General features: G+C 50.9%; 1 protein-coding gene across 1 annotated transcript; it reads right to left on the reverse strand.

Annotated features, from left to right (window-relative positions):
- Nucleotides 1-46,955: 46,955 nt before the first annotated feature.
- Nucleotides 46,956-106,444, reverse strand: LOC309685373 (electroneutral sodium bicarbonate exchanger 1-like; the record flags this gene model as incomplete). Its single annotated transcript, XM_082501145.1, has 25 exons — nucleotides 46,956-47,043; nucleotides 47,552-47,649; nucleotides 48,065-48,199; nucleotides 48,301-48,474; nucleotides 49,739-49,807; nucleotides 50,597-50,848; nucleotides 51,437-51,598; nucleotides 51,952-52,065; nucleotides 52,778-52,939; nucleotides 53,831-53,936; nucleotides 54,039-54,284; nucleotides 55,176-55,309; nucleotides 55,444-55,618; nucleotides 56,107-56,198; nucleotides 56,363-56,509; nucleotides 56,944-57,031; nucleotides 57,404-57,561; nucleotides 57,693-57,802; nucleotides 57,949-58,137; nucleotides 59,087-59,247; nucleotides 59,439-59,574; nucleotides 59,978-60,112; nucleotides 60,823-60,904; nucleotides 105,936-106,064; nucleotides 106,421-106,444. 25 exons carry the CDS (start codon nucleotides 106,442-106,444, stop codon nucleotides 46,956-46,958), a joined length of 3,366 nt encoding a protein of 1,121 aa, XP_082357271.1.
- Nucleotides 106,445-127,150: the final 20,706 nt, after the last annotated feature.

A 127,150-nucleotide genomic window follows, 5' to 3' on the forward strand; every position in this document is an offset into this window, starting at 1 on the left:
GGACAGGCCTGATAAAAATGGGCGAAGCAAGAAGTCTTGAGATTGCCAAGGACAGCTCCTGATAACGAATAAGAGTGTGCCTTGAAAAGCGGCTGAAACCAACCCTGCGGTCTGGACAAAGACCAAAGAAGAACTGAGTCTGCGCAAGGACAAAGAGTTACTTGCGGTGATGAAGAGGAATCATCAGCCTTCATGGTCACGACCCTCAGCGACCACCACCGGGAGGCATTGCGCAAGCGCAGTTGGGAGGAGTTTATGGAAATGACTTCTTAGAGCTAATTTTAATACGAAGTGGGGACAGGTTATGCATATGTATAGGCGTATTGGGAAATCTTATGATTATGTAATTAAGAACTATATATATTTGAGAAGGCCGCTGCATTGGGCGCGCACGATTGTGGTGGGGCGACCCCCCGTGCTGCCCAGCGCTGAATAAATATACCTACTTTACAACCTTCTCGGTTGTGGAGTCTCTGGAGTTTCGTTTCCGCATGTCACCGGCAGATCCGGTCCTCCGTTCCCGTCCCCGTCTCCGGGAGGGCAGAGCGCGGCTCCAGCGGCCCCTCTCTCTCTCGCTCACGCTCCCGGCTGCTCCTCAGCCTTTCTCCTTCCCCCCCGGCTCTGCCGCCAGGCCGAGCGCACCGTCCCCCTGCTCCCCCCTCACGCTGCGCTGCGCTCCGCCGCGGAGCGGGCCGGCCCCGGAGCGGCTCCCTCGGCCACCGGCCGCTCCCTCCGCTGCGGCGCGTTTGAGCCTCCCGCCGTTGCCCGGGCAACGCCCAGGTCTCGCCAGCGGCTGTGGCGAGAGGTACCGGCTGCCGCTCGGCTCCGCTCGGCAACACTCGGCCCCGCTCGGATCGGCTCGTCATCTCGCCGCCCCTCTCGGCCGGTCAGGGCCGTCCCCGAGCGCGGCGGCGGGGCCGGGCTGGCGCAGGGCGGGCGGAGGGGCCGAGCCGCCCCGGGAGGCGGCCGCGGGGCGCTCCCCTCCTGCGCTGCCCCGAGGTCCCGGCCGGTCCGGGGCAGCCGCTCGGTGTCCCTCGGGTCCCCGCTGTCCGGGCGTCGGGGCAGCCCCGGGGCTGGGCTGGGGCCGGCTCCGTCCCGGCGGCCATCCCCTTTGGCGGGGCAGCCGGCGGGGGGCACGGCCGGACCCTCCTGCCTGCCCCGGGCCCCGCCGCACGGGCTCTGTGCCGCACACACCGTCCCGTCCGTACCCGCCCTCTCCCCCGCTGGGAGGGCGGTGGGGCCACCGCGGGGCGGGCAGAGCCCTGTGGGGCTGCGCCCGGGAGTCACCGAGCGCCGCAGGTTGCCCGATGCGGAGCGAAAGGAGCCCGAGGGGCCGCCCACAGCAGCCCCCGCAGCGCAGCGCAGCGGCACAGGCAGCGGCAGGAGGGGCAGCCCCCGGCCGGGGGAGCCCCCGTCGGGGCGGGTAAGTAGCACAGCCACGTCTGCGCAAGAGGAGCAACGCAGAAGCCTTTTCCCGCCCCGACTGCTCCCGCCAGCGAGCTCGGGGCCGGTGGCACTGACGGCGGCAGCCAGGAGCATCGGGCCCCGAGTCACCGGTGCCGACAGCACAGGCGCCGCTGGAGGCGTCCGCCTCTTCCCGCCCCGACGGGATGCCGAGGGCAAGACCGGGAAAGGCCCCCAGACGCAGCCCCGCTGCCTTGCTGCGGCTCCTCTGCTTCCAGTACCTTTCCCTTTCCTTCCACAAGGCCGCCGTATCTTCACCAATCTTGACCTTTTCATGCTGGGAAGCAGAGGCCCGGCTCATACTAGAAACCTCTGCTGCTTCTTGGAGGGAATGAGTGTTTTCTGCCGGGGTAAGACTGATTAAAGACTGATTAAAATAACACCAAGTTCCAAGTTGCTGCTTCTTTTATTAGAATCCCATAGAACAGTTTTTCAAAGTCACATTGCCACTTTGTGACACGCAAGGATCAAAATCTTAAAGCTTGTTGCTCTTTTCCCCAAAACTCTAGGTTGTGCAGAAAAACACATTCCAACCCAACACCTTCAGTACATCAATTTGGAAACATAAACAAGTAGCATTTCACTTAAAGCATTCACTAGCTGAGACAAGCCATGTGAAAAGCAGAGTTACACAAGAAACAATACCACCAAACAGTCACACTACAAGTTTACCTTTCCACAACAATCAGTGCTTCCAGGTCAGTTCTTTCCACCAAAAAGATGCTGGAGTGGCAAAAAGATGATGCTGGGGAAACAACAACAAGAGCACGTTACACTGCCAGTCCTTCTCTGAGAATTGTAATGACAAGGCCATTTCTGGCCACCAGAAAGACAAAACCCCAGCACAAAACAGACAGGGAAAGACTAAAAAATAGAGACAACATAAAGAATAACTGGTGCACGGTGATGTTAATTTCAGTTTGCAATGGTGTCTTCAGGAGTGTTATGGTTTGAGAGACCCATAACAATCTGTTGTCATTTAGACAATCATTCTATCACCCGATGACCCCTCCCCACCTGGGAAAGGGAAATCGGGAAAAACAAGAAAACCCGAGAGCTGAAGTACAAACAGATTTAATAAAATAAGATTAGATAATTAACATTAACAGCACTAAAGAACTGATATTGATCCCGACACCAATACAGAATATGCAAAGATTATACTCAGCCAATTCTATCAGTAGGAAGCTGTGCACTCCCAGCAGTGGACAGCTAATGTGGGACACTGCGAGCGCTACGGCTTCAGGAGGAAGGGAAGGCCTCAGGGCTCCGGCACCAGGGCACGAAGTTCTCAGGATGGCAGCCATCAAGGGAGAGAGAGAGAGCACTTCGCAGCAAACTTTCTAATTTATAATGAGTGTGACGTTGGTGGTATGAAATAATCCTGTTGGCCAGCTTGGGTCAAGTGCCCGCGTCTCGCTCCTCCTCATCCCTGCACCTGGCTAGCTCGAAAACACTGAGACCTTGAGACCCACACACCATAGCTGGCTGTAAAGTAAATATTTTCACAAATTCAGACACTGGAGTCTTCTGAAAGTGCAGTTTTCCCACGCATTAGAAGAGAAATTAGTCCTGTGTCTCTCAAACCAGGACATTCCACCCCTTATTTCATACCATATATATGACACACTCAAATTACTGTTGTATTAGTCCTCTCATATATATACACACAAATATATAATCCTCTAAAGCTATAAACTATTCCTCTAAAAGGTCTATTAAGTTTTTTAGTTGAAAACTAGGAGTTCCATCTATCATAATAGTCTTTTAGGGTAAGAACCAGTGATGTGGCATTGTCTCAGTTGTCAGATCGGGACCGGGCCTCCATACAGGACAACAGACGTGTAGAGTTGGGCGCAGCAATATAACGTGTTGTGCTCACGGCTAGCATGTTCCCTGTCGCTGGACGCCATTCGATGGAGTTTCATTACCGGTTTCATTACCACCATGTTATCCTGAAAAACACTTATTGAACACTGTTAGTGTTATGTGACAATTAACACCACACATTTTAAAATTAAGGATTCTCACCCCAAATCAAATCTCCTAACGGGTACATCGAACTTCTCCATTTTCCTGCATCACCCACCAGGTATGCCCTGGTCCTTCAGCAAAAGCAACCCCACGAGTGGGCCTGCCTTTACCTGAGGCCGGGGTAACCCAGACTGTTTTCCCCAACATATTCTTTACATGCACCACAGGGACCTTGTCCCCTTCTACAGTAGGTAAAAGCTCTGACTGAGCCGGACCAGCTCGGCTGACAGTTCCCCTGGTGTTGACTAACCAGGTGGCTTTCGGTAAATGCTCATCCCACTTTTTAAATGTTCCAGCAGTCATTGCTTTCAAGGTAGTCTCCAGTAATCCATCACATCGTTCGACCTTCCCAGCAGCTGGTGCATGGTAGGGGATATGATATATCCATTCAATACCATGTTCTTTAGCCCAGGCATCTATGAGATTATTTCGGAAGTGAGTCCCATTGTCCGACTCAATTCTCTCTGGAGTACCATGTCGCCACAACATTTGTCTTTCCAGGCCTAAAATAGTGCTACGGGCAGTGGCATGAGACACAGCATAAGTTTCCAGCCATCCGGTGGTTGCTTCCACCATTGTAAGCACATAGCACTTGCCCTGGCGGGTTCGTGGAAGGGAAATATAGTCACTTTGCCAGGCCTCTCCATACTTATATTTCAGCCACTGTTCCCCGTACCATAAAGGTTTTGACCGTTTAGCTTGCTTAATTTCAGCACGTTTCACATTCATAAATAACCTGTGATATATTATCCATAGTCAAATCCACCCCTCGGTCACGAGCCCATCTGTATGTCGCATCTCTTCCTTGATGACCTGAAGTGTCATGGGCCCACTGAGCTAAAAACAATTCACTATTACGTTGCCAATCCAAGTCTACTTGGGACACTTTAATTTTAGCAGCCTGATCCACCTGCTGGTTGATTTGTTGTTCCTCAGTGGCCCGACTCTTGGGTACATGGGCATCTACATGGCGTACCTTAACAGACAACTTTTCTAATCGGGCAGCAATATCTTGCCACAAATCAGCAGCCCAAATGGGTTTACCTCTGCACTGCCAGTTACTCTTTTTCCACTCCTTTAACCATCCCCACAAGGCATGTGCCACCATCCATGAGTCAGTATAAAGATAAAGCACCGGCCACTTTTCTCGCTCGGCAATATTTAAAGCCAACTGGATGGCTTTCACTTCTGCAAACTGACTCGACTCACCCACTCCCTCAGCCGCTTCTGCAACTCGCCGAGTGGGACTCCATACAGCAGCTTTCCACCTTCACTGGTTTCCTACAATACGACAAGATCCATCTGTGAAAAGCGCATATTGCCTTTCATTTGCTGATAATTGATTATATGGTGGGGCTTCCTCAGCACGCACCACCCTCTCCTCTGGGGACCCGCCAAAATCTGTGCCTTGTGGCCAATCCGTGATCACCTCCAAAATTCCTGGACAATTAGGGTTCCCTATTCGAGCTCGCTGAGTAATTAGTGCGATCCATTTACTCCACATCGCATCAGTGGCGTGATGTGTGGAAGGAGCCTTCCCTTTAAACATCCAGTTCAACACTGGCAACCGAGGCGCCGGGAGGAGCTGTGCTTCAGTACCAATTACCTCCGAAGCAGCTCCAACTCCTTCATATGCTGCCAATATCTCTTTCTCAGTAGTGGTATACCGAGCCTCGGATCCTCTATATGCTCGGCTCCAAAACCCACGGGGTCGGCCTCGAGTCTCTCCAGGTGCCCTTTGCCAGAGACTCCAGGTAGGGCCGTTCTCCCCCGCTGCAGTGTAGAGCACATTTTTTACATCTGGTCCAGTCCGAACTGGCCCAAGGGCTACTGCATGGACAATTTCCCGTTTAATTTGTTCAAAGGCTGATTGCTGCTCAGGGCCCCATTTAAAATCATTCTTCTTCCTCGTCACTTCATAGAGAGGGCTCACAATCTGACTGTAACCAGGAATATGCATTCTCCAGAAACCCACAACGCCTAAGAAGGTTTGTGTTTCCTTTTTGTTAGTAGGTGGTGACATAGCTGTTATTTTATTAATCACGTCCATTGGGATCTGACGACGCCCGTCTTGCCACTTAATTCCTAAAAACTGGATTTCTCGCGCAGGCCCCTTGACCTTACCTCGTTTGATGGCAAAACCAGCTTCCAGAAGGATTTGGATGACCTTCTCCCCTTTCTCAAAAACTTCTTCTGCTGTATTACCCCATACAATGATGTCGTCAATGTATTGCAGGTGTTCTGGAGCTCCACCCTTCTCCAGTGCAGTCTGGAAGTCCAGTGCAGTCCATGGCAAACAGTAGGGCTGTGTTTCCACCCCTGGGGCAGTCGATTCCAGGTGTACTGTACGCCCCTCCAGGTGAAAGCAAACTGTGGCCTGCACTCTGCCGCTAAAGGAATAGAGAAAAAGGCATTAGCAATGTCCATTGTAGCATACCACTCAGCTTCCTTTGACTCCAGCTCATAATGAAGTTCTAACATATCTGGGACGGCAGCACTCAATGGTGGTGTGACTTCATTCAGGCCACGATAGTCTACCGTCAGTCTCCATTCCCCATTAGGCTTTTGCACGGCCATATGGGACTGTTAAAGGGTGAACGAGTCCTACTGATCCCCCCTTGGCTTTCCAGCTGACAGATCAACTTCTGGATAGGGAGCAAAGAATCTCGATTAGTGCGATATTGTCGCCTATGCACCGTTGTAATAGCAACGGGCACCTTTTGTTCCTCAACCCTCAATAACCCCACAATAGAAGGGTCCTCTGACAGCCCAGGCAAAGTAGACAGTTGGATAACTTCCTCCATCTCCACCGCCGCTACACCAAACGCCCACCAGTACTCCCTCGGGTCCTTAAAATACCCTCTCCTGAAGTAATCAATGCCAAGAATGCATGGAGCACCTGGACCAGTCACAATGGGGAACTCTTCCCATTTATTCCCAGTTAGGCTCACTTCGGCCTCCAATACAGTCAGCTCTTGAGATCCCCCCATCACTCCAACAATCGTGATGGGTTCTGCCCCTCTATGATTTGACGGCATTATGGTGCACTGTGCACCAGTGTCCACCAAGGCCCTATACTTTTGTGGTTCTGATGTGCCAGGCCATCGAATCCACACAGTCCAATAAACTCGATTATCCCCCTTCTCCTCCTGGCCGGAGGCAGGACACCTCTACTTTCGACTAGAGGGTCCCTCAGTGCCATCCCTGACATCCACATGTCGTAAATCAGGTTCCGAAGCCCATCTGTGCTGTCTGGGGGACTGTCCACTGGAAACTGGAGCAGCATGTCTTCTGAAAGAACCCCTCCTTGGGGGTGTTTTACTCCGCAAGTCACCTACGCGTGTCTGTAATGATGAAGTAGGTTTTCCATCCCACTGCTTCATGTTTTCCCCCCAATCACGCAAAGTAGCCCACAGAACACGTCGCGGTGTGCATCGTTTCTCTTGAACAGTTCTTTTAGGAAAGCGTTTTTCCTTAACTGAGACACCAGCCTGGTCACACGACTTGTCCAACGCTGAAACACCGGCCCGGTCACGTAACCTGTCCAATGCTGAGACACCGTCCTGTGGGGTAGAAAAAAGATTATGTGCATAATGCTGCATGTCAGTATCCACATCTCCCACTGTCGGTGCCTCATCCTCTTTCCAACAAAAGAATGCCAATACATGAGCGTACGCTGCCGGTGCACTCAGTACCCACTTGCGCCAAATGGGTCCAGTAATTTTGAGTCCATCTGGATTTAATGATGCCTGCAGGTTGTCCAAATCAGTAAAAATCATCTCTCTCACAGCTATTTCCCTCAGATTCTGAACACCTCTCTCAATAGTTGTCCACTTGGATGGGCGGTATGGGATAGCGTCCCTATAGGGATACCTGCTCCTCACACTTAACAGGAGTCGCCTCCAGAGGGTGAGGGATTCTGGCGGTCCTCCAAGAGCGCTGTCAATACCCGAATCTCTAGCTAATGGTCCCAGCCGCTTGGCTTCTCTACCATCTAAGTCCAAACTATCAGCTCCAGTATCCCAGCATCGGAGTAGCCAAGGAATCACTTGCTCGCCTTCCTGACGGCCGTAATCCTTAAGTATGTCATGCACCTCACTAAGGGTTAATGATCGAGTAGTCTCCTCTGTCACTTCGTTGTATGATGTCCCTGGTTGACCATTGCTATCTAGCCCTATTGCACGTTTCCTCTTTTGTACAGGGTTGACTAATACTGGCACTGGTTGTGTCTGTAGCTCAGCTGCATCAGCCATCACCGCGGTCAGAGTAGGTCTGGTCCTTGTTGCAGCTGCGGGTCCTTTTGTGGGAGGCGGTGGGGTTTGGATAGAATCAGTGCCTTTCACAGGGCCAACAGGGTCTGCACAGGTATGAAGTATGTCGCAGGGACTGGCAGGGGTTATGCAGGCATGACGTCCATTGGGGGGGCTGGCGGGGGCTGTGCAGGCGCGATGTCCGTCGGGGGGGCTGGCGGGGGCTGTGCAGGCGCGATGCCCGTCGGGGGGGCTGGCGGGGGCTGTGCAGGCGCGATGCCCGTCGGGGGGGCTGGCGGGGGCTGTGCAGGCGCGATGCCCGTCGGGGGGGCTGGCGGGGGCTGTGCAGGCGCGATGCCCGTCGGGGGGGCTGGCGGGGGCTGTGCAGGCGCGATGCCCGTCGGGGGGGCTGGCGGGGGCTGTGCAGGCGCGATGCCCGTCGGGGGGGCTGGCGGGGGCTGTGCAGGCGCGATGCCCGTCGGGGGGGCTGGCGGGGGCTGTGCAGGCGCGATGCCCGTCGGGGGGGCTGGCGGGGGCTGTGCAGGCGCGATGCCCGTCGGGGGGGCTGGCGGGGGCTGTGCAGGCGCGATGCCCGTCGGGGGGGCTGGCGGGGGCTGTGCAGGCGCGATGCCCGTCGGGGGGGCTGGCGGGGGCTGTGCCGGTACAGTGTACAGCAGGGGGGGTCGGTGGGGACTGTCGTAGGAGCCGGCAGGGTCTCAGCCTGCAGAGTCTGGATTGGATCAACGCCTGCCATAGAGGCCGGCAGCAGCTGTGCGCGGTAGGAGCCGGCGGGGTTGCTGCCGGACGTTTCCATCTACTGCAGGTCCAGACAACAAAACAGATCAAACCCTCAAAACTTAACAACCCAAGCACAACAATCAAAATATTCCAAGGGTATTCCAAACTCTCAAAAACTGTTACTATTGATGACATCAGTACCTACAAATTCTCAAGAGACATCCCCTCCTTTGCTAAATGGCCCGTAACATAACCCAAGGTATAATTATGCACAATGGTCAGCAAAGGACTCCCACCGTCCCGAGGTGGGTCTGACCGCTGTGATTCTCGAGATGTCATTACATAGGTGACAAATAACGGAAAGATTACAAACGACCCGATAACGTAGCAAAATACCGCCACACAAAATAACAAGGCAATGTTTTTGAATCCAAACTGAGAAACGATAAGCTGCCTTAAAGGAGAGAGAAACAGCAACGACCTCCCCCACAGCTCTGATAGCTCCTGACCTAAGTTTATACAAAGATAGCGGAGAACTCCGACCAGATTCCTTTGAAACCATTCCAACAGGGTCATAGTGACTTTTTAATGAATCCAATCAAATCTGTTTAAAACTTCAACCCTTCAGAATTCTCCAATTAAAACTTATGGTTCTCACAGCACTATTTAAATTAAGCGCAAAATATCACACTGAGTGCCAAACTTGTTACAATACCACATTGGGCGCCAAATTTGTTATGGTTTGAGAGACCCATAACAATTTGTTGTCATTTAGACAATCATTCTATCACCCGATGACCCCTCCCCACCTGGGAAAGGGAAATCGGGAAAAACAAGAAAACCCGAGAGCTGAAGTATAAACAGATTTAATAAAATAAGATTAGATAATTAACATTAACAGCACTAAAGAACTGATATTGATCCCGACACCAATACAGAATATGCAAAGATTATACTCAGCCAATTCTATCAGTAGGAAGCTGTGCACCCCCAGGAGTGGACAGCAAATGTCGGACACTGCGAGTGCTACGGCTTCAGGAGGAAGGGAATGCCTCAGGGCTCCGGCACCAGGGCACGAAGTTCTCAGGATGGCAGCCATCAAGGGAGAGAGAGAGAGAGCACTTCGCAGCAAACTTTCTAATTTATAATGAATGTGACGTTGATGGTATGAAATAATCCTGTTGGCCAGCTTGGGTCAAGTGCCCGGGTCTCGCTCCTCCTCATCCCTGCACCTGGCGAGCTCGAAAACGCTGAGACCTTGAGACCCACACACCATAGCTGGCTGTAAAGTAAATATTTTCACAAATTCAGACACTGGAGTCTTCTGAAAGTGCAGTTTTCCCAAGCATTAGAAGAGAAATTAGTCCTGTGTCTCTCAAACCAGGACACCTTTCGATGAGGCAAATCCCTTAACGCTCTCTCAAATTGTCGGTTCTTTACCTCCACGGGGAACTTGTGGCCTTTTATTGTCATAGTGTGTGACCAGAACAAGCCCCGCCATTCCTCATTCCATCCTTAAAAGCCTTCAGCGTTTCACTCGGGTTACCTCCCCGTCCCGCTTCCGTCCCTCAACAATTCTTAGGAGGGAGACTCAGAAATTAGGTCTTGTGGTTCTCATTGAAACACCCATTAATTCATACAACCAAAACCCAGCCAAATGAAAAGGCTATGTTAAATCTCAGCCCCCAGGGAAAAGAAATGTGCCCGACGAGGGGCTAAAAGGCACTCTGGCAGACCTCCACCCCCCTCCAAACTGCAGTTTGCTCTTGAAAACTGATGAGTTTTCTTCCTCTGCGGCCTTAGCGAGGCTGTAGATTTTTCCACCCTGCAGGGAAAGAAACAATCCTCAAAAGCAGATGTTATTCTGCCTGCAAGGAAAGCTTTAAAATAGGCATTCTGCCTTTAAGAAAAGAAAAACAAAGGGAACATCTGAGTTGGTTTCTCCATGAAAATAACACTTTGCACTTGCACAGCAAAGCAACGCTCATTAACCAATCTCATAAAGCTTCGCAGGCATTAAGAAACACCTGCGTGCACCCTGTAAGCACACGTGTAAAGAGGAATCGCCATTTCCACACCGCAACTATATCAAACCACATTATTTCTCTCACAAGCCACGATGGAAACGGGCCACGCTCCCATTCCTCGACTCACGAGCTCGGGCAATGACGGGATCATGCTGACCCTCAGCCGCTGCGGGCATCAGTTCTTCCAACCACCCGCTGCAGGGTCAGTGACAGGAATCTGGGAGCAGGAAGGGGATTGTACCACCCAGGCTCCCCAAAATCCCCCGCAGTTACAAGGAATGCAAATCTTAGGCTTCCCTAAGCCACCAGATTTCACATCGTGACCGCCACAGTAACACCAGAGCAGTTTTTAAGCAGCACCGACAGGGTTTAACCTCCTCGCCTGAGAAAGTCCCTGTCCTGAGGGCTGCCGGTCCCCTCGGCCCAACACAGGAGGCAGCAGCAAACCCCTCCGGAGAGGGCAAGAGGCGCTTGGAAGAGTGACATCCAGCTAATAACCAAAAAGCACTTAAACCAACCCCAAACTTTGGAGATATTTAGGCCCCGAGCCAGACGCAGCATGTTGCTCAGTAAGGCACACTTCCACAACTACCCTTAATTATCTGTGACCTCCAGAGCCTCATCTCTGAAGGCGAGAAAGTCATTTGGTTGACTCTTGATGTCCCTTTCTGTCCCACAGGCAACGAGACACCAAGCATTTCCACTTGAGAGCGCAGTTCCCCTTCCACGGGCACCGAGCTCACTCTGCAGCTCTGGATTACCACCGACCTTCAATGTAACAAATTCTACCATTCTTCCACCCCTCTTTCTTGGGAAAAGACAGAGGGAACGAGACAACTCCAAACCGCTCTCTTTTATTTGATTTGCAGTGATCTGACAACCCCAGCCCTTCCCGCTGCCTTAGGCTTTGGGAAACAATTCAAGGGTCCTCAGCCACGAGTAAGGAACGAGCTGTTATTCACGGGCGAATCAGTAGACACACCAGCCCTGATCATTAGGAGAAAGTCTCATTTTTCAGTCATGGATTTTCACGGGTTTTTTTTTTCAGGCCACCCAAACAGGGCGCGCTTTTATAGCCATCAGCAATTAAATTCTCTGTCCCCTCCAGAAAAGCCTTTTCCTAAAGGCGCTCTCCTTCCAAGGGCAGACCCACAAAAAGAAGCCCACACTGCTTAATCCATTTCACAGAGAATTTCAAATGCAAACAACAATTAAACAGGATGTATTTTCCCCGCTGCAGGGAAAGCCAGTAATACAAACCTTTGCAACATATTTAGCAAATCTATCATTGTAATGCCTTTGCATTTCCCACTTCCAGCTGGAGAGCAGGTTGCAAGGACTCATAACAAAAACCAAACCAACAGAACATATTCCTGTCTAGGGTGTAATTTTATGATAGTGAAGTTCCTGCAAAACAGAGGTGTTATGATTGTTACCGACTTCTTCAGCCTTATCGATTTGAACATCTTTTTACAGGTACAAAGAAACAAGAAACATTTTTGAGGTACAAAATAACCCCACTTATTCACCTCTGTACCCCAAAGATCTTTTCATGACACGGATTCTGCCAACAATACACAGCTGCTAAATATCCCCGGCTGCTGCCGATCTGTAAAAAAACCTCCAAAATACAAGAGAACGTTGAGCCTGGTGCGCTAACGGTGCTGCCAGGGCTGTGAGTCGGAGCTGGAAGAAGTCGCAGCCCCTGAGGTTGAAATCAGCCCCACGTTTAGGCACAACCTGGGGTTTTAAGCCTCGCTACAAACCAGCCCCCCGCTTTTGAAAAAAACAGGGAGATTCACCTCGAAATGAACCACGTTCTCGACGCCGAAGGGGCGCTGGTCCATGGCCGCCGCCGCCCTTAGGGCCAGTTCCATGGGGCTTCGCTTGACCTGGAGCAGAACTCGCGGGCGTGAGGACAATGACTTCCCTAAACAAAACCTAAAAAAAGGAAAAGTTAAATAAGATTTACTTAAATAAATAAAATATAAATAAATAAATAAATAAGTGACTGTCTGCAAAGCCCGTGCGAATACTACAGACGTCAGTAATGCAGCTCGGTTACAAATGCGCTAAGCTATAAAGCCACTCTGTAGAGATCTCTAAGTGTCCCGGGGAAGTGTTCGAATCTTACCCAGGAGCGCCCTTCTGGGGGGAAGAGAGGCTCAGGCCGCCGACGGGTACCTGAGGCCCGGGCAGGCTGTGAGGGAGCCCTCCTCCACTGGTTCACCACGGGGTCTTCCCTCGCCGTGCCATTGGCCAGGGCTGAGCCAATCAGCGGAGCCGGTGTTGGGCTGTCAGTCACAGCCATCCGGGGGCGGGGCCGAGGGGCCTGAGGAGGGGAGGGCCTGAGGGGAGGGAGGGGTGTGTGGGATATGTGGCTGTGAGTGCTGCTGGACTTTGAGCTGGAATTGCTTGCTGTGTAGGCGAATGGTGCCTTAATGTAATTTTGTGCATATAGGCAGGACCATGAGAGTGCTCCTGTGCAGTCCCCAAGTTGGTGGGTGTCTGCTTTTCTGTGTGTTTGTGACTGACCTTTCTTGTTTCTTTGAGTCAGGAAAACCTTGATATGTACTCCGGAGGGAAGAAAGAAATACAAAGAACTGAGAAAGACAGTTCTGACAGTCAAAGGGGGAGTGCAGGTTAGTTCTGGTTTTAAATTGTCTCAACTGTCTTGTAGCTACAAGCCTTGTCTTAAAGGAGTGAAACAAGTTGAATCACGGGGTATTTTTCATGCCTGCGCAATTCTGTATTGGAATCACAGAGTTTTCAGAGTTGGAAGGGACCTCTAGAGATCATCTAGTCCAACTCCCCTGCTACAGCAGGATTGCCCAGAGCACATGACTCAGGACTGCATCCAGGCGGGTCTTGAAAAGCTCCAGAGAAGGGGTCTCCACAACCTCCCTGGGCAGCCTGTGCCAGTGCTCTGTCACCCTCACCGTAAAGAACTGTTTCCCTGTATTTGAACGGAACTTCCTATGTTCTAACTTGTGCCCATTGCCCCTCGTCCTGTCACTGTGAACCATTGAAAAGAGCCTGGCTCCATCCTCCTTCAACCCACCCTTTAGATACTTGTATGCCATAATAAGGTCTCCCCTCAGCCTTCTCTTCTCCAGGCTAAAGAGTCCCAGCTCTCTCAGCCTTTCCTCATAAGGGAGATGCTCCAAGCCCTTAATCATCTTAGTTGCCCTTCGCTGGACTCGCTCCAGCAGTTCCCTGTCCCTCTTGAACTGGGGAGCCCAAAACTGGACACAGTATTCCAGTTGTGGCCTCACCAGTGCAGAGTAGAGGGGGAGAATGACCTCCTTTGACCTACTGGCCACACTCTTCCCTATGCAGCCCAGGATTCCATTGGCCTTTTTGGCAACAAGGGCACATTGCTGGGTCATGGATAATTTACTGTCTACCAGGACCCCCAGATCCTTCTCCTCAGAGCTACTTCCCAGCAGGTCTGCCCCTAACCGATACTAGTGCTTTACATTCTTCCTCCCCAGGTGCAGGACCTTGCACTTGGTTTTGTTGAACCTCATTAGGTTCTTCTCTGCCCAGCTCTCCAGCCTGTCCAGGTCACACTGGATGGCAGCACGGCCCTCTGGGGTGTCAGCCACTCCACCCACTTTGGTATCATCAGCAAACTTGCCGAGGATACACTCTGTCCCCTCATCCAGGTCATTAATGAATATATTAAACAAAATTGGACCCAGTATTGACCCCTGGGGGACACCACTGGTTACAGGCCTCCAACTAGACTCTGTGCCGCTGATCACAACCCTCTGAGTTCTGTCCCGCAGCCAACTCTCAATCCACCTCGCTGTCACCTCATCTAGCCCATACTTCCTCAGCTTCCCAATGAGGATATTGTGGGAGACAGTGTGAAAAGCCTTGCTAAAGTCAAGGTAGATGACATCTACGACTCTCCCCTCATCCAGCCAGCCAGTTATAACATCATAGAAAGCTATCAGATTGGTCAAGCATGATTTGCCCTTGGTAAATCCATGTTGACCACTTCCAATAACTTGCTGTTCCTCAACGTGTTTGGAGATGACATCCAGAATGAGTCGTTCCATTACTTTCCCAGGGACAGAGGTGAGACTAACTGGTCTGTAGTTCCCTGGGTCCTCCTTCTTGCCTTTTTTGAAGATCGGAGTGATGTCAGCCTTCCTCCAGTCCTCAGGCACCTCTCCTGTTCTCCATGACCGTTCAAAGACGATGGAGAGTGGTCTAGCAATAACATCTGCCAGCTCTCTCAGCACTCGCGGGTGCATCTCGTCAGAGCCCATGGACTTATGAATGTCCAGCTTGGCCAAGTGGTCTCTGACCCAGTCCTCCTCAACTGAGGGAAAATCTTGCTCTCTCCAGACCTTCTCCTTTGCCTTCAGAGTATGGGATTCGTGAGGGACAGCTTTAGCAGTGAAGACCGAAGAAAAGGCGGCATTCAGGAACTCTGCCTTCTCTGTGTCTTCCACCACTAGGGCACCTGTCTCATTCGCCAGTGGGCCTACATTTTCCCTAGTCTTCCTTTTTCTATTGATATACTCAAAGAATCTCTTCTTATTGTCTTTAACTGCAGTGGCCAAGCTGAGTTCTGATTGAGCTTTGGCCCTTCTAATTTTCCCCCTACATAGCTTTGTTATATCTTGATAGTCCTCATAAGTTGCCAACCCCCTTTTCCAGAGAATGTAAACTTTCCTTTTTTTCCTGACGTCCAGCCAAAGCTCTCTATTTAGCCAGGCTGGTCTTCTTCCCCGTCTGCTTGTTTTTCGAGACACGGGGATGGCCTTCTCCTGTGCTTCTAAGAGCACCTGCTTGAAGTATGCCCAGCCTTCCTGGGCACCTTTGCTCTTCAAAACTGCCTCCCGAGGGACACTCTCGACCATTCTCCTAAAGAGGCTAAAGTCTGCCCTTCGGAAATCCAAGGTGGCAGTTCTGCTGGCTCCCCGCCTTACTTCATCAAGCCACAGCCACTTTACCAGCCACAGGCATGGCCTCTGGGCCTGTCCTGTAGGGAGGTCAGAGCAGGTCTTCAGAAGAAATAGGGCGCTTTTCCAAAACGCTGGTGAGAGAGAGGGCAACAGCTGTTGTAGGCAGGTGGGAATCCACAGGGCCGGGCAGTGTCCCTGGGGATGAAGAACAGGGATGTGGGTGCAGGCGCAGCGTGACCGCCGTCATGGCCTTGAGCAGCACGTCAGGAATTCTCGGGCCGCAAGGGGCGCGAGAGCAGCTCCTCCCGAGCGGGCTTGGAGATGGGCAGGGGAGAGGACAGGGCTGTTTGTTCTTGCTGTGAGCAGGGGACAGTGGGTGGAAGCTGCTCTGTGGACGTACAGTGTAGAGCTGCCATCTTGGTACTCAGTGGGAAGTCCCATGAGGAAGGAGGCTGCGTCAAGAAAGGCCGTATGAACTCCATGTGTGCAGTGACAGAAAACAGCTTCAGGGTGCTGAGGCCACCGCTAGTTGTGATTAATGCGGTGAGTGAGATGGTCCTTGTGGGCGCTTTCTGAGTGGCTCAATGTCGTGGTTTAGGCCTTAATCCACTACTGGTGACCTGGGGAACCCAAGATGGGACCGACAGATGCTCCCCTCTACCCCTCTTCAAAGAGAGAGTCCGAGGAGGAAAGAGACTTATGAGTTTAGAAGGAACTAAACTACTTTAATGAAATATTAATAATAAAATAAAAAGCAATAATGAAAAATATATACAAAACTGTATCAAGCTCCCGAGATGACAATCGCAACACCGGCTGGCACTGGGGCAGTCCCAGGCTGGACTCAGTGACGGAAGGGAACTGGATTCCGGAAATGGATTCCAGATGGGGATCACAGGCAGACGAACAGAGTCCTCCTCAGACGTCGGCCATTGAAGGAAGAGCCCGTGACCCTTTGATCCCTCAGCTTTTATACTGAGCATGAGGTAGATGGGATGGAATACCCTGTTGATCAGTTTTGGGTCACCTGTTCTGTCCGCTCCTCCCTACATGTGGGACCCGACTATGCTTTTCTGCTTCTGACCCTCCGACAGCGCAAATAACAAAGTTGGTTGGCCTTGGGGGTTATAGCAATAAGTATAAGCAAGAGCCTCTCTGCATCCCATGCCTGGGCATCAGCTATAAACAATTGGCCTTATCGTTCTGAGAGAGTGAACTGTCTGCACAATATGCAGTTAACTTCAGGAGTTAGAAGAGGCCCAGCTAAGAAGCGAAGTAACTAAACAGAATTGGTTCTGTTTTACCTCAAACCAGGACACTCAGAATGGGGCACGACTGCTCATAGGGACAGAAAATGCTGTGGCAGTGGTTGAGCTGCTCAGATCTCGACAGTCCTACTCTGGTAGTTTTCCGTTCTCCTTAAAAGAGCGGGTGTGTGCTTTTTCACTTGTGCTGGGCAGTGATTAAAAAAGAAAAAAAAACAAAAACTCTTGAAACTTCCTGTGAAATTAGGGGTGGCTGGGACACATCACATTTCTCACCTCTTTCACTAACTATGCTGCTTTCTCTGAAACTTGTTTGTATCCTTATTCTAAATGGTTTGGCTTCAGTAGAGCCAAGACACCCTAAGATCCAGTTTTGGGGCCGGTCGTCTCTTGTCAGGCAGAGATGTCCACGTTGACATCTGTGAGTGATGGTTTGGAGGGGTTTCGGACCGGTGGTAATGACAGTATAATCGTCTGATTATTACTGGTTTAGTCTGAGGGTAGGAGGGAAACAAAGATTTGTGGAGGAAAAGATACTTTGTATCAGCTGTCATCTTTCTTTGCAACACAGTGTTTGTGGGTCGCTGACAAGAGGCTCCTGGAGGTGTTGGCTGAGATTCTGTAATGGGAATTCTTTTGTTCTGGGACTGAAGCCCAAATCGCCCTCTCATGGTGTGCGACTACTTAAGCTCTTCTTAAAAGGGAAGATCCTTGCGGTAGCGGGAGAGCCTGTTTGGCAGGTGTAGTAGTTTGGGGACAGAGTCGCATTGTGGGCTGGGCCTTCGGGGGTGGGGGCTGTTTGTGCCCCGAGCCCTTGGCCCGGTGCTCACAGCTGGAACAGGCTCTGCAAAATCCTGCTGGAAGGAGCCAGATGCAGGACCTGTGGCTGAGCTGGAGGAGTGGAAGAACCCCTGGAGCGGCCTGGGGACCTGCGGCAAAGCTGCCTTCAAATCAGCTCTTCCCAGGAGGCACTGAGTGCTGTGGTTCTCCTTCAGGAAGCGTGGTACGCACGAAGCACGGCCAGAGCTGTTGCTGTGCCAAGAGAAGACTTCCCGCCATGCTGGGGCTGATGGTGACAGTTCCCACCAGCTGTGCATCTCAGGCAGGTGCTGGTAAGATGCCAGAGAGGGGGCAGCGCCTGGCTGTCACTTCTCTTGCAGGTTTAAGAGCAGAAGGGAGGCAGGATGAGAGGGTGCATGAGGTGCAAAAGCTCATCAGACAGCTGGCGCAGTAATGATGAGAGCAGAAGGAGATGCAGGTGATGTGGCTGGGACAATGCTTCTGAGGTACCATCTGCCACACAAACACAGCGACAGCTGGAGATGTTGGGATGTCATGGAGCGGGTGAGAAAGGTGCCTGGGAGAGGGGAGAGCCTGGGGAAGTGGGAGACAGAAATGGAGAGGGAGATGGAGGGGCAAAATCTTAGGGGTTGGCAGTAAGGGTGCTCCTGCTGTGCAGGTGCTTGTGAGGCCACTGGTGGCTGAGCAGGATTTAAGGCAGGAGAAGGCCCTGGCTTGTGCAGCTGCTTGTGCTGCCACAGCTGGGTGAGTAGGTGATAGTGTAGAAGGTCACACCTGGCTTTTTCATGTGCTTGTGCTGTCCCATGTGCCTGAAGAGGTGCCTGCCTGAGGGCAGGAGCAGGACCTGGCTTGCACAGCTGCTTGTAATGTCATCTGTGTTTGAGTAGGTGTTAGGGCAGGAGAAGCCTCTGGCTTGTTGTTTCAGGAATTACGCAGCTGCCAGTGAGACTGTGGTAGGAATTATGTGTGTGCCACCCCAACAGGGCTCAGCCCCAGGTTGCCCCTCGCAGAAGACGAGTCGCCAGTCTGCTGAGTAACTCGGTGGTTTATTTACCCGACACACAGAGCAGTTTGAGCTGTTGCCTCCAGGGAGGGACCCCTACTGCAGATTGCGCACCCCAATTATACCCTTACAGACAGATTCCCCAGAAAATACCGCCCATCACCCAATGCCCAAGTGCAATCGCTTCATTCTGGTTGGTGGTCTCTTGATTTCTTATTGGTTTTCTGGGTTGCTGGGTGGCCGCCTTCTGAAGTTACCTCATTCTCTCACAATTGTCTCCTTGCTCCTTTTTCAGAAGGAATCACTGATGTTCCCTTTCTCAGCCGGGGTCAAAGGCTTCTTTCCAGCAGTGTCATTTCTCCTTCCAGGAAAGCAGCTGGGCATGAGAATTGCCTTGCAGCATGTCCCATCGTTAGGCAGGACACTTGGACAGTGCCAGGGAGGGATCTCCTTTACCCCTGTGGAGGGAAGGGATTCAGCTGAGTCAACTGAGGCACCTTTTGTGGTGTTTTCAGTCCTGGGGACAGGAGGGAACTCGGTTCCCTCCCATGCACACTACATATACATCAAAGGAGGTGGGATTCCTCTTGCCTCAGCTCCGGTGTGCACAACACAGCCTCCCTGGTGGGAGCTCCTTGTCTGGGCTCTGCTGCTAATGACTGGAGGTGGAGGGCAATGGTGAGCTGCTCAGACACAAACACCTGGTGACATGGGAGGTACTGAGTTGGTCCAGGGTACGTGGAGGTAACCGCAAGCTCTAAGGGAGCAACTCTGAGAGATGGAGCAACATCTGGGGTCATCTCCTTGGAGGTTGTTGGGAAATTCCTTTGTCCAACTGAGATGACAGCAGATGCCAAAATTTAGAGCAACTGCACCTTTTGCTACTCATTATGTTCAGGGCTCCATCACGCATAACAGTCACTTGGAAGGACAAATGCCATAGCCTTCAACAGACCTTCCCCCAACACCTTGCTCTATCTTTCCCCAACTTTTATTGCTGAGCACGACGTTCTATGGCGTGGGATATCCTTTTGGTCAGTTGGGGTCAGCTGTCCCGTCTGTGTCCTCTCCCAGCTTCTTGCCCACCCCCAGGCTAGTTACTGGTGGGTCAGCATGAGAGGCAGAGAAGGCCTTGCTGCTGTGCAAGCCCTGTTCAGCGACAGCTAAAACTGCGTTGTGTTATCAGGACTGTTTTGGTCACGGATCCAAAACAGGGCACCATTTGGGCTGCTGTGGAGCAAACTAACTCCGTCCCAGGCAAAAGCAGTGCCGTAAAGCCCATCCTACTGCTGCCGCAGCAGCCACACGCAGCAGAGAGGAGTGTTGGAGCACGCTGGAGGGGCCGATGCACCCCAGAGGCCTTCGGTGCCCACTCACGTAACTTGGATGCACACAAGTCTATGGGACTGGATAGGCTACACCCCAGAGTGCTGAAAGAGTTGGCAGACGTGCTCGCCAAACCACTTTCCATGATTTACAGGAAGTCATGGCTAATTGGGGAGGTCCCAATGGACCGGAGGGTGGCAAATGTAACACCCATCTATAGGAAAGGCAAAAAGGAGGATCCAGGTAACTACAGACCTGTCAGTCTAACCTCGATACCAGGGAGGTTACCTCGAGTATTGTGTCCAGTTTTGGGCACCTCAATACAAGAGAGATATCGAGGTGCTGGAGGGAGTGCAGAGGAGGGCAACAAAGCTGGTGAAGGGCCTAGCAAACAAATCATACGAAGAGCGGTTGAAGGAGCTGGGACTGTTTAGTTTGAGGAGGAGGAGGCTGAGGGGAGACCTCATCACTCTCTACAACTATTTGAAAGGGCACTGTAGAGAGGTTGGTGCTGGTCTCTTCTCACAGGTAATTAATGACAGAACAAGAGGGAATGGCTTCAAGCTCCAACAGGGTAGAGTTAGACTGAACATTAGGAAAGAATTTTTCACAGCAAGAGTGGTCGGGCATTGGAATAGACTGCCCAGGGAGGTGGTTGAGTCACCATCCCTGGATGTGTTTAAGAGACGTTTAGATGTGGTGTTGGGGGATATGGTGTAGGGGAGAACTTTGTAGAGTAGGGTAGATGGTTGGACTCGATGATCCCAAGGGTCTCTTCCAACCTAGACAATTCTGTGATTCTATGATTCTAAGCAGAAAAGCATAGAGGTGTCGCACCTGTGGGGAGGAGCGGGCAGGACAGGTGACCCAAAACTGACCAACGAGGTATTCCATTCAAGGAAGCTGCTTTACACTGACTGGCAAAAATCATTTCAGAACTGTCTGAAAGTCTCTCGTAACAGTGGCTTTCCAGTTTCGCTAACTGGCAATACTAGGAAGCCTCTGCACTCCTACAAAAATGATACTCAAGTTCTGAATTAGTTCAGTTTTTAAGAGTTGTCTTCATATGTAGCATTCTTTTTGGCTATTTTATTCCTTTTTCTATGTGTGTTTATTTCATGCCTCTGTAAATTACTCTGTATTACACCCCACAAGTTTGAATGAACATTTCCAACTTTGTCAGCCCCAGCAGAAGCGGTCTCTTGAGCGAGGGGGTGGAATGTGGGAAAGTAACAGAAGATTGGTGAGGAGGACTGCTCAAGCGCCGCGCACCTGGGGTGCTGGACAACACATCTGTCACACTAATTGTTGTTCAGCCCCATGTGTGCTCTCAAGTGGAATATCCGCACTTAGATACCGTGAGCCTGGGATGGGCTCAGGGACACCTTATCTGGCATACAGGAGATCACTGCTTTGGTGTTGAAGAAGATCAAAGCGCACTGGAAAGCTATGCCTGCTTGAACCCTTGAAAAGCAGTCGAGAACAGCGAGTTGGAGCTCACGCTGCTGCTAACAAGGACTTTCTCCTGCCCTGTGGCGCCTGCATCCCCTGCTTGTGTCCCTCTGCCCGGGCGTTGCTGCGGAAACTCCCCGATTCGCGAGGTATTGAGATCACATTTGTTCTTTGTCTTTCATCCGTGGTCTTGTGGTCGTTCCTGCGTCCTGCCCAAGTCGGCTCACACAGAAGGCTTTTGATTGTATCCCTTTCCTTAACGTGTGACCAATGCTGTATTATTGACCATTTTTATTAATCTTTCCACGGGGGGGGGGCGTTGCAGTCCCTCCTGGCACCAGCTGTGGTGCAGCCGCGGGACCCTGGGGTGCCCCCCATGGGAAATGTTAAAGAAATAGAGACCAACGTTTTATCCCTGGTGCTGTGGTTCCTCCTCCCGTCCCGCGGCTGGGGCTGTGCCCCCCTCAGTGCCCGACCCAGTGGGACAGGCTGGCACTGCTGGCACCCACCAGCCTTGGGGGCAGGGTGGTGTCGGGGGAGCTGGGTGGGCTGGAGAAAGGGAGGAAGCACCTCTTGAAACCAGCTCGGCCCTCTCCAGCCACAAAACCCTCCCCAGAGGCACCAGAGGGGACCCCCAGATCCTTGAAGGGCTGCCCCAGACACCCTCTGGCCTGCAAGAGTCCCCCCCAGGACCCCATAAGGGCTGCCCAGGACCCCTTACGGACACCCCAGTGGCGTCCCAAATCTGGGTTCTTTACCTGCTGGGCAAGCCAGTAAAACACAGAGAGCAGAGGTATTTCTAAGTTTATGCCATTAATCGCAGAAATGGGTGCTTGTCCCAAAACGGGAGCGCTCACACCTTAGTTCCAAAAATCTCCACTTTTACACATTGATTATTACATATTCAAACAATTAATACATATTCACTGTCATTCCTTCTAATGATTGGTCGAGTTTTCTTTGCTTCCCATGTAAATGAATGCAGACTCTGTCTTCTTTTTCCACTCTTATGTTTTTAATAAGTGGTATCGTTTGGGGAGGTGGTCAATGAGTTGGTGGTCACCATCTCCCCCTGGCCGGAACCACCTTTTACCTCCTTTTCCTCTGATCTTGGCAGTTCCAAGCGGGTTTCTGGGTTTGCTGACCAGGCCTACAGTTCGTCGCTCTCTTGATAGGAATGCCCTGCTTATCAACAGTGCTACACTGTCTGCTGGGTAGTTCCTTAACTGAATCATAGAGAAATCATGTCTACTAATTATTTCACTATTTTGAGATTAGGTAAATAAATAGAGTTGGGGCAGTATCTAGGGCTTGAGCAGCAGCAGGTTTCCTTTGTTGCTTCAATTACATTTTACATTTAATTTTCCTGGTTTATGTCGATTTTACTACAACAATTCCCTCCCTTTGAGACTTAGCCAAGTCTTTCTGTACTTCAGTGAGCCTCATTTCCTATCCCATATCACTAATACATAAGGTTGAGATAATTGCTTGATAACGATGCTCTTAAGACATCTAAACAAAACACAAACAAAAATCACTACGATCACAAAAATGATTGGGTTTCACAATAGGCTTTGCAGCCATCAGCAAACTCAAAGCCATGCAAGATCTCGTTCAACCATCCGACTTCTATTGCCTCTCGTAGATTTCTGCCATCCAAGCAGGAGGCAAATTAATTTTTCCTATCTTCTCTTTTGACTGATTCCCTGTCCAATCCATACACCAAGGAGTAGATTGCACGTAATGCCATTCTCTGTGTTCCGCAGTCTTCCACACTGAAGGGAACTGCATTCCCCGAGGGAATCGATCACATGGTCCTGTTTGCTTAACCAATACAGGTTGCTGGGTCTCGTTAATATGCCAACACCAATTTTCAGAATCATTCCCCAGAACCTTCCATTTCCCTAATCCAAATCCCCTTTCCTTTTTCAAATTAAATCTTAATCTTCCAGTTCCATTCATGAAGCTGGTTTCAAAGGTCCAATTCAAAGCGAGGGTTCAAATTCCCTGCTCCAAAGGAGAGTTTGCTATCTTTGGTAAAGGCAGACATGCTGTAATTGAACCCATTTGGGGATTTTACTACAGCAGCAGGACACCGCAGCGGACACACAGTGTCCTCAAGGGCCCGTCCAGCACAAACCAGGAAACCATAAAGGGACCGACAGCACCATCAGGGGACCCCCAGACCTGAAGCAGCCTCTGTTTTAGGCAGCGCTTCCAGGAGATGCGGTTTCTCAGCCCCAGCCTGAGAAGCGAGCTGCACCAGCCAGTAGGAACCATGCTGTTGCGAGTTTGCAACCGCCAGTCCCCATCTGCCACCCAGTTGGGGTGCCAAACTCGGATTCCAAAGCCACGGGCGCAGCCAGCTGCCTGCTCGCAAGGACCCATGCGCCAGCTCCCCGTCTCAGAGCAGCTACGACATCCTTTTGGGGAAGGATGCCATGGAGAGAACCCCGAGGTCCACCAGCAACTGGAAAACTGCACCCTGGAGCCCCTCTGCAAGCGCAGCACCAGCTGCTGCACTGGTGGCAGAACAATGAGCATCGCTTCCCGGCCACGGGGCGTCTGAGCCAGTAGTACCTCGCCATCCCCATCCACCGTCCTGCTGCCAGACCAGGCCTTCGCTGCCCGCGAAAGTGCCCTGGAGCATCGGCATGCCATCCTGGTGCCGGAGAATCTGGTCCAGATTCTCTTTATGCGTCAGAACTTTGAGGGTTTGGAAGCTGTACGGAACAGCAGCAAGACTTGCAGCAGGAATCCACACGTGGAGCCCTTCTGTGGGGCAGCGGTGGTTTAAATCCACCTACGGGGCTTTTGGACCTGTATTTCAATACCGTGCCGGGTATTTTCCCCAAACTCCCGCGTCTTGGCATAGCTTTGGCAGTACCAGCAGCAAGGAGCGGGCTTAGGGAGGAGGTGTGAACACACCGCCGCTTCTTTGATTTTCAGGTTTTTTACGTACAAGTGATGAGGAGCAAAAGGAGAATGTGCTGTTAATGTTAATTACCTAATCTAACTCTACTAAACATGTTTATACTTCAGCTCCCGGGTTTCCTTGTTTTACCCAATTCCCTTTCCCAGGTGGGGAGGGCTCATCGGGTGATAGAATGATTGCCTAAATGAAAAAAAATTATGGGTCTCTCCAACTATAACAGCACCACCAACCCAGCGGAACGAGTTTTAATTGCTTAAATGATTTACAGCACAAACAGCAAGAGCAGTCCCAGAACTTTTACATTCACCAACCCAATTTAATAAGTTAAGGAGTAAACATATAAAATGTGTTGCTGTCGATTGCATGCTGTTGATTGCATGCTGTTGATTGCAGACGCAAGAGCAGTCGCACTCATGCCATGTATGGTGATGTTGCTCCTCCTCCTCCTCCTCCGATTGCGCTTCCTCCTCCTGGGAGGCGCCTTCCTCCTCCATGGTTGCTGGAAGCGGCTCTGTGGCATCCCATGCCAAGCTGAGCACCTATCCGCCTCGCTGCGCCGGCTGCTCCCTGGCAGGCAGATGCGCTTGGGCTCCACGCCGTTCTCTCGTGGGCCTGAATTCTAGTCTCTTGAATTCTCTGTTTAGAAAACTCTTTAGTTGTGCTTATCTTTCAATTTGTTTTCTGGCGAAAACATTTCTTCCACGGTTATGCCTTGTGGGAGTTAAAGCTCATCGGTGGCAGCTTGTACGTGGCATACAGTTGAGGAGTGTGTTTTGTTTTAAGGGTAAATCTTATCAGTTTCATTCTGTTCGTTCAGAACTCGGAAGAATCCCTCTTTGCCTTTGTGCCGCCCGGTCTCTAAGGAAAGCAGTGGGCGCTGGTGCAAAGGAGCTGTGACCTCCAGCTGCAGAGTGCGGTGGAGAAGGGTGATGGGAGGCAGAGGGAGGCGAGTCCCAGGTGGCTGAGGAGAGACATGGTGGGGTTGGGGAGGTGTGGAGCCAGGGTGTCCCTGCTGTGTCAGACCTCCGGGGACAGCTTCTCTGACCAGTCCCACCTCGGGGGGGCGGAGCCTCGTAAGCACAGACCCCGCCCCCTCTTCCCTTCCCCCCCAATCATGGTACTTCCACTGGGGGAGGAACCAAGCGTGGCCCCGCCCCCTTCTCCTCCTTCCCCCCTCCCCCATTCGGGTGGGGGTCATGGGGTGGGGTATGGGATTGGGGGGGGTGGGGGGTAATTTTTGGAGGTGTATTTGGGTGGGGGATGGGTTTTGGGGGTGGGGGATGTACTTGCGGGGGGGGTCACGGATTTCCCTCCACGGGATTTTTTTTGCCCTGTTCCAAGACCCCTCCCCCTGCCCCCATCCTGGACAGTCTGGAAGGCCAAATCCGTGTCACGGGGGAGGGGAGAGGGGGGGAAGGGCGGGGAGGTGGGAATGTGGGGCCGCTGAGGGGACGGGGGGGGGGGGGATATAGTAAAATAAAGTAAAATAAATAGAATAGGATAGAATAAAATAAAAGTATAATAAAGTAAAATAGAATTAAATTAAAGTAAAATAAAGAATAAAATGACATAGAATAAAATAACAAAGAAAAATAAAATACCATAAAATACGGTTAAAGAAAATACAATAAATAAAATAAAATAAAGAAAAATAATGAATATAATAAAATAAAGAAAAAGAAAAAAATAAGTAAAATAAAGTAAAATAATGTAAAATAAAATTATACAAGAAAATAAGGTAAAAGAAAATAAAGTACAGGAAAATAAAGGAGAATAAAGTAAAATAATATAAAGTAAAAGAAAATAAAGTAAAACGTAAAATCAAATATAAAGTAAAATAAAGTAATAAAATAAAATAAAATAAAAGAAAGAAAAATAAAATTAATAGAGCAAAATAAAATAACATAAAATAAAATACCATAAAGGAAAAAACAAAATAAACGAAAGAGATAAAATAATACAATAGGATGAGATACAATAACGCAGCAGCACCCGCCCCACTCATGGCACTACTTTTATTCTCGGCCACTGCAGTGATTGGGGGATTTGACAGGATGGACCTTCCAAGGTCCCCTCCCACCCAAACCAGTCTTTGGGTCCATGACTGGAAGTGTCTGAGGTCAGGTTGGATGGGGCTGCAACCAACCCCGTCTACTGGAACCCAAACCACCCAGAAATCCAATCCAAACTGTTCTTTGGGTCCGGTTGGAGGTGTTCAAGGTCAGGTTGGATGGAGCTGGGACCAACCTGGTCTACTGGAAGGTGTCCCTGCCAATGATGGGGAGGTTGGACTGGATGGACCTTCAAAGGTCCCCTTCAACACAAACCGTTCTGTGGGTCTATGACTGGAAGTGTCCTACGTAAGGCTGGATGAGACTGGGACCAACCTTCTCTACTGGTTCCCAAACCTTCCAGGCCAAAAATCCAACTCAACCAACCCAAACCTTCTATGAGTCTGATTGGAGGGGTTCAAGGTCAGACTGGACGGGGCTGGGACCAACCTGGTCTGTTGGAACCCAAACCACCCAAAAATCCAACTCAACCAATGCAAACCATTCTGTGGGTCTGAGTGGATGTATCCAAGGTCCGGTTGGATGGGGCGTTGAGTAACCTGCTCTACTGGAAGATGTCCCTGCCAATGACAGGGGAGGTTGGACGAGATGGACCTTCAAATGTCCCCTCCAAGCCAAACCAGTCTGTGGGTCCATGACTGGAAGGTCCGAGGTCAGGCTGGTTGGGGCTTGGAGCATCCTGAGCTGCTTGAAGCTCTCCCTGCTAATGGCCACCCCACCAGAGGGCAGCAGGTTGGCGGTTGCCGTGTCACCACGGTCAGTCAATCAGCGATGAACATGTCACCCTGATGTCACAAGGGGTGCATGACACACCCACTCAGAGCAGGGGGTATAAAAGGGCCCACCGGGTGGTGGGTCCCACACTTTGGAGGAACGTCCATAAGACGACCTCCAACATGGCTGTTGCCACCAAGAACCGACCCACCAGCGTGAGGCGGACCAAGATGGACTTCTGGGATGGGATGGAGCACACCTTCGCTATGTCCAGCGTCACCGCTGAAGGTACGGCCAACTGCAGCCACCTCTCCGGCAGCCAAGACTCAAGGGCTTGTCACCATTTTGGAGCCAGCCATGACACTTGGCGTCTGCCACTGCGTCGCGGCTCAAGGGGGAGATGTTTGGGGTGGACCTGAGAGCTGGTGGAGATGGGGCCTGACCTGGTTCTTCTTTGTTTTTTCAGAGCGAACGGCCGTCTGGGATGCAGTGGCTGGCTACATTCAAGACCAACTCCTGCTCCACAAGGTGGTGCAACACCCGCGTCTTCCTCATCCACCATGAGGGGTGGTGGGATCCCCCTGGGGCGTGGCCTGCTGTCACCCTTCAACTCCTCAGAAAACAGGAACCTCACCCCGTCGTCCCCCCTGACAGCCAAACGGGGCCTGTGCAATGTTGGTGTCACCTCTGGTAGGGCTGATCCTGGCCACTGGAGACCCCCTGGGATGTCCTTGTCCTGGTTCTGCCCAAACTCCAGTGCTGCTTTTTTCTCCTGAGGAGGGGAAGGACTCAACATCTCCTCCCCAAAGTTCTCCCCACCGCCCAGCTCATGCCTCCGAACAGTTGGAGAGAGCAGGATCCAGCCTGAAGCACCATCCCTGGATGGGGGAGGTCACTTCCAGATCTTCCCTCTGGCCAATCCTCACCCTCCCACCCTTCTCGTCCACTTGCAGGGCGTCCGAATTCCCACCCTCGGCTCCTTCAGCACTGTCCCCGAACGCGTCCAGGTCGGAGATGAAACCCTGACTATCCAGAAACCGGTGTTCCACCTGGCCAGGAACCTTGCCGTTGTCCACAACCTGATGGACAACAAGGACTACCTGCCCGGTAAGATGGCTGACTGCACGGTCATCTTCTCTGAAGCAACTCCAAAGTCCAAAAATTGAGTGGTTTTGAGTTTTTTTGGGGCAATGCAATGATTGTGACGCACAAGCTGTAGGACACAGGCCACCGGGTGAGCATCTCCATCCTTCTGTGGTTTTTCCAGGCAACAAGGAGCTGGAGTCACTCAAGTACTCCAAGGTGGCCGTGGCAGCCACTGTGTCCCGGCAGAAAGTGGTGGACTGCATCCAAGGCACCACGACCCTCCTCTCACACTGCCTGGGGAAGGGGGAGAATGTGGCCCTCATCCTGAGGGAGGTGGGGGTGCTCCTCATTGAAGGCACGAAGGTGCGCATGAAGTTCTACCACGACTTTCTGGAGAGGCTGTCTGGGAAGGAGAACTTGAAGAAGGTTGCCTTCAAGGTGAGCGTTTCGGTTTCTCTGTGGCGCGTGCGGTCCCATGGCAGTGTTCCGGCACTGCTTGTGTGGGGTCCCTCAGGACACGTTCAGCCACTCGGTCCAGGTGAGAGTTATGGTCCTGCCAACACTTGCTGCCTCGAGCTCCTCCAACACTGAGTGCCTCAGCCATATGGAGGATGTCCCGCCATCTTTGGCCTCCTCCAACGTGGGGTGCTTCAACCACGTTGAAGATGTCCTGCCATCTTTGGCCTTCTCCAGTGTGGAGTGTTTCAACCACGTTGAGGGATGTCCTGCCATCTTTGGGCTCCTCCAACACTGAGACCCTCAACCATATTGAGGATGTCCTGCTGTCTTTGGCATCCTCCACTGTGGAGTGCTTCAACCACGTTGAGGATGTCCTGAATCTTTGTGTTCCTCCATTGCAGGTCCCCCATCTGCTGGACATGATTGTGTCCCCAGTGGTACCCGTGGCCTCACTGAGTTTCTCCGGCCATGTCATCCTCTTTCCCAAGTGAGTACGTTGGCGGCTGTAGCCGCTCTTTGATGCCAATGCCCAAGATAGCATCTCCTCCTTGTGCTACCATGGGTGTCCTCCTCTGGGGACACCAGGCGGCGACTCTTGATGATGTCCCCATAAGGCGGCTCTGAGGGGAAAGACAGAGGAATTTGGGTGACATTTCTTCTCGTGGTGGCCTGGACTTCTTTGCTGGGCGACTCCATTTCCCAGGCCTGTCCTTGGGGATGGGATGTGGTAGACTTGGGAAGACAATGGCCTTCATGGCAATGCCATACCCTGCCTGCGGGCAGGTGGCCGCAGCAAGTGGCAAGTGCTGGTGGTGCCATGGGTCATGTGGGTGTCTTCTCCTTCTTTCCAGATTTGTGATGGAGTGTGTGCCCAAACACCCACCCAGGGCTCTCCTCAAGACCTCAAGACAAGTCCCTGGTGAGGACAAGCAGATGAGAAAAGACAGTTTGCCACCTCTTCAGCAAGGTGGGAAAGGTAAAGCAGCTCCCAGCTCCTCTCCATGGGACGGGCAACTAACTTATGCCATCTTGTGGGGAAATGGCTGACGCTGAGCGCCAAAAGGCTCCAACTTGTCCCAAAGCTTCAGGCCAACTCCTGAGGGCTTTTTGTCCTAACGATTCGTTGGCATCACCAAAACAGAGCCCCAGGGTGGGATGTGCCCAAGGGTACGGTGGGAGGATGGTGGGCCAAGGCCTTCTCCCCCTCTTCCCCTCAGAAATGACACCTACCCCCAAAAAATTAGTCCCTGTCCCCTCCCCGGCATCACCCGGCTCCTCCTTCCTGACCATGATGATGATGATGAAATCAGAAATTGGAAATGGTGCTGGTGTTGGGGAGGACACGATGGGGCTGCGAGAGGGGCAGAATGTCCACCCCTCGGACATTTTGGGAAGAGGCCTGAGCACCCCCTGCGTCACAGCGATGCTCTTCTGAGGAGGTGTCTCCTTTCTGGTTCCAGTGGGGTTTCCTGGTTTTCCCTTTCCTGCTGGTTCCGAGCCTGACTCAAACCGAAACGTCACAGTTCAGGGAAATCTCAGGGCCACAGAAGAGGAAGAGGACAAGGTCTCTGGCCAGGTGAGGCTGAAGGCTCAGGGCGGGCGGCCGCACGGGGCCATTTTACCCGGAGAGGTGGGAGATGCCCCATCCCCGGAGACGTTCCAGGCCAGGTTGGATGGGGCTTTGAGCAACCTGATCTGGCTGAAGACCTCCCTGCTCATGGCATGGGTGTTGGACTACGTGGACCTTCAAAGGTCCCTTCCCACCCAAACCGTTCCATCAGCCTGACTGGAGGTGTTCAAGGTCAGGTTGGATGGGGCTGGAACCAACCTGGTCTACTGGAAGGTGGCCCTGCCGATGACGGCGGGGTATGTTGGACTACATGGACCTCTAAATGTCCCTTCCAACCCAAACCATTCCATGATTTTCTGACCCAGCAAGAGCCCATTCCCCAGCCCTGAACACTCCTTGGCCATCACCACCCAACAGTGGTGAAGGCAGCACCTGGAGGGGTGGGATGGGGCTGCTGGGAACACCACCGTTTCACAGGGCTGGTTGTTCTCCAGCTCTTCAGGAGAGCCCCAGCGTGGTCTGGGGACATGGGGACAGCTGTGTGTCAGATGAGGGTCCCGGCACAGGGGGTTTCCTCAGCCGACCTGCTGGTGGCTATGTGAGGAGGCACATGGCTCATGGGGAGGGGCAGAAAGCGGCCCCAAACCCATTGCATCCTCAGGTAGACCTCTCCCTTTGTGTCCTTCCAGGTGGCGGTTGGTGGTCCCAAGGGTCTCCTCCGCCATAAACCAGCCTGTGACCAGCCAACCCAAGGGCAAAGCCATGCCCAAAGGACAAGCACAGAAGCAGAGCCAAGAGCAGGCAGCAAAAACTCAGCACTACGGAGGAGGAAGAACAAGAGAAAGAGGAGGAGAAGGAGGAAGAGAAGGAGAAGGAGGAAGAGAAGGAGGAGAAAGAGGAGGACAAGGAAGAGGAGGAGGAGAAGGAGGAAGAGAAGGAGGAAGAGAAAGAGGAGAAAGAGGAGGAGAAGGAGAAGGACAAGGAGAAGAAGGAAGAGAAGGAGAAGGAGGAAGAGAAGGAGAAGGAACAGTGGAGAAAAACCTCACCGAACGCGCAGCGCTGAAGGCGGTGAAGGCCAAGTCCTCCCATCCTCAGGAAGCCTCGGCCTTCATAACGCCTGTAATAGCTGTATTATCAGCAACGAGCTCCGAGTCAGCCTGCTCGAGGAGCCCACCTACGGGGCCCTCCAATGGCCACCACAGAGCCTGAGGCAGCAAAACCAGCAAAGCTGTCCCTCCATGGACACCCCTGGTTTGGTCCAGCTGGTGGGTGAGGGGACCACCTCCAGGCCATTGTCTGGCGCTGAAGACCACTTTGGTGCTCCCTTGGCCGTAGAGGCCACGGTTGGTCATCATGAAGGAGATGAATAAAGAGATGTTGTGAAAGAACATTGACCAGCTCCCTCAACAAGCCTCCCCAACTCTTGGAGCACAGGGCAGAGGGCGGCTGCAACAAGGAGCTAGTGGTGGCGGTGATGCTGGCGGTTGGCAAAAACACCTTCCCTGATGACCCCGACAGCTTTGCCTGCTCCACCTCCTTTAACAAAGTCCAGGACTTCTTGGAGCCTAGGGTGGAGGGTGACTGCTCCAAGGACTGCCTGGTGCAAGCAATGCTTGGAGATAATGACCCTTTCTGGGGAGTGCCAGACACCCCCTTGCAGGACCCCAAGGGGAAGCAGGGTGGGTTGGCGGCAGACCTTCCCACCTGGCTGACACCGAGTCCTTTGGAGACTTCCAAGAGGAGCTCTGCGGAGAGTTCAGAGAAGACTTTAAAGGACAGTCCTGTGAAGAGTCCCTGGAAGGATCCCCTGAAGGGTCCTCCAGAGAGTCCCCTGCTGAGAACCCTCCGTCACCTGCTGCCAAGAACCCTGGCCAGACCCCCGGCTGTCCCCCAGCATTGGCCACCCCGCATGGCCCAACTGTTGAAGGAGCCGCTGAGGAGGCAGCCCCGTGAGGTTTTGACCTGCTCGCTGCTGCCACCAGCCATTGTCTCCTGCCAGGCTGTGCCTAGATCGGGAGAGGTGGGTGGCAAGCAGGCCAAGCGCCCCACGCCACACGGCACCCCCAGGACTCAAGAGACCTCCCCATGGGACAACATCCCACCCAAGAAGAGGAAGAAGATGGTGGTGTGCCACGTGGAAAAACACTCCAAACCCCTGTAGGAGGGGACACCAGAGCAGGACGGTGCCGCAGTGGGCAGCAGCAGGCAGCACATGGGCAGCAACAAGCAGAGGGCATCTGATGGCAACACCACGGCCACCAAGCGACCCAGAACCCTGGGGGATGCAGGGGGGCAAAGTGCCCCACCCCCCCCAGCCGCTCTTCATGGGCTGATAGAGAAGGCATGGAGCACGGATCCCCACCGCATGTGACCCGCACCCACCTACTCCAGCCCCAGACCTCTCCCACATCTCTCTCTCTTTCTTAATTCATTAAAGGTTTGATGTTTGGTTCACAGTGTGTCTGCCTGCGGTCATTCCTGCAGTGGGAGGCGTGGGGGTGAACGCAGCCCATGCCACATGTGTTCATCTGACACTCCACCTCTTCACCCCTGTATATGAGGAATCCCCCGAGATTGTGGGTGGAGACTTTTAATCAGAAGCTTAATTCCCGGACTCAGGGCAAACAAGCTAGAAAGAGCTCTCAGAAATCTCTCCGCTACCATGGAAGGCACAGACAATGGCACAGCAGACGCCACTGTAGCCTTGCAACAGGAACACTCTTCTTTAGCTTTGAGAGCAGGAGAACATCATCTAGTACTCGATATGCTTACCCTGCAACAAGGAGGCAGATTTTCACTTTCTGAGCAGTTTCGTGCAAAAAATGTCAATGAGCATTTGCAAAAAATGTCAATGGAAACTCTTATTATTGTAATATTCTTGATCCTGTTACTAAGTTTTGTTTGGATTGTGATTAAGTGTTGCTTTGCCTAATGCCATAGAACCAAACGATCGAACACAGACAGTGATTAATCTCACGTTTGCCCCTCGCTTGGGAAAGTCCTCCTCCTCCTCCACCATCTCTCCCTTCACACCCAGCCATTTCGCACGTGTAGATGCCAGAGAGGCTCACAGCCTCTCCCTGCAGGGCTGTCACCCAACCACTGGATCACGCCATTACCCATGCCATCAGGCGGGGAGTGTGGCGACACACACTTGGTACGACCTTGGGTATGGCATGGGACAGTGGAAAGCGCTTACATACCGTGCTTGCGCTGCTCACCGTAGCTGCACGGACCCACTCGCACACAGAAACTGGTGACCATCCCCGTAGAACTACTTGTGGATCACCAACCCTTTTGAGACACATCCAGCTGTGTACGTAAAGGACATGTCTTGGTCAACCAGTTGACCATAATAAGACTGAACAGAGAAGGGGCAATCCCATAAGAAAGGCACCCCAACGCTGACTCCGGGCAGCTCTTGTTGCCTGGTCCACAGCTACAGCCCAGCGAAGGAGATACCCTTACATTATGATGGAGAATATGAATAATCAACAGTTTCCCCGACTGTTGCTCAAAAGTGGGTAAGTTTAATTGTTAACACCGTTGTATGTTGCCTACATGGCAAGTGAGGTTTCCCCTTCTCACTTTCACTCATGCCTAGATTGTTTGAGCTCCACTCAGTCTTAATTATATTGATTGTGAACTTATATTACTATAATAAGGTTATCAGACTTGGTCCGTAGACCATTGCTGTTTTATCGCCCGATACCCAAAGAACCCTTACTGTGTGACAGGCATCCACCTCTCTTGGAAGTCGCAAGCAGTAGCTCCCAGTGTTTGGCAAAGAAAGCTGGCAATGCCAGGGCAATCCCAGAGCACAGTGACACCTGGTCATTCAGGTTAAGCTGATGGGGAGAAGGACCAGAAAGCAGACTTTGGCCTCTTCAGGGATCTGCTTGATGCAGCACAGTGGGATAAAGCCCTGGAAGGAAGAGGGACCCAAGACAGCTGGCTTATATGCAAGGACGACCTCCACCAAGCTCAGGAGCGATGCATCCTGACAAAGAGGGTGTCAGGCAAAAAACACCTGGAGGCCTGCGTGGATGAACAAGGAGCTCCTGGACAATCTCAAACAGGAAAAGGGAACCTGCAGAGGGTGGAAACAAGGCCAGGTAGCCTGGGAGGTATACAGAGAAATTGTCTGAGCAGCCAGGGATCAGGTTAGGCAAGCTAAAGCCCAGATAGAGGTAAATCTGGCCCAGGGTGTCAGGGGCAACAAGAAAGCCTTCTATAGGTATATATGGGAGGCGAAAGGAAGACTGGGGAAAATGTGGGCCCACTCCAGAAGGGAACGGGAGACCTGGCCACCCGGGACATGGAGAAGGCTGAGATACTCAACAACTTTCTTGCCTCAGTCTTCACTGAGAGGGGCTCTGATCACACTGCCCAAGTTGCAGAAGGCAAAGGCAGGGACTGGGAGAATGAGGAACCACCCACTGCAGGAGAAGACCAGGTTCGAGACCAGCTGAGGAACCTGAAGGTGCACAAGTCCATGGGACCTGATGAAATTCATCCATGGGTCCTGAGGAACTGGCAGATGGAGTTGCTAAGCCACTATCCATCATATTGGAGAAGTCGTGGCAGTGTGGTGAAGTTTCCATTGACTGGAAAAGGGGAAACATAACCCCCGTTTTTAAAAAGGGTAGAAAAGAAGACCCGGGGAACTACAGGCCGGTCAGTCTCACCTCTGTGCCTGGCAAGATCATGGAGCAGATCCTCCTGGAAACTCTGCTAAGGCACACGGAAAATAAGGAGGTGATTGGTGACAGCCAACACAGCTCCACTAAGGGAAAATCCTGCCTGACAAATTTGGTGGCTTTCTATGACAGCGTTACAGCATTGGTGGATCAGGGGAGAGCAATACGTCATCTACCTGGACTTGTGCAAAGCATTTGACACTGTCCCACATGACATCCTTGTTTCAAAACGGGACAGACATGGATTTGACCAATGGACAGAGGATAAGGAACTGGATGGACAGTCACAATTCAAAGAGTTGCAGTCCACAGCTCCATGTCCAAGTAGCGAGCAGTGATGAGTGCTGTTCCTCAGGGGTCAGTACTGGGACTAGTACAGTTTAACATCTTTGTCAGTGACATGGATGGTGGGATCACATGAACCTTCAGCAAGTTTTACGACCACAGCAAGTTGTGTGGAGTGGACAACACACTGGAGGGCAGAGATGCCACACAGAGGGACCTGGACAGGCTGGAGAGGTGGGCCTGTGCAAACCTCATGAAGTTCAACAAGGCCAAGTGCAAGGACCCGCACGACGGTCAGGGCAATTCAAGCACAAAGAGACACTGGGCAGAGAACGGATTGAGAGCAGCCCTGAGGAGAAGTACTTGGGGGTGTTGGTGGATGAGAAGCTCAGCACAAGCCAGCAATGGGCACTTACAGCCCAGAAGGCCAACTGCATCCTGGGCTGCATCAAAAGAATCACGGCCAGCAGATCAAGGGAGGTGATTCTGCCCCTCTACTCTGCTCTCATGAGACCCCACATGGACTCTTTGGAGACTTCAGCTTTGGAGCCCTAAACATGGACATGGACCTCTTGGAGCAAGTCCAGAGGAGGGCACGAAGATGATCCGAGGGCTGGAGCACCTCTCCTGTGAGGACACGCTGAGAGAGTTGGGCTTGTTCAACCTGGGGAAGAGAAGGCTCCGGGGAGACCTTATAGCAGCCTTCCAGTATCTGAAGGGCGCCTACAAGAAGGCTGGAAAAGGACTTTTGACAAGGGCATGTACTGACAGGATGAGGGGGAATGGCTTCAAACTAGAAGAGGGGAGATTTAGACTAGATATTAGGAAGAAATTTTGCACCCTGAGGGTGGTGAGGCACTGGCCCAGGTTGCCCAGAGAAGCTGTGGCTGCCCCATCCCTGGAGGTGTTCAATGCCAGGTTGGATGGGGCTTTGAGCAACCTGGTCTAGTAGAAGGTGTCCCGGCCCATGGTAGGGAGTAGGAAGTACATGATCTTTAAGGTTTCTCCAACCTAAACCGTTCTAAGATTCTCTGACGATAAGGAAGAGGCGAGACAAAAAGGAGGACGAGCCCCGCTGTGATAAACTCAGTATCGTTTGTTCACCAAACCTAAAAACTTACATTTCCACAAGAAGGCAACTGCTTAACAAGAGGTGGCAAGATGGCCAACATTTTACTGTGTAAACAGGATATGCATGATTGTGCAGGCAAGACTAAGCCGCAAGGTCAAGTTATGTAGACAAAGTATAATAAATTGTGAAAAGACTTGAAGGAAAGAAACTTTCACCCCAAGACCACTGGCAATACTAGTGTTTAAGATATTAATTTGTGTAATTTTAAAGGTGTTTGTTTAGTACTGCCAGAGTTTTAGAGATACCTATAGCACTTAGATAAATACTTTGAGAAAATGTTAGATGAAGAATCCCTATAGAATTTACTAACTCTTTAGAAAAAGGGGGGGACTGAGTCAAAGATATAGTACTAATTAACTAGTAGTAATTCATAACCTAAAAGACAGGCCTGATAAAAAATGGACGAAGGAAGAAGTCTTGAGGCATTGCCAAGGACAGCTCCTGATAACAAATAAAAGAAGGCCTTGAAAGGCGGCTGAAACCAACCCTGCGGTCTGGACAGAGACAAAAAAAGGAAAAACTGAGTCTGCGCAGGGACAAAAGGTTACTTGAAGTGATGAAGAAGAATTTGCAGCCTTCATCCTCAAGACCCTCAGCGACCACCACCACAAAGCATTGCGCAAGCGCAGTTAGGAGGAGTTTATGAAAATGACATCTTAAAGCTAATTTTAATACGAAGCGGGGATAGGTTATGCATATGTATAGCCATATTAAGAGATCTTATGATTATGTAAAAAGTACCATATATATTTGAGAAGGCCGCTGCATTGGGTGCGCGCCGTCGGTGGAGGGAGACTCCCGGGCCGCCCAGCGCTGTTTTGCTTGCTGCCACTTGCTAATAAATACTCCAAATTTTAATTGACTCTGTCTCATGTCAATTTTGTGAGATCAACATATAACAACGGCCAAGCTGAGATTGGGGGCGGGGGGGGGGGCAGGGGGGGCAGTTTGCCCCATGGCTGTGATGAGGAGAGAAGGGGTGGGTGGGGAGTGGGGGGTGTGGTGTGGGGTTTTTTTGGGGTGGTGGTGGTTTTTTGCCAGGCGTCGCTTTACCCAGTGTCTCGGGGAGGTGTTGGCATCAGGAAGCCTGTGCTAAAGCGGGGTGGGGGCCTCGCCGCAGTTGGTTAGCAGAGCCAAAGTGGTTACTAATGGTTATTAACAGCACAGTAATTAGGCCCGTGTAATGGGGAAGCTCAGATGCCCCCTAAACAACCCCCCCCGGTGCTTCTCTACCCAGGCAAGCGCTGGGCGTCCCCCCCCCGCAGGAGAGGAGCGCACCTCCGGGGTGGGTGGAAGGGCATCACCCAACGGGGAGAGGACCAAGATGGGGCTTGGGTGTCCCTTGGGGTGGCCGGGTGGCGGGGTAGGGCTGCTGGGGGCTGCCACGATGAGGGACACCCCCACGCCTTTCTCCATGGCTCCCACAGCTCTGCTCCCTCCCTCCCTCCCGCCCATCCAGTGCCACCGGAGAGGTGGTGTCCCCCCTCCCGGGGCGGGCAGGGGCTGTGCCACCCCATCTAACACCTCAACGCACCAAAGCACCTCACTGGGGGAGGGACCCTGTGCCTGGTAGCCCCGTGCTCCCCAGCACTGTAAGGATGGGGCTGAGCCCCCACCACGGCCACCCTGTGCAAACCAAAGACCCCCCCACAGAACCCCCCACCCCCATTCCCCGCAGCGCTGCGAGGATGCACAGCCGAGGGGTACGGGGAGGGCTCTCTCCATCCCACAGCCTCCCCCTTCCTCCTCCCTCGCCTCCCAACACTATCCCTTTAGTTGGACTAACACAGGCAGAGAGAGAGAGAAAGAGAGGTTTTATTATTCTTTTTTTTTATTATTTTTTATTTCCTAAAAGCCACCCATTTTTCATCCCAGGCACGGCCAGAGGAGCTCGCCCAGCATTGAGGGGGGGAGGTTGGGCTGCGGCGCACAGCGCAGCGGCTCGTCAGTTTTTAGAATTAATGTAACCCTAACAAAACTAACGGCGATTTTTAAGTTTTGTAAGGATTTTAATTATTTATTTATTTATTTAATTTCAGAGGGGGCCGGGGCGGGAGGGGGACATTTGTTTTTTAGCAAAAGCCGGCTTTTCTAGAGGTTAAAGGAAAGGCTGTGCTCGGCTGTAAATGCTTCCCTCCAGCGTCCTGGATGGGGGGGACGGATCTCCTAGGGGCCAGCTGTATCCTTGGAGGATTCCCCATTTGTCTCCCCAGACCCCGCGGTTTATATTTCCTGACTCGGTGAGGGTGCAGGATTATGCCCGAGTGGATTGCACTGTCTGGGATATTTCCCTCTGGTGGTGCCATAGCGAAGTCTCTGTTGCCAATTTGTGATGTCCGGACCCTCAGCCTGTGCCCTGCCCTGCCTGCGCTGGGCAGCCCTGCCCGCCTGCTGAGGAGGGGGTGCTGCCCACGGGCCCCGATAGAGGAGACACGGTATAGCGGGCTCTCTTCTCTCTCCTCCTCTGCAGGGCAACCGAGGAGGCAGCACCCACTGGGCTCCCTGCCAACCATATACCATCGAAGCAGTGATGCCTCTCTCTACCCCCTGCCCCCCCCCCCCAAGCCCCCAGGTCCCCCTGCCCTCCTCTGCCGCCTATAGGTCCTATCAGTGGGGACAGCTCCTTCTGGTCCAGGCACCCCCCGGGCTCCTGGGCCCCCCGAGGGCCACCGCAAGAGCCCCTGCAGCCTGTGCTCGCTGGCCAACTCGGAGGACTGCAGCAGCCTGTTGAGGAGCAGCTTCTCTTCTCAGAGCTCCCTCTACGACATCCTGGAGGCCTGGCCCAGTGCAGCAACAGAGCTAGTGGTGCTCACACACTCAGGACACCCCCGCTCTCCCATGGCTGCTGGTGGAGCAGTGGGGAAACCGGGGCCGGTCCTGGGCCAGGAGCCTCCACAGGAGCTGCCAGCAGGGACCGAGAAAGAGCGGGTTCCCAGGCAGGGGATGGGACTGAGTGTGGAAGCATACGCTGTGGAGCTCTGAGCTGCTGCGTGGTGCCAGGTCTATCCAACGTCAGGCAGTATGTTCCCAGGAGACGTCACCGCTGACAACTCTTCCGAGGAAGTCGGTCCGTTTCTGTAGTCGTAGCCTGCCTGGAGAAACAGCCCCACGGAGCTAAGAGCCTGCTGAGCAGCAAGGGAGCAGAGTCGCTGACTCTCAACCCAGGACTGAAATACAGCAACTCACTCTATTGCCTTCCCCCTTCGCCTGCTGCCTCCCACAGTTTGGAAGAAAAGAACCAGGGAGCTCCAAAGGAGGGGACCACTCCCCCACTCACCCAAATCTGCCCAACATCCCCAAAGCTCCCCAAAGATACGGGACTCCTCCCACACACCTCCACTCCCCACACCGCCAACCCTCCCCCTCCCCCAACGCTCCAAAAAGCAGCAGTCCTTAGGGCAGACTCCTTAAGCTGACTCCACAGCTACGGCTCCCCGTCGGCTCTGGGGGAGACAAGGGGGCCCCGGGGCTCTCCGTGGGCTTTAAGGGGGTCCTAGGGCTGCCCACGGGCTCCCAGCAATGCCCGTGCCCACCACCCACCCCCGCTTCAGGGGGCCCAGCGCTGACACCCCCCGACCCACCTCGGGGGTACCTGGGGGGACTCGGCCGTGGGCTGGAGGCGGGCGAAGGGGGCACGGCCGGGCTGACCGGCCGGGGGGGGCTGAGAACGGAGCCCAGAGCGGAGCCAAGCGCCCGGCCAGGCCGGCCCCGGGCACCCTGCGCTGCGGCCGGGGCTGCCGCCACCCGCGGGGAGCGAGCGGGGGGTGAGGGGGCGGCAGCGGGGGACGGGGGGGGGGGGGCCTGAATTGGCCCTGTCCTCCCCGGGGACCCCCCACTCGGCTCTGCCCCCCCCCAAACAGGCCCAGACCGCCCCCCGCGCCCCCCAGCCCGGTCCCGCCACCCCACAAACCCCCCGAACTGGCCCCGGAGACCTCCGCACCACCGCTCCTGCCGCCGCCGCCGCCCCACCCCCACCCCGCTCCCGCCCCCCTCGGCCCCGGTCCCCCCATCTCTCCCGGTACCGAACGCCGCAGCTCCCGACCACCGCCGCACACCGGAAACGTTCTCCTTCGCGTCCGCCCAACCGCGCATGCGCCGAGGGGCAGATCCGGGCCACGCCCCCCAACGTCGCCGTGGCAACGGTGGACGAGAGGGGCGGGGCCGCGCCGAGGAGAACGAGGCCCCCTCAGCCCCGCACCACCGCTTCTTTCCGCCCCGGGCACTGCGAGGCCGAAACCAGCGCAGCCCTCCCCAAAATCAGCCGGGACCCCCCTAAACCAGCCCAATCCTCCGCAAAATGAGCCGGGACTCTCTGAAATCAGCTCAGCCCTCACCAAAATGAGCCGGACAGCCGCCTGCAGAGCTCCGCCAGCCCCCCCGACGGACATCACGGGGCTGGGGGGAAAGAAAACAACCAGAAAGGTACTGAAAACAACGTGGAGACGGTGCTTAGAGATCCTTCCGAGAGGCAAAACCCGCCCTTTGTTCTCATTTTTGAACACGGGGTTTCGCAGTGCTTCGCGGGCAGTGGTTATCCAGGGGCATCAGCTATCCCGGGAAGCGAACGTTCCCATCCCGTGTGGCAAAAGTCCACTCGCATGAATAACTCAGACAAAACCAGCCCACAAAAGGACAAGAGGCACCTTTGGTCACCTTTTCCTTGAAGCTTCGCGAAAACCGTATACTCAGATTAGCCCTTTCCTGCAGTTTCTTTCCCAGAGTTTTGCCCCAAACCCACGCTTCTAGCCCCGCTCCCCAAGCCCTCCCTCAGGGCCCACCACCTTTCCCCAGCCCAGCCTGTCCTTAAAGCTTTTCTTTTCACACACAGCCCTTTCCACTCACCTCCCTCCGGGGCCTCCTCTCTCACAGGCACCTCACAGCCCTGCAAACCTCCTCTCCTTCACCTCTCCCACTCACGAAAACCCATTCCCCCCTCACAAACACCCATTCCCCTCACTCCCCTCTCACACGCTCACTCCCACACCCCCAACCCTTCCCCCCACCATTCTCCCCTCCCCCCTCGACCCACCTCTTCTCTTCTCTTCTCTTCTCTTCTCTTCTCTTCTCTTCTCTTCTCTTCTCTTCTCTTCTCTTCTCTTCTCTTCTCTTCTCTTCTCTTCTCTTCTTCTCCTTTTTTCTTCTCCTACCCCTCTCTCTGCCCGTGGGCAGCCCTGGGACCCCTTTAAAGCCCACGGAGACCCCCGGGGCCCCCTTGTCTCCCCCAGAGCCGACGGGGAGCCGTAGCTGTGGAGTCAGCTTAAGGAGTCTGCACTAAGGACTGCTGCTTTTTGGAGCGTTGGGGGAGGGGGAGGGTTGGCGGTGTGGGGAGTGGAGGTGTGTGGGTCCCTTCTGCCAAAGTGCAGTGAGAACCACGTTCACTGAACCCCCGTTCTACATGGACAGGGTCAGTTGGATGTATAGGACCAAGTTGTTGGAATAACCTCAGCTCTTTTATTAGCAATTCCAAGGCATTGGTATGTTGGTCAGTCCATTCCCAGGATTTTCCCTTCCTGAGCAAATTATCAAGGGGCGAGCAATGATGGAAAGGCCAGGGGTGTGTTTATGCCAATAGCTTAAAGTTCCTAGAACTTGCTGTAACTCCTTCACACTGGGTAGATTCTGCCCCTGTTCTGTTTTTTTTTTAGGGTATCTTGAGGGACCGAAGCAGCTCCTTTAATCCACCAGAGCCCCAGAATTGCACTTCCTGTGGCGGTCCTTGACACTTGGTGGGGAACGGCCCCAGTTTCAGATCTGACCTTGGGGGATGAAAACAGGCTTGGGTCTAGTGGGAGGTGTCCCTGCCCATGGCGGGGGGGTGGAACTCGATGATCTTCAAGGTCCCTTCCAACCCAAACTGTTCTGTGAGTCTGTGATGGTGTCTGTCCAGCTGATGAGCTCCCACCTGAGTTTCACTTGGCGGAAAGCAGCAGCCGGTGCTTGGGTACCCAAAGGCTTCTTTTACATTTTTCCTCTTCTTTGTTTCTTAACTTTTTCAACTCAAACCAAAGGTGTCGGAAAGGGCGGCCCCGTGGGCAGAGAAATCATTCCTCCCTGTGAGATGGGCTGTGGCACCACGGGGCCATCTCACCTGAAAGGAGGAAACCCACAGGCCAAAGAGTGGAAAAAATAGAAAAGAGAAACAGCAACAACAACACACACACAGACACACACACACACATAAATCCCAACCACCAAACCAGCCCCTCGCTGAAGGCGTAAGGTGGGAAATACTGCAACAACTGTATTTTTTGCAACAGCCCCACTTAAAAAATGCTGTAATGATTCATAACGACCCATCCGACTAAAACCAGGAGTAGCGGTGACCTACCCGTCAGCTTTTAGCATCCTGCTAACCAGCTTAAAGGCACCGGTGAGGAGAAGAGTTTAGCCACAACCAGCTCGAAGGAGAAAAAGAGGATCTTGCTTTTAGGGGAACGGCTGTCTTTGCAGAAGGTAAGTGCCCCCACGGCTCGACCGCCCCTTCAAACCTCGATTTCTCTGGCTCAGTTTTCTCTGTAACTGCTCCCGCAGTGCCGCGGATCCTGCAGCTTTCCCTAAATCGTAATAAAACCTTCCCTAAATCCGGCAGCAGGTTTCTGACGTCTCCAACGCCTCCGAGCATCGCATGGGGATCCCGCACGCCGCCGGTCCCCCGGGATTTCCAGGCTCTGACCCTTGGCTTGGCTCAGGTGCCCTCTTTTTTCACTCAGTTCCTCAAGTTTTAGGTAAAAGGGCACTGGGGATGCGCCTGCCTGACCCCACAGACCTGTGCCAGAGGGGGGTTTGAAAGAAATGAATAAAAAAAATACTATATGAAAGATAACTAGAATCTCTTTGGATTTAATGTAATGCTAATTAACTATTGCAAATGGGCAAAAATATACCCCCAAGAATGTAGGGAGGAAGAAATGCTCAATTTCTGTTGTGCGCCGGCCCCTCCCTCCCCCCAGTCCCCTTTCTGAGCTCCCTGAGCACCCCACGGTCTGGCAGAGGGGACACGTGTGACACTGCTGTCCCCTCCCTCCTGCAACACAGAGCTCATTGCAATTACTTGCACAGAGAAACAACAAAAATTATAAAAAAAAAATAAATTTAAAAACCCAAATTAAAGAAAACAACAAAATTTAAACCGCCCAAATTTAATAACCCAAATTAAAAAAAAAAAAAACAACAAAATTTAAAAACCAAAACATAGTTAAGTCATTAAATTTTTCAAACCCCCAAACCCACTAATTTCAGCCCTTTCCCCAGTCAGCTGGTTCCCGACCCCCACCCCAGGCAAATGGGCTTTCCCCCAAAAAACAGTGCTGCCCACTCCCCCGCGCCCCCAAAAAAAGCTCCACAGCCCCCTCCGCCTCCTCCCCACCCTCTGCCCACTCCCCCGCGCCCCCAAAAAAGCTCCACAGCCCCCTCCGCCTCCTCCCCACCCTCCCAAAGACACGGCAGCGGCGCAGTGAGACAAACGAGAGGTTTATTCCATTCTTTTTCCCATTACGTTCAATGGGCAACAAGAGAAAAAGGGCCGACAGTCCCGGCTCCGGCGGGGGGAACCCCTCAGTCCACAGTGACGCTCCACCGACGGGACCCACGCGACGGCGACAGGGATTTGTGTCATTTGTGTTCCACAGAATGAACCCAAAATAAATTAAAAAAACCCAATGAAACAAAAAAACTAAAACCAAACACAAAACCACACAAAGATTCAAAGTGATAAATAACACAGATTCGCTTGGGGGATTCCCCCACCCCCCACCCCCAGTTTTATTTACAACATGGAGTGTTTCCAAACTAGATCATCTCTTACAATAAAATAAATATATTTCAGCATCTGCGCAACAAAAATAATTGCTGTATTTCGACATGTAGTGCACTGGGGGTGGAGGGAATTAAAATAATTTAAAAAAACCTACCCTTTTTTATTACCTTTTTACATTACCCCCCCACCCCACCCCGCTTAAGGATCTCTATTATGCGCATCATTTTAGGAAACTTCTTTCGAGGGGCCCCCGGGGGACGTGAGGAGCTGTTTGAAGGCACCGAAGCGCACAGCAGCCCCCGTCCCGCCTCGCTGGGAAGGGGCTTTGCTGCCAACTAAAGCATTGCGGGTCACTGCAGGGATATCTCTTTTGGTTCCTAAAGCGACTCCAGCAGCAGCTTTGAGAGGGATTCCTCCTCCCGCCTCCTCCCCGTAAAATTCTCCTCTGCACAGGGAAATATTAAATCCTCCCAAAATACGGAGCCGGCCGTGGGATCACGGGGCACGAAGGGGGGGACAGGCGCAGCACTGTGTCCCACAGTCAGCCCGGGGGGTTACAGCCGCCTTTTAGGTGGCTCAGAGTCACGTTGTTAACCAAGACCTCAGCTTTCCTTTAACTAAAAATAAATACATAAATAAATAAAAAATCTCACCCTGTAAGCAGCAAAAACCCCCGAGCTTCGAATGCAGAAGAGGGCCGCGCCGGGGAAATCTGCTTTGCTTTGTAAGTAAGGACTTCTGGAGGCAGCCGCCAAGGTTTTGTGGCCCCTGGGGAGGGGGGAGATGCGGAGCCGGACTCAGCCCGCTCTGCCCGAAAACCGGCCGCGTTTTCCCTCCAGGGTGATTTTCTTCCTTTCTGTCTCTGCTGGAGTGATGCCCGGCACGTGCCGAAAACCATCCCAGGCTCTGGCCCCGGTCCTGGCCAGGAGGGAGTGAAGCTCAGCCCCACTCCCTCCTTTTACAGGGAGGAAAACAAAATGGAAAAAAACACCCAAATTGTCCTATATTAGAAGTGTGTAATTCCATTTTAAGGGCAGGGCAGCAATAGGGCTGGTACCACAGCCCCCAGTCCCACAGCCACTGTGGGTCACCAGCGTAACGATTAAATTAAAGTTTCTTTTGGGAAGGGGGGAGAGACGGGGACTCTCCTGCTCTGGGACCTTTCCCCTCCGGGGAGGCAGAGCCGGAGCAGCGAGCACGGTCCTGCCCGGAGGGCAGCGTGGAGGGGACGCGCACGGGCATCCCGGAGGAACAGCAGCAAGGAAAGCCTGGCGCTGCACCTTTCCCTTCCTCCGAGCCTTTTTCTTTTCCTCTTTTTAAGGGCTCAACCAGTTTCTTCCCCCTCCGACCGTCACCGTGGGGCACTGGCACCAGCCGCTTTGCAAAACCCCATCCCGTAAAAGCCGCCTGATTTTGGCCCTGTTTGGGGATGCGCCGCTTCCATCCTTACAGAGCAAACTGATAGATGATTTGTTTTTCTCCCCCCTCCCCATTTAGCAAGAAGCACCAACGTGCCGTTGTCGCTTTGGGTCGGTTTGCTGCAGAAAAAGGCTCCCACAGGGGACGGGATAAGCCGATGGCAGGAGGGTCCCTGCACCCATCCCACCACTGCTGGTGGAGGGCGGCAAGGGGACCTTTTCTTCGGGGTTGTCCTCTCCTCCCGGGCTCTGCAGCCCCACGCCGCAGCCCAACGACCCCCCCGAGATGGGAAGAGAGCACAAGAACCATCTCTGCTCAACAGCTTCTTCCTGCAAAGGGGCAGGAAAAAGGAGGAGGAAAAGGCACCTTCCCACTTGCCTCCGGGCTCATCCCACCCTGCGAGAGAGACGCGGCTTTGTGAGGAGAGGGGAGGAGGAAAAAACACCACAGAGAGAGAGCCAGGGAGGGAAAAGGAAGGAAAGCGGAGGGACAGCGGAGGGGCCGCCCGGGGACACAGAGCCCCAGGTCTCGCCTGGCCGCTCCCGCCACCACCCGGCGGATTGGAGGGGTTTGATCTGAAGCGCTGACTTATATTAATTTAACAGCCGGGGGAGGAGAAGGCGCCATTTCTGCCTTTTGCAGCTTCCAGGCTGACGGCAGAGCCGAAGCAAGAAAAATAATTATCATAAACCAACCAACCAACCAAACAAAAATTCCAAAAAAACTCCAGTGTAAAACTGGAGCGCAGGGAGCAAATGCTTTTCCTTCGCCTCGGCCCAACCGCTCGGGCGCTCCGCGCTGCCCCGCCACGGAGGGCATCCCTCTCCTGCCAGGGAGAGACAGAAGGGCGAACTGAAGGCAGGACCCCAAACCAGACCCGAGAACCTGGTCGCGATGAAGAAGAAAGTGGAGAAAGCGTCACACACAACAGAAACATTCAGAGTTTATTTTGGGGGAACAAAAAAAAAAAAAGAGAAACAGAAGAGGAGTGAGATATTAAAAAAATAGCACTGAACGATGAAGCGGCAGCAGTCCCTCTACTGCTACAAAACGGCAACAACCCACACACGAACACACGGAGGCGGAACACCACTGAACTCCCACTGACTGTCATGTGCACCTCAGTTTGCTGCTCTGGAGAGAGGGAATGCCTGAAGCACACCAAGGACAGCTGAAACCATCGCCGTGGCTTAAAGGGGAATCCTCCAACTGGAAAACAAAATAAAAGCGGTTTCTGCCCATGTCTGCGTGGGCACATCCCCGAGTCACGTTCTCACGCCTCTCCTTCAAAGTCAAGATTCCTAAACATGAAAACTGGAGTTGGGGGGGAGGAGGAGAGAGAAAAAGAGGGAGAGCGTCATCAGTGGGGCTGTTGTCCCGCTCATGGGACCGTGCCAGCAGAGAGTAGCTGGTTCGTGTGCCGCAGCCCTCGCCGCTTGCTCGGCATTGCCGGCAAAAAAAAAAAAAGCCGTAGGCACGTGCCACAGCTTGCAAAGGAGCACGGCCACGTTCCCACGAGATCCTTTACCTCTTTTCTCCCCAGATTCAGACTGTTTCCATGCTCATAGTGAGAGCCTTCCACACGGGTGTTTTAGATATCTCATCCGAGATATTAATCTCCGAAGGATCAGTCCTGCAATAAATATTTGAGACAGCAATCCGTGACTGCAGGAACTGACGCCACCCAGCGCATCAGCACCAGCAAGAGGAACGGGGGGGAGGAGAACCAAAGCTGCGCATAAGCACAGCGGGTTGGGCGGGAGGAGGAGGTTTGGAAGGCGAGCCGGAGAGCCGCAGAGCTACAGCTCTGTGCAAAGGCTCTGCACAGAATCCCAGACTGGTCAGGGCTGGAAGGGCCCTCTGGAGCTCACCCAGTCCCACGCCTGTCAGAGCAGGGGCACCTACAGCAGTGGCACAGGACACCTCCAGGCGGGTTTGGAATGGCTCCCGAGTGGGAGACTCCCCCACCTCTCTGGGCAGCCTGTGCCAGCGCTCTGCCGCCCGCCCTGCCCATAAATTTGCTCTTCCCACCAAGCTGAGTGCATGGCGCTGGGATGCTCAGCAAAGAAACATGGAGAAAATTCTGCCAACCCACTTCAGGCTAATCTTGCCGGGGGTCCTGCTGCTTGGTGGGGCTTTACCTGTCGCTGCTTGGCTTTGGGATATCCGCGCTGCTGGTCTTGCCCACCTGCAGCCGAACGGAGTTTGCAGCAGCAGCTTCCATCATCTCCTGGGACTCCTGACATAAAAAGGGACAAATCAAAGTTGTCTGTCTATGATCGAAGTGGAGATAAACTAAACACCCAGCAAAACCCAGGTGCTGCCCTCTCCTTCTGACCTTCTGTTAGCGCAGCCGGGGAAGGACCTTTCACTCCAAACATTTTGGGGGGGGTTAAAACCACCCTTATGAGCAAATCTTTCCATCATAGTTATAATGTTTATTATAAATGGCACCTTTAAAAATTATACCGCTATTCAAGTGTTAAGCTCACTGCTAATTTAAAAACAAGGTTATGATGCGGGATCCAGGCTGTCAGGATCTATTTCTATTGAGTTCGGATCTTCCCCCAACATTTCAAGAGAAGCTGTGACGGAAAGAGGCAATCTCAGAGCCCGAGGGAGACATCCAGCCCCGAGCATTCAGCAAGCATCACCTCTTCTTCTTTGGCTTCATTTTTGGCATCGGCCAACTTCTTCCTGCTTTCTGGCATAAGGTCATCCAAAAAGCTGAGCTCCCGCTTTGAGAAGCAGAAGTCCATCACTTTCCGGACAAACACGAGAGCCAAAACCTTCACAAAATAAGAAGGAAGAGGGGGTTGAGGTGTGAGATGATGCTACATTTCACTCCGACGCTGCAAACGTCCCACTGCCGAGCGGCACCGGCTCTTACCATCATGGGAAAGATGATGGCAGCACGGGACACCTTGATGGCCCAGAGCAGGACGAGGCAGATGAGCTGGATCAAGGTGAAGAAATGCACTTTCCGCAAGGGAACGTGCCGCAGGTAGATGAAATCCGGCTGGTGTTTTGCCGGCATCCAAAAGAGCTTCAAGCGATCGAAGAACTGCAAAATAAAAGCGGAAAAGTTACCCCTTGGGGCTGCGGAAAGTTTCCGGCCCTGTTGGGACGTGGAAGGAGTTTTCAGGATCTCGCGTGCAGTGAGAAATCCTGGATCCCACTTTGTTCCTCCCGGGAGCAGCACCCGTTTTCCCTTTGCTCCATCTATAAACCAGTGTGTCCATGAGAGCTGCCCACCAAATTGCAATTATTCCACATTCTTCTATTATAGAATCACAGAAGGGTTTAGGTTGGAAGGGACCTCGAAGACCAGCCAGTCCCACCCCCTGCCCTGGGCAGGGACACCTCCCACCAGCCCAGGTTGCTCCAAGCCCCGTCCAACCTGGCCTTGAACACCTCCAGGGATGGGGCAGCCACAGATTCTCAGGGCAACCTGCACTGGTGCCTCACCACCCTCACAGGGAAAAATTTCTCCCTGATATCTCATCTCAATCTGCCCTCTGTCAGTGTCAAACCATCCCCCCTCGTCCCCTTGCTCCCCTCCCTCATCCAGAGTCGCTCCCCAACTCTCCTGGAGCCCCTTTAGGCACTGGACTCCCCAGAGACTTCTCTTCTCCAGGCTGAACGCCCCCAACTCTCCCAGCCTGTCCTCCCATCAGAGGGGCTCCAGCCCTCGCAGCAGCTCCGGGGCCTCCTCTGGCCCCGCTCCACCAGGTCCATGTCTCTCCTGTGCTGCAGCCCCCGAGCTGGAGGCAGCACTGTAGGGGGTCTCCCCAGAGCAGAGCACAGCAGAGGGCACAATCCCCCCCTCGCCCTGCCGGCCACACTGCTGATGCAGCCCAGGATGCGGTCGGCCTTCTGGGCTGTGATCGTGCATTGCCGGCTCATGGTGAGCTTCTCATCAGTCCGTACCCCCAGGTCCTCCTCAGACCATCTCACCCCCCCTCCCTGTTCTTCTATAAAAATATATTTTTAATATATTCTATTCTTCTGTTTGTTATTTGGCATTTCTCAGCCCACTCAATCCCCCAGTGAGGATTCCCACCGGCAGTAGAAATCGCCTTCGCTTTGCACTGAATTCCCCCATTTTCACCACACCAAACACTGCCCTGTCCCAAACTGTGATGCAGAGCGCGCTGAACTTGCCTGGTCCTCCCGCCCTACGTACCTCCTGTGCCCCCACCAATCTTTTCCTTATACAAAATACTTTCACTGCCTGCTTTTGGGGAGGTTTTCTCCCACACCACTGCTTTTTTCCTGCGTCTCTGGAGATGACACAGCAGGGAGCTGCACGCTGTAAGAGTCCGTACCTGAATCCCTCTGAGCGACGACACACCCATGTAGAGAAAGACACCGTAAAGCACAGGCATGGGTATAAACTGGGAAATTAAAAAAAAGAATGCAATAATTTATTTTTTTAATTGCATTTCCAGTATTACTGCTCTCTTCTAGAGGCACTGCCTAAAATTGCCTAAAGCTTTCCAGTTTCCACAGGGTTAGAGATGTTTCAGCTCTCAACACGTAGAGGTTTTGTGTGTGTGAGTGAGTGAGTGAATGCTCTGCTTTAGGCAGAGCATTTAGTTACGTTTCATTAGAATAATCCTGTTTTCCTGAAAGGTTGGAGGAAAATAGGTCATTTCACCCATGAAACTGTACGCCACGTTCTGTGACGGCTGAAGAACATTTCTACACATTTTTGTGGCAACACGCAAAAGCGAAGTGCCTCCTTTTAGCCTAGAGCTGCGGTGACTTTGTGGGAGGAACACACAAGGAAGCCCACGGGGATGATTTTGGTGTGTTTAGCTACTGGGAACGGCTGTTGGGAGGCATTTGGGGGAGCAAATTGCATCCCATAAGGTGCTGCCTGCTTGAAAGAGAGCAGTGTACTGGTCTGAATCCGCTTCGTCGTAACGCATAAACACAGGTGGGCCTGAGAGACACCTGGGAATTAAAGCAGTTGTCCTGCTCGCTTGCCTCGAGGACACCAAACTGGGGTGTGAAGGGCTGGAAAGCGTAACTGAGGCTGGTTCCCACCGTGGGCCAAGCCTCAAGGTTTGGGATCGCCTCCTCCTCTGCTCCACACCTACTCAGGCCTGGAGGGAGGGGATGGTTTTTGTCAAACCTCCAAAAAGCTCACGCTTGTTGGGCGTTTTGCATTTTCCTCTTACCTTTAACACCGAAGTGAAGAAGACAGAGCAGCCCATGAGCACAAAGATCATCAAGCCGGTGACTCTCTGCTCTCGTATCCCCAGAAACTTGGGTTGTTCTCCTGGAGCTGAGCAGCCAGACTCCACTTTGAGGCTATTGACGTGGGTGATGGACAGGACAGTCGCAGCCACAAACCAGGGCAGCCCCATCACGGAGCACACCCCGAGCATCACGGCCACCATGAAAAGGTCCAGGTGATACCCGCATCCTTTCTGTGGGCAGCAAAACAAGGAACAGAGCATCCCACAGCACAAGAGCGAGGACAACGTCGCGACTCAGACTCAAACCCTACTTGGGCGCAAGTCACCCTCTTGAAAATTTAAGAGAAGAATTGGCAAAAATAAGGATGGATATGGTCTTTGCGCAAGCACCTTTCGTGAAAATCTGGCAGGGGTTCAGACCAAGTGGATTTGGGAGGTTTGTGCAATAGCTACTTCTCAAACAAACAAAAAGACTATTTTCATTCATAAAGAAATTTCTACTGCTTGCAAGCAAGATGTGACCCCGAGTTATCCCTGGCAGTGCGTCAAAACAGTTCGTTCCCCCAGCTCCTGCTGGCGTTTTGAAACACAAATACGCTTCTATAGTGCTCGAAAATTAATTTGCTCCTCCAAAAGATTGCTCATCTGAACTGCCCTCGTTTGCTCCCTGTGACATCACTAATCCAGCAGAGCATCCTGCCACACAGCCTGACATTGTCCCAAACCAACGCCTTCACAAAGCACTTGGCATAGGAGCTTCTCCCTACACCTGCAGCCCAGAGTGGGGTGGGGATGGGGTCAGCTCTCGCAGCCCCTTACCTTCAGCTTGTGCTCCTTCCTGTTGACAATGACAGACGTGATCTGCTGGTCCATGAATATCAAGATGGTGCAGAGCAGAGCTGGGATGGGCGCGGCCAACACCGTCCACCAAGGGTTGGGCCCTATGGGGTTGACCAACCACCCGCGGTCGTCTCTGGTAGGCTGCAACAAAGCCAAAACACACATCAGGATCAACTCCCAGCCCAGCCACTTCGCTGGCTTTGATTTTCCTCTCCATCGCTGTGCCGCCTCATCTCCTGGCCCTGCCTTCGTGTCACCCTCTCCTACGGGGTTCAGCAGTGCCAGCGTCCTCGTCGCAAGCACCTATAGATACTTCTGTAGGTATCAAGTTTTGGGGCTGGCGTCTTCTTTCCAGAAGGAAACGATGCATTCGGAGGTGGAAGAGGAGATAGTAACACCACCAGCATCCCCAGACTCAGCCCTGTCCTGTCCCAGCATCACCTTGTGGCATCCCCAAGGGCTGAAAGTGGCTCCACACCAAAACACCCCATTACCTTGAACATGTGGGGGACGTGGAGCTTCGGCGACGGGATCCCAACCAGGAAGTCAATGAGCACCATGACGACGATGGTGAGGAAGACACCAAAGTCACTTACTGCGGACCGTACCTGGGGCAAGAAAGCAGAGCTGAAAGGGACAGCACAAACGGGGCCATACCGTGAGATGGAAAAGTTAAAGACGTCAACAGCATTAAGGCTGGTTAACAAATTCCCACCACTCTGAGAAGATGCAGCCAAATCCCTCGGTTAGATACTGTTGCTGTGTTTGTACCTGCGAGATCTGGTGTCAGGCAACAAAAAAAGTTTAATTAGGTGGAAAAGGGTGGTTTAAATTCAAACCTTAAAAAAAAGCCAATAAATATTAAAAAATAAGGAAACAGATGTCTGCCACTACAGCTGCACTCACAGCTACAATGGGAATAAAGCACTGAGGCATCATTTGCTCCTCAAAAGGAAGAAACAGTGTCCTTTGTGACTTTTTCTATGGCAGTTCCTCATTTGAATCAACTTTCCATTTGAGCATATAAGGCACAGAAGGTGAAAAAAAAACACAAACAAAAAAACAACAAACAACCAACTTTGGAAGACCTGATTTCCCACTGCCTGGGCAAAAAACCGCTCCGGGGCAGGTCGCGAGGCAGGTGGGAAACACTACGATCGTTTTGCACTCCTGGAAATGAGTGAGGGACATCCAAGTTTGGCCTTCAAGGTCAACATTTCCCAGTTTGACCAAGCGGTGGCAAACACTGCTTAGTGCTCCGGGAAAGCCATTTTGGGAAATGAGTGTGGAGACTGCTGCTGGCCACCGTCTTCTACCTACTCTGGTCGGGAAGTAGCGGCTGGTTTTAAACTTCTTCAATAAGCCCGACAGGACAAAGGTGGAGAAGAAGAGGATGCAGCACCAGAAGAGGACATCGGGCGTGTAGGGGCCATCGTGTCCACAGGCAGGTCCACGAAACTCTCCATGCAAATACTGACATTCCTGGGGAAACAGAGCATCAGGACACAAAGGTAGTGCACATGCGTCAAGGAAACCTCGGATAACTAGGGGGTTTGGAGGATCTTGCTCCAAGATCTGTGACCTCGGGACTGCTGCAGCTAGCGGAGATTTATATTTAACGATCAACAGCAGCTGAATAAGTGACACATGGAACTACACAGACAGCGGAGAGAGGAGATGTGATGGGACACTGTACCACAGACCTATGGCACATCCTCTGCTTGAACAGCAGGTAACCGTGGCTGAAGAAGACACCAGAGGGGAAGGAAACACTGGGAACTCTTGGGGAGAGTGAAAGAGGGAACGGGGAAGGAGGGCTAAGACAACAGTGACAGGAAAGGAGAAGAGACAAATTGTCCCTTCCCAGGGGCAGGCTCACAGGACACAGCCAAGGGGGGTGAAGATGTCCATAAGAGCGTCCCACCCTGTGCCTGAGCTCTGCTTCCAGCAACAACGGCCCAAGGGGCTGCTCAGACATGCAAGTTTATGCACGTACCTTCAGACAGCGCTGAGTAAGAAAGCAAGGCCTGGAGTTACTAGGAACCAATTAAGGAAGCTAATTACAGCCTTCAAGCATGAACTTAAGTCCTCCAACTTCTCCAGTAACCAAAGCACCCACTGAACCTTGCTCCCAGACAGAACCACTGTCCTGAGGATAACAGTTATTGCCCACCATGTCGGGGATGAGGTGGAGAGGTGGACTCTCCTTCCCAGGCCCAAGGAGGTTAAACACACTGAAGTAATGACTTTTCAGAGCAGCACTGGCACAAGTTGAAGCCCACCATCACCTGAAGGGCTCTGAGCTTTGCACCAGGCCAGTGCCCCTGGACCCCGCGGCCGCGGCACAAGGAAGCAGTGACTCGGGGCACTTACAGTCACCGTGAGGTTCTCCCAGGTGATGCCAGACACATTGATCTTGTTGCTCTCCCAGAACTGCAGGGTTTCGTTGCTGGGATGGGTCGGTGCCTCACACTTACAGCTGGGAGGAGAGAAGCCAAGACAGGGGTGAGGGGAAGGCGATGGAGGTGCAGCCCTGAGCTCCTGCCAAGGGGCAGCGGCACTTTAGGAGGAAGAAACCCACTAGGAGATGGTGAGGAAGTCCAGCTTGCTGTGCGTGTGCACAGGGTAGGTCTCTCGCAGGTGACTCAGCTTCTCCAGAGCCTCGTAGATGAAGATGATGCAGATGAGGGAGGCGAAGGCTTCTTCGGTGAAGCGGGTGATGTAGCACACCAAAGAGCTAGCATCAGTGGCCACCAGCACTATGCAGAAGAAGGCGGTCCACAGACCAATGCATGCCCGGAGAGAGAGATAAGAGAGCGCGTAGTCCCTGGGAAAGCAAAAGAAAACGCAGGGTGGAGAGGGCAGCAAGAGGCTCCGAGCCGTGCCTTCCTTCGGGGAAAGTCGGCAGCAATTCAGGAGCGTGTCAAGGCTGCGGATGGTGAATGCAGTTTCCGGTCCTACGACAGACAGCCTCGGGGCTGCGGCGCAGGGTGTGGGCCCGCAGGAGGAGAGGCCAATTATTTAATTATCCTTATTTAACAATGACCTTGTGTTAATGCCTCGGAGGCTAATTGAGGTCAGGTCCCTGTTGTGGAAGGTGGTGTTCTCCCACATCACCCCGATGCCCTAACAGCGAAACCGGCTGGGTTTGCACCCAGTTACCTGCTGCCAGCAAGTTGGGGCTTCATAATAAATTTAATTGCAATAAGGGGGTTAATCTCCCATCACAGTTGCCACAACAAAAAGACTGTCATGGAAAATATCCATTTCGCGTGAAAAGCTCCTGCTTTCTCAAAAATCATCAAAACATTGGACCAGAAAACTCTTTGGATATGTGGGTAAAATATATTTCCACTTCCAGCAAAAATCATGCAAAAAAGTGCCCGAGTTTGTACTGAGAGGAAAGCAAATCTTCCCTCATTCCCAAACCAGAGTCATTTGTCTCATCTTCCCTTTGCAGCCAAGCTCGGGCATCCACATCCTTGTGGTTTCTCCTCCTCCTGCTCTTTCACTTTAACCCTAAAAACCCCGAACCACCCATCCATCCTTCAGAGACCAAGGGCTCCTGCACCGTCACATACTAAAGCAGCAGCGCGTGATGTCTGTGACACAGAAGACAACTTCAATCTACCAACTACCACTAAGAAAAACATCTTTTCTCCATCCCTGCCTTCTTCCAAAGGCGCTCGCAGCACCTGGCCGCAGCAGCCAGCCTTACTTGCAGAATTTGTAGAGGATCTTCTCGAACACGAGGACGGGGCCGGTGCTGCCGAGGATGGTGAGAGGTTGGCCAGCAAAGAGGGAATACACCACGCCGGTCATGGATGCGCCCAGCAGCGACTCCATGGCACTCTGTCCGGGGAAGAGAGGCAGCAGCGAGTAATTAAATCATTAGGGGGAAAAAAACAAGTGCAAATTCACTGCAGCAAGGACTTTTGCATGAGTTTTGTCCTCCCCCGTGCCACCCAACAGAGAGAGGTGCTCACTATGTGGCCGTTGGTCGCCTCCCCCAGCAGTCCCCCGAAGGTGATGATGGGGGACATGCAGGCACAGTAGAGGAAGAGGAAGGACGCCAGACACTGCAGGCTCAGACCATCCCGAAAGTCACTCCAGAACCAGGGGGCTTTTCGCTTCACATCCCGGATCAAACCTCCAAAGAGCCTGGAGGAAGGAAAAAAAAAAACCAAACCATTTTCGTGGAAGACAGCGTTAAGTTTTCTTGGCTGAGGAAGGACAATCACAAGCACAGAGTAACTTCCATTGCTAAAAAGAAGTCTCCTTCTCCCATTTTAGCCCCAGTAGAAACTGAGGCATATGAAAAAACCCTCCAACAAAAAGAAAAGGAGACCAAACCTGAGAGCCCGTCCCCTCTTATTGCAACAGTCCCTCACTTTGAGAAGCAGCAGAGCTCTACCTGGAGGTACTTACACATCTGCTTCCACCCCAAAGCAAGAAAACCTGTGTGCAACCATGCTGCGGCTCAGCCCAGCTGCCCAAATCTCCCACCCGCCCAGCCCAGGGGACCAAGCTGGGAACCTGGAGCCCCTTCACTGACCCAGTTAACCCCAAAACTCTGCTAGAAGGGAGGTGTGCGCTCAGATTTTAGGGGCAAACAGAAAAACACCCCACCAAACTATTTCAGTTCACACCTTCCTGTCCGCTCCAGTTCAGGACCGCTGTGCTTCTCCGGCTTGCTGTGAGAAGCGCTGTCATCGAGAGCTTCTGGCACCTTCCTTTTTTCCTGTTAAAATGGAAATAAGATAAAGATATGTCTTTGCAGCCACTGGCTTGTTTTGCTTTTTGGGCTGGGTACGTGACCTATGAATTTGGGCCCCTGAGCAGCACCCCCAGCCGTGCTGCCCTCCTGCCCATCCCCCTCGTGCCTCCTTCTGCCGCAGCACCCACCTGCGAAGGGACGTTTTTCGGGGGCTCAATTCGTATGGAGGGATCCCACTCTCCTGGCGGCAAAACCATGACCTGATCCAGAAACTCATCGATGCCAGCCACCAGGTCAGCCTGGTTCTTGGCTTTATAGGCAACGTCGTGGAAAACCTGCCGTAGGAGACAACCCGGTGAGAGCATGACCCATCTCGGATGTCCTAACCAGTGCAATAAGCTCTTGGCTAAATGCAAGGTCATTTCCCCCAAATCGCCTGTTGGAAGTGGCAGGAAATATTCCCCCCAAAGCAAAAATCTGTGCATCACAGTATTTGTAACCATCTCCACCAGGCTCCCGTCCCCCATGGCACACCACAGCCTTCTGCTTCAAGAGAAGTTTCACTGGCCCTGGCAATGCCACCACTGGGGACAGCGTGCTGGGGACCCTGGGGAGAAGGATGAGGCGCGGGCTGCAGCCCAGGTGGGATTTTAGCCTCCTGCAGGCAGCTAAGAGAGACAACAAACCCTCTTCCTCACTACTACAGAGACAGGGAGAGGTGAAGAAAGCCCAAAAAAATGACCCGGAGATATCTCTTATCTTGTCACACCTCATCTGTCATGATAGTAGCCATGGACCTGCCGATCTCGTGGTACTGATGGGCTTTTCCTCCTGGTCCAAGCAAAACAAACAGGAACCTAGGCAAGAAAACCAAAATGAGAGAGAAGAACATGGCCTCACTCAAAGGGCGCCCAAGGAAATCCCTGGGAGCTCCCACCCCAGAGGGTGGCTCCAGGGGGGACATGTAGGCTCACCGACTCCGGTGATGAATTTGAAACGCATCAAAACCAAATGCAAATTTGAGTTTGGGGCCAACTTTCATTAAAATTGGCCAATGGGTTTAAAAGCTCCAGCAGGGAAGGGAGGAATGAAAGCACGGAGATGTGGGTGGGAGAAACGTGCTTGCTCCCACTGGCTGTGTTCTCGAGACACCCAACTGATACGTGCAATTTGGTGTTTTGTTGTGGTGGGTTTTTTTTAAATAAAAACTTTGCGCTTCTCATTCAGACCTCGTTGGGATGGGAACTTCCGTCATGCCCGAGAGGAGGACAGCCGGGGTCAGGCGGACAAATGCCACGATGGGCTGGCGAAGGAAATCCAGCTCTCCTACGAGCACGTTGCACGCTTCAGCCCCGGTGGGAATTTTCTTCATGAAGCGCAGCTCCGCCTGGGCACGACAAGGGATTTTCAGGCCATTACCCCAAAAGCAAAGCCCACAGCACTCTGCAGAACACTCTGCAGCCAAGTTTGCAAGAGCAAATCTGGCCTAAAAGCATAAGAAAGCTACGAGTGTCTCACCTTGCTTAGATCCATCGCATGGCTGTCACGGTTCACCCCATTTTTAGCTTCTGCAGTGGTGGGAGATGGATGAGGAATGAGTGTTTGGGTTGGGAGGAGAAAGAAAGACACTGAGAAAGACAGGCAAGGAGCAATCGGGACACTTCTCCTTTGCCGGGAGAAGTCTAATGGGGCCAAAGCCCTGCAGAAACCTTCACCTGGTGCCAAAGCCTGGCAGAAACCCTCACCGGGTACCAAACCCTGCAGGAACCCTCACCTGGCTTGTCGAGGGGAAGGACGTCTAACTGCTTCTTGCTCATGTCAGCAAATGAGCAGACGATGGGGAGAAGGTTGTTTCTTTTCTTCTCGTTCTGATGGTGATGCTTCTTCAAAAGCACTTCTCGAACTTTCGCCCGCATGCGCTCATCAAACCCCGCGGACTGCTCTTGCTGGCCCAGGATCATATCTGGAGATGGCAACGGGAAACGAAGCCGTCAGAGCAGAAAGTCCCCAAGCCCCGACCCCTCAAGCCCCCGGCGAAGGCTGCGCCACGCAGGATACCCTAACGCGGGCTCAGCCTTGCTTAGCAAGACGTTTTAACGCAGTTCAGCCTTTGCAGCGAAAGGAAGAATTCTCTTTTGCTAAAAGCCATCATCAAAGTGCTTATTCATCACTCCGCTCAGATAATTATTCCCAATCCTAGATAATGACATTTTTTTGCCCAATCTGGCGTTTCTAGACAGACTCTCTAGACTCGACACATTTCAACAAATTATAAGCAATCTCTAGCACAGACTTTCCCAGAGTTTCCTTTGCCCATCGACTGCAATTTGCCAAACACAGGGAGAAACGTGCTAAGAACGGCTCCGATTTCTCCAGCTCTTGCAAGGGCTGAATGGAGACCTGCCAGTCAAAGATAATTTCTCCAAAGCCGCTTTTTCAATTAACTTCAATTATCTTCCCCACAGAAATATGCTGCTTGGTCACCTGCCATATAAACTCTGCCTTTAAAGCTCTTAAATCCTGGATGTTAAGGCAATAGGAAAAAAACAAAACAAAGAACGGGAGGAAACAGCTTGTAGTAAGTAGCTTATTTAAGGAGGTTCAGCTCTTACGCAGACTCCATGTTTCTGAGAGCAGCCTGCCAAGCCCTGACACTCCTTTCTGGCCAGAGAATATTCTCTAATCGCCTCTCTGACCCCACAAATTGCTTTCAAAAGGCTCCCATACTGGGAGAAAAAGCTGATGTGACTGTTGTACACCCAGTCTACATCCAAAAAGCAACCCACGATTTAAAAACACCGCGCGACTTCTGGAAAAGGATGTGCCATTGGGGCAGGGTTTGATACGGGAGTGAAGGGCACCGCGGCAAATTGAGCTCAGCCGTTCCCGGCGGGACACAGCGTGCTCAGTACCTGCGATCTCTTCGATGCTGTTGGCACAAACGTCCAGCAGCACCATCCCGTTGCTGATGCAGCTCCGCAGCTCAAAGAGGCTGTGCAAGGACAGCGTGGCCACGTAGGGCTTGCTCCAGCGCTCGCCACCATCTTCCACGTCCTCCTCAAACTTCAGCCACCTGCGGACATTGGGCACGATCAGCCCCGTTGCAAGAAAACAGCCTCAGCTCTGCAACCCCTTCGGTGCAGCTACGGGGCGGCAAGAGGAGAAGGCTCCGCGCATCGGCACCTGCAGCTGCAAAAGCTTCGCGTTCCAGAGAGCGGAAGGCAGAGCCCACGGCCGCCACTGCAGCCGGCGGCAGGGATTTACCTTGCCGTTTCCTTCCACTCGGCATCTTCACCCGCCTTCAGGAAGATCTCATCCAGCTCGGTGAACAAGTGGTGGGGAACATGCTGCTCGTCCTCCTCGGTGCTGAGGATGAACTGCACCCGCTGGGATGGGGTGTCTGGGGGCAGAAGATAAATCCCGTTACCACACCTGCATTCGACCCGTCACGCTCACACGCAAAGTGGCCATCGATCGGCACCAGTTCAGCCCTAAATATTGGGCTAGCCCCTCTCCCCCGGGTCTGGCCAGGCTTGCACAGAGCCACGGAGAAGGAGAAGCATCTGTTCCACCTCTGCATAAGGACGGGCCACTTTCCTTCCCCACGTTTCCATTTTTAAAGGCAGGATCCCTCTACGGAAGACCAGCCTCAATCCATTATGCCTTCAACTGCCTCCCAAATAATGCCACTTGCCCTCAGAAGAACAGCAAACCACACAAATCAGCCACACAGACCTGCTTGCAGAGGACCCCGGCACCCACGCAGCCCCGAGAAGGCTCGTGAACACTGCGGCGGGACTTACAGTGGTAGCCCTGCTCCATTGGGGCACAGTCCTTCTCCCGTTCCTTCTTCCGATGCTTCTGGCGGTGGGGTCGGTGGTGCCGGTGGCTTTGCCTCACCAGCGGCATCCGCACGCCCACGGACAGGGTGCGGTGGCCTGCAAAAAAAGCAGTGTTCGCATCACTCTCGATATTGCGGAGATGGTTGACGCCGCTGCCACGATTAAACCAGCGCATCCATCCCAGGAGAAAACACCAACTTCTCTTCATTTTAGTTTCACTGCATCCCTGAATGTCAGAGACATCCTTTTTTCCAAGCCTGTTTTACTCTAACTTTGCAACAACAGAGCAACAACAAGCGATGGCTCCGGGTCACCTAAAAGTGCCCTGAAAATATCAACCCTTGTCTAAAATTCCAGCTTTGGCTGGACAACACTCAGACCTGCTCATTAAGCAGCGACAGAAGGTAATTATTTTTAAAATCTTTGTATGGCACAAGGCAACAAGAGGAGATCCAATCAGTCCTGTGATAATGAAGTCTGGAACAAAAAAAAAAAGAAAATCACAGCCCTGTGTCTGCAGCCATCAAATTATTCTCCTGACCTCTCCAAGCCAAGAGCAGCCTCTGAGAAAACAAGCTGGGAACTACCAAGCTCTGTGGCCAACGCTCACACCGCAGATGCCATGGGGGCTTTTTCCCCTCTGTCTAAAAGCCATAATATTAAAACAATGTGAAAATAACTGTGCTTGTTTATTTAGAAGCACGCCATGTTTCGCTGCAGGTGATGCATACGCTGAGCACAGGACGCGGCAGGGACTTAGCGCGACGGAAAAACGCGTGGGGCTGGTGGCACCTCTCCCGACTCACCTTCCAGCTCCTCCTTCTCATAGTGAATAGTGACAGCGGTGCTCGTTCTTCCCTGGTCAATCACCGCCTCCTCGTCGTGTCTCTGTTTAGTGAGGAGAAGAAGATACAAGTTGGGACCAGGTGAGGAGAGCTCCCTTACGTCCTCCCAGTCATCACCCATCCCTGCGGCCACGTGAGCCCAAGAGCATCACACCTCTGCGTGTCTCCTCCTCCAGGCACAGCCCTAAAAACACGGACTTGGAGGTTTTTATTCCCATACCCAAATAAAACCACCTGTAATGTCACCTGTATTGTATATACCGTGAGTCTGGAAGGATTTACTAAAAGGGGAGACAGTTGAGTGTTTCAAACCAAAACCAAACCTCCTGCTTCGTTCTTGTGGTTCCTTTCGAAAAATTAAAATTAAAAAAGGGATTTCCAAACTGGGGGTGGAGTGGGGTGGGGGAACCCAACTCCACACTTTTGAGCACAGCCAGTTTCATTCTCCAAAAGTGATACCTGCAGAACTCACTAGATGGCACTTGGCCACAAGACATGGCCACCATCAACCTCCAAAGGCCCTCAAGAATCTGCAAGGGTGAAGCTTCGACTTCAGCCCAACCAGGCTCGGGCTTCTCTTGCTGCAAGCCTGCTTTCCACACAAAACTGCGTTTTTCTCCTCAAAAGAAAAGCCAAAGACTAACAGCTAATGCCCTCCTTGGCTGAAATACCACTGCCAGCGCTGCACAAAGAGCATCTGTGCCTTAAAAGCTGAAGGAGAATTACAGGCGTTCTCTTCTCCCCTTGCCCCTGGGCTGGGGAAGGGCATCACCGGGATCACCACGCTCAAAGAAATAAAAACCCAACCACGTCTCACACTCGAGTCGCAACTGCAACTTTGAAAGGGCCTCCAGGAAACCCTTCTCTTTAGAGAAGAGCAAAACACCAGAAATCTGCTTTTTATCCCCCAAATCCCTGCTTCGACTGAATGGCATCATCTGCTGCCGCGCAGCAGCGACACTCGGGAAGCTCACACCTCCCGCTCACCAGTTAATTTAATGAGCAAAAGGAACAAACGTTCCCATCTGGGAATGAGTTTTTTCTGGCCCCCGAGTACTAATTTCAAAGCCGACTTGCTGCGACCTCCCCGCCACCTCCCGGCACTCGCCCGCGTCACCCGGCAGCCGGATTATGACGCGCCTGTGGCTTTCCCGTCCTCTCTCCCATGCCGATCTCCACCACCCTCCGTCCCTTCTTAGCAATGCGTCTACTCCCCTCCAGATTTACCGGAAAAAAAAATCAAAAACCCAAACCCCATCCTCAGAAAAGGCACGGGACAAAAGGGGCTTAATCAAATCGCTTTAAATGGCAATTTTAGTAAAATCATTACTTAAGTAAAACACCAATTTGAATTAAATCACAATTTAAGTAAAATCGCCACCGAAATAAAACCCCAATTTGAATTAAATCACTGTTTAAATTAAATCGCAACTTAGATACAATCACAATTGAAATAAAATCGCAATTTAAATACAATAGCGAGCTTGAGTGTGTTACAGGGGTGTCAGAGTGGGAATAAACGGAGCGATTTGGGCATCACAGCTCCCCAAATCCCCCCCGAGCAACATGGGGAAAGTCTGCTTCTCTCTCAGAAACCATTTTGGCTCCGTGCTCCCACCCACGATGCTAAACCTGCCCCCGGCAGGGCACAAAGCATCGTCCCCCCCGCATCCTTCCCTGCTCTGGCGACATGCCACTGGGATTTTGGGAAGTCTCCCCCCCTTTTTGGGGGATGCGCAGACCCTCGGCACAGCCCTCCCACCTGTAACTCTTCCAGAAGTGTCATTTTGGGACGCTCCTCCTGCTTCATCCTCAAGTCGGTCACTGGTTTTGGGGGATAACTGAGCCTCCAGATCAATCAGAGGACCAAACCCTCCGACTGCAGCCCAGTGACTCCCAGTCTGCACCATCTCCAGCACATAAACAGTGACCGTTGCTGGGATCGGAATGTTCAGGGTGACCCCGGCAGTTATTTAAAGCTATACACCCCAATACTGATCCCGCTTGGAAAACTTAGCGGATGGGGAGAAACCTGCTCTGTTTTGAGGAAAAACTCTCCAGAATAGAGAAAAGGGGTGGAAACGCTGCATCTCGGCAGGGCAAAAGGTGTTACACAGTGTTTGGGTGTATTTGAAAGCCCAAACTGCCAAAAGACCACGTGAGGCACAAACCATTGGGGAAATGCCCGTTATGGGGCAGCCCTGATCTTCATCAACATTTCCTGCATCAAATCAGGGTGTTTCAGGGAGGTCTCCCTTCGGCACAGCCTCCGTCCCTTCGCGGCTTCCATAAACCCTCGTTAGCCAGACCAAGTCCTACACCGTACGGAAATGTCCAGGGAAGCCCCATGTTTTACTCTCCTCGCTTCCGCCAGCTATCTCCAGCCCTACTTTATGTTCCGAGCGGAGCTAATCCCTCATTTCCAGCCTACAGATTCATTTGCTGTCATGAACTTCCTCCCCGGCGCTGCTCAGCACAAAGGTTGACAGCCCCGGCTCGCCCTGAAAGGTGACATGGGATGTAAAATAACACAGCGAAGGAGGGTGACAATGAGGTCTAATCCGTTAAAATCCCATCGGGATCCAAGCTCAGATCTCTGCTGCTTTTTTATTATTTAGTATTAAAGCTTCAGGCGCAAATACAGGAGAAAGAAGCCAAGCGGGTCCGTGGCAAGACACTCCGAGAATCCCATCGCCCTTCCCCAGCTGTTGCAGCAGAAATCGCGGCAAACCTCGCACAGAGATGCCACCGAAGGAAACGGTGCCACTCAAAACCCTCTTTTTCCCGATTAAGACACCCAAATGGACTCAGAAAGGTTATTTCATTGAGGAAATCGCTGGAGGATTTAAGGATTTAATAAGTCTATGGGATCTGTGGACGCGTGGGCTTGGGATGGGATGGAGCAGGATGGAGAGATGCCTCCAGAAAGCAAATTATCCCATCCCAGGATGGGTACCAGCACTTGCAGACACTGCGCCTTCCCTCTTTGTCCTTCTCCGCTGCTGCCAGGCGCCTGGAAAACATCAAATCATCGAAACTGGGCTGGGAAAGGGGATGGCAAGCTCACTTTTGACTTTCGGAGCAGAGAGTGTTGTTCCCTCTCAAGAAAACTTCTCCAAATTATTATTTTGCTGCAGGGTTTTTTTTGTCCCAGCAGGAGAGAGAGGGACTTTTGACTGTCCTGCCTCAGTTTACCTGTCTCAGTGCAACTCCTCCAGTTAGAAAGAAAAATCTTTCCCTGGGGAAGCTTTGGTGTAATTGAGGATGAGGAAAAGCACAAAGCAGAGGTTCAGGTCCAGCTTTGAGTCCTCCCGGTGCCAGGGGAGGCCAAAAGCATCGCACGAGCAGGCAAACTTCCCATCTCAGCCCCCTCATTCCGTCACTCGCAAGCTGGACTGGCCACCAGCAGCAGGAGGGAGGATTGATGTAATTAATCTCGCGCAAAGTGTAATTAATAACACTGATCCCAGTGTTATAAGGGGATGAGGGGCCAAACTGGGGGAGCTGCTCTAGTGGTGGAGCAGGAGACCCCCCTCCTCGCCCCTCTCCATCTCCATCCTACCCAGACGAAGCCACCGGTCCTGTGGCTCCCTCCTTTGCTATCGTGGGGGTCAGCACCATCCCCTGCAGGGACCCCTCCGGCTCCTGAGCCAGGATTTGGGCTGTGACGGGGACTGGACCTGGGAGAGGACACATCTCCAGAGCCCCAAAGTGGGGCTGTGAGGGGGGGACACACGCAGGTCACAGCTGAGCATCACCAGGACGTGACCGTCTTCCCTTGCTGGCGGAGACGCAAATTCCTCTCAGTCTTTCCCGTGAGCTGTAATTTCAGGGCAGATTAATTAATTCCCCACCTCTCGTTTGCCCCCGAGAGCACCTCCTGCAGCTGGGTCCCATGGGTGCAGCGGGGGGGCGGACAGGCCCTCCCCCGGGCCAAGGAGATGCAGAAAGAGGGGGGGACCACCCAGCCACCTCCTGCCTGCACCCCAACACCGGGCGCATCCGTGCAAGCGCCCGGTGGGACAATAGCTGAGGTGACCGGGTGGCATGGGGCTCTGTGGGGACAGTGGCCTTTGTCCCCCTGCTCTGAAGGGCCACAGCATCACCAGGGGGTCACATCGAGATGCGGAGGAGGGGGGGTCTGGTGGGGAGACCCCCAACAGGCATTGCCCAGGTGCCTTCCTCCCCTCCTCACATCCCTCCCGCACCCAACTTGGGTACCCCTCGCCTCCCCCTTTGAGCCCCCACCCCTCTGCCTTGCAGATGCCTTGCTGATGCCTTACACCCCCTTTCAGCGGCCTGCTGTCCCCCCTCCTTGCACACCCCCAGCACCCTATTTTAGACACCTACCACCCTCCTTACCCCCTCCAACCTTGCAGATGCCCTTCACTCCCCTTTCCATGGCCCTCACAGCCCCTTGCAGATGCTTTGCCTCCCCCATTCACCCCCACCCCCTGCTCCCAACGTGTTTCCCCCCAGCCATGAGAAATGCCGCAGTGAGCAGCCATGGAGCATTCTCCAGCCACACTGTCGGCATGGCCCGCCCGGGGGTACCAGGCATCGCCCTCCCTGCCCTGGTGCCGCTGCCCCCCACCTGACAGCTGAGGATCCCATCGGCCCGTTGCTGCTGGTGGGCATGGCGGGGCTGGGGGGGAGATAATTGCTTGATAACGATACTCTTAAGACATCCAAACAAAACACTAACAAAAATCACTACGATCACAAAAATGAGTAGGTTTCACAATAGGCTTTGCAGCTGTCAGCTCAGGGCAAACTCAAAGCCATGCAAGATTTTGTTCAACCATCCGACTTCTATTGCCTCTCGTAGATTTCTGCCATCCAAGTAGAAAACAAATTAATTTTTCTTATTTTCTCTTTTGACTGATTCCCTGTCCAATCAATACACCAAGGAGGAGATCGCGTGTAATGCCATTCTCCGTGTTCTGCCGTCTTCCAAACTGAAGGGAACTGCATTCGAGAAAGTGCTCGAAAGCCCAGCAGTTATCGCCTCTGTTTTGGACCCGCGCTTCAAGGAGATGCAGTTTCTCAGCCCCAGCCTGAGAAGCGAGTTGCACCAGCCAGTGAGAACCACGCTGTTGCAGGTTTGCAACCACCAGTCCCCATCTGCCACCCAGTCTGGGGTGCCAAACTCAGATTCCAAAGCCACGGGCGCAGATGCTGGCAGCCAGCTGCCTGCTCGCAAGGACCCATGCGCCAGCGCCCCGTCTCAGAGTAGCTACGACATCCTTCTGGGGTAGGACCCGATGGAGAGCATGCCCGAGATCCACCAGCAACTGGAAAACTACATCCTGGAGCCCCTCTGCAAGCACAGCACCAGCTGGTGGAAGAACGAGCATCGCTTCCCGGCCATGGGGCAGCTGAGCAGGCAGTACCTCGCCATCCCCGCCACCACCCTCCTGCCAGACCAGGCCTTCGCTGCTGGGGAAAGCGCCCTGGAGCATCGGTGCACTGTCCTGGTGCCGGAGAATCTGGTCCAAATTCTGTTCTTGCATCCACATTCTGATTTTTTAGAATCAATGTGAAACAGCAACAAGACTTGGAACAGGAACTGGCACGTGGAGCCCTTCCCTGGGTCAGTGGGGGGTTAAATCGACCCGCGGGGTTTTGGACACCACAGTTAGATAGGGTGCCGGGTATTTTTCCCAAACTCCCGCCTTTTTGGCATCGCTTGGGCAGCACCGGCAGTGAGGAGCAGGCTTAGGGAAGAGGTGTGAACACGCCGATGCCTCTTCTGACTTTTAGGGTAGTTTTTTTATAAATACAAGTGATGGGAAACAAAAGGAGAATGTTCGTACCCGCTCTGCAAAGCGGGCGCTTCGGGGAAAGAAGTTTACCATGGCCCAGACCTGAAGATCAATACTTTAAAGACAAAACAGAACCAAAATACAGATTTGCTTCAACCAGGCGGGAATATTCAGCCACACAAAAAAAAAAACCAAACCAAACCAAAACAAAACAAAACAAAAAAAAAAAAAACAAAAAACCAAAGCCATGAAAATCAGGTGGCCTGGCAACGAAAAGTAAACCTTTTCTCCCTCCCGGTACACCGCCAGCAGAGACCAGCCCCCTTCTTTAGATGTCATTCCCTGAACTAACCCAACCACCATTGTCACTGCCAAACGCTGCGTTATTTGTGCAAACAAACACCGATGGGCGCTACAGCGCAGCACGAAAGGCCAACGCCGACTCTGGCAAATAACCAAGAGGCCTCGCAGACATCCAATGCCTTCACCCGCCCCAATCCTGCTGCCGGCTTTGTCATGGCAGTGCCGCTGCGCTCTCCAGTGGGAAAACCAACCCGGGAACAGCACTGTGTGGCGCAGGCCCAGGTTCTCCTTTGCTTCGCACCACCAACCGCACAGAACGGGTTTTGACGGCTTCGATTATTTCTGGCTCAAACCCAGCAAGAGCAGCCCCAGGACTTGAACGTTCAACAGCTCAATTTAATAAATTGAGGAGAACACATAAAAAAAAAACCTTACTCCTCTCAGAAGAACAACAAACCTTACTCCTATCAGAACAACACTAAAGCCTAAAACTAAGAGCTAAAAGATGCCTAACTAAGACCGAAAATCTACACGTCACTATCACCTAAGGGGGAAACACTATTAAATACAATACCTTATTCTCTGCTGTTCTTATCTTCTGGGTCTTTCTGGAGCGGGGGTGACCTCGTGGTGGTGGACCCTCCGCAGAGCTCAGGCGCTGCTGGAGGCGAGAGATGGTGGGTGGGGTTTTCTTAGTGGTGGAAAGGGACCTGGTTGCTGGGCTGCACCGGCAGTTGCCCAGTTGCCAACGGGAGGAGGTCACCCTCTGGGCTTCTGCCGGCTTCGCCGCCCTTTGAAGACATCCCCAGGGCCTTCCGATCCTCCCGTGGGCGATGGTATTTCACATGCGCGTTCCTCCCGTTGACTGTCCCAAACACCCTGGAAGGGAAAAAACAAACGGGGATTTTTAACTCCTTTTCTAAGAAAAAAAAATTTGTTAGATGACGTTTCATTACTTCTAATTTTGTGAGTTTCTTGTGCGTTTTGCTGCGTGGTGCCACACAGTCTCTGCCGGTACCCCCGGCTGGGTGGGACCTCGTTGGTTAAACACAGCAGATCATTGGGGATTAAAATAGGAGAATTAACATCACGATGGATCAAAATCGGGTCGGACTGAAACTCGAGTGGCTCTGCGTGGCACGAGCAATGTCGCTTGGCACGAGCGACTGCAGCGCGGGAGACCTCGGGCCGCAAACCGCAAGAAGGAACTTCAGTGGAACCTTTTTCTCAGCCAAACAAAGGAGAAACGCTGGGATTCTCGCCCAAGGAGATGAACCGCCCCAGGCCTGTAATGGGAGGAAAGGGCCTTCAAAGAGAGAGAGAGAAACCGTTGTGGCTGCAGTCAGCGGGAGACGGAGGAGCCCCGAGTGCAGGGGAGACGGGAGGAGGATGGAACTGAGCAGGAACAATCCCGACAGGTTCGTTGCTCCAACAGGCGCAGAGGAAAAGCGGCTATTAAACAAATGGTGGTGACAACACGTGGCCATGTGCGGCATGGGACAGGTGCCCCAACACCTCAGGGAAGAGACCGTGAGGCGTTCAAAGGCACAGGAAAACACAGCGGTTTCAGCTAAAAGTCCAACAAAAGCAGCAGGTGGCGGCGGGACAGTGGGAATCCTCCAGCTGCCCTTAGTTCTGCTCCCCCCCAGCCATCTCGGAGAGTTTCCATCTGTTTGAGCCCAAAGCAGTGAGTTTCAAGAAGAAAAAGCGAGCAGCTCACCTTCCACACTGCCCGCAGGGAAACCCAGCTGCATCGCCTGCGCCTCCAACCCCGCGCGGAGCGTCCCCGGGATGGCGGGAGGGACTGCCTGTGCCACGGGGCGTCTTTTCGCTGCTCTTCTGCTTCTTGGTGGGCCCAAGCCGGCGCCTCTTCTTTGGGCTGCAACCAGCCTGTAAACCAGACAGCTTGTGCTCATTTCTCCTGCTCCTCAGCAAGGGGGACAGCTAAAGCGAAAAACTGGCTGGAAACATCCCCAAACGGCCCAGGCAGTGAGGGGTTTATTTGTGTGCTGGGTGGAACGCGTTCTATCAGCCCCAGCCTGCCCCGCTGAGCTCCTCCAAACGCTAAAACAGCCAAAACAATGCTGAAATTCGACGGGGAGGATGGGGTGCAAAGACAGATGGTGAAAGAAAAACCATATTATTTCTACTGTCCTCAGCAGAACAGTAGAATTACAGAGAACTGAAGTGACATGCTTACCCAGTGGCTGCCATCAAAAAAAAACCCTAAATAATATGTATTTCTGTGAGCCACATTTCTGCTTCCTGGCAAGGAACATTTTGGCAAGACCCACACAGAGGCGGATCACCGGCAGTTCCTGTGACGGAGCACTGGGACGTCATGAAACATCCCCGAAAATAATCAGAAGCAAGTTTAATGCGAAGGGGATCGTTTCCCAGAGCCCGAGACAATGCGTCCATGGGGCATCTCGCACCCACCCCCGGCAGTTCTCTTACCTTCTCTTCAGCCGCCTCCACCTCATCCGTGCCTCGCTGGAGCCTTTTGGCTGTCTGTCCTGGTCGGGTGGCGCCAAACCTGACGTGTTTTTTCCAGGTGTAGTAATATTCCACACACTGGGCCACGGTCTTCGTCTGAATCTGTCAGGAAAAAAACAGAAGCGATCGATGAGGGAAATACTGCAGGAAAACACTGAAGGCACAGACCCACAACAAATCTATCCAGTGCTCTTTGTCTGTCCCCCTCTCTGTCTGCAGTCCCCACAGCACAATGAACAGGTGAGATCAGGCCGAAAACGAGCCCCCTTCTTCTGAAAGGGCCGTAAAGAAGCCTTGGGAGGGCAGAACTGTACGTTATACGCCGATGGTCAGTGGAATGTGTCATTATTCTTTTAATATTTCCCATATTTTGTACCGGAGAGATTCAATTTCTTTGGTAATTACACATTAGGAAAATTATGTTTCGTACCGGTGTCTTTTTAGCATGAAGCTGCATCCCAAGGACAGGATTCCGACACGCCGTTCAAAAGATGACTTTTCTGGGTTAAAACTCCCCTCCACACTAACAACCCGCAACCCGCCTTGGTCTAACGGCTTTACCTTCTTCTGGATCAGGTGGAAATTCTTCTTATGCACATAAAAAGCCTCTTTAAACAACTGCTCCTCCAGGGGCGTCCAAGTGTCTGAGCCTGGGAAGAAACAGCCACGTGCAAATGATTAGACCACTCGCAGCCTACCTGAAATCCGCACAAGTTATTCATCACACATCCACATCTCTCCTCCTGTGGAAAGTGATTAGCCAATGCCGCAGGGAGTTCGTTAGCACGAGCAGTTATGGCTGCCAGCAGAGCTGCCGTGAAGCCGGCATGCAAAAGGAGGAGCGTACAGCAGCGTGGGGCATCACTGTACAGGACAGCAGTGGGCTGGAACACAGGGACAAGGCACTCCCCATGCCAAAAGACCCCCGGAACAGATTAAAACAACTATTTTCCCTGCCCCGAAGAACATGAACCGTTGCTCGCACGTTTTTAAAAATCACTTCTTTCAATCAGAACAAAGGGAACGGCAGTACCCGCTCGCATTCCTGGAGAAGCAACAAGCTCTGCTTCCACTTTACCTGCGTAATGATAATCAGCCAGGGGATGGGATTCAGGTCGCTGAGGTGCCCCAGACTGCAACATCTCCAGACCCTCCTGCAGGAGTTCAGAGAACAAGACTTAGATTCCCCCTCAGGAGGGACCTCAACTCTTCAGCCCACTGTAGGAAGACGGTGCTCAGTCGATGCTCAGCAACAGCGCGTCGGGGTCACCTCCGCCCACGGCAGTCGATGGGAATATTTCCTCAATCCACACTGATGTGTTTTAAGAAACCAGAACCCGCGCAGATCTCCAGGGACCAAGCTGTGGCACCCCAACGGCCACTGCTTGCTGCTGGAGTCCTTCTGGGCTCGTCCCCGCTGCAGGCAGAGCTGCCTGCAGGAGTAGGAGGACTTCTATTCTCCAAATTGTCAGAATTGACAAGAGACAGAACAAGCTCTTATTGATACACAGGGTCTGTCATCCCACAAGACCTTAATGCAGACGGCGGCCAACAGGCAGCACGCAAGAACTCTGCCCCTTTAGCAAAGGGATTCGAGCCTGCGGAACAGAAAACTCAGGAGCGACTCCCAGCTCACCCCAGTAATTAAGTCTGTCCTACTCCAGCAGGAATTCGAAAATAGCTGCTTCTTACCAGGGCTTCATGCAGGCAGTGCAAGGCGTGCTCCAGGTTGCCTCTTCCCCCCGGCACCACATTGGAGCAGGCGAAATTGAGCAGATTTGTCACTAGAAATGCAACAAAAACCAACAGAAAGTCAGTTCCCATCAAGAAAGAGGAAAAGGTACGATACAAGGCCGAGGGCAAATAGAGCACACAGACTGGAGACCCAGAAAAGCCACTGCAAAAAAGGCAGGTTATCCACTATCGCTCTCTCTCCCTTCAGAGCAGCTTTGGGACCAGAAGCTCCAGAGACAGATCTCCCCTCTACCGAGGTCGCTGCAGTTGAGGTGGGACAGCTACAAACACCCCTGACCGTCTCTCCCAGAGGACGCGACTGAGAGTGCCACCAGTTATCTGTTCACTGTCCCATCAGATCTGAGCACCCTCGGGTGCTACCAGCCACGAAGGCAGTCAAGGAAAGGAGGGAGAGGGTCCCAACGGACAAACAGCTGCTGTGAAAACGTGCAGTTTTCGACCCTTAGTATCTCGGGGGGGAACTGACAAGAAAAGCATTAAGAGAAACCTCTGTCCTGTGTTTCCGGGTTCGTTGCGATGTCTCCCCAGGGCTTCCACACTAGCGACGCTCCCTCCTCCTCCTCTTCCAACCGGGATCTGTCCTGCAGGTCTGGGATCTCGGCCTGAAAGTCGCTGCCAATGTTGACATGACTGAAATTGTTAAGGCAGAGGAGGTGAGAAAGCAGAGCTGGGAACAGCACGCTAGCACGCACCCGCTTCGAAGGAGGGGACGTGTCAGGTATGGCAGTTATTTCCCAGCACAGCATCACCAACTGCCCTCTGACAACTCCCACAGCCCCTTCTCGCCACCAACAGCATTACCGTTCCACCACGTGAGCCCTTTTGCGCCCCATCGGGCAAGAAAATTGCCGCTTCCTTCCTCAAAACCCTGAGCAAACTCGCAAAGTTCACTCCGAGACCGACAGCCAGCAGCAGAAGAGCTGCGACGGTGGGCCAAGACCACCGTCGGAATGTTGTGTAGAAGGCGGGAGGCCGGCAACCGGCATCATGAGGTCAGCCTGAGTGGCAAGCCCAGCCTGGGCTAGCTCTGGCCATTTCTGGCCAGCACAGGGGTATACTCCAGCCAAAAATAACCCTCCATGACCCTCCGCAGTGCTGTGGGGCAGTGGGAGAAGTGGCCGATCCACAGGGAGAAGGTCAACGGCAACAGCGACGGCTGGCAGAGCCCCGGCGCCGAACCAACCACGCACCCGCTCCTCAGCCCCCTTTCCCCAGGGTTTGCAGTTATTCTGACCGCTGGGCTGGAACTCATGGCCCAATGCGGATTTTAGAGTTGACCTTCATCGGCCTAAACACAAAGTCCCCGGCCATTCTGCCCAAAAGATATATGAAAAAACCCACTCACGGTAAAAATCATCAAGACCATCCTTTAGCCTTCCTCGCCACCCTCATCATTGCACCACTCCCCATTCTCCCAGAACTTCCCTCTTTTCGGGGAAATCTCTCACTGGACACAGAAGGTGTGGAGATGGACCCTCCGGATCTCCTGGCACAGCTGCCCCTCACCTGGGTCACAGTCGGCCCCACAGGGATTGAGCCGTTTCGGGCTTTTTCCAAGCCAAAGCCAGGAGCGGAGCAAAAGCCCGGTGGGCTGTTTCCATCCCCTCTGACACAAAAGCAATCCCAAAGGAGAAAGGCACATCCTTTTTCACTTTTCCAGACTTTCTTTGGAAGGCAGGAGTCTTTTAACAATATAGTTTAATCACAGTCAACGTTAGATCTGCACTCGCATTCCCTCCGTAGAGCTCACTGCCTGTCTAGCTGGAAAATCTCTGCCGCTCAATTAGCCGCAAAAGATGGGAACTGGAGAAAAATCCCCAGCGGGACATCAATCCCTGGCGTTATCAGGATACAGCCTGAAATAAGAGATGCGGTTAAGATCCCTTCTCCTTCCAGCGACTACGTGAATTGCACCCATTGACAAATATGTACAAATATTTGTTTCAAAGTTACAGACGTCACTTTTTAATTGCGACACCAAAAAGGAATGACCTGCATTAAAAGTTCCAGGAGCGTTTTCTTCCCATACCGTGCTGGAATTTCTGAAAAATCCTGTTTCCTGCACAGAAAATCGCATCATTTGTGGATAACAAATGGCAAACTCAGCGTTTGGGGAAGGTGAGCTCCAAAGTGCTGAGGATCCATCTCTCCATTCACAGGAGGAAGATAGCAAAGGCAGTCAAAGCTTCCCAGCACAGCATCCTTACTGCCTGCCTGTTCCTATAGCCCGGGAGATCCTCGGAGCCTTCCCACAGGGAAAGGGAGGAGGGGGCTGACCACTAAGGCCGGCTGGACCGGGTAACGATTGTCACCATATTCATTTCTTGCCAAAGAACAATAAAATTCATCCATCTGAACAAGACAGCAGGTCCCTTCCCTGCCATGGTTCCAGCGCTGGAGGAAAGGTGCCTCTCCCAAGGCTGCATTGGGATGGCAGTGCTGCACAGAAGGACAGAGATTTTTAAATCTCTTTTTTTCCTTCCAGGGAAAAACTTGCTTTCTCATTCAGTAAAGGACAAGCTCCCCAGGCCGGGCAGGAAGGCGGCACAGCCACGATTTACTTACAGAGAAAGGACCAGAGGGGTGTGCGGTCCCTGTGCCCAAGGAAAGCGGCCATTGCCAAAGCAGAGGGAAGGACGTGTCTCATCTTCAGCAGAGAGAACCGAGTCACAGACTCACTCTAAAGGAAAAAAGCATTAACCACAAAATTAGCTAATGGCTTCCCAAACCTAAACTCAGGGCCTGTCTCTGTGGTTATAATGCAGTAACGGTCTTAACAGGCAGGCAGCTCACCAGGAATGAGATGGAGAGTGACCCCTGTATTCCCCTGGAAACCCTTCGATGAGGCAAATCCCTGAACGCCCTCCCAGATTGTCGGTTCTTTACCTCCACGAGGAACTTGTGGCCTTTTATTGTCATATTGGGTGACCAGAACAAGCCCTGCCATTCCTTATTCCAGCCTTAACAGCCTTCAGCGTTTCACTCCGGTCACCTCCCTGTCCCACTTCTGTCCCTGCACAGTTTTTAAGACGGCAACTGAGAAATTAGGTCTTGTGGTTCCCATTGAAACACCCATTAATTCATACAACCAAAAGCTAGGCAAATGAAAAGGCGATGTTAAACCTCAGCCCCCCCCAGGGAAAAGAAATGTGCCCGACAAGGTGCTAAAAGGCGCTCTGGCAAACCACCCCCCTCTCCAAACTGCAGTTTGCTCCAGGAAACTGACAAGTTTTCTTCCTCTGCGGCCTTAGCGAGGCTATAGAATTTTCCCACCCCGCAGGGAAAGAAACAATCCTCAAAAGCAGATGTCATTCTGCCTGCAAGGAAAGCTTTAAAATAGGCATTCTGCCTTTAAAAAAAAGAAAAATAAAGGGAACATCTGAGCTGGTTTCTCCATGAAAATAACACTTTGCACTTGCGCAGCAAAGCAACGCTCATTAACCAATCTCGTAAAGCTTCACAGGCATTAAGAAACACTCCAAGTAACACACGTGCGTGCACCCTGTAAGCACACGTGCACAGAGGAATCCCCGTTTACGCACCCCGGCTATATCAAACCGCACTATTTCCCTCACAAGCTGTGATGGAAACGGGCCACGCTCCCATTCCTCAGCTCCAGAGCTCTGTCGATGCCGGGATCATGCCGACCCTCAGCTGCTGCGGGCATCAGCTCTGCTAACACCCCGCTGACGGGTCAGCGACAGGAATCTGGGAGCAGGAAGGGGATTGTACCACCCAGGCTCCCCAAAATCCCCCGCACTTAAGAGGAATGCAAATCTCAGGCTCCCCTAAGCCAACACATTTCTCACCGTGACCGCCGCACTAACACCCAGAGCAGTTTTTAAGCAGCACACACTGGGTTTAGCCTCTGCACTTGAGAAAGTCCCTGTCCTGAAGGCTGCCGGTCCCCTCGGCCCAATGCAGGAGGCAGCAGCAAACCCCTCCAGACAGGGCAAGAGGTGCTTCTAAGAGTGACATCCAGCTAATAACCAAAGAGCACTTAAACCAACCCCAAACTTTGGAGACATTTAGTCTCGGGCCGGCAGCAGCATGTTGCTCAGTAAGGCACGCTTCCACGACTCCCCTCAATTAACCGTCACCTCCAGAGCGCGACCTCTGAAGGTGAGAAGTTCCTTTAGGTTGACTCTTGACGTCCCTTTCCCTCCCACAGGCAACGAGACCCCAAGTATTTCCACTTGAGAGTGCGGTTCCCCTTCCACGGGCACCCAGCTCGCTCTGCAGTTTTGGATTATCACCGACCTCTGCGCCAGCTCCACCAAGAAGCCAGGTGAGAGGCTCCGAATCACGTTACTAAAGATCCCAAGGCTTGACCTTGTTCAATTTATTTCTAAACCTTTGGCCCTGGATCAATGAGTTCATTGTTTTCAGGGAGTTCCAGATGTAAGCGCTGAGTACTGTTATTGGTGAATCCAGAACTGTCAACAGTGATAAAAAACAGAGTGCAGGAAGACAGTAAGGCCTCCGAGTCCCAAACTCAAATAACAGATGGCTAAAAGGGAAGGAGGAGCACACAGACAAACTCAAATCCTGCTGAAAATAGTCAGCCATGGCCAACAGGAGCCGAGGAGGCAGTGGCCATGGCCACCTGGCTCGGGGGAGCCGCGCAGCTCAGCACGTATTTCGAGAGCTTTTCAGAACAAGTAATAAAAGCTTGACAGCAGCAGGGAGTGCGGGAGTCACGGCAGCAGTTGCATCGATAAGCAATCTGTGCAACAGTTCCTAAAACAGGGGCTGCCCACAATCAGAAGTTGACTCTTTGGTACAAACTCCCTCCACACCAGTCATCACACAGGGGAAAAAAAAACAACCAAGCTATTGTAGGGCTCAGTATTACCCATTTCTCTGCAGCTGGACAGAAATACACACTTCTGCGGCTTTTCCCACACTGGAAAATTCAAAGCACCCAAACAGGGCGCGCTTTTAGAGCCATCAGCAATTAAGTTCTCTGTCCCCTCCAGAAAAGCCTTTTCCTAAAGGCGCTCTCCTCCCAAGGGCAGACCCACAAAAAGAAGCCCTCTCTGCTTAATCCATTTCACAGAGAATTTCAAATGCAAACAAGAATTAAACAGGACGTCTTTTCCCCGCTTCAGGAAAAGCCACTAATATAGACCTCGGCAACATATTTAGCAAATCTGTCATTGTAATGCCTTTGCATTGCCCATTTCCACCTGGAGAGCAGGCTGAAAGGACTCTTATAAAAAAACCCAAACCAACCACAAAACATATTCCTGTCTAGGGGGTAATTTTATGAAACGATTTGAACACCTTAACGATTTGAACATCTTTTTACAGGTACAAGGCAACAAGAAACATTCTCGAGGTGAAAAAAAAAACAAACCACCTATTCACCTCTTTACCCCAAAGATCTTTTCACCACACGGATTCCACCACCAATACACAGCTGCTAAATATCCCCGGCTGCTGCCGATCCGTAAGAAACCCTTCAAAATACAAGAGAACGCTGAGCCCAGCGCGCTGACGGTGCTGCCAGGGCTGTGAGTCGGAGCCCCTGAGGACGGAGTCGCAGCCCCTGAGGTTGAAATCAGCCCCACACTCAGGCACAACCCGGGGTTTTAAGCCTCACTACAAACCAGCCCCCCGCTTCTCAAGAAAAACAGGGAGATTCACCTCAAAATAAACCACGTTCTCGACGCCAAAGGGGCGCTGGTCCATGGCCGCCGCCGCCCTTAGGGCCAGTTCCATGGGGCTTCGCTTGACCTGGAGCAGAACTCGCGGGCGTGAGGACAACGAGCCCCCTACACAAAATCTGAAAAAAAGGAAAAGTTAAATAAGATTTGCTGTTACTCACCCACCAAAGCCTAACCACTACAACTGGCCCTTTCACAACCATGCCTGATGGCAGAAGAAAACTGAAATATCCCAATTCCTGCTTCAAACACAAGGCGTGGAGCTGCCCACACCCCACGTGTGGGCTGGGCAGACAGGGGGCTCTACTCAAAACCCGCAGGAAGAGAAAGGGCAGGAGTGTTTTCCCAGCCCTGGAAGAGCTGTGGGGAGAAGGTGGGAGGGAGGAAAAGGCTGCCCAGGAGTGGGGTAGGGGGAAGGAGAGGGCTCCATCCATGGGGGAAACGCCGTTCCTGGCCACACAGGCGGCTGTGGGACCACCCTGGGGATGGATTTGAGGGCTCTCCCTGAGGGAAACACTGCTCCCAGCCATGCAGGAGGCTGTGGGACCACCCTGGGGATAGGTTTGGGGATGAGGGGGGATCTATCCCTGAGGGAATCACTGCTCCCAGCCATGCAGGAGGCTGTAGGGCAATGACAGAGATGGATTTGGGGGCTCTCCCTGAGGGAAACCCCATTCCCGGACACACAGGAGGTTGTGGGGCCGCCCAGGGGACAGATTTGGGGGCTCCCCCTGAGGAGAGCCTGTGGGGAGGAGGGAGGCGGGGGCCGCCCCAGGGAAGGGGGGGGATCTCCAGCCGCCCACGCGGGGCTGCCCGAAGCCTGAGGAGATGAAAAGAAGAAGAAAAAAAATTCCCTCCCCGCCATCGCCTCTCACAGCCCCGGCCCTCCCCGCCGCGCCTCATGGCGGCTGTGTGCGGTGTCACCTGAGCGGGGGGCGGGGGCTGAGGCAGGAAAAGGCGGGAGGGGGAGGGAAGGGCCATTTTGAATGGGAGGAGAGGGGAAGGGGGGGTGAAAGATGGGGGGAGGGGGAAGGGAGGAGAGAGGATGGGGGGAGGGGTGGGAGCGAGTGTGTGAGGGGAATAGGTGTTGCGTGAGGGGGGAGCGAGGGGGGAATGGCTTTTCGGGAGAGGGAGGTTTGCAGGGCTGTGAGGTGTCTGTGAGAGAGGAGGCCCCGGAGGGAGGTGAGTGGAAAGGGCTGTGTGTGGAAAGAAAAGCTTTAAGGACAGGCTGGGCTGGGGAAAGGCGGTGGGCCCCGAGGGAGGGCTTGGGGAGCGGGGCTAGAAGCGTGGGTTTGGGGCAAAACTCTGGGAAAGAAGTGCCCGCGAAGCACTGTGAAACCCCGTGTTCAAAAATGAGAACAAAGGCCGGGTTTTGCCTCTCAGAAGGATCTCTAAGCACCGTCTCCACGTTCTTTTCAGTACCTTTCTGGTTGTTTTCTTTCCCCCCATCCCGGTGATGTCCGTCGGGGTGCTGGCGGAACTCTGCAGACGGATGTCCGGTTCATTTTGGGGAGGGCTAGGATGGTTTCGGGGGGTCCCGGCTGATTTTGGGGAGGGCAGGGATGGTGTCGGCTTCGCATTGCCCGACGCGGAGAGAAGCTGTGATGTGGGGCTCGTTCTCCTCGGCGCGGCCCCGCCCCCTCGCTCGCGTTTGCCGCGGCGACGCAGGGGGGCGTGGCCCGGGTTTTCGCCTCGGCACATGCGCGAGTGGGCGGACACGAAGGGGACCACTTCCGGTATGCGTCGGCGGTCGGGAGCTGCGACGGTTGGTACCGGGGGAGAGGGGGGAACCGGGGCCGTGGAAGGCGGGAGCGGGAGCGGGCGCGGGCGGGCGGCGGCGGCGGCGGCGGCGGCGGCGGCAGCGGCAGGAGCGGTGGTGCGGAGGTGTCCAGGGCCAGTTCGGGGGATTGTGGGGTGCCGGGACCGGGCTGGGGGGCTTGGGGGGCGGCCTGGGCCTGTTTGAGGGGGGCAGAGCCGAGTGGGGGGTCCCCGGGGGGAACAGGGCCGATTCAGGCCCCCCCCCCTCCCCCGCTGCCGCCCCTTCACCCCCCGCTCGTCCCCGCAGGTGGCGGCAGCCCCGGCCGCAGCGCAGGGTGCCCGGGGCCGGCCTGGCCGGGCGCTTGGCTCCGCTCTGGGCTCCGCTCTCAGCCCCCCCCCCGGCAGGTCAGCCCGGCCGTGCCCCCTTCGCCCGCCTCCAGCCCACGGCCGAGCCCCCCCAGGTACCCCCGAGATGGGTCGGGGGATGTCAGCGCTGGGCCCCCTGAAGCGGGGGTGGGTGGTGGGCACGGGCATTGCTGGGAGCCCGTGGGCAGCCCTGGAACCCCCTTAAAGCCCACGGAGAGCCCCGGGGCCCCCTTATCTCCCCCAGAGCCGACGTGGAGCCATAGCTGTGGAGTCAGCTTAAGGAGTCTGCCCTAAGGACTGCTGCTTTTTGGAGCGTTGGGGGAGGGGGAGGGCTGGCGGTGTGGGGAGTGGAGATGTGTGGGAGGAGTCCCGTGTCTTGAGGGAGGTTTGGGGATGTTGGACAGATTTGGGGGAGTGGGGGAGGGGTGCCCTCACTTGGAGCTCCCTGGTTCTTTTCTTCCAAACTGTGGGAGGCAGCGGGCGAAGGGGGAAGGCAATAGAGTGAGTTGCTGTATTTCAGTCCTTGTTTGAGAGTCAGCGACTCTGCTCCCTTGCTGCTCAGCAGACTCTTAGCTCCGTGGGTTGTTTCTCCAGGCAGGCTACGACTACAGAAACGGCCCCACTTCCTCGGAAGAGTTGTTATCAGTGACATCTCCTGGGAACGTACTGCCTGACGTTGGATAGACCTGGCACCACGCAGCAGCTCAGAGCCCCACAGCGTATGCTGCCGCTCTCAGTTGGCTCCATCAAATCCTCCGACCTGAGAATGCCAAAGGTACGGAGTTGAAACGGGCCATTCCTCACCCGCTGAGTCAGATGAACCTTTTTGCGCCCAAGTCGGCTGGGGACTGCTCCTGCCTTGCCGCCTTCAGGTGGAGCATGGCTGTGAGCAGGGGAGCTCAACACACAGTGCTTGCTGATTGCACCTGCTCCCTCGGGGGAGCACCCGCAGCCGTGGGATGGGAGGAGGGAGGACTGCACGAGGGCTAGAGACAAACATTTTATCTTTAATGTTTCACATAGGGGGTACCCCAGAGGGGTTCCCGGCCCCACACGCCACAGCCGCTCAGTATTCGGGGCACTGTTGGTCTTCTGGGCCTGGCGCTGTCACCACTTGCAGGGCTGGCGGAAGCAGACACATCTAGTGGCATCTCCACCAGCCCTTCAGGTAGCCCCACAGCTGGGCGCAGCCCTGCCGCAGGCACCTTCCTGCCCTGCACAGCCCTGGGTCTGCCTGGCCACACTCCCTGCCGATGGTCTTGCAGGACTCCTCCGTCTTTGCGTTCAAGGCCTGGAAAGCATACGTGATCTCCCGCACCCGCTCCACCTTGTCCATGTCCATGGCTGGGGGGCTTCCGGGGGACAGGTGCTCGTCCATGGGCCTCTGTGCCCTGTCCATCCCCTGCCGGGGAACCCACTCTTTCTTGGTCCCTGCTGGCAGCTCCTGTGGAGGCTCCTGGCCGAGGACCAGCCCCAGTTTCCCTACAGCCCCACCAGCAGCCATGGGAGAGCGGGGTTGTCCTGAGTGTGTGAGCACCACTGGCTCTGTTGCTGCACTGGGCCAGGGCTCCAGGAAGTGGTAGAGGGAGCTCTGGGAAGAGGAGCTGCTCCTCAACAGGCTGCTGCAGTCCTCCCAGTTGGCCAGCGAGCACAGGCTGCAGGGGCTCTTGCGGTGGCCCTCGGGGGGCCCAGGAGCCCAGGGGGTGCCTGGACCAGAAGGAGCTGTCCCCACTGATAGGACCTATAGGCGGCAGAGGAGGGCAGTGGGACGTGGGGGCTTGGGGGGGGGGGGGTAGAGAGAGGCATCACTGCTCAGATGGTATATGGTTGGCAGGGAGCCCAGTGGGTCCTGTGGGGCCCGGTGCTGCCTCCTCGGTTGCCCTGCAGAGGAGGAGAGAGAAGAGACCCGCTGCACCCCGTCTCCTCCGTCGGAGCCCGCGGGCAGCACCCCCTCCTCAGCAGGCAGGCAGGGCTGCCCAGCTCAGGCAGGGCACGGGCTGAGGGTCTGGGGCAGGATCTGGGGGTCTCCCCCACACTCCCTGCTTCTCCTGTGTCGACTTGAGCTCCCATCCTTCATCCGCTAGCCGAGAAGCTGCTGAGGGAGGGGACGGAGTGAGCAGCCGGCAGCCCCCGGCACAGCTCCGGCTGTTTGCATGGTGCTCGGTGCCAGGCCATTCACCGCTCTGCTCCTGCGGGCAGGCTCTTGCGTCCATCGTCCCTTGCTTTGGCTTCTTCCAGTCCCTCTGCAGGACCCCGGGAGCTGGGTGAGACGGGAGCAGCTCCCAGCCCTGCGCCGCAGCCCCCCACCCCTCCCCACGCTGCGGCACAGTGTGGTGCAGCAGTCGCCTACCTGGAGCCGCTTGGTCCGTAGCACAGAAGAGGCCGCGCTGAGCCCCATCAAAAGCATCACGAGCGGAGCCAGGTGAGCTGTGGGGGGGACGTTGGAGTCCCTCCTGGCACCAGCTGCGGTGCAGCTGCGCAACCCTGGGGTGCCCCCCATGGGAAATGTTAAAGAAATAAAATGTTGGTCTCTATCCCTGGTGCTGTGGTTCCTCCTCCCATCCCGCGGCTGGGGCTGTGCCCCCCTCAGTGCCCGACCCAGTGGGACAGGCTGGCACTGCTGGCACCCACCAACCTGGGGGGGTGGTGGTGTCGGGGGAGCTGGGTGGGCTGGAGAAAGGGAGGAAGCACCTCTTGAAACCAGCTGGGCCCTCTCCTGCCACAAAACCCTCCCCAGAGGCACCAGAGGGGACCCCCAGATCCTTGAAGGGCTGCCCCAGACTGCCTCTGGCCTGCAAGAGTCCCCCCCAGGACCCCTTACGGACACCCCAGTGGCGTCCCAAATCTGGGTTCTTTACCTGCTGGGCAAGCCAGTAACACACTGTGTGGGAGCAGCCAGCCAAGCTGGTTTCAGAGCACCAGAGGTGAGAGGCAGGGAGCTGCCATCCCACTCAGCTCCATCCCCGCCGTGCCTTGGCTGTGCAGAGAGAACTTGGGGGGAGCTGCAAAACAGCTCAGCCCGGGCTTATCTCCAGATGGCACAGAACAACCAAAACCAAATGGCCCTTAACAAACAAAATGCCCCGAGTCCCATCCCACCACTCTTCCCTTGACGCTGAGCGCCGGACATCACAAATTGGCAACAGAGACTTCGCTATGGCACCACCAGAGGGAAATATCCCAGACAGTGTAATCCACTCAGGCATAATCCTGCACCCTCACCGAGTCAGGAAATATAAACCGCAGGGTCTGGGGAGACAAATGGGGAATCCTCCAAGGATACAGCTGGCCCCTAGGAGATCCGCCCCCCCCATCCAGGACGCTGTACAGGGTAACTTCCCCGGGATGGAGCGACCTCACCTGAGAGAGAGAGGGTAAGTGACTAAGAAACATCCGTACGGTATAGGGCATGCGATTGAGTTTGTGACTGGTGCACTCTTCTAAGGCATTAATATCTAGCGCCCTTGTGGTTTGTGTTGTCAATTGTCGGGATCATTTGTAACTTGCAATAGTGGATCCCGCTAATTGCTTCTAAACCGCAATAGTGTAATCGCCATCGCACACACAGAACTTGCAATAGTGACGTATTGGACCTGTGAGTGAAGTCCAAATCAATTGTTAATTTGAACCTCTCAGTGAAGCCCTTTTTCCTGTTTCGTCACACTCCCCGAGCCACTGGGTAAAGCGACACCTGGCAAAAAAACCCACACCACCCTAAAAAACCTGACACCACATCCCCCGCTCCCCACCCACCCCTTCTCTCCCCATCACAGCCATGGGGCAAACTCCCACCACAACCCCCCCCCCACTCTCAGCTCCGCTATACCCCCTTCCCCTTCCCCTTCCCCCCCCCCCCCCGAGTCACTGGAGAGAAAGCAACAGAGAGCAAGCTCAGGCTCTTGTGAGCTGGAGAGATTTCTCTTTGTTTTTTGATGTTGTTGTCGTTGGGTGGGTTTTGGTTGTTTTTTTTCACAGAACATTTTGCAGTGTGGTGTCACAGCCCCCAGGGCCGGCGCTGGCACCGCCACCCCACCGCTGGCTCTCGTCCCTCCTCTTGCCGGACGGCTTTCACCACTTACCTTGCTTGGTTTGGTTGGTTTATTTTTTTCCTTTCTACCTTTCTTTTTTTTATATTTGGGGTTGTTGGTTTTTTTTCCCTTTTTTTTTTCTTCCCCCCCCCCCTTTTTTCCTTTTCCCTTTTTTCTTTTTCCCCCTTTTTATCTTTTTCCCTTTTTTCTTCTTTCCCCTCGTTTTTTCTTTTATTTTTCTTTCTTTTTCTCTTTTTAAACATTTCTCAGTCTTTCTCCGAAGGAACGGCCCCTGGTTCTCAGCCAGCAGAAGGAGACTATGGAAGAGCTCTGGCACCCGTGGGATTGCTTTCCTTCTCCCGCCTCACACTCAGTAGAGCATGTTTTCCAATTCATTTTTTTTTTATTAAGAAAATAAACAAAAATAATGTGCCAGCTATCAGTTTTGTAAGGCACACAAAATCTCTAAAAGGGAAACACAAGCACAACGTGCTGAGGTATGAAACCCTGAGGTAGTTTTTGTGTGTGGTTGTGTGTGTGTGTCATTGGGGGTTGAGGGTTGTATGCGTTTTATTTTTGAAATTAAAAAAAAAAAAATTTTGCTAGTGTTTTTTTTTTTTTTTTCCCCAGCCCTGGGCTGACAACCTCTTGGAAATCTGGCTTTCCACCCCTGCCCCTCTTTCCCCCTTCTCTCCTTGCAACCGGGATCATTCCCCAAAGTGTTTACAGCCGAGCACAGCCTTTCCTTTAACCTCTAGAAAAGCCGGCTTGTGCTAAAAAACAAACATCCCCCCCCCGCCCCCACCCCCTCTGAAATGAAATAAATAAAGAATTAAAATCCTTACAAAACTTAAAAATCGCCGTTAGTTTCGTTATCATTACATTAATGCTAAAAACTGATGAGCCACTGCACTGCGTGACGCAGCCCAACCTCCCCCCCCCAACGCTGGGCGAGCTCCTCTGGCCATGCCTGGGATGAAAACCGGGTGGCTTTTAGGAAATAAAAAATAATAAAAAAAAAAAAAATAAAAACTCTCTTTCTCTCTCTCTGCCTCTGTTAGTCCAACTAAAGGGATAGCGTCAGGAGGTGATGGAGAGAGCCCTCCCCACACCCCTCGGCTGTGCATCCTCACAGTGCCACGTGGAATGGGCGGGGGGGGGGGCTGTTTGGGAGGGGTCTTTGGTTTGCTCCCCTGACCTGCTGGGGGTGGGGGAGGGGGGGCAAAGTCTGGCAGTGGGGTTACATTCATTGGGCAGTGCTGGGCGTCATTGCGGGAGCCTCCCTTGCTGTGCTGCGAGGCCGGGGCTCCCGGAGCGTGTTTCTGCTCCTGCTGCTTCACCTGCTGGAGCATTTCCCTCATCTTGTGCTGTGCAGTCCTGGGGAGGAGAGGGGAAAAGCAAGAGGTGGGGGTCAGGGCACCGCTTCTCCCCCCACCACCCACCCCCGAGTCCCCACCGAGCATCTCGCCGCTCCCAACTTGTCACTGCAGACAAGCTGTAAGTAATTTCAAGGGGTTTGTTTTTTTTGTTTTTTTGTTTTTTTTTTTGTTTTTTTTAAACTTGTGCTTCCTCCATCGCTCCTCAAGAGCACCTGAATTTTTCTGGGGGGCCACCATCCCTCTCGAGTGGACAGGAGACAAGGTTATGGAAGATGCACCCAGGTGCGATGCGCATGGCTTTGCCCGCACCGAGGAGTCCATTCGCACCCTGGGCGCTGCTCTGCACAGCATCCAAAACACCCATTTTTAGCTCAATCGAGCCAATCTTCAATTTCAGCACTCCCACAGCCGGGGGGAGCTACCGAAACACCTTCAGTGCCTCTTGGGGGCACAGGGACCACCTGAAAGAAGAGCGGCAGGACACTCGGGTGGTGCTGGGCTCAGCACGCACTGCGCCTTTCCTCGGTGGACGGAAGCGGCCGGGAAATATTGGGTAAAGCCACGGCCAAACCATACTTGACTGGCAAAGAAGTGCCCAATGATTTTAACGATGACCTCCTCATTCTCGTCCGGGGTTTGGTCTCGTGGCACAATGACTTCCGCACTGGTTAAGTTTTGCAGTTCATTCACCTGGAGCGAACCACAAGAGGGTTTTGTTGTGGAAGAGCCAAAATCCTCTGCTGCCGGTGTCACCACGGCACCAGGCACCCTGTGTGTCTCCCCCTTCCTTGGGACCAACGAGAACCACCACCAGGACATGGGGGCTGAGACATCGCTGAAACCACTGTGCACTCGGGATTTGTTCCCCTGGGGTGGGCGGGGGTGATGGGTGATGCCCAACTCTGCGTCCCTGGGGCACCACCACCTACCGTTTTGCCACCTTTGCCTATAACATGGCCAGTGGCGAAAGAAGGCACCTTGATGTGGGCTTCAAGCTTCACGTCTTTCGCGTTTTCCTCTTCCAGCTTCCCAAAATATTCACCCCTGGGCCTGGGGAGGAGACGGACAGGAAGGAAAACCATCAGGCAGCGCCCACTGTGCCTCTCCATCCCCAAAGCTGATGATGTCCCCATGTCCAGCAGCATCAAAACCACTGTACCCAGCAAAGAGCTCCCCTGGCGCTGAGGGAGGCCAAGGCAGGCTGCCAGCACAGTGGTGACCACAGGGACACCCTCGACTTGTCCCTTACTGTCCCCCCCACCCACAACCCCCACCCAGCACACCTTGAACTGAGCCTCAGGCAGCCTCGTGATGACCATCCGCTCACTGGCCTCGGGACCTTCTGCCGGGGCGATCTGGGGAGGGATGAGGGAGAGGGAGCATGAGCGCAGCCCCCACTTCAGCAAGACCTTCCCTTGGTGGGATGTACCCCCCCAACGCAGGGCAACCCCCCCATGCAGGAGCATCCCCTCCCACCTGAGCTGGGCTGATAACCAGGGTGCTGCAGGCCTGGCCTTCTACTAATGACAGGCTGGAGAGGTGGGCACATGCCAACCTCATGAAGTTCAAGGAGGCCAAGTGCAAGGTCCTACACATGGGTCGGGGCAATCCCCAGCAAAAATCCAGGCTGGGCGGAGAATGGATGGAGAGCAGCCCTGAGGAGAAGGACCTGGGGGTGCTGATTGATGAGAAGTTCAACATGAGATGGCAAGAGAAGCTGTGGCTGCCCCATTCCTGGAGGTGTTCAAGGCCAGGTTTGTCAGGGTTTGGAGCAACCTGGGCGGGTGGGAGGTGTCCCTGACCAGGGCAGCAGGGTGGACTGGATGGTCTTCAAGGTCTCTGTCAACCGAAACCATTCTATGATAATTTGGGGAGCAACACTGTAACCCGCAGACTCCCATTCCCTGCCCTCGGCAGTGCGGAGGGGAAACTGAGGCACAAAACACAGGACCAGCCCCGCGGCCCCTTCCTCACCTTGATGGAGGCACCCAAAAACCGCACCAGCTGCTTGATGTGCTGCCCCTTCTTCCCGATGATGGCCCCCACCGCCTGCGTCCCGATGAACAGGTTCACAAACTCTTGCTCCGGCAGCTGAAGGGGCACAGAAGAGCAAGAGGGTCAGGGGACCGGCCGGACAAGGGAGGTGGCTGTCCCCATGCTACCATCCCATGGTAGTAGCTGCTCACCCTCCCAAGGTGCCCAAGCGAAGATCTCCTGGAAAGGGGTACCAGGCACTTACTGGGTGCTGATGGCAGAAGGCACCGGCCGGTGGGGGCTCCATACACACCCAAGAGGTACATCGAGGAGCCCTATGGTCGGAGAGAAAATGAGGGTCAGCGATGGCCCCAGCGTGAGACCCTTCCCGGCCACTCCCAGTGCCACGCAGAGCAGTGTGCCACCACCGTGAGCCCAGCAGGGACACGGGGACAACCCTTCAGGCCCTGAAACACCCCCTCACAGAGCGTGGGTGCACCCGAGGGTGCATTGGGGTGAGCTGCAGCCCCGACCCAGCGCGATGGGGCTGGGAGGCAGACAGGGGCTCCCAGTTACCCCCACACCCTCCCCACTGCCATGTTTTCGTCTGTGTCCTGCATTTGTAGGGGAAAACCAGGACACAACTCTCTCCTGCTCTGCATTCCAGCAACTGCAACCAGATGCTACCTGCAAACCACCATTGCTCAGGGGGAGGAGGAGCAGACCCAGCTCCCCTGCCCAGGCTGGACGCCGCTCTCGCTCACAGCCCTCCATTTAAGAGCATCACATTGAAGAGCCTCCTTAGGAGCAAGGGCAGGGCGAGGCAGCGCCCCAAGAGCCAGCCAACCCCCCGCACACAGCTCAGCGCTCACCACACGCTCGCCGGCCCCCGCAGCAGCGGCTCGAGCGGGGCTGCCCGCGGCCGGCGGTCGGGCGCCGCTCCGTCACAGCCGCTCACCATGGTGGAACGCCGAACGCAGTCCGCGTCCTTCCAGTCGCGCCGCAGCCATGGCGCAGCCGGGTGCAGCGAGCGCAGCTCCCCGCCAGAGGGGCGCAAAGCGCCGTGCGAGCGCGGAGGAAAGGGCTCGGTAAGCCCGGGATTGGCATTCCCTCACCCACCGCGGGCAGAGGAGGCAGGAGGGGGCGCGCAAGAGCCCGCGCCGCCGGGCGGTGCCGCTCGCCTCAGTCCTGCGGGACGCCGAAAGGCTTCTCCGCTCTCTGGGGGGGCCCTCCGCTCTCTGGGAGGCTTCTGGGGGGCCCCCTCCGGCCTCTGGGGGGGCCTCTCCCCGAGGGCAGACAGGCCTCTTCCCCGCCTCCGGGCACCCCCCGCCTCCCGGCGCCCAGCTGCCAGCCGGGGCCCGGCTCGGGGCCTCCGGAGAAGGGCCAGCGCCTCCCCAAGACAGAGGAGAGGGCGAGGCGGGACGGCGCCGGCCCGGCCCCACCGCAGGGCAGGGCAGAAGCGGGCCGGGCGGCCCTTAACGGCCCCCTCAGGCAGAGCACAGACGGCGGCGCCTGCGCGCACCCATCGCCCCGCCCCTCTCTCCCCCCTCAGCCGCCCCTGTACCGATGGCTGCGGGGGGCCCTCGGTGCCCTCCTCACCGCCCTCGGCCCCGCCGCCGCGCAAGAGGCCGTCCCCCAGGTCAGCGAGCCGCCCCGCCGCCTCAGGGCCGCCCCGGGCCATCGCCCCGGCACCCACTCCCCATCCCCCCCCCCCCCGCCTGGGGCCTGCGGGACCCCCGGGGCTCCTTGGCGGGAGCCCGCCCGGCGCCTCGGCCGGGAGCGGCGTTAGTCGCTCTGTGGGCTCGGGTGCAGGGCGGGGTCTTGCTCTGGGGCTCCCCTGGCTCTGGCTGCCCTCCCCTGGGCTGGGCTCGGCCCCTCTGCCCGCCCAGAGCCCCCCCTCCGGGGCGGTGGGGCTCGTGGTGGGCCCCGGCAGCCCCGTGCCCCCCCCGCCCTCTCCCAGCCCGGCAGCCCCGTCCTTCCGGCCCTGTGCGGCGGCTGTGGCTCCTGCCGCTGTGGGCTCGCCCCGGGCCGCAGTCAGAGTCGTTCCCCTGTGATGCTGAGATGACTGTGGCTTCCAGATGTTCCCCCCAAATCCGTGGGCAAAGCCACCCCCTCGTTGGCTTTCCGTCTGCACAGCGGGTGCTTGAAAAGGAAGAAAGAGGGGGTGGAGACTTGGAGTGGTGAAGGAGCGGGGAGCAGCTTAGTACAACTTCCCAAGAGAGAATTCCTCTTTTCTCGCCCTCAAACTGATCCTAAACCTCCAAGTGGCTGGTAAAGTAAAAAAGGACAAAACAAGGCTCTCCCAGGTGCCGGGTGCTCTGGTAAAGCTGGAGAAAGCGGCATTTCTGTTCACAGGCAGTTGCCGTAAGTGCCATCAGGTATTGAAACTGCGCTTCTCTCAGGATGTAGCCTTGAGCCTGGAGAGCAGCTCAGAAGGAGTTAGCTCCTGCGAACAATTGAGCAGGAGGATACAAAGATTTTGCCTTCTTTACTTTTGCCTTCTGAAGTATGAAATACGCTGAGGAAGAATGCATTTTAAGGGAAGATATTTGCCTCTAATGCCTACCCCCCAATATTTTCTGCCTGACTTTAATAGCATAGAAATAGCCAATACTTTTGACATTGTATGAAAGGTGCCGTTAGGGACTTCTTTGTGCTCCTGATACAGAGAGAAGATAGTCCAGAAGCAATGATATCAGCAGGGTTCGGGGGCATAACAGTTTCAAAGAAATTCCTTTGTGTAAGAAAGACCAAAGAATTCTTCAAAGAATCCTTGCCGTCTGTCATGACATTTGGGAGGACAAATAGAGGCAAAAACCCACCTAGGAGCAACCTTTGTGCTCCATTCCCAAAGGAAAAAGTGATTGAAGTGGGTGTATGCACGAGTTGCTTTCCCACCTTTTATTTCCTGTCCTCCTTAGACTTTTCTTTGCAACTCAGTGTAGTGATTTACGAAATGAGATGGCGTAGTAATCTCTGGTGTGCTGCTTTCCCCGAGGAAAGAGGAGAGCTTTACATATGAACTTAAGTTTTTGGCGATGGGAACAAACGTAAAAAGTTAGGGAGCCGAATGAGAAAAAAGTTAGGGAGCCGAATGAGAAAAAGAGGCCTAATGTGCTCCAGCGGGATAATTAGCTCTCTGAGAGCGGTCGTTGGCTGGGAGAGGTTGGGGGGTGTTGAGGAGGGGTGCAGTTAGGTGTATGTGCCTGAGATGATCCCAGGGGCGCTTGGAGGGGGAGACCTTCGGGATAGGAAAAGTAACTTTGAAAGTTTGGGCCCTGTGAAGGGAAGTCAGCCTGTTGGGAGCTTCCCTAGGGCTGCAAAACACTGTTGTGTGTGTTCTTTCCTCAGCGTTTGGATACCTGTGGACGATGGTGATGAGAGTCTGCCGAAAAAGAGAACATCAGGTATTGCACATTACAGAAGTATTGAATATGCCTGATTTTTCTGAGGTTTCGTGTCCCTTGGAAAAGTCTGGCTTTTGTGCTCTGGCATTGTTCCTGAAACTGTGGCTTTTCAAGCTGTTCTTTCCTTGTGGCTATCTATCCCTATAGCCAATGGCTTGAGGGTGCACTGTAGCCCTTAGCCCAATGTATGACGTTATCTGCGGTGACTGTGGCAGGGCACAATACTTTCACTGCCAGCAGGAGATAGCCCAGGTCTCTGGCGGTGAGCCCGTGCGTGTCAGCAGAAAGAGTATTTTAAATCAAAGCTGTGTGCTCCCTCCTGGCTGTATTCGCAATGTACCTTTGTTGGTTTTCTATCATGTTCTTCTATGGCCTGTCTTTGTTTTTTAGATTATGCCATCTCTGAGCGGAAGGAGAAAGCTGAAGAAGTTTCTGCTGTGGTGCAGTTGCCAACCAAGGCAACCAAACGCCTGGCGGCTTCCGTCAGCGAAGATGCTCCAGGCACAGAGTCTGCGGAAGAGGTTAGCGAGGGGTTTGAAATATTAGGATCTGTGCAAGGTGCGAGAGCAAGCGGCTCTCCCTAATGCATCTTGAAGTTGAGCCTGCTCTGAGCCTGTACAGCAGTAGGTGGTTCTTTTCCATTTCTAACAGGCAGCTATAATGTGGGCTGGGTTTGCCTTACTCAAGTCTGTGTCCTCTGCTCCGGCACTGGCAGCTGCGGAAGGAGCAAAATGTGTGTTGTCTTCCAGATACTTGACACTTGTTCAAGTTTATAGTTTTAGTGTGTTTGTAAACTGTTATTCTCTTTCTCGAGCTTGCGGTTAAGGCATCAAAATACACTACCTGACAAGAAAAACTGCATACTTCCTGTGGATAGACCTCTTTCTGCTCCATCAATCCATGAGAGGATTCCTGTAGGACTTTGGCTCTGTAAAAATGAGCCACCGACTGCTTGACTCCCTAGTTTGGTTCAAAGGTGTAGTGCTATTTTTCTTATTGCCCCATGGGGTAAGAGGGCTAAGAGACTGTCGGGCTCTAATTCTTCATTCCTGAGAGAGTCGTTAACTCTTATTTGTACAAAATATATTTTTCAAGGGCTGAGCTATCACACTTTGGAATGTTTAGGAGCTGACTGCACGTATGAGAGCCTGTATTCAAAAATTAAAGTGTCCCTGTCAAAGGTCCTGCAAAGATTGGCATTCTACTGCAATCTGAACCAGCAAGTCATGGTCCCCAAGTCATAGCAGAGCTGACTAAGTTTCAGGAAGTGTGTTTGCTTGGATTCACATTCAGGTTACACTCACGTTGGTACTTTTTATGTTTTCTTTTAAGATTCGGTCCACTTCTTTTGAGCCTTCAAGTAAAAGACCAAGATTTTCATCGCTCGATGTAGCAATGCTGCAAATTGGTAAGGCTGACATCAAGTTATACGACTTGTTTCATTTTCACCCTACCTTGTGTACCGTCCAAGCCTACCCCTAGGGTTCTGTACGGATTATTGCAGGCACGGGACGAGGCAGCATCTGGGAAGACTTGAGCGTGACCTCTGTTTCTTACCTGCATCCTTGCATTGCTTCTGGAGTGGGGCCGGGCGTTTGTCTTGTCATCTCAGTGCCAGAGCTGCCTTGGATGCAGTCCTTCCATTCTGATCCGTCCACTGTTAGCTTGCCAGAAGTAAATTGTTTTCAATGCTCCTTTTAGGTAGTAGATCCCGAGAAGCCTTTTGTATTTCAGGTTTTGGCTGGCAATACCTTGTGCACACAACTTGCTGTAGTTGCTGGTGTGAAAACCTGAAAATGTCGTCAAGTGACATAACACAAATGATATTATGATGTGAGAGAGACAATGAAAATTTATCTTTGGTGAAGCTCGTTACTGTAAACTCATGAACCTCTTCAGTTCCCTTTCATAGTTCCTGATGCCTTACACTCTTCTCTCGTAGGTCAAATGCCGTGTGGAACCCATGCTTACTTGACTAAGGAAACACTATCCCATCCTCACAAGATAATTCCACGTCTGAGGTAAAAATCCTTCTGTTTTCTTTGAACTTCTTCCCCGAAAGGTTTACTGCCTATGGTAAGGGAGGTCTCCAGCTGCTTCCCCCCCGAAGAACCAATTTTCAACTTTTTCTTTAAACCCAGCTACTTAATTGACACAGGAGATTAGCTAGAGATTAAAGGTCTGCGGTAAGAGGAAGTGTTGAACTTGAGAGGAGGCTGAGGACACAATCAACAGCGTATCTTCAAGGCAGTTGTGATTTTCACTTTTACTTCTCTGTACTTCCCCAGTTGAAGACAGCAGGTCTTCATCTGAAAGTCATGAACATCTCTTGTCTGTCTCCATCGTCATCGGTGTACGTGCTTGACAAAGTAGTTGGTGGTGGAGGTGCATATTGGAATGTTCTCTGGATACGATTTATTTTGCTGTTGATGTTTTCAGCACAAGCCGGAAAGGCAAACAGAGCATCAAAGCTGCTCCAGACAGCTTCTTACCACTGAGGCCGCCCATGAAGGAGCGTGCTGCGCCATAATCTGCCACTTCAGATGAAAATCCATACCATGAAAATGATAGAGAAAACAGTATCTCATGTAATTTTAAGTGCAATGGCAATAGCATTTGAGAGCGGGTCAAGACTCTGCTTTGGGCGTCTAATCTGCCAGTCATTGCTTATTGTGGTTTGGCTCATATTTTGGAGCAGATCTGGAGCCTGAGAAAGAGATTCCTTTCAGAGGAAGCTAAACCAGAGAAGGTTCCTGGGGAACGTGTCTAATGCACTCCAACTGCTACTGAGCATATAGTCCCTGAGGTCAGAGCAGGGCAGGTCTGAAGTAAAATGTCCCAGCAGTGTGGATGTTGTGGACATTGCCATTCTCACTGTCAGCATAATCTTGATAGATGGAGAAGAATTGGTCAAGGCTGGTTGAAATGAACGCTGTCTTGTCCCACAGAGTAAAGTGGCCTCCTCAGGTTGATGCAGATATTTGTCGGATGTGCAAAGAATATTTTTTTCTTTTCAAAGAAAAACCCCAAAAGCCACCGTGAATTGGTATACACTGATAACAAATGCCCCACATATAAAAATTGTGATTCTCCTCTGTTGTTTGTTTCCTGCCCCAAAGTGTTCAAGCCTCCTCTAAGGAACCAGTGACGACTGTAAGTCACCTGGAAGAACCAAAATACGGAGGAGAGGTCTATCCACGTCCAACACTAAGGACCAGTGAGTATCCCCATGATTCCAATCCGTTACACTTTGTAGGTAGACTTCAAATCAGAATAGGGCATTTCTTATACACTGGCAGATGATGTTCCAAGTTCAAAGTGCTTGCCAGAATTCAAACCTCCTGACCATACAGTCAGCATTAAAAGTTTTGGTTTTTTTTATTTATCACTCAGAAATGGAGAGCTGTCTATATCTGATGGTGATTCAAAGTCGACTTCTTGTTTTCTTCCTACTGCTTTTCTGTGCAGGTGTCGAATGTATAGATGTTTGCTGCCCACAGTGGTCGCAGAGAGATGATATGATCAGGTAGAGTCTCTTTTAATGATGGTTCTTGTTTCTTTTGGCTCTGCATGCGTGTGTCTCTCAGCCTCTGGTAGAGTCTCGAAGATGACCGATGGTACGTGATCGTCTCAGTGCTGTGAAAGAGGAGTAGCTAGCTTGCAGCTCCGGAATTGCTCGCAAGCCAGTTGCATCTCCAACACAGCTGCCATGCGAGAGCCGTGCTGCGTGACAAAGAGGGTTGTGCTGGTGTGGTGTTTGCTGTGGGAAGAAAGCCAGTAAGGGCGCGAGTGGTGGCCGTCCCAAGTTGTCCTTGGATGTGCAGAATCCTTTTTTGTTTGTGAGTCGTTCTGCCGAGCCATCAAGGAGCTGACATTTCATTTCTTTCACTTGGAAACTCGCATCCTGAGCATAAGGATGAGAGAGCTTGTAAAGCCTGGTGGGACTTGAGGCAGTTTTTGGGACTTAGAGGATGCGTGGGGTTTGACTAGGAGGGGGAAAAAGGCAGCGTGCAGTTGGGTTTGAGAGGCCAGTGGCCTCTCTGGAAGGGGTCTTTTGGTAACAATGCGAATTCTTGTTTTTGAAGCAGGGACATATATCTGGACAACTTCAATGTCTGTGTATTTGTTTGCTCTTCAGAGTCTGTGTGGTTTGAATGATAATGCTCTCCAAATGGGGATAGTCACTCTCTTGACTGGCCTGTAGAAGGCAAGTAAACATCCTGTGGCTGTCCCATTTGGAATTCAATGTACTGGTCTTAGTTTCCCGAAGCTCACTCTGTTTGGATGCAAGTCTAGTTGCAGATGTTCCTGTTACACCTTGCAGTAGAACACCCAGCGTGCAGTGTTTATCAGCAGTAGATCACAAAGCCCTCGATAGAGGAAGTGCTGGTTGCTTCTCTGTTTTCTAAATAATGCAACTGATAAAGAGAAACAAAAGAAGTCTTGTACAAGTAGATGGAAAAAAAAAATAATTCCAAAGCTCCCAGCTCTTCATTCTATCCCAGTCTTGCTGCTAAGAAAGAACGGTGCTGGAAGTTGAGACGATATTGTCACATGTTGATGTGTGCAACCGGGGCTGTAGTCAGAATAAGCCTTGAAAAAGCCTTTCTTGTCCAGAAGGTGAATTCTTGAGAATTCCGTGGGAGAGGACGGATACAAAGCTCACTTCTCTCTCTCCCTCTCCTGGCAGGTACTGCACACCAGAGGAAAACTCTGAGGAAGAGGAAGGAGCAGCAAAACAAACCATCGCAGGGGTAAGCTTGTGTTTTTCACAAGGAAAATACAGCTATTTGTGATCAGAAACTTCAGCGCTCTTCACTTCACATGACTTACTCAACAATATCTGTATTTGCCCAGGTTGTTTTTCCCCGGGAAAGCGGGAGCATTATTAGATGAGTAGCGCTATGGCAAAGTGTTTTCCTCTGCCGTTAATTTTGTTTCTGGACTATTAGGAGCACACTACACTATAGCATTTTGATTCTTCCCCTTTAATGTGTTGGGTATAGCCTCAAAATCTTTAGCGCACAGCCTTAGTTGACCTGCAAAGCTGGACTGGGGTGTCTTTAGTCGTATCTTGTTTGCTGGGATGGGAAGTACATCTCCGACTTCCACCTCTGGTCAGGATTGAGGTCAAAAATACAATTTTAATCATGGAAATCATAAATAGTAGTCTCACTCTCAACTTAATACCTACACGTGGAGGCTTTGCTGGGGTTCTTAACGCTAGCCCAAACCAAACGAGCTCTCTGCCTCTCTTGCCTCCAAGTGCAGCACTCCATGGGTGCACAGTTGGAATGCAGTCGTCAATAAAAAGTCACTTTGGGGTTTGCTGTTTGGATGTGTGTACAAAAACCCTTCCAGTTTCCTATATAAGCAAGATTTTCTGTCCTATTCCCAAGCAAACAAATCTGTGCTTGATTGCTAGCTTAACGTCCGTTTGTCTAACAGAGGCAGCGTGGCACTGAAATCTCAGAAGATGCGTTATTCCGAGGACACCCAACACGTGTTCAGTCCAAAAAGTCAGCCAGCCTCAATGTGGAAGGAAAGAAAGTGCCAGGCTTGGGAAAAGTAGCGGAACGCTTTCCTCCGCTCACAGAGGTACCACAGCCGACAGTCTGTTAGACAAAAGAGAAGGTTGTGACAGAGCTGCAGGGAACTCCTCTTATTCTCGGTGGTTCTTAAGGCTCTTTGAAATCTGAAGAACTTGCATTGAACCTGTTAGCGAGCGTCTGCGGCTGTGACTTCGCAGTGCGAGGGTCAGCACTAAAGCTGGTTTGAAGGATTTCGTGTGCTCCAGCGCTCCTTCAGTTGTGCTGCCCTGAGGGTTTGTGGGCCTTCTGTTAGCAGGACAAAAAATGAGTCCAGGTTGAACACCAGTCTCCAGAGCAGTGCTAACCCGACTCATCCAGTTATATTGGATGTGCCTCTTGTCCTACAGTGGTGATAGAACCTGAAAGATCAGCTTGTGCTGATCCGTGGTGCCGTCCACCGGGGAGTGGGAGTTCAGTTTCCCCTGCTTGTATGAATTTTGGCTGCTTTTATTCTTCGGAGTTGCAGTCTAATTGAGCTCCCCCCGCCTTTTCCTGCCTGTTGAGGATGGACTTGGAAAGGGCGAGCAAATGCAGAGTTTACAAAGTCTGCAGCGTTGATGCTGGGTACAAGGGAAACCGGGTGGTTTTCTTATTTTGCTCGCCCAGATTCAAGCAAGAAGATGCTATTGCAGATCAGAGTATTTTATACCACCATCCGTAGTGGTTTCTTTGCATTCCCCGCTGGGATTGGCTTAAACCTGGGTATTGCGAGGGCCGCGGCAGCACGTGGGAAAGGGGTTTGCCAGAGTTGTGTTTCATTTTCAGCTGCTTTAGCGCGTTTGCTGAGTTTACGGGTTTTATCCCAACGTCCTTGGTGAAAAGAAATGGCAGCAAGCCTGTGAAGTTCAAAGTTAGGATGCTGAAACCACCCAAGCAAGGCAAAAGCGCTATCGCTCACTGAGCCAAGAAACCGTCGAAGGCAGTTGCTCTGTCACCTGAGCTGAATTTACAGGCCGTGTTTCAGTGGAAAGCTGCCCCCAGGTCAGCGTGCTCCATGCGCTGTTTCACAAGTCCTTCCCCATTTAATTGTTCCTTTCAGGCCATGGAGAGAGAGGTCAGTGCCGCATTTGGCAGAGGTGAGCCAGATGAGATCATGAGCAGTGCCTTCAAACTAAAGGTCACTCGTGAGGACATCCGCACGCTCAGGAACCTTTGCTGGCTAAATGATGAGGTAAAACCAGCTGCAGCACAGGGCTAGTCTCACTCAGCCTTTATTGAAAAATACCCCTCCGTGTACAGAAGTCCCGTCAACGTTCTTTGACGACCTCCGCGGCAGAGCCTAGAAATCTCTGTACAAGTCTTATTTGAGGTATTGAAGGGTCGAGCGTTTCTGGAAGTTCCGTTACTTCTTGTATGACGCAGCTTCCCGGAGTTCGTCCGGGTTATTGGTGTGGGGGGCAGGTGTTTTGATCAAACTGCCGATGTAACCCCGTGTGAAATTCTGGGAACAAAAGCTGACAGCTGAGGCTGGAGTTCTCTCCGCTGCGTGCTTAAGGGTGGCCAGAAAAGACATGGTGCTGTATTTTTCGTTGGGGAAGGCAGCGTCTTATTTTGACACCTCACGTTTCCTCTTTATGGTACAGGTGGTTAATTTCTACATGGGTCTTCTGATGGAAAGAGGCAAGAAGGAAGGCTATCCAGCGGTCCATGCATTCAGTACTTTCTTTTATGCCAAACTAACATCTGGGGGCTACGAAGCAGTAAGAAGATGGACCAGAAGTGTCGATGTCTTCAAGCAGGACATCATCTTCGTGCCTGTGAACTTGCGAGCACACTGGACACTAGCCGTGAGTCCCACTGGCTTTTTCTTTAGAATTGGACAGGGAGCAAAAACTGGCAAGAGAAGTCATTTAGGTGTTGGGGGGTGTGTGGCAGAAGGTTGTGCTTTGTCTAATGGTCACCTTTTAATAACAGGTCATAGATCTCAGGAAGAATACGATCACGTACTTGGACTCGCTTGGGCAGAAAGGGGACAAGATTTGTCAGACTTTGCTGTAAGTAACCGCTCCATCACTGCTTTTCTGGTGTGAATGAGGAGAGGGTTTTTAGATTTTGTCCCTGTAAGGCGACTGCAAGTTTTCACATGGCTTGTAGATAACCAACCCGGAATCTTGGAGTTGCTTGCTGCGAGTTGTCTGGCATCGACTGCTTATCTGGTGTCACAGCGTCCCCTCCGCCCAAGGTCTGGGGTGCCTGGATTCTGCCGCCTTCCCGTGATAGGCACAGCCAAATCCACCATAGCCCCGTGGCACACGTGTGCCGACTTTGTTAGTTGGATCCCAGTATGTGGGATGAAGGCACCTGGTGGAATTATGGCATTACAGTTCCCTGCTTGGTTTGTCTCTTGGTCCTCTGATAACATGTGATTTGGGGTTTTTTGACCTCTCCGAAGCAATGAACTTAGGTTTGTGTGGAAGCCTCTGTTGGAATTGTTGGTCTCATTCTTGACCATTAGCTCACAGCCTCTCAGCGTGTTTATAAATTGAAGATTGGGATTTTTCCTCCCAAATCAGCCTTAAATCAGCTGCTGTGAGGATCCTCTGACGTTTTCCCGTCCTGCCATTCATCTTCCTGTGATCCTTCAGCCACTTTATTTTGTTGTTGGCCTAAATTACAGAGATGAAAAGGGATTTTTTTTTTCCCTTTTGTTTTAACCAGCCAATACCTGCAAAAAGAAAGCCGGGAAAAAAGAAACCTGGAGCTGAATGTTTCAGAGTGGACTCTTCACAGCATGGAGCCACGTGTACGTGAGCACCACTTGGGTTTGAAATGGGAACTGTAAGTGCTTCTTTGGGGCCCAGATCCTGGCACGTGACAAAGCAAAGGGTCCCTAAAGACTGGATTTAAGAAAGGTCACTTGAGAAAGACGCCGTGCGAACCTCGAGACACCTCGCAGGGAGGAGGGCTGCTGCCACTTCTGGGACTGCCAAGAATTTGGATTGTAGTGTCCGAGTCCGGGAGGCAGAGGGGAGGGATGGTGTGCAGTGAACTGGGTCTGTTCCTCGTGGGCGGGAGTGGGTATTGGGGATTAGGCAAGTAGGGTCAGGAGTGTGCGGTGAGCGCAGTGTCGGTGTGGGTAATGTGCGCTGCTTCCAAGTTGCTTTTCTTTTGAGACAGAGGGAAATCCTCCATCTTCTTTGCATTCCTTAGGAGATCCCTCAGCAGCTGAATGGAAGCGACTGCAGCGTCTTTATGTGTAAATACGCAGATTACATCGCCAGAGAGAAACCGTTCAACTTTACCCAGGTGAGTGAAGGTCATAAACCCCTCCAAGCCCCTCTCGCCCAGGGACAGGAGCCAGGGAGGTTAGGCAGCAGCTCTTCATTGTGTCCGGGGCAGGGGCTGAGGTTTCGTACCCCGTTTCGGTGCGTAGTTGCTGGGGTCAGAACTTCCAAGTGGCCTGGGCAGGGCAGAGTTGTGGTTCTCCATCCCCGCCTTTGGGAGCTGCTGCCGGTGAGATTCCTCTTGGGCAAGGTACTGCCGCCAGCGGGTTTGGCATATCTGGGCTCGGTATCTTTTGGAGAAATGGCTTCTACCCTTTGACCAGTCAAGACACCGCTTATTTTTATTGATTTTGTTTTAGACCGGTCTTTTATTAGCGTGCTTGTAAGCTGTAGCGCAGTCAAGTCAATCTGGTTTTGTCGGGTTGTCGTGTCACCCTCTTAGGAACCGCGTGGGGTGTTGTACCCAAACGGTTGACAGTTCTTAAAGGGAACTTCATATTAAGGACTCCGCTGGGCGTTTATGCCTGTTTGCTGCCTCTTTCTACTGTGACGTCATTATTTAATGGATTTCTCTTCTCTTTTCAGACTCACATGCCATACTTCCGCAAGAAGATGGTGTGGGAGATAATCCACCAACAGCTGCTGTGACATGTGGACTATTAAGAGTTCTTATTTTAATTACTTTTCTTAGACCTTAGTTACTTTTCTTAGACCTTTAGTTACTTTTCTTAGACCTTTAGTTAGTTTTCTTAGACCTTTAGTTACATTTCTTAGACGAATTTTCCTCTTTAGGTTATGAAGTAGAAGTTAAGATGGTTTATTCCCCCCAGCTCCCTTATTTTGGAGACAGTAACTCTGGGGTTTTGGTTTTTTTTTTTGCCAACACCACCAACAGCTGCTGTGAGATGTGCACTATTAGAACAACGCTGTGATCACCTCCAGGTGACTAGTTGTTATTGTAGTTACATTTCTTAGACCTCATTTGGAACAGCAGCAGGCACACAAATTTTCCTCTTCAAGTTATGAAGTAGTGGGTTAAGACAGTTTATTTCCCCGCCCCCCCCCCCCCCCCTTATTTTGGAGACAGTAACTCTCTTTGAAATTAGCTAACGCACCTTAAGCAAGAGCCAGAAAGGTGGGTGTGACCTCGTTAAGGGCAGAGTGAAGAAGGAACGTCGTCAACTTCCATGGCTGAGCCGCACGCTCGCGCCTCGCAGCGCACGCGACCACGTTACAGACAAATGGGAAACATCTGTGGTGGTGGTTACAGTCGTGTTTGCCCAACTTACCTTCCCAAGGACAACGTGCTGAACTACCGTCTCCTCAAAGAGAGTTTTCCTCTGTTTCTGGAATATCTACCGTCTACTTGATTCCTAAAACTGGATTTGTCACGACCACGGAAAGAAAGCGTTTACCATCTCTTGATTTCTCACCAAAGCCCCTGTCATTTGGGCTGGTTTGGGGTGGTTTGTGTGGGAGCCAGTCCTTGGAAAATAGACCGTGTGTATAGCAAATTGTGAAGAACGCCTTAACCTTGAGACTAGATAACAGGAAAGTTGGCAGAAAGAGTAAAACAAGAGCAGGTGTCCGCAAGAAAAATAACGCTTGAGCAAGACTAAACAATATGATAATGTTAACCAATCATGGGTGAAATAACCCTGCGTGCTCGCCGCATGCACAAAGCGAGACAGCCAATCAAACAATGCGTGATCGCGTGTACAAGATATGAATGACTATATATGTAACCCGAGTGTTAACAATAAACGGAGCTTAGCGGAGATTGACGCTAACATACATCGTATCGGTGTGTTTGCTCCCCTCCACCTGGCCGCAACAGGTTTGTTTTTTGCTGTCTCCAGGGAGTTATCTAATGTGAAAAGAGAAGTATTTATTTCTTTATATAATTTAAATATTTATTTTAATAAAAAGAGCCTTAATGGAACGAAACTCTACCTGTGTCCTGGTTTGAGGTAAAACAGAACCAATTTTGTTCAGTAACTTCGCTTCTTAGCGGGGCCTCTTCTAACTACTGAAGTTAACTGCATATTGTGCAGACAGTGTTCACTCTCTCAGAGAGGTCAGACCAATGGTTACAGCTGATGCCCGGGCGTGGGATGCAGAGAGGCTCTGCTTATACTCATTGCTATAACCCCCACGGCCAAACAACTTTGTGATTTGCCCCGTTGGAGGGTCGGAAGCGGAAAAGCATAGTGGGGTCCCACCTGCGGGGAGGAGCGGACAGGACAGGTGACCCAAAACTGACCAACAGGGTATTCCATCCCATCTGCCTCATGCTCAGTATAAAAGCTGAGGGATCAAAGGGTCAGTGCTCTTCCTTCAATGGCCGATGTCTGAGGGGGACTCTGTTTGTCTGCCTGTGATCCCCATCCTGAATGCAGATCTGGAATCCAGTTCCCATCCGTCACTGAGTCCAGCCTGGGACTGCCCCAGTGCCAGCCGGTGACGTGATTGTCATCTCGGGAGCTTGAAACGGTTTTGTATATATTTTTCATTATTTCCTTTTATTTTATTATTAATATTTCATTAAAGTAGTTTAGTTCCTTCTAAACTCCTAAGTCTCTTTTTCCTCCTCTGCCTCTCTCTTTGAAGAGGGGTAGAGGGGAGCATCTGTCGGTCCCGTTTGGGGTCCCCAAGGTCCCCAGTGGTGGATTTGGCCTAAACCAGGGCAGATTAATTGGCGCCCAACGTGGGGCCCGAGCAGTGCTCCACCAGAGCTGTGATAAGTTGCCCGAATAGTTTGAATTCCAGTTTGCTCAGAGATTAGAACAGACAGCTTGCATCATGTCGTTCTTAGACGAAATCGTGTATCATGCCTTTAAACAGCTTTGTTGGACCTTAATGCAGTCAACTTGGTCTAACCTGCCAAAGGTGTTGCAAACTTCATTTATTCTTTGTCTTTTTATGCGAAGGTTTAAAGGTGCTGTTTTGGTGTGGTTCGCAATTCAGATGTATAACACGATGAGTTGGGTAACGGCTCTACCTGTATATCTCGGGCATCAGGTGATGGGTTCTGTTATTAATTATACTTTCGGTTCTACCTGGGGAATGTTTACTTCGCCCTTTGATACTTATGCTGATGTGACACCCTCAGAGCTGGGGCATGGAAACCTCCTGGGCTCTGGTACCTTCTCAAGATCGTGATTTTGTTGTTGGTGCTCCTGAATGTGGTGCAGGGGTGGTTTCATAGGAAACATGGGCACAGGGGAAGCCGTAGGGGACCATGCGCTGCCGCCACTCAGACCCGCGCAGCCGCTCGGCGATCTGCAGCGGTGCAAACCGCAGCCCCGCCCAGCTCGGCCGCAACCGCCCCCCCACCACAGCGGCACCGGCATCACTGGCAGCCGCCCCCCCCACTGCAACACCACCGGCCCCTCCGCCGCCCGTCCCGGCACAAGCCGTGCCCCCCCCCGCAGCGGCACAAGCCATGCCGCCGCCTGTCCCGGCACAACCTACTGCAGCCACTACAACCAGCACCAAAACTACTCAAACTCCATCAAAATCGGTACAAGCTGCCCCGGTAACCAGGAGGAAGAAGAGGAGGTCAACTCCTTCCCCTGCCCCTTACGACAAAGACCACCTCAAGTCAGATAGCTTGGGGGAGAGTTCTGAAGAAGATCCAGGGGAGGGTCCTTCAAGACCAGATAAGGGAAATGTTATAAGTTGATCTCACAAAATTGACGTGAGACAGAGTCAATTAAAATTTGGAGTATTTATTAGCAAGCGGCAGCAAGCAAAACAGCGCTGGGCGGCCCGGGAGTCTCACTCCACCGACGGCGCGCACTCAATGCAGCGGCTTTCTCAAATATATATGGTACTTTTTACATAATCATAAGATCTCTTAATACGGCTATACATATGCATAACCTATCCCCGCTTCGTATTAAAATTAGCTTTAAGAAGTCATTTTCATAAACTCCTCCTAACTGCGCTTGCGCAATGCTTTGTGGTGGTGGTCGCTGAGGGTCTTGAGGATGAAGGCTGCAAATTCTTCTTCATCACTTCAAGTAACCTTTTGTCCCTGCGCAGACTCAGTTTTTCTTTTTGGTCTCTGTCCAGACCGCAGGGTTGGTTTCAGCCGCCTTTCAAGGCCTTCTTTTATTTGTTATCAGGAGCTGTCCTTGGCAATGCCTCAAGACTTCTTGCTTCGTCCATTTTTTATCAGGCCTGTCTTTTAGGTTATGAATTACTACTAGTTAATTAGTACTATATCTTTGACTCAGTCCCCCCCTTTTTCTAAAGAGTTAGTAAATTCTATAAGGATTCTTCATCTAACATTTTCTCAAAGTATTTATCTAAGTGCTATAGGTATCTCTAAAACTCTGGCAGTACTAAACGAACACCTTTAAAATTACACAAATTAACATCTTAAACACTAGTATTGCCAGTGGTCTTGGGGTGAAGGTTTCTTTCCTTCAAGTCTTTTCACAATTTATTATACTTTGTCTACATAGCTTGACCCTGCAGCTTAGTTTTGCCTGCACAATCATGCATATCCTGTTTACACAGTAAAATGTTGGCCATCTTGCCACCTCTTGTTAAGCAGTTGCCTTCTTGTGGAAATGTGAGTTTTTAGGTTTGGTGAACAAACGATACTGAGTTTATCACAATTCCCCCCTTTATTTTTTTTTACTATTTTGTTCATCAAACCGCTTAAGCTTTTGTTGACTTAAAATAAAGGTCTCTTTTGGTTTTGGTATCTTTTTTAGGGGTTCATACTTGGCTCTTATAAGCATTAAATGAGCTGCTTTTAATTTGCTTTTTACAATTGCAACTATTTTGTTGCTTTATTGTCATTACCAACACTTTTATTGTACACAGACTTATTTGCAGATTTGAGAAAGGTGGAGTGCTCTTGCCTTTGCTATAGGTATTTCAATATCTCTGGCAATTTATATATATATTTTTTTTTTATTTTATTTTTTTTATTTTTTTTTTTTTTACTTTTGTTTCCTGGGAGAGTGTGTAGACTTCGGGAAAGTCTTAAGGTTGCTTGGGTTGGGAGTTGTAAGTCAAAGGGCTATATGGGTCATTTCTGGAGGTGGTTTATTAATCTCAATCCCCACAGCAGTACGCCTCTGCCTCTTCCTCTGCCTACTCTGTTGCTTAGAGCAGCGAGGGGTACCATCTTCTCGGCAGCAGTCGTATTTTTCAGGGGAACCTCCTTCATATTTAGCTCACCTTGACTTACATGCTTGTCAGTTTTTACTTTTTACCTCCTAAGCTCTACACCCTATCTTAGACACTGTCTGTCCGCAAGTCACCTGCACAATTTTGGCCTCTGTTAAACAAGGTTCATTTGCATGGAGACAACACTTCTCAGGGTTCATGCTTTTGGCAAAGATATTTTACTACTTCTTAGATTCTTTTATGATTTTCCCGGTTGCAACTCTTATGCGTAATGTCTGTAGTTATAACATTCATGGCAAATACTACTAAGAGGATACCCATAGAGGCAGTGGACCCACCACTTTTCTTTACAAAGTTTACACTTAGACAAAGGGATAACAAATACAGTTAGGATTTCTACAAAAGACAGTTTCATTCATTTGTCTTTCTTCGGAAGGTAACTGTGATAAACTCAGTATCGTTTGTTCACCAAACCTAAAACCTTACATTTCCACAAGAAGGCAACTGCTTAACAAGAAGTGGCAAGATGGCCAACATTTTACTGTGTAAATAGGATACGCATGATTGTGCAGACAAGACTAAGCTACAAGGTCAAGCTATGTAGACAAAGTATAATAAATTGTGAAAAGACTTGAAAGAAAGAAACCTTTACCCCAAGACCACTGGCAATACTAGTGTTAAGATTTTCATTTGTGGAATTTTAAGGGTGTTTGTTTAGTACTGCCAGAGTTTTAGAGATACCTATAGCACTTAGATAAATATTTTGAGAAAGTGTTAGATGAAGAATCCTTATAGAATTTACTAGCTCTTTAGAAAAAGGGGGGGACTGAGTCAAAGATATAGTACTAATTAACTAGTAGTAATTCATGACCAAAAAAAACAGGCCTGATAAGAAATGGACAAAGCGAGAAGTCTTGAAGCATTGCCAAGGACAGCTCCTGATAGCGAATAAAAGAAGGCCTTGAAAGGCGGCTGAAACCAACCCTGCGGTCTGGACAGAGACCAAAGAAAAACTGAGTCTGCGCAGGGACAAAAGGTTACTTGAAGTGATGAAGAAGAATTTGCAGCCTTCATCCTCAAGACCCTCAGCGACCACCACCACAAAGCATTGCGCAAGCGCAGTTAGGAGGAGTTTATGAAAATGACTTCTTAAAGCTAATTTTAATACGAAGCGGGGATAGGTTATGCATATGTATAGGCGTATTAAAAGATCTTATAATTATGTAAAAAGTACCATATATATGTTAGAAGGCCGCCGCATTGGGCGCGCGCCGTCGGTGGAGCGAGACTCCCGGGCCGCCCAGCGCTGTTTTGCTTGCTGCCGCTTGCTAATAAATACTTCAAAATTTAATTGACTCTGTCTCACGTCAATTTTGTGAGATCAACTTATAACAATTTTGGTGCCGTGACTCGGATAGAGGCAATCTGGTGAGAAGCCCTATACGGGGAGGCGCCCCGCTGAAATTCAGCGGCCCTGGCTGGGTGCTATCGCATCACATCCTCTACCGACGAACCCTAAATTCGGCAACAAGCAAAAGAAAGCCGGCAAACCCTGTAATCTTTGTGCACGAAGCCCCGAACGAAGACGCAGGAACGCGTGAGTATAGGCCGGTTATCCGTTCGGTTGGGGTTGGGTATCCTGGAGTGTGATAGTGTGAGACGTCCACCGGACTTAGTAGTCCACTGGACGAAGCGAGTGTGGACCCCTTAGTAGTGCGGTTCCCATCTCCCGCGAGGGACTGGGCCACGAATAGGGGGAGCGTGTGTGTGTGTGAAAGAAGGCACTCCGGAAGATGGGACAGAGGAAGAGCAAGCCCTCTGATCCCATGGGTGGATTGGGACCTCATGTGAGACTTCCCCAAATACCACCAGACAGTCCGTTAGGTTTAATGATTAGATATTGGGATGATTACCCCTCTAGGCGGGGTAAGGACAAAGTAAAATTGATTCATTATTGTATGGAAGTTTGGGGGGGGAAACAAATAAGGGGAGACCCCCTATATTGGCCTGTATTTGGTTCCTTCGAGGACTGGGTTTGCCAAGCCTTGAATATTTATGTAAATTCGAAGGAACCTTTTAATTCAGAGGAGAGTGAATATGCTCATTTGTGGATTAGTTCAGAAACAAGGGTAAATTTGTATCCACTAAAAGAAAAGAAGGAAAAGGGTAAGAGAAGGAGACTGAAGGATGAAGAGGGAACCCCTCTTTCACCTCCTCCTTATATTCCACCACCCCCACCTCCACAACCCCTGGCACCCCCTCCACCAGTAGCGCCAGGTTATGAGAACGATTCTGCTCCGAGTTCCCCTGAAGAAAGTAGGATAATAACCCGTAGTCAAACTAGATGGAGGAAAGAACAAGCAAGTCTATGTCCCCTCAGAGAAATTGCGATGGGGGGACCGCAACCTGGCATGGGATATGTATCCGTCCCACTTAACTCAGGGGACGTGAGAGAATTTAAAAAAGAAATGGGGAACCTTTTGGATGACCCCCTAGGGGTTTCGGAAAGGTTAGACCAGTTCCTAGGTCCTAATATTTATACCTGGGACGAGTTACAAGCAATTTTGAATATTTTATTTACTTCCGAAGAAAGAGATATGATTAGGCGAGCTGGAATGAGGATATGGGATCATCAGCATCAAGGGGGTCCGGCAGCAGATGTAAAATGGCCAACCCAGAGACCTAATTGGAATAACCAGAATGAAGTTGATAGAGGCCATATGTCCGATTTGCGGATAATAATTATACAAGGAATTAAAGAAGCTGTCCCTCGAGGACAGAACATTAATAAAGCATTCAATGAGCAGCAAAAGAAAGATGAAAACCCTACGGAATGGTTAGAAAGATTACGGAAAAGTCTACAAATGTACTCCGGGTTAGACCCGACCACAGATTTAGGACAGGCATTATTGAAAACCCAGTTTGTAGCCAAGTCCTGGGTCGATATCCGGAAGAAATTAGAAAAAATGGAGGACTGGCAACAAAGAGGGTTAGATGAATTACTCCGAGAGGCTCAGAAAGTTTATGTTCGAAGAGAGGACGAAGCTCAGAAAAGGCAAGCTAGGATTTTGGTAGCGGCAGTAAAGGAAGGACAGAGAGGTCCTTTCCCTAGACGGAATGTGGACTCTAAAATACCAAAATCCTCCGGGAGGGGGAGTAGAGACCAAGAAAGAGAAAAGGAAGTAGTGACGTGTTTTTATTGTGGAAAGAAAGGGCACATTAGAAGGGATTGTAGAAAAAGAATGATAGATGAAAAAATGTTTAAAGAAGATTAGAGGGGTCAGGGGCTCTATCTGCTGGGGACCCGTGAGAAAACTGAGCCCTTGATAAAATTAAAAGTGGGTCCCCAGCGACAAGAAATCGAGTTCCTAGTGGACTCGGGAGCAGAAAGATCTACTGTTCAAAGATTACCCCGAGGATGTAAAATATCTTCGGAGAAAATAGAAGTTATTGGAGCAAAAGGAGAACCTTTCAGGGTCCCTGTAATAAAAGATGTACTATTGGAATCGAATTCCAAATTAGGGGTGGGGTCCCTGCTGCTAGTGCCTGAAGCAGACTATAATCTATTAGGTAGAGACTTGATGATCGAACTAGGAATCAGTTTAGAAGTAATGAGGGGTGAATTAAAAATCAAATTGTGCCCTTTACGGGCAGTCGATGAAGAGAAAATAAACCCTGAGGTATGGTATACTCCGGAGACTATTGGGAAATTAGATATTGAACCTTTCTCCGTAACAATAAAAAACCCAGAAATACCAGTAAGGATAAAACAGTACCCTCTACCAATGGAGGGGAGGCAAGGGTTGAAGCCCGAAATTCAAAGGCTAACTAAAAAGGGAATATTAGAACCCTGTATGTCCCCTTTTAATACCCCCATCTTGCCTGTAAAGAAACCGGATGGGACGTACAGATTAGTACATGATTTGCGAGAAATTAACAAACGAACAGTGGCCAGATTTCCTGTAGTGGCGAATCCTCATACACTCTTAAGTCAGTTGGGCCCCGACGATCAGTGGTATAGTGTAATAGATCTGAAAGATGCCTTCTGGGCATGCCCCTTAAAGGAGGAGTGCAGAGATTATTTTGCCTTTGAGTGGGAAGACCCAGACACTCACAGAAAGCAACAATTACGGTGGACAGTTTTACCCCAAGGATTCACCGAGTCTCCAAACCTATTTGGACAAGCATTAGAGCAAATATTGCAGAGATACGAGTTAGGAAAAGGAGTGACCCTCGTCCAGTATGTGGATGACTTACTACTAGCTGGTAGTAACGAAGAGGCAGTCAGGGAAGAGAGTATTAGACTACTGAATTTTTTAAGTTTACAAGGTTTAAAGGTGTCCAAACCCAAATTGCAGTTTGTCGAAAAGGAAGTAAAATATCTAGGACACAGACTGAGTAAAGGAACTAAGAAATTAGACCCAGAGAGGGTACAAGGCATATTATCATTACCGGCTCCAAAAACTAAAAGACAGATTAGGCAACTATTGGGACTACTGGGCTACTGCAGGCAATGGATTGAAGGTTATAGTAAAAAGGTCAAATTCCTGTATACCAAATTAACAAAAGATGGATTACTGAAATGGACAAACAATGATGAGGACCAATTAGAAGCCTTAAAGGCTGATCTAGTTAATGCCCCCGTTTTAAGTCTACCCGACTTGAAGAAACCATTCTTTTTATTTGTAAATATAGAAGAAGAAACAGCATACGGGGTGCTAGCCCAGGAGTGGGCAGGTAGAAAAAAAACAGTAGGATACCTTTCCAAACTCCTAGACCCTGTAAGTAGAGGATGGCCTATTTGCTTGCAGGCGGTAGTAGCGGCAGCCCTCCTAGTAGAAGAAGTAAATAAAATCACATTCGGAGGAGAAGTTAAAATATTGTCACCACATAACATCAGGGGAATATTACAACAAAAAGCAGATAAATGGATAACTGATGCCAGGCTCATAAAGTATGAAGGAATTTTGATATCCTCACCTAGACTAACCCTCGAAGTAACATCCCTGCAAAATCCCGCACAATTTTTATATGGGGAACCTAATGAAAATCTGACCCACGACTGCCTCCATAATATTGAAGAACAAACTAAAATTAGGCCAGATTTAGAAGAAGAAGCACTTGGAGAAGGGGAGAAGTTGTTTGTAGATGGCTCATCGCGAGTGGTAGAGGGGAAAAGAAAATCAGGATATGCCGTGATCGACGGCAATACATTTAGTGTAATAGAATCGGGACCCTTAAGCCCCAGCTGGTCTGCCCAGGCATGTGAATTATTTGCAGTGTTAAGAGCTCTAAAACTGTTAAAAGGAAAAATTGGAACAATATATACCGACTCAAAATATGCATTTGGAGTAGTACACACCTTTGGAAAAATATGGGAAGAAAGGGGACTGATAAATTCCCAAGGCAAAGGGCTGGTACATCAGGAGTTAATAACTCAAGTCTTACAAGCCTTGAGAGGCCCAAAAGGAATAGCAGTAGTGCACTTGAAAGGACATCAGAAAGGATTAAATCCCTTAATAAGAGGGAATAATTTGGCAGATCAAGAAGCTAAACAAGCTGCATTAAGGATAAATAGTGAGAAAGCAGCCATAGAAGCTCGCAAAAAGTGTGTCAATTGTGGAGATAACCTAAAAGACTTCCCGTGTTATGAATGTTGGAAGGACTATGGAGTAGATGCAGTGAAAAATCATAGTCTTTTGCCAGAAATAGATACAGACTGCCATATTCTAAGCTTTACGGTCCAAGAAAAAGAAAAATTGGCCCAGATGGGAATCAGGGAAAGAGAGAAGGGGCATTGGAAGCTTCCTGATGGCCGGGATGTCCTTCCTAAGTCCCTAGCTCTAAGAATAATGCGAGAATTTCATAGAAAAACTCACTGGGGAACCCAAGCCTTAGTAGACCAATTTGCCATCAAATATATGTGCATTGGAATATACAATATAGCAAAAAGGATCATAAGCGAATGCATAATTTGTCAAAAAGTCAATAAACACCAAGTGAGAGAGAGACCACTGGGAGGAAGAGAACTAGCACATAGGCCTTTCGCGAGAATTCAGATAGACTTTACCGAACTACCAAGAGTAGGGAGATATAAGTATTTATTAGTAATTGTAGATCATTTAACACACTTTGTAGAAGCCTTTCCAACGGCCCGAGCCACAGCTCAGACAGTAGTGAAGTGGTTATTAGAAGAAATCATCCCGAGATATGGCTCTATCGAAGTAATTGACTCTGATAGAGGACCACATTTTATATCAAAAATCGCGAAAGAAACTCTGTCCTCCCTGGGCACACAGTGGCAATATCACACTCCGTGGCACCCGCAGAGCTCGGGTAAAGTTGAGAGAATGAACGGAGAAATAAAAAAGCAGTTGACAAAGTTGATGGTAGAGACAAAAATGTCTTGGGTAAAGTGCCTACCCCTAGCATTGCTAAATATTCGAACCCAGCCCCGAACAGATGTTGGGATTTCCCCTTTCGAAATGTTATACGGAATGCCGTATGACTTGGAAATCCCACAAGATCACCCCCAACTCGAAAGCCAACAAGTTAAACCTTATCTAATTCAGCTAATGGCCCGAAGGGAACAATTACGAAATAAAAGTTTAGTAGTCCAAAGACCTCCTTTAGATATACCAATACATAAGATTAAACCAGGGGATAAAATTTTAGTTAAATCCTGGAAAGAATCCTCATTAACCCCTCGATGGGAAGGACCCTATCTTGTTTTGCTTACCACAGAAACTGCCGTCCGGACAGCAGAAAAAGGCTGGACCCACGCGAGCCGCATAAAAGGACCCATCAATGATCCGGACCAGTCTTGGGAAGTTGCAAGCCTCCCTGGAAGCCTGAAAATGACTTTCAAAAAAGTTTAAATCGGACTTAAAAGGAAGATTAAGATACTGAGGTGTAATAATTGTAGTAATAAGTTCAGTAGTAGTGTGGGGGGGGAACTTACATATCTTTGGAGGTGCCGAGAACAGGAGTAGCCCCCATTTAAACAATTTAAATAAAATACCAAAGCGCTATTTACAAGAGAACCGGGAGCCAAACAGAAAATAAATAAATAAATGAAGGCCGATTTACTATCGCCTTTCTCCTGAAGATTGTCCTTGCCACCGAGAAGATGACATTCCTCGTAGCTCGAAGCAACCGAGTTGACGAGCGAGGTGGAGGGACAAAGTACTGTGGAGAACTGACCCCAGTCACTGCAGATAGTCTAAAAGCCTTCCAAGTAAAAAGGCCCCGAAGTTCCATATGGGAAGAAAGCGCTAGTCGAATTGGCTTAAAACGAAACTGGAGGCTTCACCCTTTTCGGTACGTCCTGATTATTCTGTTTCTAATGCTACCACAAACATGGAGTAAATGGATCCACCAAGCTCATCGGCCATTCAAATGGACACTATATCAAGTGGGTGATGATGATGATAAAGTCATACAAACCATAATAACTCCAGGGGCCCCTAGCTTTCATACTACTCTGTGCCAGTTAGCACCAGTAGATAAAACATGTGAAAATGAAGGTACACCGTTTTATCTATGCCCAAGCTCTAACCCTGGAAAATCGTATTGTAACCAACCAGGACAATATTTTTGTGCATACTGGGGTTGTGAAACAATTGCTACCCAGTGGATTCGAGAGCCCGGAAAAGATCCTTTCTTGAAAGTATCCTGGGCCCCTTATGGATGTAAACCACAAGTAGTACGTACATTAGATAGAAACGGGTACATTAACGCCACAAAGTGGAGCTGTAATTACTGGCACTTAAATGTGACCCGACCTCAAGACCCTAGCTGGCTAGTAGGAAAAACATGGGGAGTTCGGTATTACAAAAAACTAGGGCAAAATAGAGGTGGACTAATACACATTAAAAAAGAACCAGCCTCGAATGATCCACTGCCAGTAGGCCCCAACCAAGTTCTGACTGATAACCTAGCTAAGAAAACAAGCCGTCTCAACCAGACATTGACGGATAAATTGACCAAAAAAAAACAAACAAAAGGTGATGTAACAAAAGTTCTTGTAATTAATAGTACCCAAACCACTCAACCCCCTAACGAAAACTCTGAAGATAACCCCCTTTGGAAAATGATGCAAGCTAGCTATTTGGTGTTGAACAAAACTAACCCGAAACTTACCAAGCATTGTTGGTTATGTTATGGGATAAAATCACCCTTTTATGAAGCTATAGGAGTAACAAAAAAACCCCGACGTATAAATGGCACTAATCCAGCACAATGTATATGGGACACAGAAAAACATGGGATTACGCTGACCCAAGTAACGGGAAAAGGTGTGTGTGTGGGTAAGATTCCAAAAGATAAAAAGCAACTATGTGTTAACCATGATAAAAAGGAACCACAGAAACCCAAAAGACCAGCAGAATGGTTGTTACCAGCTAATAACACTAAGTGGGTTTGTTCCACTATAGGAGTTACACCCTGCATATCTCTAAAACATTTCAATGAATCCTCCGACTATTGTGTCCAAATAGCAATAATTCCTAAAATTATCTATCATCCTGAAAAATTTGTATATGACTCACATATCACCCAAGAACACCACTTGTCTAAACGAGAGCCTTTCACAGCATTGACAGTAGCTACTCTAATGATCTTGGGGGGCGCGGGAGTAGGAACAGGAGTAGCATCATTGGTACAACAAAGCAAAGAATTTAAGGCATTAAGAATAGCAGTAGACGAGGATCTAGTACGGATTGAGCAATCAATAACCGCTTTAGAGAAATCCGTTAGATCGCTATCAGAAGTGGTATTACAAAACCGGAGAGGATTAGATTTAATGTTTTTACAGCAAGGAGGAGTGTGTGCAGCCCTTAAAGAAGAATGTTGTGTATATGCAGATCATACTGGAATAGTAAGAGATACAATGGCCAAACTGCGAGAAGGATTAGAAAAAAGAAAAAGGGAATGGGAAGCACAACAAAACTGGTATGAATCGTGGTTTAATCACTCTCCCTGGCTGACTACTCTGTTATCAACACTTGCTGGTCCACTAATTTTGATAATACTAGTTTTGACCTTTGGGCCCTGTATATTCAATAAAATAGTTGCAATTGTAAAAGGCAGATTAGAAGCAGCTCATTTAATGCTTATTAAAAGCAAGTATGAACCCCTGGAGACCTTTAGTTTAAGTCAACAAGAGCTTAAGCGGTTTGATGAACAAAATAGTAAAAAGTAAAGGGGGGAATTGTGATAAACTCAGTATCGTTTGTTCACCAAACCTAAAACCTTACATTTCCACAAGAAGGCAACTGCTTAACAAGAAGTGGCAAGATGGCCAACATTTTACTGTGTAAATAGGATACGCATGATTGTGCAGACAAGACTAAGCTACAAGGTCAAGCTATGTAGACAAAGTATAATAAATTGTGAAAAGACTTGAAAGAAAGAAACCTTTACCCCAAGACCACTGGCAATACTAGTGTTAAGATTTTCATTTGTGGAATTTTAAGGGTGTTTGTTTAGTACTGCCAGAGTTTTAGAGATACCTATAGCACTTAGATAAATATTTTGAGAAAGTGTTAGATGAAGAATCCTTATAGAATTTACTAGCTCTTTAGAAAAAGGGGGGGACTGAGTCAAAGATATAGTACTAATTAACTAGTAGTAATTCATGACCAAAAAAAACAGGCCTGATAAGAAATGGACAAAGCGAGAAGTCTTGAAGCATTGCCAAGGACAGCTCCTGATAGCGAATAAAAGAAGGCCTTGAAAGGCGGCTGAAACCAACCCTGCGGTCTGGACAGAGACCAAAGAAAAACTGAGTCTGCGCAGGGACAAAAGGTTACTTGAAGTGATGAAGAAGAATTTGCAGCCTTCATCCTCAAGACCCTCAGCGACCACCACCACAAAGCATTGCGCAAGCGCAGTTAGGAGGAGTTTATGAAAATGACTTCTTAAAGCTAATTTTAATACGAAGCGGGGATAGGTTATGCATATGTATAGGCGTATTAAAAGATCTTATAATTATGTAAAAAGTACCATATATATGTTAGAAGGCCGCCGCATTGGGCGCGCGCCGTCGGTGGAGCGAGACTCCCGGGCCGCCCAGCGCTGTTTTGCTTGCTGCCGCTTGCTAATAAATACTGTTATAAGTTGATCCCACAAATTGATGCGAGACAGAGTCAATTAAAATTTGGAATATTTATTTAGCAAGCGGCAGCAAGCAAAACAGCGCTGGGCGGCCCGGGAGTCTCACTCCGCCGACGGCTCGCGCCCGGTTCCCGAAAGTCCCTGGTTTTATACTCTTCTTTTTCCGGTAGAGAGGTACTCTGCATCTGCACGACACGACTTGTTGCTAGGGGGTCATTTTCTGCTTTCCTTTTCCTCCTGGTTGTCGCAGGGATGAAAGATTCATGTCTTCCTCACATCATGTACTCTTCGTCTTCATGAGCCCCCCTCCCCTCCTCCAAGTCTTTTTCACATCCTACTTTGTTTGCATAACCTGACCTTTGCAGTTTTAGCCTTGCCCGCTCACAGGATGCTGGCTATCTTGCAACAGCAGGTTCAGCAATTGCCTTTTTGTAAAACAATGTGACAATGCGAGTTTCTAGGTTTGGTGAACAAACAGCGCTGAGCTTATCACAATTCCCCCCTTTTACTTTTTACTATTTTGTTCATCAAACCGCTTAAGCGCTTGTGCTTGAGCTTTTATTGTGCTTGAGATAACCTACTGTCCAGACGGTCCTTGAGCGACTGGTTGGATCAGCAAATGATCTTCTGTTACTTATTACAATCCTTCCCCTCTTTTTCTTTTATTTACAAGAAATTTGCTGATCAAACCTGGACAGTACTTCACAAGTTGCATTTAACTCAGAGTTTTCATCTGGTATAATATTCATTTCTAGTTTTGATTGCTTTATTACCATTAGTTGCACTGTTTTTAACTTGTTCTTAACAAAAGCTACAAATTTGTTAACAATAACAAGGCCTGAAGGTTAAAATTAACCACAGTATTATGAGGGGCCCCGCCAGGGTGGAAATTAAGGTAGTTAACTATGGTGCCAATTGAAGGGTTGGTGTTCATTTTTTTTTTTTTTTTTTTTTTTTTTTTTTGAGGCCGTGGTAGTGAAAGGATACCAGCTTTCATTTCCCCACTGTTTAATACCTCTCTGCCTGTCCTCGTCTACTCTCTTGCAGAGAGCAACGGGATATCAATATCTTCTCGGCAGCAGCAGGTAGTCTTCAGGGGAATTTTCTGGCTTTTCTTTTACCACGCCTTTCTCACTTTAGTAACTCTGCTGTTAATTTATCAATAATTCTTAAATATATTTCCACCTGTTTTGTTGCTGGACCTGTTTCCAGAGGAATCTTACAGCGCACTGTCTTAAGGCTCAATACCAGTTCATTTCATATACCTCCTAGGGTTCAGATATTGATAGTTCTCATCCTCAAAATAATTTACAGATTTTTGCTTGACTTTCTGATTCTTGATATGTCAGATTTTTGCGACAATTCATACAGCAAGATTGCATGTTAAACGAGACACATGACCACTTCTTACCAAACTTTGCACACTTGCAAACAACGTAACATAGGTATCCAGAAGTATGGTGCTTTATACATGGTTAAACTATCCGTTACTTCTCTTCTGGAAAAGTGCATTTACCAGTCTTGTTCCTTAATCTTACTCAAAGGTCTCTCGGTTCTGACATCATAGTCCACCTTTCTGGGAAGATAGGTCCTTTTATTCTGCTAGTGTGAGTCTATCTTTTCTCCGCTGTCCATACTGCTGTATCTGTGGTAAGTAAAACAACAAAAAGGTCCCTCCCAGCGGGGCGTTAATGATGTTTCTTTCCTGGTTTTGATCAACACCTGATCTCCAGGTTGGATTCGGTGTATGGAAATGTCCAAGGGAGGTCTCTTCTTTTAGTGAGTTCTAAAATATACTCCGTTAAGATTTCATCTTCGACTTTCAGGTGTTTTACTAATATTCTGAAATTGTAAGGCATCCCATACAACAATTTAAAGGGGGATATACCAGTATCTGTTCTTGGTTGAGTTCTAATATGTAGTAAGGCTAATGGCAAACATTTAACTCAATTCATTCTCGTCTCTACCTTTAGCTTGGTTAGATGTTTCTTTATCTCCTCATTCATTCTTTCTACTTTCCCAGAACTTTGAGGATACCAGGGAGTGTGGTATTCCTATTTTGTCCCAAATAATTTAGTTGCTTCTTGATTATTTTGGAAGTAAAATGTGGGCCTCTCTTCCAAGAGAACTTTAATAACTGTTTTTGCCGTAGTTCTTACCACCGAGAAGGCTTCTACAAAGACAATCAACCAAGACTAATAGATACTGATATCTTTCAACCTTCGGTAATTCAGTAAAATCTACTTGATTTTTTTTTTTTTTTTTTTTTTTTTTTTTTTTCAAATGGTCTTTTAGCCAATTCACGCCCTTCTTGTACTTTTTCTTTAAGTTGTCTTTTATTCACTTTGTGACAGGTTAAACATCTTTCTAAGATCCTTTTTGCTAAACCGTATATCTCGACACAGGCGTAGTTAGTTTCAAATTGATATACAAGGGCTTGAATTTCTCAATGGGTTCTGCTGTGTAATTTGTTAAGTATGCCCCGGGCTAATTCTTTTGGTAGGATTTCCAAAGGTATGTACCACCTCAAAGGCATACTTGGAATCCATATAAATAGTCCCAATTTTATTTTCTAAAAGTTTTTGGTGCTTTCAACATAGCATATGATTCACAGGCTTTTGCAGACCCAGCCGTATTCAATGGCCCCGATTCTCTTATTCGAAAAGTGTACTTATCTATGATGGCATATCTCGATTTTTGTTTCCCTTCCACTACTCATGAGGAGCCGTCCACAAAGAATTTTTCTCTTTCATCTAATTCTTCTTTTTCTAAATCTTCTCTTATTTTGGTCTGTAGATTTATTAACTGGAGACAGTAGTCTTTCTTTGGGCTCTCCGTATAAAAATTGGGCCGGATTTTGAATGGAAGTCATTTCCATTTCTAATCTAGGGGAGTTAATCAGAATTTTCTCATACTTCGACAACCGACTGTCAGTAAGCCATTTATCAGCTCGTTGTTGCAACACTCCCCGGATGTTATGGGGGGTATATACTTTCAGTTCACCTCCTAAGGTGACTTTTCCAACCTCCTTTATTAATAATGCGGTTGTCACTACCACTTGCAGGCAAGTGGTCCACCCCTGGCTTACAGGATCTAAGATTTTAGAATAATATCTTACAGGTTTTCTCTGCCCTGCCCATCCCTGGGTCAAATCCACATATGTTGTTCTATTATCCACATTGATGAAAATTTGAAAGGGTTTACGGATATCAGGTAAGTTGAGGACAGGTGCTTCTATCAATTTTCTTTTTATCTCTTCCCAACGCCTCTTTTCCTCAGAGGTCTACTTTACTAGTTCATTTTTAGTTAATTTCATTCATACAAATATTTTACTTTATTACTATAATCTTTTATCCATTGTCGACAGTACTCTAACAATTCTAATTGTCTTGTTTGCCTTTTATTAGTAGGTATTGTTAGAGGCAAGATTCCCTTTACTCTTTTGGGATTTAATTTCTAATGCCCCTTTGTAAGCCAGTGCTCTAGATATTTTACTACTACTTCTGTAAACTGTAATTTAGATCTTGAAACTTTTAGTCTTTGGAGACTTAGAAAATTTAGCAACTTAATGTTTTTAGTTCTAACATCTTCTTGAGTTTTTCCAGCAATTAGTAAATTATCTACATATTGTATCAGAATCAACTCGTGATTTAATTTATAGGATTCTAATAATTGCTCTAAAGCTTGTCCAAACATAATTGGGGATTCTGTAAACCCCTGGGGCAAGACGGTCCACCGTAATTGTTGTTTTCTATGTGTTTTGGGATTTTCCCATTTGAAGGCGAAATAATCCCTGCAATCTTCCTCTAAGGAGGAGGCCCAAAAGGCATCTTTTAAATTTATGACACTATACCATTTGTAATCTGGGCTTAATTGATTAAGTATAGTGTTATACCAGACAATAGGACCCATCCGGCTGCTTTACGGGCAGGATTGGGAGTATTGTGAGGAGACATACAGGGTTTTAAAAGTCTTTGGGTCAAAAATCTCTAGATTATTGGTTGCAACTCTTCTCTCCCTTCTCTGGAGATGGGATATTATTTTATCTTAATTGGTTGGTCTGGGTCTCTTATGGAGACTGTGATCGGTTTAATTTTTTTTTTTTTTTTTTTTTTTTTTTTTTTTTTTTTCACCGATCTTGGGCTATACTAGGTTTCTGGATTAATTGTGGCTTCATGTTTCGCAGTTAATAAGCATAATTTTACTTTTAGTTTCTCCTGATCTACTCTCAAATTAATTCCTAATTTTACTATCAGGTCTCATCTCAAAAAGTTATATTCAGCTTCTGGAACTAATAAAAATGTTCTCACTCCATATTTATTTGGAGTTTCTATTGTTACACTTTTTATCAGGGGCACTTTAAAAGTTTTCCTCTTTGCACCAATTACTCGGAGTTTTTCCTTTGATTCAACACATCCAGATGGTAACCTTTGGACGGTTGATCTTTTGGCGCCCAAGTTCACAAGGAACTCGGACACTTCGTGTTGGGGACTCAATTTTAACTTCATTTAGGGCTCGGTGACTTTACGAGTCCCCAGTAAATAGAAACTTTGACCCCTCTAATCTTCATTAAAATCTTTTTGTCTTATATTCCTTTTCAACAATGTTTTTATAAATGTCGGGGGGGTTATCTTTCCTTTGATATTCACTAAGAGTTTTATTTATATTCTGTCTTTGAGGAACAGATTCTTTAATTTCTTGATCAACTCTGGTGCGCAGATCCACCATATGAGTTTTATGTTCAGTGTCTTGATTAGTCCAGTTTGGCCGCTGTAGTAGCCATTTAATGTCTGCGCCTGGACTATGTCGATGTTCACTCTCCTCTATTATAAAAATTCTTTTTTGCTTAGGGCGAACACACAAACTCTGCACCTCACTCACTCAAACACTCACTCAGTCATATAAAAGAGCCTATTACACTTCTCACTCACACCAAAAGATTTTCTAATTAAAACAATAGCTAGTTACGTGTAACTTAAATCTTAAACTATTTGCCGTTTGCCACTAATCTGCACCAAGATAGTCAGACTGTTACCACTAATCTGCACCAAGATAGTCAGACTGATCACAAATCTAAATTGGCCAATATAAACATTTTCTTATTTGTTTCTTTCTCTCCATATTTCCATACAATAGTGAATCAATTTCACTTTGTCCTTACCCCGCCTAGAAGGGGTAATCATCCTAATATTTGATCATTAAACTCAATGGGCTGTCTGGTGGTATTTGGGGAAGTCTCACATGAGGTCCCAATCCACCCATGGGATCAGAGGGCTTGCTCTTCCTCTGTCCCATCTTCCGGAGTGCCTTCTTACACACACACACACGCTCCCCCTATTCGTGGCCCAGTCCCTCGCGGGAGATGGGAACCGCACTACTAAGGGGTCCGCACTCGCTTCATCCGGTGGACTACTAAGTCCGGTGGACGTCTCACATTATCACACTCCGGGATACCCAACCCCAACCGAACGGATAACCGGCCTATACTCACGCGTTCCTGCGTCTTCGTTCGGGGCTTCGTGCACAAAGATTACAGGGTTTGCCGGCTTTCTTTTGCTTGTTGCCGAATTTAGGGTTCGTCGGTAGAGGATGTGATGCGATAGCACCCAGCCAGGGCCGCTGAATTTCAGCGGGGCGCCTCCCCGTATGGGGCTTCTCACCAGATTGCCTCTATCCCGGGTTTCGGCACCAAAATTGTTATAAGTTGATCCCACAAATTGATGCGAGACAGAGTCAATTAAAATTTGGAATATTTATTTAGCAAGCGGCAGCAAGCAAAACAGCGCTGGGCGGCCCGGGAGTCTCACTCCGCCGACGGCTCGCGCCCGGTTCCCGAAAGTCCCTGGTTTTATACTCTTCTTTTTCCGGTAGAGAGGTACTCTGCATCTGCACGACACGACTTGTTGCTAGGGGGTCATTTTCTGCTTTCCTTTTCCTCCTGGTTGTCGCAGGGATGAAAGATTCATGTCTTCCTCACATCATGTACTCTTCGTCTTCATGAGCCCCCCTCCCCTCCTCCAAGTCTTTTTCACATCCTACTTTGTTTGCATAACCTGACCTTTGCAGTTTTAGCCTTGCCCGCTCACAGGATGCTGGCTATCTTGCAACAGCAGGTTCAGCAATTGCCTTTTTGTAAAACAATGTGACAATGCGAGTTTCTAGGTTTGGTGAACAAACAGCGCTGAGCTTATCACAAATACTTCAAAATTTAATTGACTCTGTCTCACGTCAATTTTGTGAGATCAACTTATAACAGTAACCTTTAGGTTGTCTGGGCTTCCTGTTGCCTCCTAATGGGAACTTCGAACGGGTCCTTGATTCGGCTTGCGTGAGTCCACTCTTTTTCAGCAGTCCGAACAACAGAATCTGTAGTGAGTAAAACAAGAAAAGGTACCTCCCAACAGGGAGTCAGGGATGATTCTTTCCAGACTTTGATCAATACTTTATTTAATTGTAATATTTAAAGGCGGTCTCTGCACTTTTAGTCTTTTCTTTATTAACTTTTGCTTCCTTTTCATGCACAGGAGAAAGAGTCTGTCTCTCACCTTGAAACACACTCCACACTGCAACCAGCTCTCTCACCTGTGCACTGCCTTCTCTTGTAATGATTTGCTTCTTGGTTTTTACTTGAAGGGCCACAGCCCGGTACTTCTAAACTTTCTCTTCTCGCTTCGATGAAGCATCAGTAAACTATGCATTTAAAACTTGCTCTGAGAATGGGGGAGCGACTTTGATCACAAGGGAAAGTTGGGGGCATCTCCTTATCTAAGTTCGCCTCATCTTGGATAGGCAGTATTTTAGCAGTTCCTTTTGTCACAAAAAATCGCAATAGTGTTTTATTTGAGCATACTATTTTATTTTTTTTTATGGAGGCGCTCTGAGCCACCCCGTCAGGGGTGGGGTCTTTGTAAATTTTAACTCTTTCTTGTATGTGAATGGTTTCAAGTTCTTGGGCCAGTACATGATGAGCTGGTGTGGGGGAGTGTTTACATCCTTGAGGCAGTCGAGTAAACGTATACTGCTGCCCCCCCCCCCCCCCCACACACACACGTGAAAGCAAAGCATTCCTGTTTCACAGGTTGCAGCGGAACCATAAAAAAATGTCTTTGACATCAATTGTTGCTATCACCGGGTGAGATTGTTTCTGAATGGTGGCGATTAACTCAGCGATGTTTGGCACGGCAGCCGTTAATGGGCCCGTATTGTTATTGAAGCGCCGGTAGTCTACAGCCAATCTCCATTTCTTATTAGGTTTTCTCACGGGCTATATGGGAGAGTTGAAGGGGGACTGTGTCGGGACTACGACTCTCTGCTTCTTCGGATCTTCTAACACGGGGGTGATGCCCTCCCCCGCCCCCAGGGGTAACGGGTAGGGTTTCACATTAGTCAAGCGGGAAGGGGGGAGGGGAGGCGCCGCTTGTAGCAGGCGCACTGACACACTGAAATTCTCGGTTAGCCTTCTAACCTGAGGAATGCTGAAAGACTGTAAGTTCCTTTGGGTGTCCCGCCACTGTCTTCTCTTCAAAACATTTATTTCTAGGAGATTTATTTGGAAGGGCTTTATAACCGCCATGGTGTCTACCGGACTTTCCTCTCCTGGTAGCCACAAGATTACTGGAGTCATGGGCACAGATTGGGTTTTCCCCAAAGCATTTAGTACTATTAGGTGTTTAGAAGGGGCCGAGATGCCGACTGTTCTACCTCACTCCGATTAATTGCTGTAATTTGGGCCCCTGTATCAATTAAAAAAGTCACGGGTTTTTTCCTTGGCTCTACTGCAACTGTAATTAGTAAGTCTCCTTTATTATTGCAGATGAGTTGTCTAACAAACATTTACCCTCTGCCTCCCCTCTCACCTTGGGGGGGCGGAGGATTTAGCTTTCTGCCACCTTTTTGTTTCCTTTGAACCCTTCTTCTATGTCCACGGGTGGCGCCGAAGATGGGTTCAGTGTGAGCGGGGGTCTTTGTTCAGACCACCTCCGCACCAGGAACTCTAGCTTTTTGGTGGGGAGCCCCATCCATTAAGTCTTGGGGCACCTCCTTTTGTAGTTCTATTTGCCACAATTCTTGCTGGAACAGAGGTCTCTCTCTTTTTTTTTTTTTTTTTTTTTAAGATCAGGGCTTTTCCCAGAAAAAAAAAAACCTAAACAATGATTTATTCGCCTGCTCCTCCGTCCGCACTGCTCTAGTTTCTGCTTTTTGGTAAGTCCGACTTACTGGCTTATATTTCTTTCTGTAATTTATTAATTCTTGAGTCACTTCCCCCTCTTCAATGGGTTCAGCCCCCCCCACCCCCCGACTAATATGCGGCTCTCTGGGCTAAAGACCATGGGGCTCGGAGGTCGCCCGTTGTGAGGAAAACGCCAGGGTCTCAATATCCTTCTGCTCCTTTTTTGATAAAATGATTCCGTTCTCCCCCGACAGGGATATACTCCACACGTATTCGGTTTCGGATTTCTTTGCCATCCTAGCAAAATCTTTCCGTAGTTTGGCTAATTCAGTGGCGGTAAAGGGGATTCTGTTTTTATCAGTGGATACATGTGGGGGTGTTATCTGTGGCGTCTTTTAGTTGGGTTTTTGTTTTGTGGTGTTTTTATCTTCCTGACGATAAATTGGGCGCACCCCTTTTCCCTTTGGCATTACTTTTGTCTCAGCGAGGGTGTCTGACTCCTTCAGGAGCTGAACTCAGCTTCTCTTTCAATATTAAGTTTTTTTGCTCTTTTCTTCCTTTAGCACCCGCTTGGTTTCTAGGAACTGTTCCTGCAGCGGCGCCAGTGCCGCTTGTATTGAGGCAACTATCGCCTCTTCTTGACAGGGCGCCTGCCTCTTGTCCTTCACCGCAGCCGCCAGGCACGCTCCCAGCACAGCACAAACAGTAGCTTTCCCTTTTCTCTTTCTAGCTTTAGCTTCTTTGTGCAACACCACTATTCGGTTTATGACACCTTGCAGTTGGAACCGATGGTTCCGTGCTCAATCTCCTCCCGAGAGTGAGGGGCGAGAACAATACCTCTCTCAACAACTCGTTTAATCCTTGCTCTTGCCAGTTTTCTAACTTTATCAATTTCTTTCTAATGTCTGTCCATGACTTTACCACAAACTGAGTTTTCAACAGAACTTGTCTCACAGGGGTGGTGGGATCTAGCCTTGAATAGAGTTGCAGATTCTGTCGCAATCTGTCTAGCCATTTAGTGGGGGGTTCATCTTTCCCTTGATGTTCACTAAAAGCTTTATTTATATTCTGTCTCTAAGGAACAGATTTTTTTAATTTCTTGAACAACTCTGGTGCGCAGATCCACCATATGAGTTTTATGTTCAGTGTCTTGATTAGTCCAGTTTGGCTGCTGTAGTAGCCATTTAATGTCTGCGCCTGGACTATGTCGATGTTCTCTCTCCTCCATTATGAAAATCCTTTTCACTTAGGGTGAACACACAAACTCTGCACCGCACTCACTCAAACACTCACTCAGTCATATAAAAGGGCCCATTACACTTCTCACTCACACCACAAGATTTTCCAATTAAAACAATAGCCAGTTACGTGTAACTTAAATCTTAAACCATTTGCCATTTACTACTAATCTGCACCAAGATAGTCAGACTGATCACAAATCTAAATTGGCCAATATAAGCCTTTTCTTATTTGTTTCTTTCTCTCCATATTTCCATACAATAGTCGATCAATTTTACTTTGTTCTTACCCCGCCTAGAGGGGTAATCATCCCGATACTTGATCATTAAACTTAACGGACTGTCTGGTGGTATTTGGGGGGGGTCTCACATGAGGTCCCAATCCACATCTGGTGGTATTTGGGGGGGGTTTCACATGAGGTCCCAATCCACCCATGGGATCAGAGGGCTTGCTCTTCCTCTGTCCCATCTTCCGGAGTGCCTTCTTACACACACACACACGCTCCCCCTATTCGTGGCCCAGTCCCTCGCGGGAGATGAGAACCGCACTACTAAGGGGTCCGCACTCGCTTCGTCCGGTGGGCTACTAAGTCCGGTGGACGTCTCACATTATCACACTCCGGGATACCCAACCCCAACCGAACGGATAACCGGCCTATACTCACGCGTTCCTGCGTCTTCGTTCGGGGCTTCGTGCACAAAGATTACAGGGTTTGCCGGCTTTCTTTTGCTTGTTGCCGAATTTAGGGTTCGTCGGTAGAGGATGTGATGCGATAGCACCCAGCCAGGGCCGCTGAATTTCAGCGGGGCGCCTCCCTGTATGGGGCTTCTCACCAGATTGCCTCCATCCGAGTCACGGCACCAAAATTGTTATAAGTTGATCTCACAAAATTGACGTGAGACAGAGTCAATTAAAATTTGGAGTATTTATTAGCAAGCGGCAGCAAGCAAAACAGCGCTGGGCGGCCCGGGAGTCTCACTCCACCGACGGCGCGCACTCAATGCAGCGGCTTTCTCAAATATATATGGTACTTTTTACATAATCATAAGATCTCTTAATACGGCTATACATATGCATAACCTATCCCCGCTTCGTATTAAAATTAGCTTTAAGAAGTCATTTTCATAAACTCCTCCTAACTGCGCTTGCGCAATGCTTTGTGGTGGTGGTCGCTGAGGGTCTTGAGGATGAAGGCTGCAAATTCTTCTTCATCACTTCAAGTAACCTTTTGTCCCTGCGCAGACTCAGTTTTTCTTTTTGGTCTCTGTCCAGACCGCAGGGTTGGTTTCAGCCGCCTTTCAAGGCCTTCTTTTATTTGTTATCAGGAGCTGTCCTTGGCAATGCCTCAAGACTTCTTGCTTCGTCCATTTTTTATCAGGCCTGTCTTTTAGGTTATGAATTACTACTAGTTAATTAGTACTATATCTTTGACTTAGTCCCCCCCCCTTTTTCTAAAGAGTTAGTAAATTCTATAAGGATTCTTCATCTAACATTTTCTCAAAGTATTTATCTAAGTGCTATAGGTATCTCTAAAACTCTGGCAGTACTAAACGAACACCTTTAAAATTACACAAATTAACATCTTAAACACTAGTATTGCCAGTGGTCTTGGGGTGAAGGTTTCTTTCCTTCAAGTCTTTTCACAATTTATTATACTTTGTCTACATAGCTTGACCCTGCAGCTTAGCCTTGCCTGCACAATCATGCATATCCTGTTTACACAGTAAAATGTTGGCCATCTTGCCACCTCTTGTTAAGCAGTTGCCTTCTTGTGGAAATGTGAGTTTTTAGGTTTGGTGAACAAACGATACTGAGTTTATCACAGGAAAGAGACCTTTGAAAACAGACAAGGGCCAGAGTCCTTCTAGAGCAGATGCTGGAGAGGCCCCTTCTGGGGCAGCCTCACCACAGGAGGACTCAGATGTAGAGGGAGTTGTTAAATCCTTCTCTAGGAAAGATCTGAGAAGTATCAGGAAGGACTTTAGTCGTCATGAAGGCGAAACACTTGTCTCCTGGTTGCTCCGATGCTGGGATAGCGGGGCAGATACCCTAGACTGAGATGGCAGAGAAGCTAGGCAATTGGGAAACCTGGCCAAGGATGGAGGGATTGATAAAGAAATTGGGAGAAAGACAAGCACTCTCGGTCTGTGGAGGCGACTGGTGTCAGCCATAAAGCGCAGGTATCCCTTCAAGGACGATATCGAATGCCGTCCAAGTAAATGGACCAACATGGAAAAAGGTATTAAGTACCTGAGAGAACTGCCTGTGCGAGAGGTGATTTATAGTGATGGGTAAGTGATAGTAGACCCTGAGGAAATGCCATGCAAATGGTCTGTGCTGAAAAAGTTTGTACAAAGTGCACCATCAACATATTCCCACCCATTGTCAACAATGGTCTGGGGAGGATCCGATACTGACACACCAACTGTAAATGAAGGGGTTAAGAAGGTACGACAGTATGAAGACAGTCTCTCTCGTCCCTTCTCTGTGGCAGCCATAGAAAAGCTGACTGTGACCACCGAGAAAATGACTGAGAAACTGACTGAGAAAATAGAGCAAATGACCCAGAGATTAGTTGAGCAAACCGATAAACTGTTTGATAAACTAACCAAGGTGGAGGAAAAACTCCATGCTTTCCCTGTACAGACTCACGTTGCAGCTGCTAAGAGGAAACGCCCTCCTACTCAAGAGAAAAACCACCCTCCGACTCAAGACAAATCAAAGCTGATGCGAGATATCCTGTGGGTTTGCCTCTGTGAATATGCAGAAGACATGAAGAAGAGGGATGGAGAACCTACCTCAGCCCTACAGGCACGGGTGCTTGAGTTGCAAAATGAAGCCGATAGAAGAAAGGATTCTTACAGGAGGAAGGCTGCTCCAACCTACGGTAGGCGATCCTACGGACCAGGTAGGAACCAATCTGATAATCGTAGGTACTACGGTCAACAGTAGAGGTGCCCTGCCTCCAGCCAGGAGGAGGAGAGGGACAACCGACTGTATTGGACTGTGTGGATTCGATGGCCTGGCACATGAGAGCCACAAAAGTATAAAGCCCTGGTGGACACTGGTGCACAGTGGTGTTGGGTTGTTTTTTGCTGTCTCCAGGGAGTTATCTAATGTGAAAAGAGAAGTATTTATTTCTTTATATAATTTAAATATTTATTTTCATAAAAAGAGCCTTAAGGGAACGAACCTCTACCTGGTAATGAGAGAGGGTGATTTATTCTTTTTTTTTATTTAACTGAAAGAAAGTTGGATGTAGCGATGTGGTTTTTCGCTCCCTCACAATCCCCCAGGAAGAGGATTGGAGCCAGGATGAGTATCGGAGCACAAAAGCCACGAAGCGATGGTCACAACGTGCTGAAGGGGCAATCGGGGTGTCGTTCAGCGGCGAGATGAGCAAGCAGCATCCCGAAAATCCGCCCCTGGAGAGGGGTTAGTGGTGTACGGACACTCTCTGTGTTCTGTAAACCCCCTTTGGGGAGCCCCTGCTGCCCCCTTGGCAGCGCCCGGGTGGCTGTGACTGCTGAAAGCTGCTTTGTGCGTTGAGGTGTTAGATGGGGTGGCACAGCCCCTGCCCGCCCCGGGAGGGGGGACACCACCTCTCCGGTGGCACTGGATGGGTGGGAGGGAGGGAGGGAACAGAGCTGTGGGAGCCATGGAGAAAGGCGTGGGGGTGTCCCTCATCGTGGCAGCCCCCAGCAGCCCTACCCCGCCACACGGCCACCCCAAGGGACACCCAAGCCCCATCTTGGTCCTCTCCCCGTTGGGTGACGCCCTTCCACCCACCTCAGAGGTGCGCTCCTCTCCTGCGGGGGGGACGCCCAGCGCTCGCCTGGCTAGAGAAGCACCGGGGGGGGGGTGTGGGGGGTGTGGGGGGTGTGTGTGACTGGGGGCATCT

This window comes from Vanellus vanellus, assembly GCF_965231255.1.
Source record: "Vanellus vanellus genome assembly, contig: HAP1_SCAFFOLD_29, whole genome shotgun sequence".
In the NCBI taxonomy this organism is placed as follows: domain Eukaryota; kingdom Metazoa; phylum Chordata; class Aves; order Charadriiformes; family Charadriidae; genus Vanellus; species Vanellus vanellus.